The sequence below is a fragment of the Patiria miniata genome, unplaced genomic scaffold, assembly GCF_015706575.1.
Source record: "Patiria miniata isolate m_02_andy unplaced genomic scaffold, ASM1570657v1 HiC_scaffold_10, whole genome shotgun sequence".
Lineage (NCBI taxonomy): Eukaryota > Metazoa > Echinodermata > Asteroidea > Valvatida > Asterinidae > Patiria > Patiria miniata.
This window is the reverse complement of record NW_024037048.1, coordinates 12,570,124-12,689,830: the sequence shown is the minus strand read 5'-3', so window position 1 is coordinate 12,689,830 and position 119,707 is coordinate 12,570,124. Positions and strand designations below refer to the sequence as shown.

At 41.4% G+C, this 119,707-nt stretch overlaps 1 protein-coding gene and 1 long non-coding RNA gene across 2 annotated transcripts; one reads left to right on the top strand and one right to left on the bottom strand.

The window, feature by feature from the left end:
• Window positions 1-4,320: 4,320 nt before the first annotated feature.
• On the top strand, window positions 4,321-73,577 carry LOC119734257 (leucine-rich repeat-containing protein 49-like). Its single transcript, XM_038207638.1, has 8 exons — window positions 4,321-4,392; window positions 8,194-8,277; window positions 9,874-10,028; window positions 18,716-18,850; window positions 22,055-22,256; window positions 26,216-26,401; window positions 55,750-56,001; window positions 72,363-73,577. The coding sequence occupies exons 1-8, from the start codon at window positions 4,321-4,323 to the stop codon at window positions 72,564-72,566; spliced, it is 1,290 nt and encodes a 429-aa protein (XP_038063566.1). The 3' UTR covers window positions 72,567-73,577.
• Window positions 47,525-49,576, bottom strand: LOC119738437. The gene is made up of 3 exons (XR_005272454.1): window positions 49,009-49,576; window positions 48,017-48,112; window positions 47,525-47,636 (listed from the first exon to the last, which is right to left on the bottom strand). It is a non-coding gene; the product is annotated as an uncharacterized LOC119738437 (long non-coding RNA).
• Window positions 73,578-119,707: the final 46,130 nt, after the last annotated feature.

Genomic DNA, 119,707 nt, shown 5'->3' with positions numbered 1-119,707 from the left:
AAGAATCTGATGGTCGACCGTATCAAAGGCTTTGCGCTTAGGTCAAGCAGCAAGCCCAAGAACATGCCTATTTTCTCTCCGATTGACCTCATGAATGTCCATCCTTTACTTTAAGAAGGGCAGTCTCGATTCAATGACTTTGGAGAGAAATGCTAGGTTGGAGATGGGACGATAATTCTTCAATACATTGTTGTCTAATGAAGACTTCTTCAGAATCGGCGTGATGACTGCTTGTTTAAGCTGGTCAGGAAATTTACCAGCTGTTAGGGAAGAGTTGCAAACTGCATGATTTGGAAGGTGACAAACTTATTAATCTGCGGATCTCTGCCTCAGATGTCAAGTCAAACTCACACAGATGGTACGGTGTTGCACATCCTGCAATCTAAGGATTACCAACATCAGTAACCAACCTGCTCAGTCGTAGCTCGTCTTTCAGATTCGTGTGTATAGTGGATATCTTGGTCACAAAGAAATTGCAAAATCATCGCTGAGTGTTCGTGAAGAATCATGACTGGGATAAGATTTTGCATTCTTATTGTGTAGAGTTCCAACTGTACGAAAAATACTTTTGGTGTCTGCAGATTTGAGTTTATCAGCAAGTAGCTTCTCTTTGCCCTATCAATGAGTCCATTAACCTGTCTGCGTTGGTCGATAAAAAGCAGGCGATGTACTTCCAGACCGCTCTTGCGCCACCTCTTTTTGAAGCAGCGGCGAACTTTAAGTGCCATATGTATCTCATTGTTATACCATGGCTAATGAAGTCGAACTTTGCGAGAACATGTGCTTTCAGGTGCAAGACGATCAAGAGTTTTGAGGATGGCTGTTTTGTATTCACTGACAAGATTATTCACATCTGAATCAGTGAGGCAACTCATGAAAATTTGTGATAAATCTGTTCTGAATGCGAGGGGGTTCATTGAACGGAAGCTCCGTTGATTAGAAGTAACATGAGGATACATAGGTTTACGCATTAGCAGACTACAACCCACGATATGGTGGTCCAAAAGATGGTCATCATGAACCCAGCAAGAGTGACTAGGTCATCATCAGAACGACATAATATCAAGTCCAGTGTATGGCCAGACTTATGTGTTGGTTTTGTCACAATTTGAGTAAATCCAGTTGCAGTGATAGAAGTCATGAATTGGGAGACATCAGATCTAGATGGCTGGTCAATGTGCAAGTTAAAATCACCAAGGATGAGTAATCTTTGCGCCCTGAGATTCATGACACTCAGAAATGTATCGAATTCTGAGAGAAAATGTGCAGTTGTAAAACCATTCTTCGGTGATGGAGGCGGTCTATAAATAGCAACAAAAACCAAAATCTTTTTTGTTGTCACAGAACAATGCATGTTCAAAAGTAGTAGATGTGATATCTGTCAGTAATATGAACAGTTTGAGTGGATTTTTGTGGACAATTCCAACGCCGCCATGATTGAGTGTTTTTTGGTTACACTCATCACAAGGCCGAGGTACATTCAAAATGAGTAGCCAGGTGGGGTGAACTCACCAATTATTACATAGTCATCCTCATTTAGCCAAGTTTCTGTTAGTACAATGTACCATGATATCAACATCATATTTCATGACATAGTCTTGTTACGAACAGAGCGGGCGTTCCAAAGGCATATGTCAGGGCATTTCTCACTTTCATGGTTTGCATTCAAAGAACTTGAAGAACTAGCAGATGCTGTGGTTGAACCGGAAGGTGGAGAAACGATATTGACATTCGCTGTGGTAGGGTCAGTGGTTGTGGTGTGCTTAGATTTCCGAGATCCAGATCAAGTGCCTCTGTGTGTTTTGCGCTGGATACCTAGATTCTTTAGTATTCCCCAGGTATTAGGTTGGACAACCTGTCTAGAACAGTTGGTGTTAATAGTTAGCAACTGAGTCCTTATGTAGCAAATGTTAGTGGGGTTTTTCTGTGTTACAAGTTCATCATCAGCATGGTTGGGTCCAGGATTGGGATTGATGTCACCACAGCACAGTAAGAGTATGGTGAAGGTGGCAGATGAATTACTGTAATACGCAATGCGAGTCTTGAGAAAACCTTTGAGTTGAAACCTTCCATTTACTCTGCATCCATGGTCAAACTTCAGAGTAGATGTCTGTTCACTTATTTGACAAATATGGTGGCCCTGGAACGACATTTTAATATTGACCTTTTTAATGTGAACCTTGTAACCTCTTAATATTGACGTTGTACCTTCGCAATATGCACGTTGCACGTGGCTTAATATCGCATTTTGGAAGTTGTTCCTTCTTAATGTGAATGTTCCAACTTGTTAATATTCACGTTCGATCTTGTCAATGTACACCATTAATCATGCTTGATGTCAACGTTGCACCTTGCTTCTTCGCAATATGAACCATGTACCTTCGTATTGTGAACGTTTGACCTTGCATCTTGTTAATATCATTGTTGAACCGTACTCCTTCGCAATGTGAATCATGCATTCTAAAAAGTATGAAGTCCTTGCCAAGCTCTATAGTTAGACAACCAGTTATGATGGAGTTTCAATCTGACGGCTGTTTAATGTCACTTAACCTGGGCGTCTACCTTGTAGTGATTTTTATCATGACTCAAGGCTCTCTGTTTTATTTCACTCATCTTTTATAATACATGTTCAGGCTAACCATAACCCAAGGTTGGGCATACATGTAAAAACATGCATCCTGAAGCAAATTTGTCATTGTTTCAAATAACCCGATCTAATCATTTCAACCGTTTACTATACACAAATTTATACCGGCTGGTTTGCTTTCTGAATGTAATGATTTCTTTCTTCCTGTACTTTCATCTTTGCCATATCCCAATAATTTTTTACTCGCCAACAGGGCTCCTTACCAAATAGTATGAGGATCCCCGCTGTTTTGACGAGCATTTGGTTTTCGGGCTACTGCAAAGTCGAACCCTACATACCCCCCCCCCCCCCCCGAATATCCGCGCCTGACCGCAACGTGAAGAATATTCGCAATTGGCTGACGACCAGTCATGAACTCCAAGCAAACAACTTGGTATAGGGTGCCCCGACAACACGTGATTCGCGCTCAACGCAACGGTGCGGTCGTGATGCGGCGCTCTCTCTCGCGGTGGCGGGTTATCGCGCATTCAACCATAAAAACGTCTAGTCCCTAGACAAGCTCGAGTATGTTGCGGGTGTATCAGGTTTCAGGTTTATTTCCATACTATAAGGTAATTAAATTGAATAATATACATCAGGTAAACATTTTAACGGAACTTGAAATAATAGTATGGGGAGGCCAGACAAGAATTGACCGAAGCCACCTGTGCCCCGCGCTATCGCTTTTACAATGATTGACGGGAATGGGACCATTGGTGAAATACTCGATATTTCCCCGAAGTAATAAATATCAATGTATGCCCTTACTATTGTTGTCATGCTTTATAAGACGTGGATATTATTTCGTAACGGTACCACCGCATATAAATGATGTTCCTTTCAATTACATCCTTAGATCATACTCTTATACTAATTAAATACGCGGATCTCGACGGAAATCTCTCGTAACTATGATTAAAAACACAAAAAAATCTGAATGGGGCTTGAAGGATGTAAAGTATTATGATAAAAGCCTTCTTAGCGTGATCACAGAACACTGTTTTGAATTATTGTAATTGACGGAGAGTATACCGTCAAGAAATTAATTAGTCTCATGAATTGAACACATCTTTTCTAGTGAAACAGCACTCATTAGCCTGAACATGAATTATAAAAGATATGTGAAATAAATCAGAGAGCCTTGATTCATGATAAAAATCACTACACGGTAGACCCAGGTAAAGGGACATTAAACAGCTGTCAGATTGAAACTCCATCATAACTGGTTGTTTAACTAAAGGGCTTGACAAGGACTTCGTACTTTTTATAATGCATGATGCAAGGTCAAACGTTCACGATGCGAAGGTACATGGTTCATATTGCGAAGAAGCAAGGTGCAACGTTGACATCAAGCGTGATCAATGATGTACATTTACAAGATCGAACGTGAACATTAACAAGTTGGAACATTCACATTAAGAAGGAACAACTTCCACAATGCGATATTAAGCTACGTGCATATTGTGAAAGTACAACGTCAATATTAAGAAGTTACAAGGTTCATATTAAAAAGGTCAATATTAAAATGTCGTTCCAGGGCCACCGTAGACATATGCTGAATAGCACACACAGACCAAGCAGGAAATACGGCTTGCAGGGCTCCATTTGTTCAACTATTGTGAGCTGTGATCACTGTGCATTCAACCTATTGTTACAAGGTCAGGCTTGGATGAACATCAGATAACAATGAAGACATGGCTGATGGAAATATACAGGCCAAGAAACAGCAACAACCAAGCAAGAAGACAATCACAAAAATCTCCAAAGTAGGGCAATGTTGGATCATCCAAAGTAACTAGTGGATTCCATGATGCAAATTCGATCAGTGTTTAAAGGTGCAGAACACTTTGAAGTGAGGATCACAAAGAAATGTTGAAGAAAGCTGAGAGGATTGATGCATGTGTGGCAGCCTGTTAGGCGCACTTTGACTTGTCTATGACAGATGTTATGGCTCTTTATGAATATTTGTACCACATTTGATGTTACATTGAATCCCATTGCTGTGTTGACTGCCAGATACAAAAAAAAACACACAACCAAATTTGGAAAAGTGGAAATGTACACCTGATCTATGCAAGACAACTGCTTCAGGTTAGGGTAGCAATGTCCGTCTCTTAGAATGAACTGTTTAAGACGTTGAACAACTTTAACTATACAATAATAACTTGACAACTACTGGTGTTAAAAATTGTGTGTTGTCATTGCTGCTCGCAAGCGTGAAGTGATCTAGCTTCAATCCAAACACATACACATGCATGTGCCACTCCATATTCGAATTACCCGCCCTTAACCACTCTACCATATCTCATTTACATCAGTGCTAAAGTAGATTTATTCTAATTTGTCCCGGTACTCAACCAAATAAATCAACATTTATTCCAGTCTGCTGATTGAGCCTCGTTATGTCTCTGTGCCAAGTCTTTCTTGGATTTTGCTTTGCATGGTTGTACCTTGTTGTGGAGATATTTCAACAGCTGTGATTTTCATTCCACATGGAAAACATGTCTTTTTCAGAAATTCAGATTCAGAAATGTGATTTTTTCCAGTTTATACTGGAAGTCTTGGGGTTTTTTTGCCCCAAAAGTCAACCAACTAGATCATGTAAATCTGTTGAGAAAATGGGGGGGGGGGCCTGCCGTAGGCCTTCATCGCGCAGCACATACAGCATGTGTGACTGCACACAGTGTAGCAGGCACCAAATCACGTGTTGTGGTAGAAAATTCGCAAAAATAAGTACAAGCAGTACAACCTCAAAATAGTTCTGTGACTAAACTTATAGAATTTTTCTTTCTCCATCTATGTTTGTATGGCATTTTTACGATGTCAAATTCGACTTGTTTATCTCGCTATGTTGGCCATTGACTGGTTCTGGTCCTCAACTTTGGCCACTGTAAGGCATGGGCTTTTCACCACTGCGAAGTTTATATTTTTCCGATCACATTGGGGGAAATCTAAGAAGGTTTCCTTCCAAAAAGTAGCGATATGTCAGTAGGCAAACAAACAAAAACAGAAATATTACAAGCATTTTTTATATTAAAAAAAGTTGTTGAGAAGCCTTTTTGTGACTTTTTTTTTTCTCTGAGCCGATAAAAAATGTTAGGGTCTACACATTTATGACCTTCCATAAGACCCCTTAAATTGTTCCAAACAACCGGTAATTTTGAAAAAAAGAACAAAATATTCTGATAAAGTAATGTTAGGGACACGCAATAAAGTTGGGCATGGTTTGGGTAACCGGAAGCAGAACTATGATTTATTTTGTTTATTCTTGTTTAAAAAGCATTTTCCCGGAACAACATATGAGTAGAAATAGTTTTTTTAGGTGAAACATGATTAGAATCAGAACTAGGCGTAGTGATGTTTAATTTCTCAACAAGTCATTACATCCTATTCATGCATTGATGACAAAAATCTTCAGACAAAGTTAACCTTAAGTTAAAGGGACTGAAATTGAAAAAAAAATGTTCAAAAGCTGTTCCAGGAAGGCTTAGAATGTACTACAGTGCATCTGGACATTTTGGCTTCACTCTCTCAAGGCTAGGACTACCATTGTGAGATAGATTAGATTTTCAGGTTTTTCTTTTCCCCAATAATCAAATCCCTACAGATGAGACTCTTGATATCTTGTTGCACATGGCTTGTGCAAGGATGAAACATACTTGTAAGCATGACCCACCTAATATATTCAGGAAGTGTATAGTACATTATATCAAATGTTCATGAATAATTTATCATTCCAAAGTTTTTGTTTATCATCTCAAATTAGTTATTCTATGTCAAATGCTATAAAACATAGCCTGCAGTGGGCACAGCAAAAGCCTTACCAAAATGGACCGATGCCCAAGCTATGTTTAAAATTTTTGCAAGGGTTAATTATTACGCTATGTAACCCTGTGTGACCCTGTTATGTTCATGGTGTGGTGAATTCTCTATAAAGCAGCCCATTTTTAACCTTGAACTGGACTTCATGATCCTGACCAAATAGCCATCAAAACTTCTCTTAATACGTTTCTTTCTGAGCCTGGATAATTTTTTCATATCAAACTGGCTTGTTTCTGGTGTCTTCAATGCTCTCACCATCTTCTCACTCATTAGTTTCTGTCCGCTAGTCTCCACAGCTTGAGCCACATTCAAATTCACCTCAACAACTTATCCTCATCAGGTTGACCTTGGATGAACTTTCCTTGCTATATCAGCCTGAACCTCAGCTGGTTTGACTTCAGATTTGGCCATTATAATAATAATGATAATATTTTATTCGGCAGATGGACATATATACACACAATTACAATAAATACATAAAATTTGATATTAAAACAAAAGGATATACAAACAATAAGAAACCAAGTAAACACTACACACGAAAGACAGAACATGGACAGTGCAGGGCTGCCAAGGAGAAGAACAAAAGTGAAACAAAACACTGTCGCCAATGGGGCATGTCTCTCCAACCCTGCACAATGACAGACACATAACATAGACCAAGCACAAAACAATTAAAACTACCAAAATTGCACAAGGGAGGAAATGTCCAAGGGAGTATAATATGGGATTAAACAAATGGGCAGGGCAGATGAGGCTAAGTAAAGGAAGTGGATAGGAGAACGGGGCAGTACAACAGAGGGAGGGAGGGAGACAGGGAAGGAGAAGAGGGGGGGGGGGATAAACAAACAAACAAACACCCCGACACCCCAACAAACAAACAAACAAAGAAACAAAACCAGGAGAGGGAGGGTTAAACAGGGCCAATGGGAAGGGGAAGGGTAAGACAGGAAATGGGAAGAGAAGCAACAAAACCAAGTGTGGAGGAGAGGGCTGGGAAAGGAGTATGGTGGAGGAATTTATCCGGCAGAGCAAAACAAACTCGATTAACCAGGAATAGCAAAACAAATTTGCTAAAAAAACAACAGCAGAGTCTAAAATGGATATATCAAGTTAAGTCTAAGTAAAAAAAAATCAAGGAAGAGAATACAGATTACAGATCAAAATACTGTTTTAGTTCCCGCAAAAAAGCAGACAGGGGGGCACAGGCTAACATATCAACCAAGTTATCGGGATAAGTACTCCATTTCCTAACAAACTGACAGGGAATAGAATATTTAAATATGTCAGTATGAGCAAAACAGCTGGTGAAAGGTCAACCAGGAGTTCGCATGTCTACTATTCACATTGACATCGCTTAAAAAAGACGGTGAAAAATCACCCGAATTGCAAGAAGTCAATTGCTTACAAACAAATTTCAAAAATGAGAACTCTCTCAAGATTGAGTTTTCTTGATGCAGCCCTTTTGGAACCCATACATGATCGGGATCTTGTGCTGGCCTTGCTTTTGTGATATTTTTGATGGCGTCATAAAGTTGATTTTTTTCATAAACAGAGTTTGAACAATTAAGAGAAATATGGAGTTTTAAAAAAAATGGACTACGGAAAACTTCATACTGTTTTTCCTCCATCAGTACACAGCCTTGTGTACACTTAACAACTTTGAATCATCTACGTTGTTCCCCTGGGTGTATAATGTTATTTTTAATTTAATTAAGCCAGTGTTGGCTTTTTGTATTCCTCAGGAGGAAGAGCGGCGGCTTTCAAGTACAGTAGCCAAACGGGAGGAAGAGAAGAAGAGAGAGACAAACAAGCTGGTGGTCCTCAAGGTACAAAGTAGGCTTGTTTGAATCTGCACCAGGATGACGTCCTGCTTTGTTTACATGTCCACATTCTTAGGAGAGCCCAGTTGGGATGAGAGCCACCATGCCCGCATAAAAAAAATGCACATGTAAACAAAGACTAACATCATTATCCCTTTGGTCTGTTGAATAAAACATTATTCCACACTCAGAAGTGGAATCATGACTGTGTTTTTTTTTTATGAAAAGGCCTTCAGTAGTAGCAATGCTAGATCCTTAAAAGTCTATTCCTGGCAGATCCTCAAAAGTTACAAACTATTCTTCGTCTTCATGTAATGTCACATTAAAGGGGTATTTTTCTAAGGCCTATATCTAGAGAACTTTAGGTCTGGTTTGGTTGTAGCTTGGTACATGTATGAACCTAAACTGCGACCCTGTGTTATAGATGAAATTCAAAGTGACGTCATGATGACTTCATCACATGTCACAGAGTCATCTCAAACAGCCGACACAGCTGTGTTTGTCCACGTGACAAACACATTTCTAGGTTTATTTTATTTTGTTTGAAATGAAATAGAAGGGGGAAGAATTATGTTTACAATTAAGAGTGCAAAACTCCTAGTTGCAATACACACATAAGTAATTAATTGAGAAGCACTTTGCAATCCATGCTAGGTATAGAGCCTGAAAGTAAAAGGTCATGCGGCTCAGCTTCGGGAACCCTCGTGTGGTCCGCCTATGGGTATCTTTTATTGGGTTGCCCTTTCACCTGTTGTAATTTTTGGCAGAATGATTTCTTACCGTTACCACCCCAATAAGGAATTTTATCTAGGTATAGTTCAAGTAAAATTGAGGAAAAATTACTCGGAGATGGGTAAAAATGCATTTCATTTATAACCTTTCACATCAGGCATTGTTGTTCCTTGGTCTCCTAGTGTGTGCATGTTTGTTTTCATATCATGTAGGACCTACTTAGTTGCATGAGAACGAGAATGTATAACATTGAAAAGAGCTACCTACCTATAGCTGATGGATTCTAGATCTAATGGGGCTGGCTTGAGGAGATCGTGGGTGCAGTCCTATCACTGGTCAATTCTACCATTGTTTTCGTAAATTATGTGATTGAGTCCTGTAAATCTTTTCATATACAACTTGAAAACCCTAAAACTATTTCGGTCTTTTATTTCACTTTAGCTTTCCCTGTTCACCTAATGACCACCACAAATTCAGAGATTCTCATCTACGTACACCAATTTAGGCACGATCTTTTGCATCATGTTAGGCAATTTATCAGTTTGTATAAGTGATATACTAGTAGCAATTTTACAGAGGCCTTTGTCGGGGGTGGTTTTCTTAAAAAAATTAATGATCCCAAAATAATTTCATATTTTGAAAATTGTGCATGTTCATTTTCCTATTCAACTGTTCCGGAAGCGCGCCTCCAGGGGTGAATTTTCAGGCTCTAGGTTGAAGATTTTGGTTTTTTTGGTTTGTAATAGAAAGTGAACTGCATGCAATTGACTTACTACTGGACCTAATCTACGAACTGCTTATTACTAGACCTGGTTATGAGGGGCTGATTGTGTTTGTACAGGCATAATCCGATTGTCATTATGTGCACAGGAGAAGCGTAGGATTGCAATCAACAATGCAGCCCGGCAATGGGAAGCATCGAAAAGTACTGCCATGGCTAAAACGATTCACCTCCAGCCAGGCTTCCATTCCATGGCCAGGGAGGAGAGGTTATCATCACCAGATAACATGTACAGCAGGCCTTGGTAGGTTTCTAACAAAACTAACCATGAACATATTTTTAAAGTGTTTATTTTTACCCAAAGTCTGCAGGTCAAAGTCAGTGACTGTCACTGACTTTGACCTGCAGACTTTGGGTAAAAATAAACAATGGGTAATTTGAGCAGATTGTCACTCAGTGGGGTCGTTCAGATATCGTTTTAAATTCACTCAAAACACTGGTTTAAACTCGATTCGGTGTAACTTTCTTGCTAAAACGATGTCTGAATGCTTTTATATTTTGACCGAATTGAGTTCAACTCGTCGCTAAAACGGCAACTTAAACCCTATAAGAGGGTGGGTTTATCTCTTAACCAGAAAAAAATTCATTTCCTAAAATGATGTATGAACGGTTTTAGCTAAAACTCTTCCCGTTTTAGCCAAATATCTGTTTGTGTAATTTTTTTTAAACGATGTAAAATACAGCAACACGTCACGACGGTGAGAGGCTCAGACCATGTGTAGCGAACTGGTAGAAGTGGAAGAAGTGAAGGCTCTTTTAAGTGCGCGGTTTTTGGCGAGGCGGATGTTCTAAGTTACCTTAGAAACTGAGATAAACCACCTTGAGTTGAACTTGCTGTACTTAAAACGATGTCTGGATGCTCAGTAATTTTATTTTTGCAATCAGCCTCCTGCGGTAGTCTACCATTTTAACTTTTACTGTTTTAGCTAAAACACTGTCTGAACATGGCCACTGAATGTTAAAGTTACTATGACCATGTTGCGTGCTGCTTTGCTTTTAAGGACAAGAAGATTTGAATTTGAATAGTGAAAGAGCATAATTTACTTTCCGAAGTTTGTAATTTGGAAGTTCAGGGAAATTTGGTACTATATGTCATAAATATAGGATGTGCATAACAACTAACGTGTAGGTTTAGCTTAGCTGCTACTATACATTTTGTGAAACAGAGAAAACATAAATGCACACGTTTTTGTGTGGTACTAACGCACATAAACAAATGCACCCGCAGGTGCACATTTTAAATAACTTTCAATGATTGTTTCCTTCCGAATTATGTCACTTTAGGCTAAATAATTTCAACAGGTATTTGGTAACAACCTTCCATCTGTTTGAGCAAGGTTTTTCTCATTAAAGTTGTAGGTTCGTTTCATCTACAATGTATTAAGGCTCTTACGTGCCCTTAATGGAGAAACAACATATGTTTTTGAGAGTCCTGTACTTTGTGTAAGTGTCCATGGTACAAAAATACTTTGTTGGATGAAAGGACTTGGAGAGTAAGTAACCAAAACAGACTTCTCAATTCATATTAGGTACAGTGCCATTAGCCTATTTGAGATATGGCCGGTACAATAGGAGGGCGCCATTTGGTTTGGGTAAATACAAAAGACTTCACCCAAATCAAACAGCACCCTCCTATTGTGTCTGCCATACCTCAAAATGGCTTATTGGTAACAGGCCATTATGTGTTTTGGCAATTTGGGGTCAATTTTGGGATTGTAAAACTGAATTTTTTGTGTTATTTTCAAAGGCCATCCAGCCAAAATGTAAGCACTTGTAATCTTTATATTATTTTAGGCCCTGCAATAAAGCATGTTTTACAACTTGCAAAAATATATTTTTATCTCATATTTACCCCTCCAAAAAGCCACTTGCTTGGGGCACTCAGAATTATTTCCTTTTTGCTATAATTAGGTCCAATATTGATATTTTAATACCTGGTGAAAAAACCTTGGGCAATTGTATACTCTTTGTGCAGTAGCACTCAAAACATTTTTGCCACCCTGTTGCCCACAGGCGGGCTCAAGTATGGCTTTTCCAAATAATTTGGTCCCGCATGAGGGTGGCCAGTTCGTCTGTCGATTTCACACCGGTGTCCTTTTGCAGCACCCCAGTGTAAGACATTTTGAATCTTCCTCGTCTCCTGTGTCCGCGGGTTGGTTTCCAGAGAATGACTTTGTGTGCCTCCAGCTCCGGGTGCCGGTATTTGTTCAAGGACACCTTAAAAAGTTTGTTGTGATTTGTATTTCTTTTGTTTTGAATTTGTTATTCATAAAAAGAACATCTTCTTGATTATGGGTCATTTTACAAACAAAAAACACACTGTGTATCCCTAGAGCTGTGGATGATTAGCAGATAGTCTGCTAGGCCCGATCCACACCGTCCCTCATGTCAACAAATTCAGATCTGCTATTTGCATAATATCGTCATAATATCGTAAAAAGAAGTGTAAACTGTAGACCAATTTGCAAGGGAACATTTTATAAATTACACAAAGTGCAATTTCACAACCTCCCCTGCCTCATGTGGCATTGCTAGGGGGTGGGGATGGGGTGTGGCCACCCACAAATAACTTTTCTGTATAAGCGCGCGTGCACTCCCATTGTCAATGGTCCACACAAGAAGTGTAGTCGTTTTATGAATGAGAAAGTATCAAACTGCAGAATTGTGTATAACAAACTGTACAACAAATGTACAATAGCGTTGGCTGCACACTATCTATGACTGTGTAAAATGCATGTATGGCGTGTTTTGTCTACCAAAGTACCAACATTTATAATGCTTTCATTGGCCCAAAATGTGTCCATAGAACTGATTATTCCGTTTCTATCTTCAACTTGTTATGAAGAAAATAAACTTAATTAATCTATTTGTAGATAAAGTGTCGAGGGAAAACTGAGGGTGGGGGGCCAAGGAAACAACTTGGGGGGAAATGTCCCCAATGCCCCCCCCCCCCCCCCCCCCCATTGCCGATGCCCTGTCATGAGGGCAAATATTGTCCAGACTGGACACTCCACCGCCCAACAGTGCAGCCGGTGTTCAACAATCTAGCTTCCTCCCTCTCCACATAGATCTGTTTGCATCCCACCTTAACAATCCACTTGCAACATTCTGCTCTTGCAATTGTCTCTGAGATCGCAAAATAAATAAAGACTGACAGATGTTTCACAGGAGTATTATGCTTTCTTTGTTATTCTCATTAGCTCTATGCGTGTACTTCTCCAAGTTCTTTAAGTACTCTACAAAATCTACATGAAACAAAAGAGCACAAGAAAATCCTGAGTACATTCTGCACATTTCACCTTGGATACGAACTTTCCTGAGAGATAGAGATGCCCATCTCTCTCTCAGTACACCTACGTGCATGAAGTCTACTGTGGCAGACAAGGCGGACCCAGCAGATATGCTACATCATCCGGCTTGGATGGCATGGCAGCAAAGTTATGTGGAGAGCTCAGGTCATCGGTACAGGCGCACAGGGCAAGGTACTGCAGGCCATCCACTACAGCTTAACCCATCTCCAGATGTCTTGACTCTGTCTTGCCTCTGGCCCCAGATGGGCAAAGCGGATAAGTGAGGTTGACTCAGCGCAAATCTTCTTCACTCAAATCAAAGTCACGCGTAGGTGCCATAACATCTCCACCGTCCCCCCCCCCCCCCTACACAGACACATCCTCCAGGACGATCTTTCTACCATGAATGATCATCAAAACGAAATGTCATCGACAACTTACTCACACAGCAAGCATACCAACTGCAGGAATGCAAAACAACGTCTGCTTAACTTTGCGGCATGAAATGTGCGAACACTCCGTGATGCCCCTATAGACCTATATGAAGAACTGCACTCGTTGGCAGAGAGCTGGCGAACTTGGCGCTGGTTACATCTTTTTCTGGAGTGGTCGTCCCAGCGATGAGCATCATGAAGCTGGTGTTGGTTTTGCCGTGAAAAATCACATCGTAGGTAATCTTGAACATCTTGGGTATCAACGACCGCTTAATGACTTTGCGTCAGTCACTCACAGCGAAACAACATGCCACCATAGTCAGTGTGTATGCACCTACCATGACAAACCTGGATGATGTCAAAGACAAGTTTTATGATGATCTGGAACAAGTAATCTCCCTGGTAACTTCAGTGCTCGTGTTGGCTCTGACCATCATACATGGCAGGGCATAATAGGGAACCATGGTATTGGAGCATGCAATTCAAATGGTCTCCTTCTTCTCACAAAATGTGCAGAACACAACCTCACCATTAGCAACACTTTGTTTCTACTTCCAAATAAAAACAAAACGTCATGGATGCATCCCCGTTCAAAACTTTGGCACCTGATTGAGGGACATCGCTGTGAAAATCACCAAGGCTATGAGAGGAGCTGACTGCTCAACTGACCATCGATTCATCCGTGCGAAGTTCAACTTCAACATCAAACCACTCAGGAGACCTCAAGGCACGAAACCACCAAAGAAGCTCAATGTAACCAAATTAAAGACCGCTGCTGTAAAATGTGAACTGTGCAGTACAACGTACCAGCAGTTCAACTCTGCTGACTTGGTCTCAGGTGACATTGAAAATGCACCATGCGCAAGTTCGTCTGGATCCAAATGATTTGCATGAAATAGTGGCTGCATGAGGTCGCTGTTGGCGCTGTATTTTTAATGCACTGCATAGCGAGGATATGCTGCCGTTCGTTTACCACGTACGGACGAATAATGACGAACGCCTTGACCAAGGCTATGCTGGATGGTGCTATAACAGCACACCACAACTGATGAACAGCGGTTACATCTCTCTTCATGCCAACCTACTATAGGCTGAGAGACAGATATGCCTTGAGCTCCAATAGGCTGGGAATCATGGGATATGCTTTCCCTCCAATATCGCTACTGCCTCGAGTTCTGACAAAAATCCAACATAAGTGCAAGGTCATCCTCATAGCCCCTTTTGGCAAAGACAGGCTTCATTTCCATAACTTATGGATCTACTCATTCACTACCCAGGGGCGGATCCAGGAATTAATGCGGAATTAATGCGGGGGGGGGGGGGGGGGGGTGTCACATCAGCAAATCAATGCTGACACGTAGACAGGTTGTTTTTTTTCTGGACACTTTGTCTCCGTGAAATCAATAGGGGGGGGGGGGGGGCTCATCCCATACTTTTAATGGAGGCGCTGTTCAAATCTGATGATCATTCACACTGTAGTACAGAATAGTGTAATACATCCAGCTGGCTCTGTCCGAATTTTGTGCACAGCTAGGTGAACATTATTACCAGTACAATATTTTGGTGGGTGTCAGAGCAGGGGAAGGGGGTGTCAAATTATTTGTTATGTATTTCTATGGGAAACCCCCCCCCCCCCCCCCCCCCGAGTCAGAGCTCGATGGGGGGGGGGGGGTGTCACAACTGCCCCCAGAAATTAGTGCAGTGGAATTTTCGGGACTGGTTTTCCCACCCACAACTTCGTGCAAACACCAATAATAATCCTCTGACACGTTCTGTATATTTACAAATTATTTAATATGCACAAACTGTATATTTATAGGCTACGAATAATATTTACAAATATTATGTATACAAATCCTTACGAAAATTATTTATAGAATGAGGCGATGGTAACCCAATAAATAGTGTAAATCAATACCAGAGATGAGTATAAAACTAACCTTAGGTAATGCAAATGGATCAATGAATTAAATGCAGAAAAGTCAAAGCTTGAAGTATAGAACTTATAATCAACCAAATCTATTTAAATTAACCAAGTTAACTCAACAGAAGTTTAACCTACGCTAAGAAGAATCTAATGAAGCAAACACGAACAAATAGTTAAATCACCTAACTAAATGAACTTTAATACTATTATATTAAACCTACTCTAAGCCGGCAATAATTATTCAATATTTAGGGCCCACCGTATAGTTTACGGCTCAAGTTGCGTTGGCATGTGCATGGGTGGAGTACTCTCTCGCACTTGGACCACTGGCTTGACGGTGCGCAGCCACCTCGACGGAGCCTCTGTTGTAGGCAGCCGGGTGATGTAGAAACCAGGCGTCACGGTCGACCAGCTTGACGGCGGTGACGCTGGGTAGCTGCTGTCAGCCTGTCGCAGGGCCTGTCTGCCTCAAGCGACGGTCTTTGGGGATAACGGCTTCTAGCTAAGCCAGTTTGCCATGGTCTGATGGCAGATCAAAGTCCAGTATGACTCTTGGAGTTCATCGCCGGTTTCAAGACCTGGTCTAGGCGATATTGCAAGTTTGCAGTCAGCAAAATGCTATTTTTCTACAGATTGATCGTGATCGGCGTCTTTCTGTTTTTGGCGTATCTCTATCTTTTTATAAAACGCGCGGGCTGCGGGTCACATGACAGGCAGGGTTTATTTTAAAGAAACGCCAACAAGACACAAAGGATAGGACCATGGCAACATGAATATTTATAAGACACATGCATTATTTATTAGTTATATACTTACAGTCTACTTATGGTACAACGATTACGAACAATACACACGGACTACTGACACAAACACACATATACAGATGTATACTTAATCTAAGTGTTCGTGTTGCTGGGACAACGCTGACAGGGGGGGGGGGGGTCCCCAAAATACCCCTCCCCCTCTGGATCCGCACCTGCTACCCCATCACCTTACTGGAACAACCAGACTTAATCTCCAAACCCAGGTCTCAGTTACCTCACCCGGATCCAATCAGCCTTCATCTCTCCGATTGGATACTGTCAAATTGTCATTTCAAACACCAGACATTTCAGAGGAGCTTTAACCCTGGCAGCCAAAAAGCGGACAGGCATCATCTAGATGAACTTATATTAGCCAACTACAGCACTACATCAAATGGTGCTCTGAGAAGGCTGTTAATCCCAATTCTACATTTCTTTGTACAGTGGAACGCCGTTTTAATGAACATCACGGGATTCGCAGAAATTGTTCGTAATAGTGATCGTTCGATATAGCGATTTTAAGCTGCCGATGCTCCGGTACTCACTTTTCAATAAAGAGCGCCCTTCAGAACTTCACCCTGCACGCCCTGGTAGTTTCTGAAAGATGACTTTGAATGCGTGCCAACTATTGAATTACCTAATCAGGCAGGTTTTTTTTAGCTTACTACCTACAGCAATGGGTGGCTTTTCCCTTCTTCTTTTCCTTGGAAAAATAATAGCCACTTGTCACTCTTCTGTTGACACATTTCAACAACAATGATTGGTTCATTTTGTACTAAAATATCAGGAGCCAAGGACGATGAGTGGTATAGCCGAATGTTCTGTATAGCGGTGTTCGGTATAGCGATGTTCTGGAAAAGGGATTATTATTAACACTTTTATTATTACCAGAAATTAATCCATTTTTAATAACAAAGTTACAAAATTTTGACCCCCGAAATTCGTTCTTGCATGGTTCTTGCAAGAATAACACAAAAAAAGCCAAGTTTTAAAAGGATGGTTGTGTCAACGTTTATATCCTACTTTTAAATGTTCTTTCTTATTAATGTTATTTCGTTTAAAACATGTTTTGTAGCCCAATTGGGCGCATTCCAGGCTGTATAACGCCTTTTAAGATGTTCAGATGTCACACTTCATAGTTTCACTTATAAGTGACAATTTAGATGATATATGGACTGCAGCTATGAGTTAGATTGATTCAAGCAAAAGCCTGGTGTGTCATTTTTGTACTATGCTTGAACCATACATTTTGTGGATTTAGTTTGTCATTTCTTTTCTGTTGGAATGTTACATTTACCTATTTAGAATAATCAAAATCTAATGGTGGCATTCATTTGGGCTTGTATTTAAAGTGAACTTTCTTGTTTTGCATAAATTGCCATTTTTGTGTCGATGTTTATATCCATCAACTTCTGAAATTACAACTTGTAGGCCAATGGCTTGGTCTCATTCATAAAATTTACATTTTCAGTCAGTTTTAAATTTCAGAGTTCAAGTAAAAGCCACTTCGGAAAAACAGTGTTTAATTTTATGAAAATTAGATGTTCGCAATGATTCTTGTTTTTCTATTCATTGCGGTTCATTTATTTTACATGCAAGTTCAGAGAAGTGAAACTAGTTGTGCATGTAATTACTTCCTGTGCATGTGCATGAGCACGTTTAAACTGAAAACAAACCCTTTTTTGTAAAATGCAGGAAGATAAGAGATTGTGAACAGTAAATGTTTATGGTGTTATAATTTATTTTGAATAAATAAAACATTTTGGTCTGCTCTTGTTCATGGGGCGCTAGTCAGACATTCACAATATTGGGAACCTTCAACATAGAACTTGATAGCTCAGTTGGTAGAGCATCAGAATGGCGGTCCAGAGGTCGCAGGTTCAAAACCTGCACAATTCAATTTCTTTGTTCAATTTAAAAATAATAAATTAGTCACAGGCCTCAAAGCGAAACCTTTAAAACATACAAAAACCGTAAAAAAAAAACATTAAAAAAAAAATTTGACACTGTTACAGTAATCATAATATCAAAATAACTACATTGTCCAAACAACCTGTCGGAAGATATGTAATTCGGTTGAAACTTAGTATTGTATAGTAAGGGAAGTGTTATATGTGAAAATTGAAGAGACGTCATAATGACATCATCATAAGATTTTTAATGGCTTTTATATATGAGAACAAACAACAACATTCTTTTAGTACTCCTTTGCTTTTTTTTTCATATACATGCGTGTGTTACTTTGTTTTCAGAGTGTAACCATAAGTTCATTAAAAATCAGCGGTAAAGCCCTGTGATCTGTCTTCAGACAGAAACACATACTTCTTTTCTTTTGTGATGTAATTTAACATCTCTAACAATCAGCGTTAACACATGTAATACACATTGAAAATTATAATCACCAAGTGCAAGAGGCAGTTCCAACTGTCCTTGAATCTACCATGTAGTACATATATTCCTGCATATATTTTTAATAGGTCTGGAGATATGGAAACGTACCAGAGCCAATCCATGGATCTGCCTGATGATAAGAGTGGGGAGTTATCCCGTGCCTCTATGCATTCAGAGACAAGGACATGCAGCAAGGCACCCACGCCTGACCTACTGGCAAAGTGAGTTATAGGTTGGGGATGAAAAATAATAATCTTGGGAGAGAGAAATGGAAAGAAATCTCATTTGGCTTTGGGCTCTGTGCATAAACCAGAGAGATTTTATTTATTTATTTTTTCAATTTCAAGAGCCACAGACTTCATATTATTATTACTTATTAATAATTGTTAGTGGGTGGCCCCATTCAGTAGGATCCACGGGTCCCTTTATACATACAATTATACCACTGTAATAGATTGTGAATTTGTATTGGTCGATGGTGGATCATGTGACATGCCCAGAAACACCAGCGATGTATGCCGTGGTACATGAGTGATGTACCCCACAGGATACATTATCTTGATCTTTCTCACTGTTGAAAGTGTCGTTTCCACTGCGTTGTATTATATTCTAGTCCTGGGTTTGACTTTAAACTGCATTCGGCGACAACGCTGGTACCTTGTAGAAAGCTTGGGGTCAGATGAGGCTACCCCTTACCGTCGCTGCCTCCGGGTAGTGTTCAATGGTGTTCAGCCACGGCCTCCTGCCGTCTCTGGACTGTTCCTGCTCGAAGCATACGAGCGGATGAACTGCGGCATCTCTTGGGTCAACGTCCAGGCTGGAGACACACTGGTTCCGTGCTTCCAGTCGGCAGCCCTGCCTGCCTGCCTGCCTGCCTGCCTGCCTCCCCCTTGAACCCCCACTGCCTTGTGGGAGGACATTCTGTCAAAGGTTAGGAGAATGACACTCCAAACTCAAACCCAGCTATCCCTTCCACCAGCCGTCGCGTCATCGACGTTCCACTGGAGCCCGGAGGAGATATCTCAGGGTGCCTCTGTGTGTCGCGAGCGCTCTGGCACCTTTAAACCATAGCGAAGGCTGGAAAAGTATTATATTAGTATGACCTCAGGAACGAGGTTGTAGCTATACTGGCACAACGTAAATTGATGTATGTTCCTGTGAGATGTGCCGTGGGGGACAGTGAAGGACTATTTCTGTTGTTTAACATAGTTTGTCACTGTTTGTCTGCTCAATGTCGGCAGATCACAACAGGTCGCCTCCAAAGAAGAGGTTTCTTTCTCGTTCCAAAGACGAGATCAGAAATTTTGACAAGTTGGAACAGGACAGCATCTGCACCGTAACAGGAAGAGATCCACAGTTTTAGACATTACCAGTTACAAAATTGGACAGCTGTAAACTATTACTGTGGTATAACAAAACAATTGTTGCCTGCTGTGACAGGGTCCATGGGTTTTCTACATCCTCGGGGTGGGGTGGGGTTGGATAGGGGGATGGGAGAAGGGTGGGGGAAGGGTGGGGTGGGGAGTGTGGTAATGGTGATTGGGCATGAGATTTTTTTAGTTCGATCTATTAGTTAGTGGGGTGAAATTGGGGATGTGGAAAGAGGTGGGATGGGGAAAGGGGTAGGATGGGTGGGGGTGGGATGGATAGGAGAGGGTGGGGTGGGTGGGAGAGGGTTGGGGTGGGGGAGGGTGAGTGTGGGTGGCGAAGTGGATGGGAGAAGGATGGGAGAGTGTGGTGACGGAAGTGATGTGGTACAAGTACATTCATGTAAATGGGCATTTGTTGACTTTTATGTTGGCATTTAAAAAAAAAAATCCCTACATCTTGGCTCACCATCCTGAATCCTGATCCCCTTCCATCATGGCCATCCCCTACCTTCAGCCTCCCTTCTCGGTAGCGAGCCATGGCGGCTTCGTGGTTTTAGTTCAGGGTCGAGTATATCATTTGTCATGCATGCAATTTTCGTTTGAAGCAACATAATTGCTCAAAATCTAAAGAAGGGTGCTTAACACCTAACCTGATGAAGTTTCAGCTCAACGAATGCTGTATATTCTGAGAAAACAATGTTTTAGGATCTCGATTTTAATTCAAAAGTTGCTGAGTTCTATTTTGAATTGCGCCAGAAATCAGCATCCAGGACATGTTCTCATTCAGCTGATTGCAGCTACACGATGTCATGCACTGAACCGACGAATTATAGTGGTCAAATTATAGTGGTCGAATTATGTTTGCCAAATTAAAGGCAAACTAAAATGATATACTCTACCTTTAACTTAAAAAAGGAACACAAATTTGAACATTGTTTTGTAATCATTTTTAATAAGAAATATGCCATGAAAAAGTTTAAAAAGCAGAACATGTGGAATTCCAAATTTTCCGAGGCCCTTAGATGACCCTTTCCATGCTGCATTGGCTTTGTGCTATGCTCTCGCAATTTGGTACAAACCTTTCCTCCTTTGGGGGGGGGGGGGGAAATAGAAGAGTTGCATGCCTGTTTAATGCTTTGCCAACACCTCAAACCATGTTTCCCTTGACATTCACTTAACCCTGTCAGGACTGTGGTGGGGGTGGGGAGTGCAACCAAATGATGACAACATTAATGGGAAATTAATCAAGGATCTAAGGACATTACAATAGGGTTAATAGGGTTAACAGCACTTGTTTGTATGATAGATTCTTTCAACTTTTTAACAGTGTTTTTTAATGTACTAAAAGAGGTCATGCAGATATCTTTATTGCCAAAATTAACTAATTTTGGCCCAGTAAAGTCGAGGGCTATATGGAAAAATAGATGTGGCTGGTAGCCAACCCAAGGCACACTGTTCATCATTGTAGACAGCAGAGATATTCAAGGGCCCAAATGAGGCTGTTTTCGCTACATAAAAGTAATTTTTACAAGTCGTGTCCCACCATGCCCCTAGAATCAGTACCAGTCCTCGGTCCTAAAAGGTATGAGGAAACAGGTACAACATGCATTGATTGATTTTCTATTTGTCAAAGTTATGTAAGATTGTGCTTAGCAACAATATTTGAAAAGAAGAACAGAGGTTCCTTCACAACAACCCATATGTGATGCAATCAAGCTAAATGAGTTGTTTGTCGACCCTTGGCCCAATTTTGTTTACAGATTTGAAAAGAGCACAATCTCAGCATTACTGCTGTGAAAACCGCATGCTGGTACCATCTTTAGTTCCAAAATTATGGAAGTCTAAACACCAAGAAATGTGATGAAGTGATGTGATGAAGTGGTTCTATTTTGGTCTGAATCTCCAAATGAAAATTCCCGACAAACGACTCATTTAGCCTGAACGCATCACATATAGGTTACAAAAGAAGGACATTTTGTAACAACAATTATATATATACCTGAAAAATAAACATTGGATTGAAAATATATTCTACTAAATTTCTTGTATCATTAGCATATCTTCTGAGGCCTGTCATCTTGCAGAACTAGACGGAGATACTCTATACCTTTATGGTCCTGGCTCCATGGAAGCTCTGGACAAGAGCTGGGGGATACAGGCTGCAGGATCTATCACAACCATCTCCTTCAAATTTATTGACTTTGACGAGATAACCAAGCATCTACACAAGATTAGGATCAGATTCCCAAATGTGTCCGTGAGTAGCATTGTTTTTTAACATTTCTTAGAATTTAATTTTTCATATCACCATTTTTTTTTGGTGGGAATTTTTTTGTCTGAAGTGACATCATGATGACCCTCTAGCGTGTTCAACGACTGCCTAACGACCAATTAACGCGTTCAGCGTATGCTAGCGTATTGATAGCGTATTATCCAGTGTATTGGGGTACCTGTATATACATAGGGTGCTGCTGGTACCTCTTCATCACTTCTCCTAGAGACAGCATTGAAGATGGAGCTGGAACTGCTGCGCCAAGAAGATCTTGCTGTTCTCCAACATTACCATAACTTGCTTGAATTGGCACTTCACCAGGTCCAAGCCAATAGGAGAAGGAGGAGAAGACGTGAGAGGAGAAGGTTTTGGGTAAGGCTATGGATTGGGAGGCGACTGCAGTTCGGCCAGTATGACCATCTTCTGGTGGAACTCCGGAACGAGGACCAGGCCTCCTTCAAGAACTTCATGCGGATGCCCCCCTGAGATGTTCGACGAGGTGCTAGCCAGAGTGGGTCCAAGGATCACCAAGGAACATACTGCCTACAGGGAGCCGCTGGAGCCTGTCCTGAAGCTTGCCTTGACTTTGCGTCACCTTGCCTCTGAAACCAAGTATATGCCTCGATTAAGTTCAGCTGGAGGGTTCCCCACAACACCATTTCAATCGTCGTCAGAGAAGTTTGCCAGGCCATCATCGACAAATGCCTTCCAGAGGTGATGATCTGTCCAACCACTCCTGAGGGATGGCGTGCCATTGCTGACAAGTTCTAGGAAAAGTGTAACCTACCCCATACAGGGCTCGAAATATCCACTGGACCGTGGACCGTGTCTAGTGATTTTAGCGTCGGTCTAGTGCTGTGTGTGACTGCACTAGTCCGGCTGTATAGTGTTTTTTTCTTGCACTATACAAACAAAATGACCCCCAAATATACTAGCAGTTGAGGTCTGATTAATAGAGTGCTTTGAGTTCATATTATTACCTGATTGATTAAAATTACCGGCCAAAAAACTGTCTGTGCCGTGCCGAAACGCAACAAAGCTGCCTCGGCCAACGCGCCAGTCATGCCAGTTGCACGTATACGTATACAGTACGTACATGTACATGTACATACAGAGCTGCTTGATGTATGAAAACACGTGGGCCTGAACGTGCTATTGCAGCAGTGACTGGTTCCCGCTGCGCCGCGCACTGGCAAGATGGAAATGCGGTAATTAGTCAATGCAATAGTCGTGTGCGCGCGGTGCATGCACACTGCAGTACAGTTGCATGCAGGCCGGACGTCGACGGCACGGAATAGACATCGTAAAATGCCAAGAAAACATCGAAGGAGAAAGACGATCTTTGCAAGCTTATACTCACAGAACTTGATCTCTCTTGTCTGTGTATGTATTTCCCGTGTTCATGAATTTATTTCGAGGAAATACTACTGGTATATGAAGTGAAATGATGCAGCGAGTTTCACCGAAATCACATACCGTTACACGAAGCTCAATGCCGGCCCACTGTCGGTCCACAACACACAGTGCATCATTGCACATTCGTACCAAGCGAAGTTCAGACATTGTTAGCCAGTTTCTCGTCGTAATTAGCATTGTGCATATGGTATAAATGACCTGCATTTTCCATTATTTTTAAGATTATCAACGGCATTATTTTCGTTAACGCTTAAGGCAAGTTTTCGTCATTTTTGAGGCCCTTTTTGTATAGCTTTCGTAGTGCAAAGATTTGAGGAGAGCATTTATAGCTCTCCTGGATTTTCTTTACATGAAGGACTGCTGTGCCCCTGCAAGAGAATTAGACTAATTTTCCAAGGAACTAGCCAAGTGCACACACGAAACGCGCAACTCGTAAATACATGTAGCATTTTGTTGTCTTCCTGTCACATACATGTAGTGCAAAATGTTTTTTTTCTTATTTATGACACAGGTCTTGTAAAAATAGTTCAGGTCCAGTAAAGCCCCTGTCACACTTTTGCGTATCCTAATTCCCTATGAGTTCCTTAGCAAAATTTTTCAATACGCAGCCGTACGCTCAAAACGTCAAAATTTTTTGATTACTTTGACTTATGAGCGACGCAAATATAGCGTACAAGTAACGAATTCAGCGCATCCATTGCGTATGAGATGCGTATGAGTTCCGTATGCAGTGCAAAGCATTATTTTTCGGGCTGCGAATAGGTCAGTATGCAGTGCGCATGACGAGCGTATTCCGGACGCACCCGACTTATGCCGACCGCATGCTTGACGCACTTCTGAGCGTATTCCCGCCGCATTTCTGCCGCTCGCCGTCCAGCGTGCGTTGCATCTACGCTGCAAGTATGCTATGTATACGTCCAATACAGGCGGCTCATATGCTGACGGGGTGCGTCACGAACACATAGCATACTCGTAACGCACTCGACCGATGCGGGACCGATGCGCTGCGTATTTATAACTTATGACCTGCGTGACAGCATACGCAGCGTAGTTTTGTGCATGCCCAAAACTATCCTGCGTACTGGGCCGTACCATGCGTATATCTGCGTACACAAAACCTACACAAAACGATAGAGATGCATATGAGGTGCGTATTGTGCGTACGACTGCGTATGAAAAAAATGTCAATGCGCAACTCTTAAGGAATTAAGATACACAGAAGTGTGACAGGGCCCTAAGATTCTTCGGTTACTAGACCTGCTGTCTAGTGCTTTTTTTTCATGAAATTCGAGCCCTGCCATACACTTGGAGCCCTGGATGGAAAGCACGTTACATGCCGGTGTCCTCGAAATAGTGGGTCCATGTACTACAACTACAAAGGATTCTACTCCATTGTTCTGATTGCGCTTGTAGATGCGGACTACAAATTAATCTGGGCAGATATTGGTGGCGCTGGAACAGCATCATATGCTCAGATCTACAATGAGTCTGAGTTGAAAGAATTGGCTGAAGATGGTAGGCTAGGTTTTCCTGCACCAGATCCTCTTGCCAACTACAACCAGGATGTGCTTTACTTCTTCATTGGCGACGATGCCTTCGCTCTGCAACCCACCATGATGAAGCCCTACAGCCAGTGAGGTCTCACCAATGAAGAGCGCAAGTACTGTAGTAGCACGTCGGCTACTTTTACAAAAAATCACGTGGTCGTTGCAGTACGCTGGTGCGCATTGGAACGTGCTACTCAAGCGCTGGGCAGTCATTCATCAGTCGTTGAGCGTGTTACTAATGCGTTACTCATGCACTGGCAAACGCTGGTGATACGCTGTCATATTTCATCTATAAATCAGTGATGCATTCCTCACACGCTTAGAGCGTTCCTCACATGCTTCTCACATGCTTGCATACGCTATGAACCTGTTATCCACGCATTATGGACACACTGAAATCATGGTTCCACTTGACTTTTTCTGTAAAAGTTCAGCGTTTGCCAGCGTATCAACTGTTTTTAACGCACTACTCACGCATTGGCCTGAAACGTTCTGGTGTGACAGGCCCCTTACAAAGATGTGTGCAGGTGGGGGTAGGTCTGTTTTGGGGTTGGTTGGGTTGGTTTGTTTGGTTTGGTTTGTTTCGTTTGTTTGTTCTTCTTCATTCTTCTTAAGGGAAAAGATAATTCCAACACAATGAACGTTACATCAACAAAATCTAGAATGGATGGACATTTAGTGTATTTGCACATGCAGTTTGGTGTCCATAAACATGGTTCACTACCGTAAATACTCTCTGCTTAGTTATAGGGAAGACTTAAAAATGTCTTTCTGTCTGCAGTCTCTTTGTTTCAGATTGAAAGAAGTGATTGTCATCATCTATAATGACGTATGTGCTCTCTTGTATTTTGTGATCTTTATACTCAAGGTTCTTTATGAAGAAGGAAAGGTGATAGCAGTCAGTGATGAGTTTTAAAACCTGTACCATAAGAACCAATTGAGTCCCCATGTAATGTATTCTTCCATTTTTCTACCTACCAGACTGTCCTATTTGGTGAATGCAACCTAAGCAGCCTTCAACAACTGAATGCACTGACTTCAGTTCGCCATCTAGACAGCATCAACATTGCTACTGAGGGCAATCCAATCACTGCTTTCTCCCTATGGAAGCCCTACCTTCTCTTCAGACTGTCTCATCTTGATATTAAGAAGATTAACAACGAGGAGGTATGATTAATAGAATTAACATTATTAATTAAAATCTTTTCACACTGGATCCAACTGAGAAAAATCGGGTTCTGCAAGCCTGTGAGGGGGTGGGGATCTGATCCAGAGATAGCATTAACACTTTATGCTTGCTGTTTCAACCCTAGATCTGCACCCAATTTCATTGAACTCTTTGTTACTTACAATGCATCGCAGCGATGCGACGTGTCGTATCCCTACGATGCGTCGCAGCTTCGACGCGTCCTGTGATCCATTTCTCAAAACACGTCATAAGTGCGACGCGTCGTAGGTGTATTTATAGCACAACTCGGTGACTGTTTTATGTATTTAGTCAGCGTACAGTAAATAGTCATCTGATATTCACAAAGAGTCATCGGATCTCAGCTCGAAATTTGTTAAAACATAAACAAAATGGCGGTCGTGCGATGCAATTTTAAAGGAAAACAAGCTCTCTGTGGACTGTATAGCTACATTGAAATTTCAGCTGCAATATTCCAGTCTAATTCATAATTATTCAATGAATTTTCTATTTACAACTTTACACACATTGCCTCTGTATTATAATCTTATATGTGTATGTAATGTTAATGGCCGGCATTAAACTGGCTAAGAAAGGGACTCTTCTTATTTTGCGATGACCACTTGACACGTCGTAACTTGCGACGTGTTTTAAGCCATTGTCAAGGAACTTACTACGCGTTCAACACATCACAACTTTCGTGAAATGGATGATACGACTTGTCGCGAGTTGCGACGTGTTACACATCGTAACTCAAGTAGCGACACGTCGCAGCTCTTCGTGAAATCGGGTGCTGATCCTTCTCTTTCCTGGTTGACATCCTGATCTACACAACTTTGATCTGGTCCTCTTGCAAGATTCATTGTAAATACAGTTCAGGTCAAGGACATTAACTGTATATGTCATATCATGGAGATTATCTGAATAGCAGATATTAAATATTGAGACCGGTATGAGATTTTACAGTACACATGTGCTCATCAGGGTTCGCGCAGTCTTGAAAAAAATCCTAAAAATCCTGGAATTTGTAGCTATTATGTAAAGTTATTGAAAGTCATGGAATTTAGCTATTTTACACAAGAAGTCGTAGAAATTTGATATTCCAACCAAAAAGTCATGGAATCCTGCACAACCCTTTATGTGTTATATGTGATGCATAAATATCGTCACCGTTTTCACGAAGAGACACATTTCAAAATGACCGTTTTCAATTTCGATTTTTTGTTTTTCACTATTTCGCTTTAAAACATCCTACTTAACCATTTTGACATGCTTCTGTGAGCAAAACATCATTAATTTCTAAATTACATTAATGAGGCAATGGACCGGCATCTCCATTAGTGCATTTTGCATTTTCACGAAGAAACACGAACATAGCTGTCCCTTAAACGCGTACAAAACGTATTGGACGAAAAGGCATAAAAGTAGGTCAAGAGAGATTTTCGTTTTCATGAAGAGCCACACATCTTTATTACATTCTCAGCTGCGCATGTGCTCCTTCTGTATGGAAAAAAAAATGTCTTAATATGGGAAACATGGATTTTCGTTTTCATGAAGGGACATACATCTTTACTAATTAATCTTGGCTAATTAACCATTGTGCTGATTCTAATTTCTGGGTTTACATATAAGTTTACCTTTCAAAGAATCATGTGAATGTTTTCTTACTGCATAAAGGTGTTGCAAAGTAGTGGTTTGTGCAGTTTTAAAAAAGGAGGAACTTCTCTTTGCGATTTTCTCAAACATTTTTTCTTGTGTGGCTCTTCATGACAATAGTGAAGTTATGTGCTATGGCAGTTTTCCAGTTCGCAATCTGGTTTACTATACTTCCTTTTCGCATGCATGCTCTATACGTGTTGCGTGTTCAGTGCACCATTGTGATGCCTTTTGTTGTGCCCATTATTCTTGTGTCAAATTGGAAGACTGAAGGAATTACCATCCCTGAGCAGTGGCGATTCTATGGGGGGGGGGGCTTTAGCCCCCCAACATTTTGTCTAGCCCTCCCCCCCCAAAAAAAAAAACAAAATTTCATTAAAAAAAAATGCACTAGCAAAATGTAAGAATTTGACGTACATGGGAACGTTCTCCCCCTAAATGAGAAGGGTGCATTTGTACATATTTAGTTAATATAGTGTGCCTGATTGTAAGATTTTATCAAATATGGCACCCCCACCACGTATTGATTTTCAGAGGTCTAAGTGTCCGGAGAAAATAACCTGTCTACATTTCAGCACGCCTCCCTGAAAAAAATCTGGATCCACCTTGCTAGCCCCCAAAATATTGGCTCTAGAACTGCGCCTGTCCCTGAGAAACTTCATAGAATTTCATTTAAAGGTATAGTCCATCATTTGTAATTCGTGCATTTTGTTTGTTTGAAGCAACAAAAGTGTTAAACATCTAAAGAAGGGTGTTGAACAACTAACCTGATGAAGTTTCAGCTCAGCTTCAGATGTATATTTTGGAAAGCGCGATTTCAGAATTTGTTTTTCCATCCAAATGAATGCAAAGTTCTGAATGAATGTTTTAATAATAGGAGTCAGTATTCCTCGTGGTACCAGGATACTTTTTTGTATTTTTAGAGCCATGTTGATACTTATTACATGTATAAGCACGGTTTGAATTTGACTAATTTTGCGTGGTTACGGATATACGGCCAAAACCTCTGGACTCCCTACCTCTTGCCATGATCTTAAAATTCTTCGAAGCCATTGGATTCAAATCGGATGATCCGAGAATTCATGGTCATTTTGATGAACTGAGTGATATCATGCACGCATGTTCCGTGTTGCCGTGTTGTTTGGAGCGGGATTGGCCATTGCCAGACTTTGTCTGGTACCGCGGTATTAACAGTGATAATGCGTGGACACTTATCCCGTTGTGTGGAGCGGGATTGGAACTATGCTTTGCCCGTGCGTAACGGCGGGCCGTCTGGCATTGTCTGGTCGCATCGCGGTGTTTGCTCGGCGCGCGCCTGGACAGTGCAGAGGTCGGGGGGGGGGGGGTCGTAACTTTTTGGTTATGAGTGGTAAAAACCTGATTCAAAAATCAAGTTGTTGTTCATTTAATGGGGATTCCTATGATATTAAGCATTTTGATAGGTTTTGAAAATAAGATTTATAAAACATGCTAAAAGTAAATGATGTAAATCTTACAGAATAGAAACTCAAAATTTGGCCATTTAAATTGTTGTATCTCCAAAGGGCAAACATCTATGAACCTGATTCAAACGCCATTGATTTTGTTGTGTAATTTGCTTTCAGTGATACAAAACTTGAGATTTTTTTCTTTAAAAAATAAAATTCGCCGGACTCCCTCGGAGGCCTCGGAGGTTGTGGCCTCGACTACAACACTGGACATCACGATGATGTCATCATATGATTTTATGTACAGTGTTGAGGTAAAGCATATCTCACAAAATTCTAACTTCTAAACTATTTTTGTAATAGGTTTAGTTGGTCATGAATACATGTTTGTGCACACAATTTGGAAAAATGTGTGACATCATCTTGGCATCATCGAAAATGCAGTTTTATTAAAAACAAAAACAAAAACATGTAAAGGGAAGGTCCGATCGTCATGAAATTTGTTGTGTATTTTACATTATATTATTTAACAATAAAAACAGTTATACGTGTTAAGGTACCATTAAGGAGACACGTTATCGTAATTTCTTTGCACGATGGGAGACATTGGTCATTAGGGAGACATTTTCATGTCTCCCTAATGTCACAGCCCCCCTTCAGAGGCAAACTTTTGCTGTCGCAATTAGATTTTATTTGTTGTTCGTGGTCTAATTAGTAAACGTACAGAAATTCGTGGAAAAAGGACAAGGGAATATTGGGTTAGGGCGCATTGAAGTTAGAAGTGCACAAGTCTATGGGAATGTCTCCCAAATTACCCATTTCCCGTAATTGTTACAATAATAACAATAATAACAATAAGAGCAGCTGTTGATTGATAGAATGTTTATGCAGGATGCCAATCTCTCAGTAGCATGGATCAACAATCAGAGGGCATATGACTGTGTTCCTCGCAGCTGGAAAGCCAGTTCCCTGAGGCTCTATAAAATCAACAACCAGGTTGTGACCATTCTCACCACTGCTCTGTCAAAATGCCATACCCAGATGTACATCAAAGGGAAAGATGCAGAGGTCTACACAAGAGAAATTCAGATCAGATGAGGGATCCTCCAAGGGGACTCATTGTCTTCCCCTCTGTTTTGCATTGCCCCCAACCCACTCAGCAAAGACCTACAATGGTTGCAGGCTGGGTACAGTGTTGGCCCAGGAACAGATATGCCACAGTGTACTGTCAGTCATGTACTACACATGGATGACCTAAAGATCTACTCAAAGAATGCCAGAAAGTTATCCGATTTGCTTGATTTTGTGTCAAACTTTTCTACCGACATTGAAATGAAATTTGGAATAGAGAAGTGTGCTAAACTAATCATCAAGCATGGCAAGCAAAGTACTTCCCAAAATCCTAGTAACAGAGAAGTCATCAGGAGTTTCGATTTAGATGCGACCTACCGCTATCTGGGCCTGGAGGGAAATGCAAGACAGGAGGATGACATCCAGAAAGAGCTGCTAAAGAAGGAGTACATCCGGTGGATCCACCTGATTTGGGCATCAGAATTGAGCCGTGGCAACAAAACAAAACTTCTCCGCGACTTTTCTCCTAGACGGGTCATGATATGAACTTGTAACTTTCAATATATATCGACCCTCATCCCTAGTGGTGCATGTCTACTTCACTCTACTTACCTGTAGAGCAATACTACTTATGCATATTCCCCCTACCGGCAGGTATTTTCCGCTAAGAGTTATATACAATAGCGCCCTCTGGCGCCCTACCCATAATACCCCGCAGCATGCGTGCCTCGTGAGCGTCCTCTTTTCTCTTAGCGGCAGGTCGGGTAGGACGTGCGTGAAATAGCTCGCTGTTTGCCTCGTCATTTACTACCCTTTTTTGCGTTTAAGAGAAGTATTTAATAAAAGAGTTAGTAATCATTAGTTTGTAGAGTTTCATCATCTTCTTGGTTTCATTTATTTCATAAATATAAAGCGTTTGGGGAGGGCCGATCTGTCACTAACCGGAGGGAATAATTCTCCCACGGGACAGACCGAGTTCTCGGGGGACTCTGCCGTTAACGCTCCGACGTTACCGCGGCAGCAGTCTCTCGTCTGGCACCCTCAGCCACAGTCGGCTGGGGGAGTTGGCAGTTCCGCCGGTCAGTTAAGGGGACCTCGGTCACCTTCTCCGGTCAACTCGGGCGGAACACCCAAACTAAAGGCACACTCCGGCAAGGTTCCCCTAAAACATATCTCCTGTGCCGGAGCAAAGCCTAAGAAGGGCTGTCAGGGTCTGAGGCGCTGTCGGCCGGGTGCATTATGAGCGATACAGAGCCGGTCGCCCCGGGGGATCCCGGGCCGACGGCCCCCGTGCTAGCTCGCTCAGAGGGACTACTCTCGTCATCGGATTTTTTCCGTTGTTCGGGGGTCCCGGTGCCCCAGGTGTCTTCCGATTTTTCCTCGGACACACCTCGGGGCCGTTCTTCTAAAAAGAAGAATAAGAAGAAGAAGGCTGCACGTCGATCGCACCGTTCTTCTTTGGGTTCTGACGACTCCTCTGACCGGTCCCGCTGGGGCAAACGCTCCCGGGGGGAGGACGCGGTTTCTAGAGCAGATTTCCTGCTGGCTTTTCAGTCAATTTCCGATACGCTATCGGCTATGTCGGCAGGCCGCCGGGCGGGCCCTATTGGGGGCCCCCCTGCAGCGGTGGACTACGGCCCACAGCCATCGGTCGTTGGGCCTGCATCACAGTCTTCAGTCACCGGTCACGCTTGGGTGGCCCGGGAACAGAGGGACATACCGCACACAATTAGTCGTGCTCCGGCGTCCCCGCCTGCGGTGAGGGCTTCACTGTCGTCGTGCGTTGGTCACAGTTGGGTGGCCCAAGCACAGCGGGACATACCGCACGTGGTTGACCGTACACCGGAGGCCCGGCCTGCAGCGAGCGTCTCGCGTGCATCGGCCGTGGGCCACGGTTGGGTGGATCAGAGGCCGCGGGACCTACCGCGTACGCTGGGATCCCCGCCTGTATTGAGCATTCATCCATCTATGCAGTTTGACTCGGAGGAAGTTGTCCAGCCACTACCGCGTGGTTTGGTACAACTCGCCCCTCCAGACGGCGTTCGTTCACCGGAGTCAACTCGGCCCTCACAATCGGCTGAGTCATCCGATGACGACGAGGAACCAGACCGTTTACAGCGGCTGTCTATCTCTGAAACGGAGCTCCGTTTAGTACAGAGGGATATGATAAAAGTACTTCATTTACCCTCCGCTGATGAGCCCCCTCCGCCTGATCATAAATCTTTCAAGCGAAGGACGGGCTCCACATCTAGCAGCGATAAGATATTCCCCGTACTTCCTTTAGATCAAGTATGCGTGGAACGTATCGACAGCATCATGTCAACTGATAAATGGCGGCCGTTTCTCAGTCGGGAACGGGATTATTTTCGTTTCCCGGCTGAAGATCATGTGAAGTTCTTCACTCCGCCTACCATCCCCGACGCCGCAAAAGATAGACTTGCGGCCGATGAGAGTGGTTCGTCTTCCAAGCGGCCCTTTGTGGACAAAACACGGGGTAAACTTGAAGATGTTTTGAAGAAGATGGACGCAGCTTCACGCTTCGGTTTGAAATCAGCGTCTTTCTTACTTCTTCTCACGGAATATTTGGCCGTGGGCTATGAAGAGGATTCGCCGATTCCAGCAGATATGCTGACTGCGGCCCTTCATTGCCTCGACCATGGTCTACGCTCAGTGCTTGATCAATTCGCACGTGTGTCGACCCTATCAACGTCCACCCGCCGGGGTAACGTGCTCGATGCACTTTTCCTCCCGTCGCAGGGTGCTCGCAAAAGACTTGAAGATCTCCCCTTGACGGGCCCGGATCTATTTGCCAGTAAATTCGAAGATCAGATGCGAGATGAGGCCAAACGTCTGAAGGCTACGGAGAAAATCAACTTCAAGAAGCCTCCAGCACCGGCGCCCAAACAACAGCGGGGTAAGGGCAAAACATTTGTCATTCCCCGCTGCAAACCTCTGAAATCTGGTCGCGGTGGTTTTCGTGGCCGCACAGACAATACTAACGGTGCGCGCGCCACGCAGGCCCGCACATTCTCTGGACAACAACGGCCCCAATCCGGTCGTGGTTTCCGGGCACCGGCCCCCCGCTATCCCGGGGGCTGGCGCAAGTGACTTAGTAGACTCGTGGCGGCCTCCCGCCGTCGGACCCGTGGGAGGCCGTCTCCGAGACTTTGCGGGGTCCTGGGGTTTAATTACGTCCGACCGGTGGGTGCTCGACACGATCGGGTGCGGCTACGCAATCGAGTTCTCGAGCACCCCCCCCCCCCCCCCCCCCCCGTCAGACATGATCGTTCGACCGACGGAAGTTCCGTCCGATCCTACCAAACGTCTCTCCCTCGAAGGGGAGATCAGTTACCTCCTCGGGAAACGGGCAATTTGCCCGCTCCCTCTGGGGGAGACACGGTCGGGCTTCATGTCGACCTTCTTCCTGGTACCCAAGAAGGAGGCCGGCATGTGGCGCCCAATTTTAAATCTAAAACCCCTCAACAAATTTATTCGGCCAAGACGTTTTCGCATGGATACGCTCAACATCATACTCCAATCGATTCGTACTCCTGCGTGGGGAGCCAGTCTAGATCTGAAAGATGCGTATCTACACATTCCTGTCAGACCAGACCACTGGAAGTTTCTTCGTTTTCAGTACGAGAATGTCCAGTACGAGTTCATGCTTCTTCCGTTTGGTCTAGCCACCTCACCCCGGGTCTTCACGCGTGTGGTGAAGACAATCGGGGCCGCATTAAGAAAACAAGGTGTGATGATCTTCATGTATCTGGACGATTGGATCATTATTGCTCAATCTCAGACGGCCGCATCGGCGGCACTCAATCTGACTTGGCGTCTAGCGGCGGATCTCGGGTTTATTATCAACGCCGAGAAATCCCATCCACATCCATCCCAATTCCCAATCTTTCTGGGAGCGTCGCTCGATCTCCAGAAGGGATTGGTTCGGCCTACGAAGGAATGAATTTTAAATCTCCAACAGTGTGTGTCTCTGTTTCTCCCGACGACCATGGCCCCAGCGCAAGCCTGGCTAAGGTTGCTCGGTCTTATGGCCAGTATGGTAGATGTGGTGAACTTTTGCAGACTAAGGATGCGTCCCATCCAATTACATCTGCTGTCCTTCTATCGGCCCAGTCATCACCACATACGTCATCTGGTGCCGACCACACCTTGGCTGATACCGCACCTCCGTTGGTGGCTCGACAGTGCCAATCTCACGGAGGGGGCGCGTTTCACAATCCCAAGCCGTCAGTGACCATCACGACAGACGCGTCACTTTTTGGCTGGGGGGGCCACCCTCCACCTGCGCCAAGTAGCGGGTCGGTGGGGGCCCGAAGAATGCTCGAAGCACATAAATGTGCTGGAGATGTTGGCAGTCATCAATGCTCTCCAACGTTTTCAAGCATCAGTGACAAACCAGGTAGTCAACATTCGATGCGACAATGCCACAGTAGTGGCCTACATCAATCGACAAGGAGGCACGCGATCCGCCCAACTATGCGCGCTCACGTGGAATCTCTTCCATTGGTGTATGAGCCACAGAGTATCACTCGTGGCAACTCATCTCCCAGGCGAGGAGAACGTCACAGCCGACGCTCTCTCCAGGGGGTGGGTCGTTTCGACGGAATGGACACTGCGTCTGCAGGTTGTCCAGTCACTCTTCCTACTGATCGATCGACCTCATGTCGACCTGTTTGCCTCTCGGAACAACCACCAGTTACCGGTATACTGCGCAAGACACAATGACCCTTGCGCTTGGCAGACAGATGCGCTGGCGATACGGTGGGACAGGCTTCTGGCATATGCTTTTCCCCCATTCTCCCTCATACCTCGAGTACTGGCCAAAGTGGAACAGGAGGACTGCAAGATCCTCCTCATAGCTCCTTTTTGGCCACGCCAACCGTGGTTCCCGAGACTCACCAAGCTTTTGGTTCACCGCCCGGTGATTCTTCCGCAGAGGGCGGACATACTGTTCCAGCCCAGCTCGGGTTTTCTTCACCCGGCCCCGGAGGATCTCCACCTGACGTGCTGGGTATTATCACGCAATCCCTCCGCACGGCGGGCCTTTCTGAACGAGCTGCGGCCATTGCAGCCTGCAGCCGACGGGAATCTACCAGGAAAGTTTACAACAGTAGATTACACCATTTTTACAAATGGTGTAGAGCCAGGTCTCTGCGTACCTCCGATACTTCTATAGGAGAGGTTGCAGACTTCCTGGTAGACCTCTTTGAAAGTGATCTTGCTACAGCCACAGTTAAAAATTATCGGTCGGCTATAGCAGCTATTCATGGAGGATTCTCTGACGGTTCCTCGGTGTCAGATAATCAGAGTCTTAGCCAACTTGTCAAGGGGATGTTTGTGTCACGCCCCCCGACACGTAGGCTATTACCATCATGGGATCTCTTTGCCGTTTTATCAACCTTATCGAGACCCCCATTTGAACCAATGGGCAGCTCAACCTTGTTGCAGCTGTCGGTTAAAGTGTCATTTCTGTTAGCAGTGGCTACGTCTAGACGACGTAGCGAACTGCATTCGCTTACGGTGGAGACAGGTCATATCCGGTGGGAACCAGGGGGTGTACGCCTGGTTCCTAAAACAGGTTTTCTGACTAAAAATCAGTCGGAATCATTTTCACCTCCTGACATTTTTGTGCCGAACATAAAATCTTTTTCGTCTGTCTCTCGTGACAAGCTTTGGTGTCCGGTCAGGGCCCTGAAATGGTGCGTTGATAGAACTAAAACGCTCCGAAGCGGCCATTCACAGCTGTTTATTACAACGACTCCACCATACCGACCGGCCTCGCGTGATACGATTTCTCGCTGGTTGGTTACGGCCATCAAATCAGCAATAGACTCTCCAACGACAGATTTCGTTGGGTCAGTCCATGCACATGAGGTCAGGGCGACTTTCACTTCCTGGGCCTTTTTTAAGGGTGTTTCTATTAAAGATATCACACAGGCAGCGTGTTGGAAAACCCCCAACACCTTCACAGAGTGCTATTTGAAGGATGTCCTCCAGACGGAAGGCAGAGCCGGGAGAGTGGTGCTGAAGGCGGCGAGCCGAGCATCATCGTGTCCACAGGATCCTCTCCTACCCGGGACTTCCCTAGAAAAGGTGAGTATTCACATCCTGACTATTTGCATTCATACATCTCATTGTGTTGAATATAAATGTATAGCTAAACATTCTTGTAACAAGGTCATTGATCTTTGAAAAATTACCTTTTTGTATCAGTTTCCTTGTGCATGGGATTGGTTTGAAGTGCTTTAGAACTTGCTTTAAGAAGTGTCATGTACTAACGGTACTCTTCTTTGCAGGGTTCAACTGTATTATATCATAATACTTTACATTATGAGGCGTCCCCCCTTACAAGGGCTGACGTCCCGGTTAACATGTGAGGGTAATTAATTTCCTTTACATGTAGATTTATTGGTTCTTTCCCCTGTCCGCCTTTGGACGGAACAGTGGGAGCCATCTGGGGTTACATTTCCATGTTTCGTGCCCCTGTGAGTAAGCAATAGCATCTCGCATGACCCACCTCCTTGACGGTGCTAGTCTATGCATAAGTAGTATTGCTCTACAGGTAAGTAGAGTGAAGTAGACTCCCCCCCCCCCCCCCACAGAAGTGTGGTTGGGGTCTACGAACGAATACTTACCTGTAGAGCATCCCTCCCCCCTACCCCACTCTTCTCTATGCCTTGGGTACTTTGTTGTATTCCGACTTAGCGCTCGAGAAAAGAGGACGCTCACGAGGCACGCATGCCGCGGGGTATTATGGGTAGGGCGCCAGAGGGCGCTATTGTATATAACTCTTAGCGGAAAATACCTGCCGGTAGGGGGGATATGCATAAGTAGTATTGCTCTACAGGTAAGTATTCGTTCGTAGACCCCAACCACACTTCTGTGGGGGGGGGGGGGAATTACTCTGACGTCATGATGACTTCATTGGGTGTCAAATTACAAGCGATTTCAGCTGAAAAAGTAATCAATTACTTTCACCTATAACTCTTGAACAAAATAATCAATGATGTTTGTATTCCGTAATCGGATAGACCATGAATTGATAAACATTTTTTGTCGTGTACGTGAACTCGCTTGACCTTTACTTCCGGGTCTACCGGAAGGTCAAAGTTAGGTGAATTTAGATTGAAGACTTTAGCCTGAAATCAAAACAAAGCAGAATTTCTTCCGAACGGTTTACGGTATAACCCAGAAATCTAATGTGAACTTGTACCATGCTATGAAGATGTTATAAATTTTGTTACGTCATCATGACGTCACCAGGGATCCAATTACAAGCGATTTCAGGGCAAATTTTGACAAAATAGTTTGCGCTATATCTTTTGAACTAAATAGAGTATCGTGTGTGTTTTTTTTGGTGAGGTTGTAGACTATGCCGTGAGAAACATCTCGTGTTCCCGAACACAAAACCGCTTGACCTTAACTTCCTGTGTTACGGGAAGTGCAATAAAAACTTAATATAACTCAAAAGCGGAAGCATTTTACTACAGACATATATAATATGAAAGTGTTAAGTGAGGAATGCTAGACACAAAAAAAACACCAGTGTGATGACGTAATCATCTGAAAGGGCGCCCCTTAGAGGCACATAAAATGTTTTTTCTTCTCTTTACTTTTAAAACCATAGGTTAAAAGTTTACCAAATCGACCCTTGATATTCTTTGATTAACCACAGATAACTTGGCAAGGTTTCAAATTCATGACGTTATCAGACCGGAAGTTACTTCTATGAAAATTTGCCAACGATCATATCTTAACTTTAATTCTATCATATGATCTATGTCGTATATCTTAGCCCAAATAACGATACCATTATTTGTGGGTAGCATGGGTGGCTTGTGCATAAAGCGCTCGCCTCTCACCAAGGTGACCATGGTTCAAATCCTGGCCGCGGATCACATGTGAGTAGAGTTGTGCGTTGGTTCTCTCCTGTGCCACAAGGGTTTTTCTCCGGGGCCTCCGGTTTTCCTCCCTCGGGAAAAATCAAACACTTTCGAACTCAGGCTGTGCTCCATGGTCATAATGGGTCGATGTGGCCGGCAGCCATAGGCGCCTTTACATGCCAGCGGCCCGACCACGTTGTAGCCGCGTCCTTCGCAATTCAGCATACCAGCTGCGAGTAAGGATGATTAGCCTCCCAAATTATTATTTTAAATTAGTATATTGCAATGTTCACCTTTTGCTTCCAAATACTGTGACGTCATCAAACCGGAAGTTCGGTGTAAGGAATATACATGTATATACGGTACACTTAAATTTTCCAAATTTCATACGCTATTAAACTTCACAATGAACATCCACTCCAAATTTAATCAGTAATCACTTCCCGTTTTTGACTTATGACATTATCAAGCCAGAAATAACTTGTATGTGTACATAGAATGTTTACTGAAATTTATCACACAGTTAAAGATGCATTTTTTTGAACAAAATAATTGATTGTCCTTGAAGGATTTAATTTCGTGATCTTTTGTTCTTATATCAAAATATTCATAACTTAACTGGACAGTGTTTCATAAAATAGTTGTCTACCCGACCACTCTGTGTTTGTAACAACAAACGCGAATCTCTAGTTTTCTTTGAAATTGAAAAAATAGGCTTGGGTACGTTCATTTTTCAAGGTTGTAACACTGGTGTTTGCAGTATCTGTCAATCTTTTCAAGCCTCGCGAATATTTATAAAGTTCCTAATCATTATGGTGTGCAGTAAGAATTTGCACTATCGCCTCCTTCACAAGTTGTTCATTAATAAATATCACCCTTCTTCCTTAGCTTCCATTGGTCGATACCGAGACCCACGCGAACTCACTCTATTGAATATGCTAATAATGCGCCTTGTCATTGTTGCAGCAAAATCGGCCAACCTTAAAACCATGTGTTGTTTTGGTAGGCAGAAAATCCTAGTCCAGCAAAATTTGCCTTGGAGAAGGTTTAACACTAGCGTTTGCAAAAACAGCTTAAGCTGAAATTTGGAATATAATAAAATGATAGTAGTGTTCCACTTCTCGTGAAATAACAACTTGTGGGGATTCCTACAAACTGAGATAAGTGAAAAGATTTAGGGGCCTTTTCGAACAAATTTTCCGTGATATTTAGGTCAGCTTTACCAGTGACCAGTAATGACGTTTATAATTACGCCAGTTACATCAAATAACGGCGATTTGTTCACTGACATTGAAGTCTAGAATTTCTTCTTCTGTTATGATTGAACATTTCATACTGAGCCTATTTTCTGAAAAACAGAAAAAAAAACACGTTTTTGGGGTGCATTGATTTCACGACTTTGTTTTAAGCGTCACTGTACATAATCGGGTTAAATTTGCTTAAAAATGCTATAGACGCGAAGTCCTCGTAACCATAAGGCTGTTTAAACGACAAATATAAATGACAGTCAATTGTGGCAAAGAGACCAACATTATGTGATGTCAAGAAACTAGTTCCACATTTTCCAGGTCAAGATGGTGGATTGTATATGTATGCAAGACAGACTATGGTTCAACACGCAGCCTTCCATGATCTGTGCCGCCACGATTCCAAACACTCAGCCCCGGGTGTGAGCAAATGCATATATGAGAGTGTTGCTGAATTTGATGTGCTCTGGATAACGTATAGAGCCGTTCTGCCCCATAAACTATTTAGCATGGCCCACAGCCGATGTTAGATTTTGAACGTCTTCAAAATGTTTGGCCACAAATTATTTAAAATTTGTAAATAATTTTTTTTTTTTTAAGTGTCTTATTCAAAAGTTAGGAATCTTATTCAAAAGTTAGGAAGTGTCTTATTCAAAAGTTAGGAAGTGAATGAAGTGAACCAGTTGAAATTGACTTCTGGAACAACTTTTGTAGAATTGGAGCTATGCTGTGGGAGCATTTCTTGAGAACTCTTGCGGTTACACCATCTGGACCAGGAGCTTTGTGAATTTGAAGATAACTAAGCAACTTTAAAATACCTTCTGTTGTGATGTTCATGTCGGTAATGTCTGGCACATTACTTGGTCCAAGGTCTGTATCTTCTCTTGTAAATACCTAACAAAACTGACGGTTTAGTGCCTCATCCTTATCCTTTGCGCTAGAGAGAATTTTACCTGCAACATTAAGTGGTGAAACTCCCAAAACTTCTCTTCGAATGAAGTTCCAGAAAGGTTTGGTGTTATCTGATCTCAGGTTTTCTGATTTTCCTGTCAATACTTTCAAAACTCAGACATATGGGCTTGCTTTACCCTTTCTGGGATTTGTTGTAAAGCCTCTGTTTTCTCCTAATGTCTCTTTTAATAGAGCTGTTCACTCAAGGAAAGGAGAAGCGGCTGGGACTAAGCTTCGATGATATATTTCTGTCCCTAGAGCTTGAAAAGAGCTTCCTTAGAATTATCATACAAGCTGTCAATGGTACTTGTGTCCAGTCAAAGCGCTGTTAAAGTGCATCATATCTGAGTTGATATTCTCAAATTATTGTATAAAAATAACTTCTTCGTAGGTGGTCTAGTCACTTTAGGTCTGAGTAATGCACTAAAGATAACCATGTCATGATCACCAATGCCACTCTCTGATCATGAGTCACAAACTCTAACCACTAGTCCACACTCCCCCTAACATATCCAAGATGGCGATCACAAACACATACACGACTGCTACACATTAGGGCTACAGTTCAAAATCAAACCGATAAATTGGCTCTTCATACACACAAAGATGGGAAATATAGGACATTCCGCAAAAATGAAGTGAAACAGCAAGTAGCTGCTCTAGGGAATGGTGCCACCATGTTCCTTGTTGGTAAAAAGCAGATTTTCTCCAGTGACTCAATGTGATAACTTAGTTGTGCAAAGCCCCTACACATATTTCTTTGGTAAATCATGCAGATATGTAACATTTTAAAGCAGTTTGTGCCTCATTTGAAATTTACAGTGACAGTGCATTAGGTGAATGAGCTGACTGTATTGTAAACAGGATTCAGTAATGGGGTGGGGTGATAATATGAACTATTTCCCCCCAAATTTTTCAATTTTTCATCATGTAGACATTGTTTGTGGCTTTATAATTCGCCACCGGACTTTTTCAAAGTAAACAATACAACATTATTTTCATTACGTAATTTTTAATAATTAAACAAAATGATTATGAAAATGTGCGTTACAACTGATAATGTAACCAATGGATAATGTATCACCAACCCATAATGTATCACAAATTGACTGATATTGTATCACTAACCAATAATGTAGCAAACATTGACTGATAGTGTAGTAAAAGTTGTATCCGATAATGTATCAAGTGTTGACGGATAATGTAGTTACCAAAGAAAAGGAATCCGATAATGTATAACCACAAATCAGATATTGTATCAACCGATTACGTATCAAAATCAACCGATAATGTATCAGTATGGGAAAAGGTATATAAAAATGTTTCTTTGTGTCTTATTGTTTGCACGGGCTAATCATCGTTGCGCTCACAAAATTCAAACAAATCTCAAATGAAAACAACAATATGTTGTTTACTGTCTTTCTTATCAGGGGTGGATCCAGGAAGATTTGTAAGGGGGGGGGGTTCAGGCCAGCCAGCCATTTTTTTTTTATCAGCAAATCAGTGCTGAAATGAAGACTTTCGTCGTTGTTCAAATCCGACGATTATGAACACTATATAGCATAATAGTGTACAAATACCCCCTTACTCCGGCTGGCTACACCTCTGTGTCAGATTGTTGGGGACAGGCGGGTATAGAGGTAATTATTATTAGTACCATCAGACGCGGATCCAGAAGTGGGGGGGGGTCCAAAATCCCCCCCCCCCCTGCTCAGACTCAATTTTTTCCCATAGAAATACATAAAACTAGACTTATGTTTGTGGAAAAACACAGGGCTGTTTCGGCGACTTTTTTGTGACATGTAAAGTTTCAAGTATAACTTCCATCCAGGAAGGATGTGTAATTCTGTTTAAAATAAATGTTGGCGTGTAATATGTGATTACATTCTCATAGGGCTTTGAATTATGACGTCACATGTCAGGTGATGACATCATCATGACGTCACATCAATTTCATCTATAACACATCCCGGTCTAGGTACACACCAAGTTTAAACCCAATCAGACCTGTAGTTCTGTAGATATTGGCCTTCAAAAATATGTTTATTTTGTATGACGTCATATGTCACGTGATGACATCATCATGACGTCAAGTTAATTTTTATCTATAAGACATCCCGGTCTAGGTACATACCAACTTTTAACCCAATCGGACCTGTAGCTCTGGAGATATAGCCCAATCTGTCAGATCTAGCCGGTCAAAACAGCAAAATCGCATTTACGTGACTTCACGTGACTCTGATGACGTCACGATGATGTCAATGTTTGGCACACATCTTCAGATGCTGGTCTAAGTGTGTGCCAAGTATAAAGGCAATCGGATTGATTTTAGTGCCCAAAGTGCCTTGGACAAAAAAACGTGTACAAATGCTATTGGCAAAATGACTGAAAAAGAAAAAACAACTAGAGATCTATGTCTGTTTGCAACAGAACACAAGGCTTTTCTGCATTATGCTTTTTTTTTCAATAACACTTCCCAGACTTAACATGTAAAACGTTTCAAAGTACATTGTATACGGTACAATAGTTTTTTAATTTAGCATGTGAGATATATTATCGATCAAAAGAAATAAATCCATATTAAATCAGACGTGTCGGACTACTTTTTGACAATTTTGACGCATTTGGACTGTAGTTTTCTCAATATGAGACTATAAAAAAATGCATCTTTATGATAGCGCCACATGCCCTGCGATGACGTCATCTTGATAACACTTGTCAATGCACATTTTTGCATTTTGGTCTTGGTTTGTACCAAGCTTAAAGTCAATCCAATGAAAGGAAGTGTTACAATTTTGGAAACGGAATGAAATTGTAAATATTAAACAAATATTAAAAACCATGCGATGACGTCATGGTGACATCATTTCGGATTTTGCATACCAGTACCATTATCTAGCTATCCACCAAGTTTCATGACAATCAAACCTTCCCTTATATGTGTTTGAAAAAACGCATTTTTGATGACGTCATGATAACGTCACACATTTTAAAAAAATTTGTACATATACCTATTACCTAACAAACATAATACAAATAAAATTTCAAATTTTGAATGTTGCGTTCAAGAGATATGACTTAAAGGTCCAAAAATTCAAAAAATCATATAAAATCGCACGATGACATCATCATGACGTCACCTCAATTTTTACCTATAACACATCCCGGTCTACCTACATACCAAGTTTCAACCCAATCGGACTTACAGTTCTCTAGATATTGGGTCTTAAAGTTTGCACATTTGTGATGACGTCACGTGACCAACGGTGACGTCACGATGACGTCACTCTTCGGGACACAACTATGCTATAAAGACTATGCCTATGCTGACTTTGAATGATGTACGACAAAGATTAATGCCAAAAGTGGCATTGAGAAAAAACGTGTACAAAGTCTATGGGGTTTAGGTGACAAAAAGAAGAAGAAAGAAAAATCTTAACAAAAAGAAAGGCTTTTCCGCTACTATGCGGAAAAGCCAAAAAGAAAAAAAAAATCTTAACAAAAACAAAGGCTGTTTTGGCCGGTTGCCGAAACAGCCAAAAATAATGTGAAACTCCCCCCTGCTGTCACACCCCAAAATAATTATACTGGTAATAATGTCCTGTGCCAAATTCGGACAGAGCCAGCAGTATTTGTACTGTATTATGTATTATAGCGTTAATGATGGTCGGATTTGAGCAGCGCCCCCGCTGAAACTATGGTCCGAGCCCAGCCCCCTCCACCTATTGATTTTGCGGAGGCCAAGTGTCTGGAGGAAAAAAACAAACCTGTCTACATTTCAGAATTGATTTACTAATCCAACCCCCCCCCCCAAACATTCCTGGATCCGCTCCTAAATCGATTCATTGTTATATATTGTTTGATGTCAGATGGGGGGGGGGGGGGGGTGACCCCCAAAACCACCCCTCTGTATCCACACAAGTTTATCGAAAATAAATATTTGGGAAAATGCCTGAGCTCAAAGTTGTTTTTTTGTTTTCACTGTGGCAAAAGTTACCTTGTTAGGCAAGAAGAATCATACCCTGAATCATACATTCATTGGTCTACACGAATCAGCCTGTATTAATTTCCCACAGTGTTGGAAAACGTGCGAACATATATACATTTATGTTCTCATGAAGTGTCAAAATTTTGTTAATGATTGATTAAGAACAAAATGTAAACACAACTGTAAAATACCAAAGAGTAAAGCATGAGCTGTTAGAAAGTGCAAAAGGTTTATGAACTTTGTTACAGCAAAGTGGTCCAACAGTTTGTAAAAAAGGATAAAGTTCAACAGCGATTTTTTTTTCTTCTTCAAAATATTAATTTTCTAGATGAGGAAGTTATTGCCACTTCATGATCAGTGATGAAATGGGGCTGCTGCATTTGCAAACTGTGGAATCACATTTTAAATGCTTACAAATCATATTTCCCAAAATTAATATTCAATGTGATCAGTTGTTTTGCTCATTACTGAAAACCAAAACACACGTACAGGTCCCGCTCAACTTGGGTTTTGGTGAAACAATGAAATATGGTATTTGATGGTGGGTATATTATTTGCAAATAACCATACGTGCACGGTTGTCGCGGGAGTGTGAGGGGGGCATTGCAAAGAAGAGGTATTTCTCTGAAAGTGTAGCCTTGGTCAATGCTCTCGTCGTTATTTGTCCCGTACGCGGTCAATCGTCGGCATAATCCTCACGCGCTATCCACATGCATGTAAAAATACAGCGCGAACAGCGACCTCACGCGGCCACTATTTTTATGCAAATCAGTTGGAGACGATGTCGAGCCTTGGTTCAATCGTCGGCCAAAGCTTATGTTTTTCTTTACTTTGCGCTAGATTTCCAGCGCACGACCTCGTATGCGAATACAGATAATGTAGGCGGGGCTAATATGTGGAGTGTCCAATCACACCTTGGTAAATCCGGACGTCATCAAATTATTTGCAGCTATTCCGCCTTTTGCGGACGTGACAGGAACCACAGTTTTTGTGCATGGGTGCCGTGTGCAGAGACACACAATGTGTTCGTGTATGGATTATGTACGGTGCCACGTTTCACTATGCAAGTTCCCACGCAACGATCGACCAATAAGAAAACGACATTTAAGGTCAGCTAAGGCTATTTACATAATGAGCACCACCCCCAAAACCTCACATGGACGATTGAACCAAGGCTCGACATCGTCTCCAACTGATTTGCATAAAAATAGTGGCCGCATGAGGTCGCTGTTTGCGCTGTATTTTTACATGCATAATTATGTGCATAGCGCGTGAGGATATATGCCGACGATTGACCGCGTACGGGACGAATAACGACGAGAGCATTGACCAAGGCTACTGAAAGTGGGAAAATCAATAATGCGAAAAAGCACCCCCCCCAAAAAAAAAAAATAATCAAAAGTTATGCGTCAATCTTACTTAAGTCAGTGAATGGACAAATAAGAAAACAATGAATGAACCTGTTTTGCACAACCAGACGTTTTCTTGTGGTTGATATAGACTTAAAGCTATAGTCCATCATTTGTTGCTATCCGAAAGTAGCTGGCGTAATTATTGTTGAAAAACATACTTGGTTAAAAGATAGTAAGGGGACTAAACTCCCTGTGAAATTATTCTTTCTGGCAAGCTGTCATTTTGAAGTAATCAACAAAAGAAGGCCTTTCCAACGGTTCCTCCTTAAGATGTACCGTAGGAAAATTTAAATTAGTAGTTCGTTTTGTTATTCGGCAAAGCGCACGCAAGCATTGGCACGATGCACACGCACCCCCGGTTGCTATAATTCGTCGGATCATTGCGCAACATCGCGTAGCTGCAATCGACTCAGCGAGAACGTGTCTCGGACGCTGAATTCAGGCGCAATTCAAAACATGATTCAGCAACTTTTGATTTGAAATTGAGATCCTAGAATGCTGGTTTTCTCGGAATATACAGCTGAAGCTGAGCTGAAACTTCATCAGGTTAGTTGTTCAGTACCCTTCTTTAGATTTTGAGCACTTTTGTTGCTTCAAACGAACAAAATGCACAAATTACAAATGATGGACTATATCTTTAATGCAACAAAATATTGGAAATATGGATTTTCATTACTCTGAAACAGTCATATCCTCCGAATGCGAATACAGTCTCTGAAACTTTTCAGTAGTTCATTTAAGGATGATTGCCGCTTGTTACCTTGTATCTTTTGTGGCAGCTCTGGTTACATGATCATTTCCTGTGGTAGATTGGCTATACAAATGCCAGTCATATGTGTGTGTTAGACATGAACGAATCAAAATGGCAGCATCAAGCATCTGTTTTCAAGGTGTCTTGTTCGTAATATTTTTTTGCACTGAGCTGGATGGATACGGAGATTGACACCTCTCCGATGTACAACACACAACCGTCACTGATTATTTTGTTGAAGAGTAATATATAAAATAAATCAATTGGTCATTCTTCAGCTAAAATCGCTTGTACTTTGACACCTGATGACGGCATCATGTTGTCAGAGTAATATACACCACTCAGGATGACGGTTGAAAGGTGTTGAAGTTACAAAAAGTATTGTTAAAAAAAGAAAGAAAGAAAAATTTATCAGAACAATTCTAAACAGTTGTCGGGTAATTGTGCCCGACAGTGCACTCAATTAATCTGTAACATGTCCACCTTTTCCCGTACTGATACATTATCAGTTGATTTTGGATACGTTATCGGTTGATACATTATCAGATACATTTTTTTGGTTATTACATTATCCGTCGACACGTGATATATCTGCATCTGTTAGCTTTTGTACAAACGCCTGGTGTGGCTATTCCCTACAGTTAGCGCAATGCAAGGAGTCGGTGCAAACTAGTTTTTAGTACCCTTATGTAGATGTAACCGAGCTGGAAAGGTTACGCAGAAAAATTTAAAAGTGACACTGGGTATATATTCCACTATAAATTGATCAAAATTTTATTATTACAAAAAAACGACAGTCATTCTTCAGCAGTCTGTAATAACAGAAAACAGAAGAATAGAAATTAATTTAATTACAAATATACAATGACTATGAATCCAATATTCAATTATTTAATTATTTAATTATTTGAAATAACCATCTCTCCTTATCCTTGGTTATCTCCTATCTTGAGAAATTGCCTTACTGGTTCTATAAACCTCAATTTCCATTGATTTGTTCCATAGAAATGTTTTTGCTGCGAATTTACAAGTACATTTCTTACGAGAGGCATAAAATATTAAAGGCATAAAAATTTAATCAAGGAGAAATAATCTCCATAAGCACTTGCTATGCAATAATTTTACAACACATTAATCTCCAAATCTCCAATTTCTTAGGCACATTTCAAGCAATAATGTTTAATACACGTACCCAAATATTATGGATGCTGGATAAGGGATACACTGGTCTACTCAAGAAGGCCTCTCTATTTGTGACCATCAGGAACCACAGAACCACAAGCAGTAGCTGTAATAAAATTACTGTACTAATTAAGTACTCTCATAAATAATAACCCTTACCCTACTTGACCCTCCAATGCATGCCAATTGTGCCTCAAGAAAATCTCCTATGTTTTTTGCATGGCCCTCCAATATCTGCCATGTCATTTCAAGGGTAACTGGACAGGCACTCCAATACATGCCACAGAGAACAATGAGAGTCCTCTGATAACAAAGTGAGTGCCCCCAGCTGGTCAGTATCAGGCACCCTCCAGGGCCTCCAACTCCTGCCAATTGGAGCCTTCACTGTTAAGACTTGTTATCTGCCAAATAACTGCAGCTGGAGGGCATTGGCATAACCAACTGACATGCAGTAAACTACCCTCAGAGAGTAAGGGTTAATAAATGTTTCGATGAAGGAATATTAAATAATCATCAGTGCCATCAAAAAGTTTCATCTCCACAGTACATGTGTACACATCCGTAGTTCTTCTATATTGATGAATTTACAATGCATTTTATACCGTACATCTATTTCTTAACATTTGTTTGTTTAAACAGTAATGCTCATAAAAAGAGTATTCAATATTCTGTATTCGTACATCCATCTATATGTCTCATGTGTTTCATTTCAGGCTAGAACATTCTCTTATTTCTCTTTCCATCCACGCTATCCAAATTTGAGTTCAAATAAAGTGCATTGACCCTATAATTCAACATACAAGAAACATGTATTTAGGATCGAAGTATGTGCAAGTATACAGTCAATATTACCAGGAGGTTCGGTATCAAAAATTCAAGTCATCTTATGCACAACAATCTTCATACAGACTTGGCTTCCAACCTTGAGTATTCATGGCATAAAAATGTGTCGTAAAGTGCTATTTAAGATAACATCAAAATTTACGAAGTTGAAACACTTACCGGAGCAGTTGCGGCCTGTGTACCTATGCCTCGGGATGTTTGGGCAAACTACACGATATGCATGTACACGATATGTGTATGCACATGCGGCGTGCTAACCATGGCAAAACCACGTGAGAAACACAGCAAAATATAGACAAGCTGGCTCGCAATAAGGTGTGGCTGGCAGCAGCAATGACAAGCAGTCAAGTGACCTACCCATGCTTGCTTACTCTCCAAGAAAACTAGCGAAAAAATTCACGGAATGTGCGTCCGAAGCCCTATGCTTTTGAGACACTGCACGGAATAAAAGGCTTTTTCGCACTGCGTGTCATATGCAAATTGTTACGCAACTCGGTATGCTCTATTCAACGGAAAACACAAGAGGGCGCTCGCAATGCTTCGACAACTTTCGCATCGCTGTTTATGCTAAAAATATAAGACATCGACAAAGAAATATCTTACAGACGGGACCTGGCAGCATGATTACAGGAATTTAAGTCTGGCCAGTCACAGAGATCAGCAAGTTCAATATTTAATAGGTGGTTCTTAAAGTTTTCTAAAGTTGGGGCACAACGGGCTACCTTGGGTAGCAAATTCCAAGCAGGAAGTGTTTTGGGGTACAAAGACTTCTGATAACAGTTCTTATTTCCTGAGATGTGCTTGTAGATGAATTTCCCAGTACTCTGACGTGTTTTTGGCCTTAGTTGGTTGTGGTCAATGAGATGATGAGTGATGTTGCTGGGGATGAGGCTGTGGGTTTCTTTGTGAGGTGTAAGCGAGCTCTTGTACGTCTGTTTTCAAAAGTGTCCCACTTTTCAGAGTAAGCTTTTTGGTAACACTGAATTGGCGGCTGTAGTCATTGGAAACAAATCTTGCAGCACGTCTCTGGACTTTTTCAATGGTGTCTTTGTTGGACTGCTAGGATCCCAGATTGTGTAGCAGTATTCCAAGAGTGGACGGACCAAGGCAGAATAGGCCGTATTTTTAGTTGACCTATCGCAGCAGGACAGGTTCCTCCTAAGTAGACTCAGGGTCCTGTTGGCTTTGTTGAAATCTGATTAATGTGTTTTTTCCACGACATGTCAGATGAGAGCTCCACACCAAAGTAGGGGTGGCTTTTCACTTCTTCAAGGATGTGATCGCCCATTGTGTACTGGTTGAGGACTGGTTTCTTTTTGTGTGTGTATTCTTGTACATTATCGGATACAAATTTTACTACACTATCAGTCAATTGTTGCTACATTATCGGTTAGTGATACAATATCAGTCAATTTATGATACATTATCAGTAGGTGATACGTTATCCCTTGGTTACTACATTATCAGTTGTAACAAATGTGTGTATTTTTATTGTAGAAATATGATAACATTGCAAAACGATAACAAATCAAGTATAAATAAACAGTGCCCTCTGGCAAGAACAAAAAATAAACTAACGCATGAGAGACACTGCCCTGGCAAGGTACACTGATTGTTACATCTTGGCCCCAATGCCTATTTACAGGAGGTGGCATTATGTACAGGCAATAGAAGACAGAATATCAAACTAACTTAAATTGTTTAGAATGTTTGTTTTCCAGGAAGACTTGATCAAAACGTCTGTCTACTGGGGTTCATTGCATCTCTTCACCTGCCCAGAGGCACAGTTTATCTACTTGGTCAGTTGTACACACTTCTTACTGTGTCTCCATGTGTACAGATCTGACTTTCCTATCCATTACCATTCCAAGAGGCCTCTGGCATCGAGGTGCGTTCTCGTACTTAACGAGTACAACTCTCAATTGTGCACTTTTTTTGCGAGTGAAGACACTTATTTCTGTCATTGCTCCAGGGATCGACAGCAGATACTTAAGTTTTAGCCAACGCTGTCACATATTGCTCCTGACACCATCGCCCCTTATAGATTACCTGGTTTACAAAGTTCTCAGAACTCAAATTAAGAAGCAGCAGGTGATTTGATGTGCATGGCATCAGCTCACGCAGATCTACGCTGCATCGGGAGTCCTGTTTATTACGTCACGATTTACTATGTTTTGTTTGCTGCAGTGTTGTAGGTCTCGAGACCGGTCTCGGTCTCGAGACCACTTTTTGCCGGTCTCGGTCTCGGTCTCAGTCTCGGGAGCTGTGGTCTCGGTCTTGGTCTCGGTCTCGGTCCCCTTTGGTCTCGATATTTTGGCTGGTTTCGAGTCGAGACCAGCCAAAAAGTGAGGGGGGCGGATTCCGCCCCCGGCCCTTTTAGGGTTAAGTAAAGAATCAGTTTAGGGCAATTGTGACTGCAGTGTGATGCTAATGGACATGTCTCTCTTCACTTTCTAGTGAATGAGGCATAGTCCAATAACCATTGCTCCTCTTCTTATTTCTCGTTTTTATTGTGGGATGATCTGTTGAAACAAGCACTTTATAGCCATCCTCATGGATTCCAAATAAAACTGAGATTTAAATCTTATGAATCAAGACTGAAACATTATTTTTACCGTCAGATTTTGTATTTTGAATATGAGGAACAATTCAACTCTTTTTCCCTAGAAATATTAGTGATTTTTTTTCTATTTTCCTTTTCAATTTTTCCTTTATTCGTGGAGGCGGGAAAACGTGGTTTTTTTTCATTATAGGCCTATTTATTAATGGATATTCATCAATTCGTAGACCGTTAAATTGGTATTATTGGTGGACAGCTGAATTTTGTTATCTCTTTATTAAAATAGACACGACTTGGGAATAGAGTATGCAAATTACGTGAAATGTTCACAGTTACTACTCAATAACATGTTCTTTATCCCAATTATATTTTTTTACAAAATGGAGCGTGCCATTTTTTTATCATATGGTCACTTTCTTTTTGACTCGCCATATGTATTCATCTTTTCATCTGTGATAAACACAAATTGAGCTACTGCCATAGTCACACAAAAATAGAGTCTAATTGCCTGCCTCGCCTCCTTCCTAAACGTCAATTGCATTTGCATGAGTCGAGAAGAATTGTGTTCCATTAAAGCCAGAGTCCATCATTTGCAGCCATCCGAAAAGTAACTGGCGTAATTATTGTTGAAAAACAAACTTGGTTGAAAGATAGTAAGGGAACTAAACTCCCTGTGAAATTATTCTTTCTGGAAAGCTGTCATTTTGAAGTAATCAACGAAAGAAGGCATTTCCAACGGTGATTCTTAAGAAGCACCGTAGGAAAATTTAAATTAGTAGTTAGTTTTGTTATTTAGCGCAGCGCGCACAAGTATTGGAACGACCACAGGCGCGCGCGGTTGCTATAATTCGTCGGATCAGTGCGCGACGTCGCGTATAGCTGCAATTCAAAACAATTCAAAACATGATTCGGTAACTTTTGATTTGAAATTGAGATCTTAGAATGCTGTTTTTCTCGGAATGTACAGCTGAAGCTTAGCTGAAACTTCATCAGGTTAGTTGCTCAGTATTCTTCATTAGATTTTGAACTCTTTTGTTGCTTCAAACGAACAAAATGCACAAATTACAAATGATGGACTGTAGCTTTATTGGCTATATGCTGTTTACGGCCATCATAATAAACTATTAATATATTGGCAATATGTCGTACTTGTTAATCACTAAAATATTCAAGTAAATTGCCCAGCAAAGTAGCTGATGCGGGCTATACGATGGCACGGTACAAAACACAGAGAGGTGTGCGCACTGAGCCATGAATCCTAAAAGTGCATCTCGCCCACCACATTCAGTTTGTGACAGCGCCCTTCTATTGTGTCGGCCATATTTCTCAAATAGGCTAATGGCGATGATGACGGCGGGCAGATTAACAGAAGATATATCAGGCAAATATGGTTCATCAATCTTCTATAGTATATGTAACGTTATTGACATTAAACAAAAATAAAGTGGCATTACATTTCAGCCTTAGCCAGGCCTTCTTCAGAGGTAAATGACAGAGGAACAAGAAACAAACATGTAGGGGACACACAAACATGCAGGTTTGGAAGGAGAATCACAAAGAGGGATGGGGGGGGGGCAGACCAATCCATATCTGGCCACCATCTCTCAATGTTTTGGTCTACATGTACAAATCTATATTCCATGACTGAAATTTTAAAAAATAAATCAATATTTTCTTGCTCCAAATTTTTTTTCGAATCAGGTTTACAAAGAAGGTCCAATGTAAAATTAAAGTTGCATTTAAATATCCGTTAGTGGTCATTGCTGAAACCAAGGGGTGGCTGTGGAAGTTTAGGGTCCAAGTTCCTATAGTTTACTTTTGTCAAGTTTCAACATGTTCAAGGTTTGCAATAACTAGTACAAATTGTCATACTCGTAAGTTAGAGTTTCTTCATCAGATTTACACTTTATAGTAGTTGAACAATATTTTAAAAATATATATATTTTTTTAAAAGTGGCAAAAATATATGGAGTTCATCCAATAAGGTTTTCGCCTTCTTTAAATTAGGTTGTTTCCAATTTTTTTTAATTGATTGTGACAATAACAAATTCTGTTGCCATGTTGTAATTTATGGCATGAAGCAAACACGAAGAGCACTCGCATGACACAATTAAGCAGGTACAAGTGATTCCTAACTTTCAATCACTTCCTTCACATCCCCATGAACATCAACATCTTAATGACATACTGTTCAGCTGTAATTAGTGTCTTGTTGTTTATTTAGATTATTTTTATTTATTATCCGTGGTCTCGGTCTCGGTCTCGGACCATTTCGGTCTCGGTCTCGGTCTGCCTTGAAGGGGCTGGTCTCGGTCTCGGTCTCGCAACTTCAGGTCTCGGTCTCGGTCTTGGTCTCGGTCTCGGACTATCCGGTCTCGACTACAACACTGGTTTGCTGCCACCAACGACCACCACTCAAAAGTACCTTTTGTGCTCATTTCATGACAGACACAATCATCGTTTTTATTTCATCACACCTTAGGCTACATATACCCGAAAAATGACGGAAATGTCTTCGAGCATACCACAACCTCTTTAACGTAATATAACTGTGTATTATATGTAGTAGTTTGTTTTTTACTTGTAATTACCTGAATACCGGATTTATAAGTTTGTGTTAACTATAGGCCTATTGTATTTTTACATCTTTTTAATTAATTGCTTTTCCGCTTAAAATGACGTCACGATGATGTCATCGGTAGATTTTTTTTATGATTTTTTTTTAATATTTACAGTTTTATTCTGCTTACAAAATTATATCAGCCGTGCGAAGCACGCTGATATACTGTGATCGTCCGATTTCTTTCTTCAGGCAAACGGTCATGTGATCAATGAAAAAATGGCCATAACTCCTCAACTATTCAGCCGATTTCAAACAAACTTGGTCAAATTAAACCTTGACCCATGCCCTACCTAGCCATGTTCGTAAAATCTGGCCAATGGTAATCCAATGGTCAGTAGTGGTCATTTAATGAATATTTACAAAATGCTTCTCCCACAGTCTTGACCCAATTAATTTAAAACTTGGTCAGTTATATCTTTGGACCAAGCCTCACAAAAGCTGTTCACAGAATTTCGCCAGTGGTCACCTAATGGTCAGGAGGGGTCATTTCTTCAGCTGATTGTCTAACACTATGTGCAATGAAGAAACATAGATATGGCAGGTTTTTTTAATCGGCTGGTAGGAGGCCAGTTCCCATACATTACGTGTATTCGAGGAACCGGAGTTATGGCAAGTTTTGTATTAACTTGCTTAGCATACACTACGTGAATTGCTGGAAACACAGATATGGCAAGTTTTGTTATCAGCTTGGTACCAGGCCAGTTCCCATGCACAAACGTGTATTCGAGGAAACGGAGGTATGGCATGGTTAGCATACATTTTGTGCAATGTGTGAAACACAGATATGACAGTTTTTGTTATCGGCATGACTACGTTGCGTATTCAAAAATACAAAGGCCAATAAACAACACTATCGCTGTGATTAATTTTTGATGTTGAAGGCGGATTTATCTACAGAGATTACCAATGTTTCATTATTTTCTCGGGGGCGTAATGTCAAATGTTGTCAGTTAATGGTTTAGACCAAGCGTTTTTGACAGTTCCGACCATATAGAGTAAGGAACAGATGTGCAGACGAATTGTTAAAGCGGCTATTTAGGCTGATATCTGTCCTTCGGGAAGCACATTAGCTCTAGTTTAACACTTTAATTCATCCGATTGGCTTCAAACATGCTAAATTCAAAATTCTTTTTGTATTAGGTTTGTTATGTAAGAGGTATCTGCACATTTTTTTTGAAAAATGTGTGACGTCACGATGATGTCATCAAAAATGCGATTTTTATTTTAAAACACTTATAAGGGTAAGTCTGTTTGTCTTGAAACTTGGTGGGTAGGTAGATAGTGTTAATAGTATGAAAATCTGAAGTGACGTCATGATGTTGTCATCACCTATTGTTTTATTAATTTATCAACTTTTTTTTTCATTTTGTTCTAATACAAAATTTGACAAAGTATTTTTTTCTAAAGTATTTCTTTACACATATTATTTTAAAAATGCGGAAAAGCCTGTGTCCTGTTCATTGAGCAGGCATAGCTCTAGTGATTGTATGCTTTTATAACCCGTTCTTTGTCAAGGCCATTTTCATTTCCCTCGTGAGGGATAATAAAGTTCAATCTAATCTAATCTAATCTAATCTAAACAGTTCTGGAGAAGAATGTGTCTTGGAGAATAATAAAAATAGTAAACTCATAGAATAACAGTAGGTGTTATTCACCCAACACCTAATTACAATAACACCTAATTACAATAACTAGTATTATTACCTCTTTCCCGTAGGTGTTTTTATCGGATCACAAGCATGCTGAGGACCTTTTTACCCCCATCGCCCACATCACTACGTCTCAGTTGCCCTCCTCTCGCCTTCTTGAATTGCTAGGCGACCATTGCAGGAGCAACACTCAAGCCCTCTCTGAACTTGAGCTAAAGGGGAAGAAACAACTTATGGCTGACCAGAAAACCACTGCAGAAAATGTAGGCAAGGCAGGCTTGCAGTTTTTCTGTGAAGAAGCATGGCATGATTTATTGCAGGTAAGTTTCTAGTTTCCATTATTCGAAGATGATGAAATCATGCTTACCAAAACAAAAGCAATGACAAGTGGTGAATGTAAAGGGCCATATTTGTTTAATTACTTGGATTACGGAATCGAAACCAAAAAAAAAAATCAGAAATCCAAACAAAAAAATTACAAATGCCGCCAAACAAATTCGAAGTAGTAATCACAAGCTTTTGATTCACTTTAACACCGGTGTTGTTGTTGTTTTTTTTTAAATTTTTTTATTTCCTGCTCACCGCCCATCGCGGGGACCTAGAAAATTCGTAATCCAAGTATATATAAAAAAAATGGTCTAAACACAATCAGAAACCAGTTAACTGAAATGCGGAGTTTAGTTGGCCCCATTTATGCTAGATTCACACATTTCTGCATTACTGCCATGAATACCCCGATCTAGATAATATTTGTAATTTCTTGATACATTCATAATGATTCAGCATGATTCTGTACCTGTGTATCACGTCGCAACTCGCAACGCATCGTATAATCCATTTCACAAAACTTGCGATGTGTTGAAGGGCATCGTAAGTTCCTTGATAAGGGCTTAAAAAACGTCGCAAGTTACGACGTGTCTATTGGTCATCGCAAAATAAGAAGAGTAATTTTCTTAGCCATTTTTATGCCATAACAATACATAAAGGAGACTTAATTATATAAAAATTAATACCGAGACAATGTGTGTAAAGTTGTAAATAGAAAATGCATTGAATTAGCCTGGAATATTGCAGTTGAAATTTCAAGGTAGCCATACAAGTCAACTCGGAGCTTGATTTCCTTTAAAATTGAATCACATGGCCACCATTTTGTTTTATGTTTGGAAAACCATCTCGTGGAAAATGCTGTTTTTCTTTACATGTATCTATTGATTTGGTAAAGAAATGATTATGCATAATGCATTACATGTTGTGAATGCGTGCGCGTCTTGTTTTTAAAAAAGCGCACATCACCTCAAAAATGGCTTGTTTGTGGTGATTGGTTCATATATATCCGCATACATGCATGATTCATATTACTTTAAAAAATTAATAATGATTAGCTCCACGAGATGGTAAAGGCACTCGTGGCTTCGCCACTCGCACTGGTCTATTTTTCGTGCCAGAATCTGGGGCGCCACGCATCCGGGTAGACACGCGCACCTTGACTAAAGGCTAGAGTGTTGACTATTTCCCGGTACCATTCATGGCACCAGTACACGAAAACAAATTCCCAGGATGGTAAAGGCCATCATTAACATTTCCGCTTCCTATTGGTCGACCCGAACCATGCCTTGCACGTAGTAAATTATTCATGACATAGAAGCATTTGTATGTTTCTGATCGTCACACACGTGTGTGCAGACACAATATTATAGAGTGATAGTGATTAATAACACAACTTTTTCACTCCACGGTCGTTGAAAATGTAAGAAGAATGTGCTCTAAAGCAATATCACCATGTTTTGTGACTATTTATTTATTTATTTAATTCTTATTTACCCTGGGGAAACCTCTCAGTGGTACACTGTTTTCCAGGGTGCCCAGCAATTATACAGAACAATTCATTGAAAATTACAATTACAGAAAACACTAAGAATAGTAAACAGTTAAATGCGGGGTACATAAAAACATTTAAAATATATAAAAATTTAAAAAAAAAAAAAAAAAAAAACCCACAAAAAACAGGCATATTCTAAATATGCACGTCTTACCCTAGACATGAATTACTCCATGCTGTAGATGACTGTTCTTTGAAAAGGTTTGACATTTAGAATATACCTGTTTGTCAGTACAATACAAAATCGGTAGCAAGTAACAAGAACAGAATCGCTTTGAACTTCGTATGCGCAACAGAGAAAATTCAATGCTGTAATCAACGTACCATTTCTCTTATGCAGATTATGTCTGTGTTGTTACGTAACAGGCAATAAATCAATCCGAAACAGTTTTAATATGATACAAGAAATATAAGTCCCATTTTGGCTTTTCATAAATGACAGAAAAAGAGTGACACTGACTCTCACCAGTGTATTATACGAATATCATTTGTCTTATTGGCTATCGTATAAACCTAGTCAAATAGACGTAAATGTCTCAATGACTTGATTTGTCTCTGTTGGAGTGGTCTTTTTTGTTATCAAACATTCTGGAAAAGAGTATAAAACATTCTGGACAAGTTTCTATAATAATAAAACTAATATGATCAACCTTATTAAAAAGGTGGTGTTCTTTAACAGAACTACATGTACTATTCATTATCACGTGACAAAGATGAAGTCTTTAATTTGATAATGATTAGGATCGTTTAACGACAGTCGATTTCCAGATGATATAAGTAAACAAAAGAATTATACTTCTGTAAAAGATACAAAATGAACATAATTGGCCCCATTTGATGTTAGAGCTAGTTTTATGCTTTGAAATCGAGTGAATATTTGGCAGAAGTCATTTGTTTTATAACCTATTGTCTATTTTATTACTATTGTAATAATAGCATTTATTGTCACTCATTTTTCAAGAACAGTTGTATCATATAGTGTGTCAGTTGAAAGGAATTATGTAGGCTAGGCTATAACTTAATTTTACATGTTAAGATTTTCTCAACGGTGATTGATAGCTTTTCAAGACAGATTCCCAGGATGTTTGTACTTTAAAAAGGTATCAAATGACAATCAGGGTTGCTCCGCTGTTGTTTTTATGCCCCGCGGCGAAGCCGAAGGGGCATACTGTTTCCGCCTTGTCCTTCCGTGGGTGGTGGGGGGGGGGGTGTGTGGGGGTGAGTTTGTGTTACATACCCTATGTGGACTTGTGAACAAAAGAGGTCCACATAATGCAGGTTGTGTTAACTTTATGCGGACTAAACCGTGAACACATTTTCTGGAAAACAGGTTTAGAGGCATTTTTGGGTTAGGTTTATCGGTAGCAGAATGAAGAGAAACACTATAGGGAATCATAGAAAAAAAAATGGGTTAAAAGAGTTTTCACAGTTTAAGTAAAGTTATTTTTTGTACCGAGTTTTCTTAACTACACGAAAACAAAGCAATGTCCACACAAGGTATGTAACGTAAGTCTGGGCGTTCCTGCATGGCATTACGCCTGAGGACAGACAACAAAAGGAACACCAAGGGGCCATTGATCCTCGAAGGAAGGTGCCTATTGTCCTCGAACGCAGGTTTGTGTGCTTAGTCTATGGGAGAGTGTTATATTACAGGGACAAAGGAAAACACAAAGCCAATCCTCGGAAGCATAGCAAAAAAAGACGGTGTGTCCGGACAAACTTGCAAAACAGTTGTCTATTGTAAAGTTGCTAGTGGCATTACCATGAACAAGTTATGATTGATATGCTTATTATAGTTCTCTGGATGATGGTATTTTTCCAATTGATAGTATATAGACTCCTTCTAAAATGAAACACCGTGCCCCCACCAAAGACTGATAGCCAAAATAAAGTTCCATGGCATTGAAGGCAGCGTACTACATTGGATTGAGGATTGGCATACAAATCGAAAGCAGAAGGTCATCAAACAAGGGGCAGAATCATATTGGAAAAACGTCACAAGCTCAGTGGTACAAGGATCTGTACTAGGACCTTTCTGCTTCCTGATGTACATGAATGACATGGAATGTAGTGTTAATTCCAACCACCACAGTCGGCAAGTTAGCCCACCCAGTAGCAACGGAAAAGGACAATTAAGGACATGTAAAATGACATTGACCACTTCCAGTGCTGGGCGGAGAAATGGAAAATGAACTACAATGCTGACAAATGCATATTGGTCATGCATATTGGTCACCACAACCCACACCACACATACACAATGGGGAATACGAAGCTTAAAGAAACAACCGACGAGAAGGATCTGGGAGTTCTTAAAGTCTCATCACAATGTGCGACGGCAGCCAAGAAAAATAACCGAGCTCTGGGAATGATCAAAAGAAATTTCAGCTACAGAAGTAAGGATGTAATCTTGAAGTTGTACAAATCCCTAGTCAGACCCCACCTGGATTACGCCATGCAAGCATGGAGTCCACATATGACAAAAACATCCTTGAAAGAGTGCAGGCGAGGGCAACGAAGCTCATCCCAAGCCTAAAGTCCCTGTCTTATGATGAGATATTAAACAATCTGCACCTGACCACACTAGAAACAAGAAAGAAAAGGGGGATCTCATCCAAACCTACAAAATCATGACTCAAATCTAAAGGATCAATCCAGACTCAATGTTTCAGAAAGCAGACTACCAGAGTACCAGAGGACATTCAACAGAAACTAGCCAAATCCAGACCAAGACTTGATGTCAGAAAACACTTCTACAGCCAGAGGGTTGTGAATAGTTGAAACAAATTGCCTGAGAGTGCCATCAAAGCGCCCACACTTCTCTGCTTCAAGCAGAATTTAAGTAACTTGGGTTTTTAATGTGCAAATGAAGCCCCCTTAACCCTGCCACACTTCTCTTCTACATGACATGAAGGTAGAGGTGTGGCCTTCAAGGTATTGTTCAGGGATGAAAATAGGGCACTCCTTGGATTTTTCAATTTATTTAAAAATGATCTTCTTTCATGTTGTTTTAGAAAACATTAAGATTGGAATAATAAACTTGTGACAAATGGCCTGTATCTTTTCTGTAAATTTAAATGAAGTGAGAATTGTTGTTATAACATGACTAATGTGCACAGGAGAATGCATGAAAGTGGATAAACATTAAGTTTCTTTCAGCTTCAGCATCGTCCGTCACGAAAATGATGGGCCTTGCTTTCCTCTGCCATAGAATGCATCATCTGGGAAAAGAGATTTCAACAGTTGATGGTACGTTCGGACGGGGGCCGCCCGATAGTCCGAAGGTCCAATAGTCCGAAGGTTCGATAGTCCGAATGCACAAACTTTCCATAAGAGGGGGTTCGTTAGTCCGAAGGTTCATTTGTCTCTATATCTATCATCATTTTTACTCCACTGGGCTCACCATACTCCTGTTGAAAAGATGGAGAAGTACAGCCTGAAATTTAAAAAAAAAAAAAAAAAAAAACAGTAATTATCTTTTTGGGAATTGTGGTTTTCGAAAGGTGCAATTCAATAGTTTAAAGAACCCAGGCAGCGGAAACTTTATTATCATGATTTATACCATATATATGCAGTAAATGCTACTAAATATGTTATAAAACACACACACACAAGTTTTACATGTAGCAGTACTGTACATCTGGACAAACTGATCTGTCTGCTGAAAAGTTGGAATGTGCACCCTCATTTTCTTCCTGTAAGTCATGCTTCAGTGTGTCGAGTGCTGTTGCTGGGGAATGACCAGATTTGAAAAGGCCGATCAGTTTTCCTTTTGTTGCTTTCAGAAACATCACGCCTTCTAAGAGCCGCAGCACTTTTGGTCTCAATGGCTGTGGTAGTTGTTGATAGTGACATATCTAACCTTGATATGACTATCCGATGACCTAAGGTGAAATTACAATGTACAGAAATGTTAAGACAAGAACATGCTTGCAGAACTGCTCGAAAATTTCACAAATAACAAGATACGGATGTGTTAAAGGTACAGTCCATCATTTGTAATTTGTGCATTTTGTTCGTTTGAAGAAACAAAAGTGTTCACAATCTTATGAAGGATACTGAACAACTAACCTGATAAAGATTAAACTCGGCTTCAGCTGTATATTCCGAGAAAAACAGCATTCTATGATCTCAATTTTAAATCAAAAGTTGCTGAATCATGTTTTGAATTGCGCCTGAATTGCAGCTATACGCAATGTCGCTCACTGATCCGACGAATTATAGCAACCGCGCGTTCCTGTGCGTCGTGCCAATGCTTGCGGGCGCTGCGCCGAATTACAAAACGAACTACTAATTTAGATTTTCCTACGGTGCGTCTTAAGACGCACCGTTGGAAAGGTTTTTTACGTTGATTACTTCAAAATGATAGCTTGCCAGAAAGATTAATTTCACAGAGAGTTTAGTCCCCTATCTTTCAACCAAGTATGTTTTTCAACAATAATGCGCCAGTTACTTTTTCGGATGGCTACAAATGATGGACTATATTAATAATAATAAAAACGTCACAAGGTGGCGATATTTCTTCCCTGGATTCATTAATTTTAACCTACTTTACTTACACTATTTTAGAAAAACGCAACTGGAGACCCCAACACTGTCATGTTGGCTAGACAGACATTTTACACTAGAGACTATAATGTTGTAGCATAATTCATTCTTACACCCATTTTAATAATGACATTGTAGTTACTTGATTCTTCCCTTCTTATCTCAACACCTTTTCGTCACCAAATAAACACTTCCAGGGAATGAAGTATTTTTGGAGCCAGCCCTTTTTGTCTGCAATGTTAAAGATCTTTGCCGTGTGTTGTGTTGACATCGATAGTCAACCTGGAATTAATTATAAAATAATGATAGAAAGCTCAAATTTGGAGAAATTGCACCTAAAAGATTGTGGCATTTAAGACGCGAGGTATGATAATACCTCGCGATTTTTATTATTTTGTATTTTATGTTAAGATGTTCATATTTATACATATAGACGATGCAGATTTTTAATTCGATATAGCATTTTTTTTTTACTGTAACACCTTTTTTTTCTGAGGCTTTTTCAGCCCATGTCTACATTTATAAGAAGGAAGGCAACCGTTTCATGTGTGACAACCACAGAGGAATCTCCCTACTGGTTGGTCATTGCTGGTAAGATCCTTGCCAGAATCGTGCTTAATCGCTTCACAACTCACATTGCCAAGACATTTCTACCCGACAGCCAGTATGGTTTCAGCAAAGGAAGAGGTACAGGCGACATGATCTTTGCAGCCCAGCAGCTACAAGAGAAATGCAGAGAGCAGAATACCTACCTCTACTGTGTCTTCGTCGACTTGACAAAGGCTTACGACACCGTCTGTAGAAAAGGGCTCTGGAAACTCCTGTCCAAACTTGGCTGCCCTGAAAAGTATATCGAGATGGTGAAGCAGTTTCATGATGGTATGATCCGCGAGTTAAGGACGATGGGGAGTCTTCATAAGCGTTCCCAGTATCAAATGGAGTTAAATAACGCTGTGTCCTTGCACCAACGCTCTTCAGTGTCGTTTTTGCTAGCATGCTTCTTGATGCTTTCCGTGACATCAACATCGGCGTGAAGATGAGATTCAGGACTGATGGAAAACTCTTCAATCTGTGAAGACTTCAATGCAAAAACCAAAGTATTCGATTAAATAGTTCGTGAACTCCTATATGCCGATGACTGTGCTCTTTGTCCCCCTCCCACACCCAGGAAGATTTACTACTCAGCATGGGCTGCTTCGCAAGAGCTTGCTCACGCTTTGGACTTTTAATCAGTCTGAAAAAGACAAAGTGATGTTTCAGCCTGCTCCAAGTAAGCTATATGTTCCACCAGTTATCACCATTGGAGATCACATCCTTCATTCTGCTGACACGTTTACATACTTGGGCAGCACCCTGTCAAGAGAGGTCCACATCTCAGCTTTCAGAAGATTTCGTGATTGTCTGTGGAATAGAAGAGGCATAAGCTTGAAAAGAAAGCTGCGTGTGTATCAAGCTGCAGTCCTGACTTCCCTGCTGTATGCTGTATGCCTGTGAAACTTCCTACAGCCGCTGTAGCCTGAATTCATGTTTTATGAAATACGGACTCATTGGTGGTATTGGCGCATGCACGTGCATAGATAATTATGAGAGGGGTCGGTCACGTGAGAGGGTTTAACCAATAAAAGGGAAAAAGAGTCCGATTTTCATACGAGTCCGGTTTTCATATGACACCGCCACAATTAGAAAGCTGAACCACTTCCGCCTTTCCTGCATGCGCAAGATCTTGCGCATCAGATGGCAAAGACAAGGTCCCTGACACTGAAGTCCTCAAGAGGCGGAATTGCCAAGTGTAGGTGCTTTGATCATGAGAGCTCAGCTTCGCTGGTCAGGTCATGTAGTACGGATGCCTGATGATCGACTCCCCAAAAATATCTTCTACGGTTGAACTAACAACAGGCAAAAGATCGGCTGGTGGTCAATTCAAGAGATACAAGGATTGCCTTAAAGCAAACGATGAAGCAGTGCAACATCAATGTGGGTAGCTGGGAAGAACATGCCCATGATCGAATGGCATGGAAGAAGATTATCACACGAAGGTGCATCAAGCTTCGAAGCCCGTCGCATCAGGGAGGCTGAGCTGAAACGACAGCAACGAAAATCTCGTCAGCTAGATTGCTTCCCGACGTGTCCCCCCCCCCCCCAACCTTATGTGTCCAGTGTAGGACCGTAGCTTCCTGGCTAGAATTAGACTTATCTACGAACACACACCACCTACTAGTATGGAGATGTTGGCTGTCATCTTCGAATTTCGAAGGACGAACTACATATACACTTTCGGCAATACCAGTACCAGTCATTTCAGAAGATGAATCAATATAGCCATTAATTGATAAACCACTTCAGTCCCAAGACCCACTGATCTGATTTTCATACTACATGTCTTCACCACACTAAAAGTTCCAGTCTCAGAAGGTTTGCTGTCTCTATAGGTTTTCCTACTCAGCAATATTTTTACCATGTCTTTTACTCACTTTGGTTTCAAAGAACACAAAGAACAACCATTCTCTATGGGACCCAATAAACGCAACAGTCTCCCAATTCATTTTTTTATATTTAGTAAATGCGATGGCACTTTTTTGCTCAGTCAAAAAAGTTATTTCATTCTTTAGTGTAAATCACTGCCTTGAACTGATTGCTCTGCTTCTCGTAATAGTCACATATTTTGTAGTCTGGTAGAAAGTCCTGATAACTGATGCAACATTGTAGACGAGGAAACATTTAAGTTTAAAGCCAACCATAAATTCTGCTGAAAAGTTATTGATAATCAATTATTGATAACTGCGTGTTAATATATGCCTACACTGCAAATAATTGTACAAACTTCGTTAAGTACTGACTTATAAAACGTGCGTTTTGTGCAAGCTTTGAAGCAATCCGAAAAATAATTCATTATGAATGTCGGTACTTGGTGGAAAGTTTTCAATATATGTAGGCTACCACATGCTATGGCCTACATCCGTTCCATGCGCCAACACTTTAAAAAGTTCCAAAGTTACATCTTTACATTAATTCAAGGAATCTCTGTCTGTCTGTCTGTGAAAATCAGCGGGTGTATTGCTCGGGGCCACAGAATGTGCAGTGCCAAGTTTGAAGTGGTTTGGATGAGCAGTTCTCGAAAAAAGTTGTAAAAACGCAGTATTTTTGGAGGCAAACGTGGCAGCTTAGAACATAACACCACTAACTGCCGTTCTTTTCAATTGTTTACGTCATGTTTAAGCTAAAGCGCGCGTGCTCAATATGACGCAAACCAGTCCATCCAGTACTATCCATCCAGTACTGTCCATCCAGTATGGGTGAATAGCACTGCATACCATGTTTTCGTATGTACACGGGCACATTATTTTTGCAGTCGACTGAGCGACCATTGTAGGTGGTCAAACTTCAAACCGTTGGCACGAACTTTGACTTAAGTGTGCCTTCAACCTGTGAAAACAACACCATTGAATCGCGTGCGTTGTTTGCATGAGCAGGTCTCAAAACTCTGCAAGTAGGCCTATGTAACCAATACCAACGGCAAAGCAATTTGCGTTTCCTGAACATGCAAATTTTTGACGGGCACTGCACTAGTTAGAATAACTTTCTTCAATTTTTATCACAAACCTTAGCAATTCATTAGCTTTTTAAGAAGAACAGTCGTCTAGAGTGATACGCGAACAGTCACAGACCATGGTGAAAGTTTTGTCTACTAAGTACAGATATTCTGCATACATGTTCAACGACCATGGAGTGAAAAGGTTGTATTATTAGGCCAAAAAAAAAAAGTCGGTCTCTGGTCAGCGCGCGCGTCGATTTTAATCATGCGCGTCGATCTTTTTTTTCCAAATTGTTCCGCGGTTGCTCCAACAGCGCCCTCTATTCCGCACCTCCTCAATTTTTCATTACCAAAGAGCACCAAGGAATGGGAAATTGCACCTAGGTAAATGATCGAAAGCACCAAGGCAAATTATGGAGGACACAAATGCAAGGTGGGTACTATTTTGCTTTTTTGTGTGTCCTCGTGTACATGAGGACACAAGAAAAGCAAAATAGTACCCACCTTGTCTGTACAATCCAAGCTTGAAGAAAAAAAAACAAACCCGCGTCAATTCCGGAACTTTGGTCTGATCAGAGACCAAATATTTTTTGGGGGGGCCTTATCACTTTATATCATTCTATATCATGAATAATTATATATCATGAATAATTCAATACGTGCAAGGCTTAGTTTTGCTTAGCCTTTAGTTAAGTCCCACGCGCTTACCCGGACACGTGACGCACCCCGGATGCTGACACGTAAAAAGACTAGGACGAGCGGCGTACCCATCTCGTGGAGAACGCTTATGTTTTTCTTTACATTTGTCTACCGATTTGGTAGACATGCATAATGCATTACCCGTTGTGAATTGACCAATGAAAATGCAAAATTACTAACGTAAATTTGCAGCCGTCGTCTGACGCCAGACAGCCAGGGCGCGCGTGCTGTTGCTGGTAACCGCAAACCACCGTTAGATGATTTATTAATTCATGTCTTTTATTCATTAATCATAAATCAACAACGACCAAAAGACATGGAAGGAACCTAGAACATCATTAACATGAAAGACGAATCGAAAGAAACAGTCTAAATGTCAATGAAGCAAGGAACTAGAAATAAATGTAGAAGTATCAGACATATTGACAAATTAAATAATTAACAATTTAGCATAACAAGAAAAGCATAACAAGAAAAGCATAACAAGAAAAGCATTAACCAGGGAATAACGATTGCTTGGCTAGGTCAAGGGAATATTGATGAGTGGGATGGGCGATGTGAAAGAATACCTTAATCTTGAGAATCAATCCAAACGGGGCTGTATTTTGAGTAGAAGATTACGAAAGATGAGACCAGTGCTGTTTTTGACAGGTACTCACCTGTGAGTTGCCGTATTTCGGTTTTTGTCATCAGATGAATAGGGAGCGGATTGTGTTTTATTGTTTTCGTCTATGAAGCCTCTACTTCTTATTTCCAAGGCGATGAGTTTGGAGTTGAAACCTATCTTACGCAAATCTCGTCTTAGGTTTTTGCATTTTGTAGTCATGGCTCTTAGTTATGTTTGTTTCGAATGGTACCGTTAATTCAACTATGGTGATGTCTTTGTTATGTTCGTCTGTTATGACAATGTCTGGCTTAAGTGTGGTTGGTAGTATGGATGGCGGGATGGTATTGCCGCCAGGAGCTGCGAGAGCGGCAAAGAGTTTGCGGTAAGAGCAGCTGTTGTACATTTTGTCTAGGGATTTACAGATTTCCAGTAAAACATTGTTGTGGCGATAGGTGTAGCGGCCTTGATTGACCATTACTGGGAAGTAATTGAGGACGTGTATAACAATGTACAAAGTGTGCACTTGGTATTGCCTGGTAGAGATTGGCATTGCCTGGTAGAGTATCTATGATTGCATTGAGTCCAAAGCGAAGGATTTTCCGAGGTAAATTATACATTATTGATTTCAAAGTGATGTTGGATTTTTCCGTTTCCATAAGTTCTAGGAGACGGCCTTGTTTAGCAAGGGATTTGATTTTTTGATCCCATGTTTGCTACGGATGACTTGATGACTGTTTTGAGTTTGTGCAAATGTTTTCCCGGGCTATTGTCCTTGGCCGGTATTTCCTTCAGAGCTTTTTGGTGAACGTTTTCTGAATAGACAGTAATGGAACATTTTCTAGACCAGGATGATTCGCGGTGTAGTTTGGAGTCTAGACATTTGTTAACCATATTGTCTCCTTTGATTCTTGTGGAGGCATGAGCTAGGGAGCTAAAGAATGTCATGACATTCTCTGTACAAGAACGTGTGTGATTTTATCCCTAATCCAGAGTTGGAATGGAGGAGGGAATTGGTAGCATTTTTGGGCAGTCCTCCCCATTTTTTCAGGTACATATCGATGTTTTGATCGAGTGTGTTTAGATCAGTTTGAGTTATGTCGTGAACAGTCAGGCAGAATCGTAGTGAAAAGAGTAGGTAGTTACAATACACCTTTAGTTTGTGAAAGTTAGTCTTTAATTTAACCCACGCCTGTCGTGGGAGATCAGATCCTGGGCAACTTCTGGATGGTTAGGGGATGACTGCCACTTCTTGTGTCCACATCCTAGCCATCCAGCGGGTCTTTGACTCAGCAGGTTGGATAGTTGACAGTATATCCTTTCACTTGAGGCAAAGGGGTGCCGGGATTTGAGTCTGGGTTGTGTCTGTTCCCTGTTGATAGCTTGGTGGAGGAGGTGATCTGGATCCATGGCGCGTCGGGCCAGCGCCATGCTTGTTGCCTGCCTACGGAGTTCAGCTGGTGGGATGCCTGCAAGCACAGGAAGCTGCTCAACTTGTGTAGGTTGTAAGCATCCAGTGATTGTGCGCAGGGTGCAGTTCAGGCACATATCTACAAGGCTGGTGCGTCTGCTCCTACTCAATACTGGTGCTCAATACATCAGCCGGCGCGTACACAGGTGCCAGGGCAGAGGTGCGGAGTGTTTGATGGACTTGCTCCCCATCCTGTGCCCACGAGTTTACGGGTGAGAGCACTGCGTGCCATGACCTTGTCTTGGAGTTAAGTAAGATGTTGGCGGTAGGAGAATGTCCTTTCCAGCTTGACACCAAGATATGTGGTGGTCGTCTGGAAGTCCAAGCGCCCTCTTGTTGATGTACACATCCAGCTCACGTTTTGCTTTCTTGTTGTTCAGATGGACGGCTGTAGAGACTGTCTTACCCTCACTCAGCTTCAGTCGCCACTGTTTCAAGTGTAGGAGCGAGGTGCTCATGTCTTTGCTCAAGGTGCTTTCAATCATCTTCCGCCCAATGTGTGTTGTCAAGATGGCCAGGGTCGGCGGAATATCCATAATTCTTGGAGATTGCATCAGGGTCATGGATGTAAACGTTGAACAGCATTGGAGCCAGGACAGATCCCTGTATAACACCATTTTTGAACCGGCGTGGTCTGCTTTGTTGCCCGTCGCTGGTCTTTGTACTGTCTTTGTACTGTCTTTGTACTGTTCTGTCTGGCAGCATCAGTAGAAGTTTAAAGTCAACACACGGTGCTGTACAGTGTCATAGGCGGCGGTCAGGTTGATGAGTACAGCACCAGCTGTCTCCTTGGCCTCGAAGCAGTCCTCAATGTCCTGAGTGAGCAGAATTACCTGATCACGGTTGATCGTCCTTTGCGGAAGCCAGACTGTTATCGGGGTAGCTGGAGATCAGTGATTGGAACTCTGGTTGGATATCGTCTGGTCCTGGGGCCTTACCCGCCTTCTTTGACTTCAGTGCTTCGGCGAGTTCTTCTGTAGTGAAGGGGTTGGTAATGTTCACGTCCCCACCATCAACCTTCCATAGCTCAGCAACTTCCTTTCCGACCTGTCTTGAGAAGTTTCGGTATGCGTTGGTAAAACGACAATTCTGAAATTAGTTGCGATGCAATTGCATTAGCACTCACGGGACACTTGTCAGGTTTAGACGTGTTCCTTCCTATGAGGCGGTTGATGGTGTGCCAGGCTTTTCGGCTTGAGTGTGTGAAGTCAATGGATTCGACTGTCTCTATCCAACGTTTTTGGCGTTTCTCATCCAGGCGCTTCGTCAGGATGTTGGCTGTGGCTCTAGATCCCTCTTTGGGTGTAGCTGCTTGTGTGATCTTCATACAACTTTTGGCATTCTTCGTCCCAACATGGGATGTAGTTCCTCTGGTATCCAAGGGGGAACTGGCTACTTTGGCTGCGTTGGTGAGCATGTTACAGTATGCCTTGTATGAGGTGTCTGGGTTTGTGCTGCCGGTGGTGGGAGGTTCTGGGTGGCTTGGTTGGTGAGCAATTTGAACCTGTCCAAGTCAGCTCTTCGCAAGTTCCATCGTCTCACTGGCTTGCTTGAGGTAAGAGCCACAAGTGGTCCCGGGTGTGATGAGTGATGGTCGGTGTTGGGACCTTGGGAATTTCTCCAACACTCAGCGAACCGAAGGTGGTTGGTCCTTTGTGCTGCTAGCAAAAGCTAGGTCTGGGTTCGAACCTGAATTTCACCGGGCAGAATGGAAGCTAGCGGGCTCCTTTGGGTTGTATAAGAGAATCAAGTTGTTGACAGATGCCCATTCTCTGAAATATTTTGTACAAAATTGAGAAGGCATTCGCAAAGTCGGTAATTTAATCAGAATTAGCGTGCGTGGAGCCAGTAGTAAACAGTGTTGTAGGTCTCGAGACCGGTCTCGAGACCACTTTTTGCTGGTCTCGGTCTCGGTCTCGGAAGCTGTGGTCTCGGTCGTGGTCTCGGTCTCGGTCCCCTTTGGTCTCGATATTTTGGCTGGTCTCGGGTCGAGACCGGCAATATGTAGCTTTTACAGCTCGATCGATTACTTTGTGTTCACTTCGTTCAGTACCGTTGTTAGTTAAAACATTTGCTAGCCCGTAGATCAAGCTTGTTATATATCGTGGTCGGTTTGGACTCGACTGCAAGTTGGAGGTCCCCAAAGTACATGTACATGTAAAGCTGCAGCACTACCAGTCACTGAACGATTTGGAACAAGTTCGGCATTTATCTGTTGAGTCGGGCACATAAAGCAAAGTATAAACTTGTAACAATTTATGCAATAAGGGTCAACCATTTTCGGGGATTGTGTAGTTTACCTCACCCCTGTGGGCGTAATCACTTGCATTTTGTATTCTGATAATAAAATGAGGTGCTTCAAATTAGTTATATTTTCGACCCCACACAATGTTCTCTTTAATTTGGGACAGTATTTTGAAGAAAAAGTAATTTTTTCTACCTGATTTTCCAGCATTGAACTCACACACTCTTACAAGTTACCACTCACTGTTGCCATGAGAGTGTATGATGAGACCCCATTTTCTGGCTGCTCATTTTGAAGTACCCCATTATTCCTCAAAAATTAAAATCCCGTTCAGAAAAAAAATTTAAAATCCATATCTGGCACATTCTGGCTACCACCTCGCAACTTGTGGGTCTACATTGTACAAGTCCACATTCTATGACAGAAATTTAAAAATTAATTCAAATCAAGTACACAAGTCTTGTTAGAAGTTAAGTCCTATATTTATTTTAGGAAAAATATCCGTTAGAAGTCATAGCTGAAACCAAGGGGTGACTGTGGAGTTTAGGATCCGAGTTCCTATAACAGATGAAACGTTAAAGGTAGATACCTTTAACTTTTTACTTTTGTCACGATTGGGTGCAGGCAACATTTCAAAGCCCATATTTCTTAAGTGTAACTATTTTTTGCTCAAGTAAGGTGTCATGTATCAATTTGTCAACACTGCCACTGGTCAAAATTTTGGTCTGTATTCTTTGTGAATAGAAAGGTTACATTTTTCAACTATAATAACGTGTCTTGTTTTTTTTATTTCGACTATTGTTATTTATTATCAGCGGTCTCGGTCTCGGTCTCGGACCATATTGGTCTCGGTCTCGGTCCGCCTTGAAGGGGCTGGTCTCGGTCTCGGTCTCGAATCTTCAGGTCTCGGTCTTGGTCTCGGTCTCGGTCTCGGACTATCCGGTCTCGACTACAACACTGGAAGTAACCGGTTACCGTACCACTATCACGTCGTCATAACGTCACTATCACGTTATCAAACAAAGTACAACGTATTTGTAATTGTTTGCATTCATGTGTCATTAGGGCAAAACTTTTTACTTTATAATTGATTAATTTTAACCTTTGAGGGACCCAGGTAGGATGGGTCAAATAAAAAAAAAATGAATGTTACTAAAAAATGTCTTGTAAGGAGTTCCAGAGACGTGGGGTAAGGCTGGAAACTGCACGGTTCCAAACGAGTCTTCGGGGGGAAAACCCAGTAATATTTCAATTGTTGTAACAATTCTTGAAAATGAAGAGGTGCTAAGCCAGAAAGAGCTTTTAATGTAGGTAGGAGAACTTTGTAGTGTAATGTGGTAGGTGGCAAGAAGAGTGTACGAGCGGCAGCGTTCCTGACAAAGAGGAGTGTATTTTCTGTATATTGTGGTAAGCCGGTTCATACTTCACGCGAAAGCGACAGCGAAGCGAAATTCTTCGCGTGAAGTATGAACCGGGCTGTAGACCTACTTTTTTTATTACCAATTGCCCATTGGTGGGTAACCTTGGCAAGTTTTTATAGACAAAATGTCCATATTCTGAGGCATAGTTTGTCGCGGTGAATCGACCAATCAATCGAGTTTACTTGAAGATAATATGCAACACACTGGTTATAAGCTTGCATATTAAGTTTGAAAAACTGTTTTGTATTTGAATCTTGCCTTTGTTTTGTTAAAATTTCCCAGGCGCGGTGTTGTCACTCGACCTTTACTTGTAACTATGTGAAGGAGCTAGTCTCGGAGGCTATCCTCATAAACAAGAAGCAGAGTGTACTGGAGAAGACATGGCCCCAAGTTTTTGTGCAGATAATACACTGTGCTGTTGAGAAGATGTTTGATATAGACAAATACAGACTGACAGAACTGAAGACTTTCCAGAAAAGAAAATGATTCCAGGCGGTCTACTTTTGTTGTGATTTATTCTTCAAAAACTTTATGGGAAGTGGCAAACACCCTGACATTTAGAAAAAAAGATAATACAGTAATTTGCCAGTAAAAATGGAAAGCATGACAACAAAAGTAGACCACACTGGATTAGTTTTGGAGAACACATTTTAGGACAAACGGTGTCTGATTCTCTTTCACTCAATACATTCATTAATTAATGGCGAAAAGGAAAAGACGAGAGGCCAAAAAAAGTTTGAGATTACATTGCCTCTGATTTTTCAACAGTCCGTCCAGTAGGCTTCTTTGTCGTTTGAAAATCGAGATTTGTTTAAATATATTCTTCAGGAATTGTTTTTGGGGTCAATATTTATAGCATTAAACTATGTGAAAAGACTTGTCTTCCTGATAAATAAGTGAAATTAGTACTTCATGGGCAACAATTCTCTATAAACATTTTTTTTTCATCACATCAAATGCTATCAATTGTTACCTGACATTTCAATGTAAAAATTGTTATTATTGTTTTTAAAAAAAGTTTCTATTTTAAATTTTCATAAAGTTGCATTTTTCCCCCTTTTGTTTTCATTGTAAATAATTTTTTTCAATTCCCTACACTTTCTTGGATATTTCAATACGTTGCCGTTACAAAAACCTTAACATTTGTGCAAGTTTCCCCAAAGTATGGCTGTTGCTATTGAAATGGTTACTATTTTAATTAATCAAATTCCCATGAATTGATAAGATTAAAGCCTGTAGGAGAGGGTAGATAATTACTGCTACAATTGGTAATAAAGAAAAATTACTATTGTATTTATTATTAAAAGGTGGTATATTTAAATGGATCTGATATACGAAAATTGTCCTTAAGATAAAAAAAATAAATATTCAATATCTAGTTTACACATTGTTTATTCTCGACAATTGGCTCTGAAATACCGGTAGCCTTAAATTGTTGCACATTAACAGTGAAGTAATTTCTTAGTGGAAAATAGTAAATAAATAGTCGTAAAAAAACATGGTTTCGGCGTTTTGTTATTGCGTGATGATTTGCATGTTATACAGGGTGGTAAAAAAACACCTGTACTAATTGCTGGAGAATCCTTTTAGAGGAATTATGTTACCAAAATCTCCCGATTGAGTCCAGTAGTTCAGAGTTCACGGTTCAAAAGTTTCAGAGTTCAAAGTTCAGAGTTCATAGTTCAAAGTTCACGGTTCGAGAGTTCAAAGTTCAGGGTTCATAGTTCAGAGTTCAAAGTTCACGGTTTCAAAGTTCAAGGTTCATAGTTCAAACTTCAGGGTTCATAGTTCAAAGTTCACGGTTAACGGTTCAAATTTTAAAGTTCAAACTTCAGGGTTCATAGTTCAAAGTTCACAGTTCAAATTTCAGGTTACATCGTTCAAACTTCAGGGTTCAAAGTTCACGGTTCAAAGTTCAAAGTTCAGGGTTCATAGTTCAAAGTTCACGGTTCAAATTTCAGGTTTCATAGTTAAAACTTCAGGGTTCGTAGTTCAAAGTTCACGGTTCAAATTTCAAAGTTCAAAGTTCAGGGTTCATAGTTCAAAGTTCACGGTTCAAATTTCAGGTTTCATAGTTAAAACTTCAGGGTTCGTAGTTCAAAGTTCACGGTTCAAATTTCAAAGTTCAAAGTTCAGGGTTCATAGTTCAAAGTTCACGGTTCAAATTTCAGGTTTCAGAGTTCAGGGTTCATAGTTCAGAGTTCAAAGTTCACGGTTCAAATTTCAGGTTTCATAGTTCAAACTTCAGGTTTCATAGTTCAAAGTTTACGGTTCAAATTTCAGGTTTCAGAGTTCAAAGTTCAGGGTTCATAGTTCAAAGTTCACGGTTCAAATTTCAAAGTTCAGGTTTCAGAGTTCAAAGTTCAAAGTTCAATGTTCAAATTTCAGGTTTCATAGTTCAAAGTTCAGGGTTCAGAGTTCAAAGTTCACGGTTCAAATTTCAGGTTTCATAGTTCAAAGTTCGGGTTCATAGTTTACAGTTCAAATTTCAGGTTTCAAATTTCAAAGTCCAGGGTTCATAGTTCAAAGTTTATGGTTCAAATTTCAGGTTTCAGAGTTCAAAGTTCAGGGTTCATAGTTCAAAGTTCACGGTTCAAATTTCAGGTTTCAGAGTTCAAAGTTCTGGTTTCAGAGTTTAAAGTTCAGGGTTCCGAGTTGAGAGTTGTGGACTCAGGGTTCAAAGTTTACATTTTAGGGATTCACAGTTCAAAGTTTAGGGTTCAGAGTTCAAGGTTCACATTTCAAGTTTCACAGTTCAGGTTTCAGAATTCACGGTTCAGAGTTCAAAGTTCAAGGTTCACATTACAAAGTTCAGGGTTAAGAGTTGAGAGTTCAGGGTTCACTGTGGAGAGTTCAGAGTTCTTTTGTCGAAAAGCGGTCGTGGAAGTTTGGCCTTCCTGCATTTTTTATTAACGTCATCTTTAGTGAGGGTAGCTCTGATCAGTGCAGGGCACTGCTTTCCATGGAGGCCCTCAATATGAGAAACATGAGATCTATTATGAATCTTTAAGGGTTACAAGGCGCAAATTGCAGCCACTACCAGAAACACCGGGGCAAACCCCTTCTCTTAGCGATAAGTGTTACTGGGGTCTTTAACGTGCATTACACAACACACGGGACCTACGGCTTTACGTCCCATCCGAAGGACGAAGCAATAATGGTTAAGTGCCTTGCTCAAGGGCACACGTGTCCGGGCCCGGGCTCGAACCACGCCACTGTTGCTTCTGAAACACCAGAGCATGAGTCCGGTGTTCTTAACCGCTAGGCAATGACACTCCACTGCATTGCATATCTTTCCTGCGGCATATCTGTGGAATTGAATGAGCTACAGAAATAAATTTGGTATTATGACCAAGCTAAAGAGTTGTTCTTTTATATGGTATATAAAACTCAAAAAGTCAGGAATGGGGTTATTCTTCATAAATGTCATAGCAGGTTACTACCGAGCAGTGAAATGAGGAGTGTAGACCACCGCTTGAGGAAGGATTGATGACGAGCAACAAAGCACTGTGCTCTGCACTCCTCGCCCTGTGCTCTCTTACTCCTCACCTCTGCTCTGTATTCCTCTCTCTGATGAGTAGTACACACTTACCGTGTACTCATCACCCTGTGCTCTGTATCCTTTTTCGCTTCACCCTGTGTTCTGCACTCCTCACCTTCTGCTCTGTATATATGGATAGAATGAAGAGTACATAATACAGAGCACAGGATAGGAATCTTGTGCTCTGTATTATGTACTCTTCATTCTATCCATTGTGCTTGTCCTCTTTACTCATCACTTCTGTATTCTGTAATTCTGCTCCTCATTCCGTTCTCTGCTCTCCTCTACTCTGGTCTGTGTGGTCTGAACAGAGCTCACTCTGAGTGAGTTGTACGGAATTAGGGAGTCGGAGTGAAGAGTACAGATTACAGGCTGAGGAGTACAGGACACTGGGTACCGAAGTGAGGAGCACCGATAACAGGTTGACGACCCCAGAATACAAGGTGGAAGTACAGAGTACAGGATGAAGACAGAGTGCACTTTTTCCTGTGCTCTGAACTTCTAATTCTGATCAGGACATCCTGTGCTGTGAAGACCCTGTGCTTACGGACAGTTAGGAGCACAGAGTATAGGGTGCAGACGTGGTAGTTCAGGATTACAGGGAGTAGTCGCAGAGCACAGTGAGAGGAAAACAGAGCACTTGGTGCTCAATATTCCTCATTCCGAGGAATTCAGAGAACGGAGTGAGGAGCACAGAGTACAGGGTACAGAAGTGAGGAGTACCGAGAACATAGTGAGTGGAGGAGGCAAAGGGGAGAGAACAGAGCACTTGGTGATAAGGAGTTCAGGGCACTATGCTCTGCACTCCTCCTTACGGTGTGCTCTGCACTCCTCACCCTGTGCCCTTCTGTGCACTTCTCTCTGTTCTTCTGCACTCGTCACTTCTGTATTTAGGGGTTTAGGGGTACTTCGAACTCTAAGCCTGCAGTCCTCACTTGTTTGATCTCAATTTGAGCTATGACACCTGAAACTCTGCTCTAAACTCGCAACTCTTCAGTCCTGAACCGTGAACTCTCAATCCTGTAAACTTCACTCTGAGCTCTGACTTGTGAACCCTCATTCCTCAACCCCTGAACTATCAACCCTGAAACTCTGCACCCTCAAATCTAAACTCTCAACTCACTCAGCACCCCTCACTCTGTTCAGACCATAGGTTTGAGGAGTGCAGAACACAGGGTTAGGAGAAGATAAAACGGAGTGTGGAGCAGAATACAGAATACAGAAGTGATGAGTAAAGAGGACAAGCACAATGGATAGAATGAAGAGTACATAATACAGATCACAGGATAGGAGTACAGAGCAGAAGGTGAGGAGTGCAGAGCACAGGGTGAAGCGAAAAAGGATACAGAGCACAGGGTGATGAGTACACGGTAAGGAGGAGTACAGGGCACCAGTGGTCTGTACTCCTTATCACAAAGCATACTCCTCTCCCTGTGCCTGCACTACTATGATGTTGATAATGATGTTCCCTCTGTACTCCACAACTGTACGATTCACCGTGTACACACTCTTCACTGTGTACCTCTCAAGCTGTAATTCTGAATGAGGAGTACAGACCACAGGGTGAAAAGTATGGATGAGGAGTAAATAGAACCGAGTAGGAAGTAAAGAGCAGAGGAAAAGGACAGAACACAGTGCTCTGATCTCTTTCCTCACTCTATACTCTGGACTCCTCACCCTGTTCTCGGTTCTCCCCTGTGCTTCTTCACGTACGTGTGTACTACTCATTAGAGAGAGGAATACAGAGCAGAGGGTGAGGAGTAAGAGAGCACAGGGCGAGGAGTGCAGAGCACAGTGCTTTGTTGCTCGTCATCAATCCTTCCTCAAGCGGTGGTCTACACTCCTCAATTCACTGCTCGGTAGTAACCTGCTATGACATTTATGAAGAATAACCCCATTCTTGACTTTTTGAGTTTTATATACCATATAAAAGAACAACTCTTTAGCTTGGTCATAATACCAAATTTATTTCTGTAGCTCATTCAATTCCACAGATATGCCGCAGGAAAGATATGCAATGCAGTGGAGTGTCATTGCCTAGCGGTTAAAAACGCCGGACTCATGCTCTGGTGTTTCAGAAGCAACAGTGGCGTGGGTTCGATCCCGGGCCCGGACAATTGTGCCCTTGGGCACGTTAAAGACCCCAGTAACACTTATCGCTAAGAGAAGGGGTTTGCCCCGGTGTTTCTGGTAGTGGCTGCAATATGCGCCTTGTAACCCTTAAAGATCCATAATAGATCTCATGTTTCTCATATTGAGGGCCTCCATGGAAGGCAGTGCCCTGCACTGATCAGAGCTGCCCTCATAAAGATGACGTTAATAAAAAAAAAAGCAGGAAGGCCAAACTTCCATGACCTCTTTTCGACAAAAGAACTCTGAACTCTCCACAGTAAACCCTGAACTCTCAACTCTTAACCCTGAACTTTGAAATGTGAACCTTGAACTTTGAACTCTGAACCGTGAATTCTGAAACCTGAACTGTGAAACTTGAAATGTGAATCTTGAACTCTGAACCCTAAACTTTGAACTGTGAATCCCTGAAATGTAAACTTTGAACCCTGAGTCCACAACTCTCAACTCGGAACCCTGAACTTTAAACTCTGAAACCTGAACTTTGAACTCTGAAACCTGAAATTTGAACCGTGAACTTTGAACTATGAACCGTGAACTTTGAACTATGAACCGTGAACTTTGAACTATGAAACCTGAAATTTGAACCGTGAACTTTGAACTTTGAACTCAGAAACCTGAACTTTGAACTCTGAAACCTGAAGTTTGAACCATGAAACCTGAAATTTGAACCGTGAACTTTGAACTATGAACCCTGAACTTTGAACTATGAAACCTGAAATTTGAACTATGAAACCTGAAATTTGAACCGTGAACTTTGAACTTTGAACTCAGAAACCTGAACTTTGAACTCTGAAACCTGAAGTTTGAACTATGAAACCTGAAATTTGAACCGTGAACTTTGAACTATGAACCCTGAAGTTTGAACCGTGAACTTTGAACTATGAACCCTGAACTTTGAACTATGAAACCTGAAATTTGAACCGTGAACATTGAACTATGAACCCTGAACTTTGAACTATGAATCCCTGAAATTTGAACCGTGAACTTTGAACTATGAAACCTGAAATTTGAACCGTGAACTTTGAACTATGAACCCTGAACTTTGAACTATGAATCCCTGAAATTTGAACCGTGAACTTTGAACTATGAAACCTGAAATTTGAACCGTGAACTTTGAACTATGAACCCTGAAATTTGAACTATGAATCCCTGAAATTTGAACCGTGAACTTTGAACTATGAAACCTGAAATTTGAACCGTGAACTTTGAACTATGAACCCTGAACTTTGAACCGTGAACTTTGAACTATGAACCCTGAACTTTGAACTATGAAACCTGAAATTTGAACCGTGAACTTTGAACTATGAACCCTGAACTTTGAACTATGAAACCTGAAATTTGAACCGTGAACTTTAAACTATGAACCCTGAAGTTTGAATTATGAAACCTGAAATTTGAACCGTGAACTTTGAACTATGAACCCTGAACTTTGAACTATGAAACCTGAAATTTGAACCGTGAGCTTTGAACCTTGAACTCTGAATCCTGAACTTTGAACTCTGAAACCTGAAATTTGAACCGTGAACTTTGAACTATGAACCCTGAACTTTGAAATCTGAAACTTTGAACCGTGAACTCTGAACTCTGAACTACTGGACCCAATCGGGAGATTTTGGTAGCATAATTCCTCTAAAAGGATTCTCCAGCAATTAGTACAGGTGTTTTTTTACCACCCTGTATAACATGCAAATCATCACGCAATCTCAACTCTGAACCCTGTACTCTGAACCCTGACCCCTGAACTTTGAACCCTTTAATTCTGAACCTAAACTATGAACATGAACTCTCTGAACGTTGAACACCAAACCATAACATCTGTAAACCCTGATCTCTGAACTCTGAAATATCAACCCTAAACTCTGAACCCTAAACCCTGAACCTTGAACTCTTACCCTGAACTCTAAAACCCTAAACTCTGAACCCCTTAACTCTAAACCCGAAACTCTAACCCCTGAACTCTAAACCTTGAACCCTAAACCCTAAACTCTAAACCCTGAGCTCTGAACCTTGAACTCTAAACTCTAAACCTTGAACTCTAAACCCTGAACTCTGAACCATTAACTCTGAACTCTGAACCCTGTACTCTGAACCCTGACCCCCGAACTGTGAACCCTAAATTCTGAACCTGAACTCTGAACCCTAAACTCTGAACCCTTAACTCTGAACCCTAAACCCTGAACCTTGAACTGAACTCTAAAACCCTAAACTCTGAACCCCTTAACTCCTTAAACCTTGAACTCTATACCCGAAACTCTAAACCTTGAACCCTAAACCCTAAACTCTAAACCCTGAGCTCTGAACCTTGAACTCTAAACTTTGAACTCTAAGCCCTGAACTCTGAACCCTGAACTCTAAGCCCTGAACTCTGAACCATGAACTCTGAACCATGAACTCTGAACCATGAACTTTAAACTCTGAACCCTCAACTCTCAACTCAGAACTCCGAACCTTGAACTCTGTACTCTCAACCCTGAACTTAGAAATCAGAACTCGGAACCCTGAACTCTTCAACCCTGAAGTCTGAACTTCGATCAATGAACACTACATCCTGAACTCTGAACTTTGTACTCCTCAATCTGTACTCTATACGCCTTAAGCCCGGTTCATACTCGGCGCGAAAGCGAAAGCGAACGCGAATTTGTGACGTCGTGGCTTTATTTGATCTACAGTAGTATGCCAATGACGCTTGATTACCTCCTCATTGTGCTGTTATGATGTACTGCAGACTTCCAAACACATCATAGCTGTCACGGTCGAGTTATCAATTACCGTTCTAGTCAAGATGATGACGGGGCGCGGTAATTCCAATTCAGATGAGACGTTCGGTGTCGGTAATGAAGACCAGCGACAGATCAATTAGTTTAGCTATCAAACAACGGGGGACTGAAACAAGAAACGACACATTTTGTCCACACAAGAAAAACAACCAAAAATATCTCGGACGGAAATGACTACACTTTTTTTTACTAAGTTCCACCAGAATTACAACCAAAAGTTTTGTAGAATTAAATTAACTACAAAATTACGAGTAAAACTTGCAAGTAACCAACAAAAATTATGATTAACCTTGAATTGATAAATGTATACATAATGTATGGGGATTAATATCCACGTTTCACGATGCTTAGGAAACTTAGCATCCCAGTACAAAAAAATACACACTAAGTCCCTAATTCTTGTTAAACATTTGAAACATTACAATGTTCTTTGTTGGTATCCCCACCAATTCATAAAAATTTCTGCCCACACGATCATTTTGTTCAAATTTGACATTAAGCCCCTTCAAAGAACACGTAATCAGCCGTTTCACAAGTTCCACTTAGGCACTGGTCATATTTTTGTGAAAGTGAAAACGGCATCTTTACATTGAACATTGACAACTTGTTTACACATGGACCAACACATCATTTAAGACCGATGGCCTGCAATATTTATGAAAGGAGAAGTACAAATCTGCCTCATTGTTTCTATATGTGGAGATTTGCTGCTGATACACACAAGCGCAAAAAATGCCACCATAACATTATTTATTCATAACCCATTTTGTGATATAGCTAAGCTGCGTAATACATTGTGTAACATTACAATAGAAAGACTAAAAAAAAAAAAATCTAAACTGGTCCTTTCAACCAGTGGGGTCACTCTTAATAAATTAATTTGAAAAAAAAATTCACCAATTAGTTGACAATATCATTACACACTGTACCGACCGATTACTTATGTCTGTCATAAACATTTTTGAGCACTAAATCCAGACTACCAGTGATGGACTTTGAAAAGGAACCATCGTTTTTACACAAGTGCACCTGATGACAGGTAGCAAAATTAGCTAGTCAGCAATGACAAGAGTTCCAATCTGAGATAACAAATGAAGATGTCTCAAAGGAAAGTGCATACAACTTCGAACAAATGTATGCAATTTGGAATATTTCATATTAATATTGGCAACGCCCAAACAAGATCCAAATACCATCACCACAAAATCAAAATCGATAACGGTCAATAAACGTACATTTCAATTCAAATTATATCTGCTTTTTTTGTTACAGAAAGCAGTACGAAACTTGTTATTCAAAGGGCAAACAACATTTATCTGAAAAAAAGACACGTTTACCAAGTCTACTACTAATTGTTGCTCTTAATTCAATAATAATAGGTAAAACTATAGATGTACCTAATTTTAAATACCTTAATGACAAAGCGCATTCCCCTTTCCAAAATTATTGGCTCAAAAGTTGGAAGGCCTATACTTGCCAACCCTTCCTCATACCTATACATTATGACTGCTGGCAGGAACACAAACTCTCATTTTCTGAAGCTCATGCAGTGATGACAGTTTTAGTCCATCTTTGCACTATCAGCACTCATGGACTTCTTCACTTGTTCAGCGGCTGCTTCAGCTGCCTTGTCCTGGGCCATTTTTTGGGCTGTAAAACAACACCAATAAAAGGAACAAATCAATCCCTAGTTCAGCTGTTTGTTCCCTTTCAAATCAATCTTATGCACACTGATCGCTAATAAACATAGAATGTGTATATCAAATACTCATATCCCATGTGAGTACCGTTTTTAAAAACTTTCGGTTTATTTTGTACATACGCGTACCTGTTTACATGCATATAAGTTGGCTATCGTACGAGTTGGCCCCCATACGAGTTGACCTGTTTCAGTTTAGAGGGTGTGTTCTTTACATTAATTGCAGAATTGACGAATGCAGATAAGATTGAGCATGCGACATTTGTGAACTCTTAATGAATGGATTATGATTCTAACTTCCATTGCACAATTCACTGCTCAACAAAACTCACAAAAGTACCCTAGCTGTGTACTTTGTGTAGGTGTATAGGTAAAATGCGACTAGCGGGAAATCATTTTTGTCTTGTTTTGGCATTACGTTTTCATTTAATGCGTACATTTGAGTTGTAAGCAAGTAGTGATTATTACTCACACGTAATGTTGAGTAAAGTCAGAAGTACATACAGTACAAGTTAAGTACATGTGATTTAAACAAAGAAATGCCTTTGTCGCAACCATTTGAATACATTGAGTTTGTCACTACACTTGAGACTGGAACTTGCGATATGACAAATGTGAATGACATTTGATAACTGGTTACTGGTCCATTGCATTGCACTGCATTAAGGTTCACCGGTACACCGGTACACATGCATGTAGGGATGCTGCGTAGAGCATTTTTTAAATGTGCATTTAAATATATTAAAGATGGACCAAATTCTACACATTTTCTTGTGTTAAGATTGTTAAATGACCCTTATTTCAAAGGTCTAAGTCATAAGAAAATCCACATAATGTCTTACATCTACAGAGAAAATGTTGGGGAAATTTTTTTTTTACATCTCACACGGCAGCGGTTTTCGACCCCGAAATTCTTTTGCATAGAAATTATAGGAAAACAGCTCATTTTATGGCATAGTTGCATGAATGTTTGTGTTCTATTTTCCCAACAATTACAGCAAAACAATTCTTGGTAAAACGCAATTTCAACCCATTCTCTTTTAGCATTTCTGTTGCCGGTCTTCTGGATACAATACCTTAAACACAGAGACTCCGACATTTGAATGGTAATTATTAGAAAACAAGAATACTTATGTTTGTGGACAATCACAGGGCTTGTTTCAGCGACTTTTTTGTGACGTGACATGTAAAGTTCCATCCAGGAAGGATGTGTAGTTCTGTTTTTAAACAGAACTACACATCCTTCCTGGATGGTGGCATAAAATATGTGATAAACTTCTCATAGGGCTTTGAATTATGACATCACATGTCACGTTTAGACATCTCGGTTTTTGTACACAACAAGTTACAACCAAATTGGACCTGTAGTTCTGCAGATATAGGCCTTAGAAAAATGCATTTTTAATGTGACGTAACATGACATATAATGACGTCATTCACGTCACGTCCATTTTCATTTTAAGCAAATATGTGGATTTAATCTCTCCCAGTTGATATTTCAGCAATTTTTTTAAGGTCTTTATTAAAGGTATTTTCATTTAACTTCCGGTCTGTTGACGTCATCAATCTTCCCTCCTTCAACTTGTTGTAAGCATGAAGCTGGTTGTATACTATTATTATTGTAGAGTGCGTTCGATTACTTCCCCCAGCTTACTCGCGCCTCAACTCCTCGCGTAATGACAGACATGCGCAGTGGAGCTAAATAAACGAACGGTTTCGGGTAAAGTTTTGTGCAAGAGCTGGATACATGGGCATTGCCAGGTTTTTTTTTTCAATAGGGGTGCAAAACATATTTTCCAAAAAAATCCTGTTTTTCTCAACATATTCTCGATTTATCAGTTTGAGAGGGGGGTAGGGACATTTTTTCCCCCACCCATTAAATTAACACCAATATGACTTCTCGCCTCCTTTGTCTAATTAATTTTTTTTCTCTTATTTTTCTTGCTTTTCCAGGAAGGGTTGAATGTTGCAACCTTTTTTCTTCATATAGCATCTCAATGAAGGTCATTCATTGCAAAAATGATGATAAAACATGAATCTTGGACTGAGAAATATTTCCATTTTTGTTATAAAAAAAATGGCTTGACTCTCAAAAGACTTTGTACACAATCATGGAGTGGCGTCAGGTTGCAACATTTTTCAGAATTCCCAGGCTGCATCCGAAATCAATTATGTCTAGAGCACGTCCACGCCCAGTGAAAATACGCGGGGACGCGCTGACAATAATTCGTAGCCGTAGCTCCATGCATAGGGTTTGTAGCGCTATGCTCCATGGAAGCCCGTTTCGGACACGGTCTGAGGCGCCCGCCGGACGTTGTGTGGCCTTAAGGGATACTTACCCAAGTAACCGGCTCAGGGAGTCGGTCACTTGGGCCAGGCTCGAGTAGGCGCGAGAAGTCACCTGAGAGGTAAAGCGAACGCTGTCGCGCTTGCACAAGTAAGCGTGGGGGAAAGTACTAGTGTTCATTCGTTTTGAACGTACGCAGGACGGGCATTTACGTCTCAGCCAATGAAAAGCTTTGCTTGCCACGCTCCACCCACAGTTACCGCCCACCGTGACCGTCCACTGCCTTACTTTTATTATTCAAATTGTTCGCTGCTTCTATTAATCACGATAACAATGCAAGAGGATTCCAAGTCGTTGAGCGGTACAAATTTCAACATAACAAAAGAACATTCTAAGTGGCAGGATCGGGAACCATAAAGTGGAGATGTATAGTGCTGTACCTATAGGCGACATATGACGTGATGAAGAAAAGCACTGGAAATGTTGTACATGTACGCGTATATGTGTATAGGATACTATAGTGCACGTTCAACTCAAACTCATGTTGAAATCTTTCGACAAAGTTTGTCAACCCTTTTTCCTGTCAATAAAAGTAAACACAAACAAATCTCTGTTTCTTTGAAGCTCTATCGTATAATCTCCGATAAATAAAAACTGAAATTAACAAAATAAAAGACTTGTTATCGATTATATCACATGTATTATAAATAAATAATTATAAATAAAAATTTGAAGGACTTGCCGAAACATGGGTCAGCTTAGTTTGTTGATTGTAGTTTCAGGTCAATGTACTCTTTAAACAGTTTGAAGCAGTTTTATTCGTTTTTAGTCATGAAAAGAATATGATAGAAATACGGTACATACAAACATTTCTTTTTATTGGAGATTCAGTTAAGGTTAATTTTAAACGTAATGAGCCAAACTTTTTTTTCAGCGTCGTTAAACATTTGTGACTCTATAAACTAATGATTTACTCCATAAACCTCTTCTTTGTTTATAAACTTATGGCGATATGCATTTAAAACAGGTGCCCTCTCCTCATCATTGTTATTCACACGGGCACATTTGTCGAACGTCCCCCATTTCGTGCTTCACTTTCGTCTTGCTTTCAGAGTGACAGTACCCGAAGGTACGTGGCCTTTAGCTTTAACAGGCATACAAATGTATATGTCTTGTTAATCTGAATACTGACTGTACCCTGCGTAACATTTATAATCCTATGTACCGTTTTTATTGTTTTTCTAAGTAGCGCTCGTACCCTGCCTTAGCCTTATTATTTCCTTGCGTTCCGAGTGTATTGTTAATCTGAATACTGACTGTTCCCTACGTAAGCCTTTTTAATCCTACATAGTTTCTATTATAGCGCTCGTACCCTGCCTTAGCCTTATTATTTCCTTACGTTTCAAGTGTATTGTTAATCTGAATACTGACTGTACCCTACGTAAGCCCTTATAATAGTGTCTATTGTAGCGCCCGTACCCTGCCTTAGCCTTATTCTTTCCTTGCGTTTCAAGTGTATTGTTAATCTGAATACTGACTGTACCCTACGTAAGCCTTTATAATGGTGTCTATAGCACTCGTACTCTGCCTTAGCCCTTTTCTTTCCTTACATTCCAAGTGTATTGTTAATCTGAATACTGACTGTATGCTGTACCCTACGTAAGCCTTCAGAATAGTTTCTATTGTAGCGCAATCTTGGTAAAGGTGCAGGCAAACAAAATATGCCCGTGCAGAGAAAACCCATAAACAGAGTGTTGAAATAATTCCAAAGAAAAGCCAGCTCTTCGTCGAGAAAAAAATCAACAGGGGGTACACTTATCAATAACAGAAAGTAATAACATAGAAAGGAACATGATTGTGGCCACGGGATCCATGACTAAAGGCAGTATGTACAGTAGGCTTAAATGCTGAGAGGACTCCCTGCAGTTTGAATTCATATACCTGCACTAAACTAATTACGTGCGTAATTCTGTTTGCTTTACCGACTAGATTTTGTTCAAAACACATCATGTACAATGTACATGTACTTGCAAAATTGCTTCGATAGAGAGATTCAGCAGGTATTGTGTCAGACAGCTTTCTTTGTAAGAGATCCTCGTTTGTTATTTAGATTTTTGTACCGCTCAACGAGTTGGAATCCTCTTGCATGCAGCAAACAATTTGAATAAAAGTAATAAAAGTAAGGCTGTGGACGGTCACGGTGGACGGTAATTGTGGGTGGAGCGTGGCAAGCAAAGCTCTCCATTGGCTGAAACGTAAATGCCCGTCTTGCGTACGTTCAAAACGAATGAACACTACTCGAACGTACTGCTAATTATTATTATTTATTTGACCTAAACAAAGAATTACAAACAGTGATACAAAACCAAACCAAAATTACACAAAAAGTGGTTGAAAAAGCACAACAAAATGAATTATACATAAATTAAAAAAATGATTTCAGCAAACCTCGCCACACTCATCAACTAATTATTCATTTTAAACATTTTTCATCCTGCCGCTAGAGAGCACTCTAACACTTTATGTATGATGTCACCATTAATGTTTATGTGAAAAACAACAGAGCAAGAGCATACATCGTTCAAAGCCAGTTTAGATAGATCTTTTATAAATTTTAAATGACAAGGCACTTCCGGTTTCAACTGGAAGGAGGGGTAACGTGATTTTGCACGTAATTAAAAAAAAAAAAGAGCCTGGAGTATTCTATTAATTCCCACAGAAATCAAGTTCAGGTCTCTCCCAGTTGATTTTGTATTGATTTTTAAATATCAAATCTATAAATCTTTAACGTGACATCACGTGACCTATGATGACGTCATCGTGATGTCACTTAAATTTTCGTCTACAACACATCCCGGTCTAAGTACATACCAACTTTCAACCCAATCAGACTTGTAGTTTTTGTAGATACAGGCCTTCAAAATATGCACATTTAATATATTAATGACACTATAACACACACTAGTCGTGAAGATTTTGCACTATAATAATACACATGTATTTTGTTGTGATAACTGTGAAGTTGTTTTGCACGTGACAAAATTCATGAGTGGTTATTAAAAAAGTCATGTTGTAGCAAAAAAAGGTATAAGCTATGTAGCCTATAACGCACGCCCTCGTGCATCAAATGTAGACCAACATGTCAAAAATGTACATGTACGTGTTATTTTCATGTACTTTCAGATTTTCAAAATTGCATATATACATCATGCACTTATTCTTCACATGTACACTTGTACATGCATACATTGTACTACATGTACACACATACGCGTACAATTCACAGTGTGCGGCATTTGTATGCGTCACTGTGAAAAGCGTCTTTTAATTAAGTGTAATTGGTCGCGCTCCTTGTTAGATATAAAATAAGTGTTTTTCTTTAGGATTTCATTTTAAATGTATACCAACTAATAGTAAATCTGACTATTTGCACGCGACAAAATTTATGACTGTTTTTTTAAAAAGTCACGGTGTTGCAAGAAAGAATTACAGCCAGCTAGTAGTACTGTGAACTACTACTGCGTGGTCAAGATATGAGCTATGTAGCCTATAACACACACCCTCATGCGTCAAATGTAGACCAACATGTCCAATATGTACATGTTATTTTCATGTGATTTCAGATTTTTTAACCGTTCAAAATCGCAAGTAAGCTTGTTCTACACATGTACAAATGTACAACCACGTTTGTTTATGGTGTTAAATCAAGGAATTTGTTATGTTCCTCTTCCCTTTTCCTTTGTACTTTTTCGCAACAGCTCTCATTGGTTTTGTACACATTTTCCAATTGAGGAGTCCTCGATTTGGTTTCTGTCCTCGATTCATCGATGAGTTGCACGTGTGTGTCCTTGATTTACTCCATATACAATGCATTTGTACACACATTCGTGTGCTACATGTACATGTACATACATGTGTACTTTTCACAGCGCGCACGCATTTTCATGCGTCACTGTGAAACGTGTCTTTTAATAGGTGTTAATTTGTTGCGCTTCTTGAAAGATGTAAAATAAGTGGTGTTTTTTTTAGGATGCATACCGACTTACAGTAAATATGACTTGAGTCAGCAATGACTTTGAATTTTCCCAATGAAGACAGCAACAGATGCCAAACCAATCATGTAAATATTTATACCATACACTGTTTACAACATTCGCCAGTCACAACTCATGAAATATGCACTACATTTGGCCTGGCCATAAAAAAGTGACACAATACAATTACAATGGCCGAAAGTTAAATTACAGTGTGCTCGATAAATGTGCAGATATGAACACTCACTACGCATGTGCATAGTCCTTTTTTAAAGACCCCAGTTTCCGCAGTTATACGTAAGCTATGTACGTACGTACCTAGTTACAGCCAAGCATACTGTTATAATGTTGAGAACAGCGCGAGTAGTAATTTTGCAGAGCATAATTTAAAAGAGTCAGGTGAGGATCAGAAATAATCTTTCTTTTAATAAATATACCAATTTTACATAAATTTTGAAGATCATCAATTATCTTCCAAATTATCAAAATCCACAGATCTGCAGAAGATTTTCATGCCTTAAAAATCGTTAAAAATTTGAACTTGTTGTTCAAATTTATGATATAAAATTACATGATGGTGTTTTATCATGACTTCAGGTAAAATTACCTGTATAATACCGTACGTACATTTCGGACTACATTCACAAGCAATTTTGACCCATTCAGACTGATAGTTTTCTCAAAATGAGACTTTGAAAAATGCACCTTTATAATGACGTCACATGCCCTAAAATGACGTCATCTTGGTAACACTTGTCAATGCACATTTTTGCATACCTATAAACAAAAAGCATTTGTCATTTACGTCGACTTTGAATCTACATGTAACTAAACTAAAAAAAAGAGGCAAACATAATAAACAAGACCCACGTTCACATTATATGCTGGTCATCGTCCGATGTGAGGGTAAAGAAGCCGCAACTAAATTTGTAAAAACCTTGTTAGAATTACAGTTAGATATAAAGGCTAGATTTGATCCTATTCTCTGCCAACCCAATGAAAGTTTACTCCACAAGACAAAATCGGTTACAAAAACTCAAACATGTGTTGGATTAGCCGCACACGCCTACTGTAACCTCAAACTACGAATTAAACCTGGTTGTACTCTGATAATGTTCTTCTTTCACAATTTACAAAATTACGATACACATTTAATCATGCAGGGTATGTCAGAGTATGATAAGTGAAACAGAAATAAAAGTCATCGCTAAAAATTCGGAACAGTACATATAGTTTTCGATAGGAAATCTACGATTTATAGACTTATTTAATTTTATGGCATCGTCATTGGAAAAATTAGTGAAAGCTTGTCCAAAAGAGTAGTTTACTCTACTCAGAGAGCATTTTAAAAATCAAAACACCGACCTGTTGTTACAAAAAGGAGTTTATCCGTATGAATACATGGACTCGTTCGATAAATTCCAAGAGACCAACCTACCACCCATATCGCAACAGGACTATGACAGAGCTAAACTGACGTGGGACGAGTTTAATGTAAAAAATCTAGAAGAATATCACAATTTGTATGTCACTGTGGATACATTGTTACTCGCTTGCGTATTTGAAAACTTTAGATGAACGTGTATAGAAAACTACACATTAGATAAACTATTATACGGCACCTGGATTGTCGTGGGACTCTCTGTTAAAACGCTCGGAAGCTTAACTCAAGTAGTTGACCGACATCGACAAACACAAAGCCAACAATGAATATCTCGAAGAGTATGATCCAAAGAAACCGTTGAGCTACATCGCTTATCTAGACGCCAACAATCTATACACTTGGGATACGAGACAATATCTACCGTACAACAATTTTAAATGGACCACCACGAAACCGTTTACTGAAGAAAAAATACTAATGATCAGAAAAACGTCAAACACTGCTTAATTTTTCAAAGTAGACTTAGAAAACCCAAACGATCTGCACGCAGGGCACAACAATTATCCCCCAGCACCCGAAAATATCGTCATACCCCAAAATTGGATGTCTGATTATCAAAATAATTTATTGACTACCGAACCTACCGGTAGTAGCAACGTACAAGAATTAACGTGTATGCTCTAAAACAAAAATACATTTTGCACTTTGCAGTTGCACTTGAATCTCGGTTTGAAACTAAAAAGGTGCATCGAGTGTTAAAATTTAATCACTTTTAAACGAGCCAAGGAGTCACAAAATCGGTAACCCACACATGGGCCTGGGTAGGTAGTCGTGAGGTTGATACATTTGTCTGATTGCTTGTTTTCTAAGCAAATATCTGGCTACCTTTTAAATCAATTTTTGTTTTATCAGGTAAATGGTAGACGGCGCTTTCACCTTTCCAATAACCACTTGGACTATAATACATTTTCTGTAGTTGATCTATATTTAATACAAGCTGATTTACCTGATCATAGATTAGGTAGGGCGTATTTGTATTGGGGTTTGAAAATGTGGGGAATTAAATGTAAATGGGGGATTTAGTTGAGAAGACATGCAGTTATAGAAAAGCAATTTCTGAAGTGCGACCTGAGGCAGTTTCTGACCACTAAAAACAATTGTTTTCAGCAAAAAATCCTCTTTTAAACATCATTTGCGAGTTTGGAGTCATTGAATCAGCTATTCTGAGCAACAGAATCATCATAGTAGGCTACAATTTATATTCGGGGAAGAAAAATTGTGTGTGGGGGGGGGGGGGGGGCAAACGATATGATATCCCCGCTTCAAAATGTTTGGGGGGGGGGGGGGTCCCCTGTCCCCCAACGATTTACGCCCACGATATGTACCATGTACCATGGCATGTATAACTGTCTGTAAATTGGCATTTTGTGAGGCAGTTGTATTTGTGGGAAAACGTAGTTAAAATACTTATCGTAGTGCACAGGCGAAGGCTTATTGTACAGTTTTGACAATAAATCATAATGCAATAAAAAGTGAAGGTGTCATTTGCAATGAAAATGTTGAGTGTTTCCATAAAATTCAAAGTCTGAATCGGGGAGGAAGGTCATAAATAAGTTGCAGTATTGAACTCTTCAACAAACGTAAACTTGAACTTCTTACAATTTGCGAGACCTGCGAGGAAAAAGTTGAATCAACTTTTATTCAAGTTGGTTCAACCATAATAAATAAAGCAAGGCCAAACAGCCAACAACCACCAATGGATATTATTATTTATGCACTCATCGTTATTCCAACCCAACGTAGTTCAAAGATCGCGATATTTGAAGCAATGCATCGATCCTTTGTTGATCCAAAAACAGTCCCCCGAAATTATAACACGACACTGAATTATACGTGGCGGGCAGTGAACTTACAACACTCAGCCATGATGGAAGCAATAGCACTCTATCAGCACCGTAGACCCAACCTCGTTTCCAGGGTGTGGAGCAGGCTGCAGTACCGCATTGCCATCGACGGTTTTATGCATAGCCCGGAAGTATGCAGTGTAGGCTTTCGATTGGTCAGACTGCGCAAGGTATAAGGTATACTAATGTGTAGTCCTTCTAAGTATTCATTGCACTCGGCGCAGGGGCGGCAAGCAAAGCATTAGGAAACAATAGGGACACCTGGTGGCCACGCACCATGGAGAAAAAATATTTTGCCAAGGTCACCCCAGACTACTGTTTTGTGAAAATTGTTGCAGAACGGAAACGGAACCCCTACGTTGAAGCCGCTGACCACGCACAATCTTTACTCGCAGAAAAGCCAACACAGAGGGCGGCCAGGCAGTCAATGTGAAAGCGCACATGACAGCCATTCCTGTGCAAAAACGCAGTCACGAAAAAATCGATGAAACGGATCGCCGGTCCAAACAGGAAAATTAGGACGACCCGAAGTGTCTGACCCGGCGGAAGACACCCGTCGCGGGAGACTGTGGTCTCGGATCCTTTCAGGAGCAAACATTTCTCGGACGCCAAATAAAACTTGCTCTTATATATATAGATAAAAGACGTTTATATTTTAAATAACCAAAAAAATGGCTAGCGTTGCCGCGATGTTAGGAGGTGCTATCATCAATGCCTTAGCTTTTACGGGTTCAAACCTTTAATTTTCAAATTTGAAACAGCAACAAGTCGATGAGGAGCGTAAGAGACATGATTTAGCACTAGAACGACTTGCAGCCGCCAAAGACAGGTGGCAACGAGAATGAACAAAATATCTAGATTTCCTCAACGAACGTATCAGAAAACAAAACGCTTCTATTAAAAGAGACATTTTCCGACGTAGACCGAGCATTGCGTTATTACAACGAAGTGAGCAGGCAGCTCAACAAACTACCCATAGGACTGCAACACTGAACAGAAACTCAAAGTTTTTTACCACCTTGCGACCAACAAATAGAAAGAGAATACATGTTTATAGCAGGAGGAACGCTATTGGTGGGTTACTTAGAAGACAGATATCTTTAAAATTTGAAACGCTTTATCAATAAAATGAATGCATATTTTACGGGGAAAAAAACTCAATCCTAGTAGACAATTAAAAATACCCATATACCCAGAGTATATCCGCGAGACAAACGCTGAGAGTCAAGTTTCCTCAATTGTGTGTCGACGACGTCATTGAACCTGGCACTTGTAAACTAGCTTTTAATTCAGAACTTGGCGGCATAACCAATGACAACAGAAACATTTTTAGTAATTTAGCCAGAAATTTGATCAGCGAAATCAGCGTCAGACTTCAAGGTAACAAAATCTTGAGTTATCACCATGCTGACGTGTTCCACAAAATTAAAGACAATTGGCTCAACGGATCGTTGACTTGAAAAATGGCATACTCAGGAATAGAAAGAGAAAACATGTCTAAACTCACAAGGGGGGCTGCGGACACCAAGGTGAATGCCAACAGCGGTAAAGATAAAGCCATCGCCGATGCTTTCGGTAAAACAGATATTGTATTCCGCTGGACATCGATATACTGACCCCCCATCACCCTTTTCATCCCAATGGTTTAAAACAGCCTCTGACGTACGAGATAAAGTTTAAGGATTACGATAAAGTCGTCAACAGTTCAGATACTTCGGCGATATATTCCATCTGGTATTTGACTCTCGAATACGAAGTGGTGATTAACAGAAATATGGCTACCACCATCAAAAATAAACACAAGGCATTGATGCAATAACTGATAAAATCCACTCACGCGAAGTTAGATCTGTCAACAAATCGGACACCCTTTGGAACGTCTGCGTCAATCAACCCACCAGGATGGTTGGTTGCTGACTCAAAAATATATTTTAAAAGATTACAGAGAAATAGAATTTTAACCCTAACTCCTGGGGCTCTTTTACTAAAAAGTATCCTGAATCCGCCAAAATCCACCAATTTTGTCATGCAAAAAATGCTGGTATCCTGAATCCATCAGAATCCCCCAGTGTAGATTCTGGAGGTATCCTGAATCCGCCAGAATCCACCAGCGAAAGTCTTGATGGATTCTGGCGGATTCAGGATACCATGGTGGCATAAAAAAAAATACAGCATGTTTTTCCATAGAGTCTTCAAAATCCATCACCTAAATTTCTGGTGGATTTTGACGGATTCAGGATACCATGCTCGCATGAAAGTTGTGATGTGTGTTGTTGCATAGGATCCATCAAAATACACCAATGCATGGTGATCCCAGCATGGATCAGTACCGAAGTGAATTACGTCTCGCGCACAAAATTTGTGTGAAAGACATTAGCGCATGTTTCAGCCCGTAAACCATAGATATAGAATGAAAAGACTAGATCGGCAGCGCGTCCACACGCGCCCAGTCACTGTGCGATAAATCTCCGCCATTTTGGTTGTCTCTCATAGACGCGCAACAAATTAACGTAAAGTAATGGAGCTAAATGTATCTTTCCTCCAGCACGTGACCTAGCTCAACACGCGCGAAGCAAGAAATGCGCACCGAATATTTATGTGATGCGCACACATAATTATTAGCGATGCACATGGTGTTCTTTGAGCGTAAACGGCGTTGCGTTCGTCACGTTTTTGCGCATTATTTGTATCTTTCCTCCAGCACGTGACCCTCCATGCAAGTCCACCCAGTATGTGTGTACATGTTTGTACAGTATGTGACAGACTTGGCAAGGCTAGTGCCAGCAGTATTTACTTGACCACAAACATTGCAAAAGAGTTAAACTGTTGAGATCCTGAATCCATCAAAGTCCCCCAATAGCTCAAAATGGAGGTATCCTGAATCCATCAAAATCCGCCAGTTCTGCTAGGCTTCAAATCCTGAGTCCATCAAAATCCCCCAGTTTGTTCAATATGGAGGTATCCTGAATCCGCCGAAATCCCCCGAAACAGGGGGGTGGATTTTGATGGATTTAGGTACGTTAGGGTTAAAAGATTACAGAGAAAACACGGCTTAGTTGGCGTTATTTTATTGCAAGGATAAGACATCTTTTGATCAAGCATTAGACGAAAACGATGTCGTACCTGTCGAACTACGAGATTATATAAAACGATGTTTGAGAGATGTAAAATATAGTAAATTAGTCATCCAGACCGAGCCTCCAGTTAGTTACAAGCTAATTGAGTAGCTAAAAATAACTAGTTGATACAACAAATATCAACTAGCTGCGCAACAAAAGACAACTAGTTAAACAACAAAAAATAACTAGAAATGTGTTTGTGGACAAACACAAGCTGTTTCGGGTGTTTTTAATGACTCTGTGACTCGGTGGCAATGATGACGTGACAATGTCCGATTTCATTGATAACATATGTCACGTACATTACGTGTGAATATGTCAGCATTCATTCAAAAATGGAGGCAACATCGAACAACGCTACAAGTGAAACAGGCTACAGCTCTTGGATGATGTGGGAGGCTGTAGCATCGATAGCAGATTTGGGAATATTGATACTTAATAGTAATGCAGCTGCGCCTGCACCGCCAGCGCAATCACCTGCACGATGCACCGTATAACCAGCAGAGCTGCGGCTTTGCTGGATTTAAACGGTTTTGTAAAATAAATGGCAGAAGGAGGATTCGACATGGATCCAGACTACGAAAGAAATGAAGATAAAGACATAGAAGAAACAAATGTAGACGACACTTTGATAATACCCAACTTCCAACGCTAGACAGAGAAAGCGTGGTTGACACGGGCACGCTAGGCAGTCTCGAGATAGAAATACCGTAATAAGAGCAGAACCTACAGAATTTTACAACACCATATACAAACAAAATAAGATAAGACCCTCATATGTCAACCCATACGCACCCCCAAAACCAACTCTGACGCCACCAAATCCCCCCCCCCCCCCACAGAAGTGTGGTTGGGGTCTACGAACGAATACTTACCTGTAGAGCAACACTACTTATGCATATTCCCCCTACCGGCAGGTATTTTCGCTAAGAGTTATATACAATAGCGCCCTCCAGCGCCCTACCCATAACACCCCGCGGCATGCGTGCCTCGTGAGCGTCCTCTTTTCTCGGAATACAACAAAGTACCCAAGGCATCGAGAAGAGTGGGGTAGGAGGGAGGGATGCTCTACAGGTAAGTATTCGTTCGTAGACCCCAACCACACTTCTGTGGGGGGGGAGTCTACTTCACTCTACTTACCTGTAGAGCAACACTACTTATGCATAGACTAGCACCGTCAAGGAGGTGGGCCATGCGAGATGCTATTGCTTACTCACAGGGGTATGAAACATGGAATGTAACCCCAGATGGCTCCCACTGTTCCGTCCAAAGGCGGACAGGGGAAAAAACCAAGAACTGTACATGTAAAGGATATTAATTACCCTCACATGTTAATCGAGACGTCAGCCCTCGTTAGGGGGAACGTCTCATAATGTAAAGTATTATATAATAATAAATATAATATATAATACAGTTGAATCCTGCAAAGAAGAGTACTGTTAGTACAAGACACTTCTTAAAGCAAGTTCTAAAACACTTCAAACCAAGCCCATGCACAAGGTAAACTGTATACAAAGAAGGTAACTTGTCCAAGACCAATGACCTTATTACAAGAGTGTTTAGCTATACATTTATACTCAATACAATGTAATGTATAATGTAAATAGCCAGGATGAGGAGACTCACCTATTCTAGGGAAGTCCCGGGTAGGAGAGGATCCTGTGGACCTGATGATGCTCGGCTCGCCGCCTTCAGCACCACTCTCCCGGCTCTGCCTTCCGTCTGGAGGACATCCTTCAAATAACACTCTGTAAAGGTGTTGGGGGTTTTCCAACACGCTGCCTGTGTGATATCTTTAATAGAAACACCCTTAAAAAAGGCCCAGGAAGTAGAAGTTGCCCTGACCTCATGTGCATGGACTGACCCAACGGAATCTGTTGTTGGTGAGTCTATTGTTGATTTGATGGCCGTAACCAACCAGCGGGAAATTGTATCACGCGAGGCCGGCCGGTATGGTGGAGTCGTTGTTATAAACAGCTGTGAATGGCCGCTTCGGAGCGTTTTAGTTCTATCAACGTACCACTTCAGGGCCCTGACCGGACACCAAAGTCTGTCACCAGAGACAGACGAAAAGGATTTGATGTCCGGCACAAAAATGTCAGGAGGTGAAAATGATTCTGACTGATTTTTGGTCAGAAAACCTGTTTTAGGAACCAGGCGAACACCCCCTGGTTCCCACCGGATGTGACCTGTCTCCACTGTAAGCGAATGCAGCTCGCTACGTCGTCTAGACGTAGCCACTGCTAATAGAAATGACACTTTAACCGACAGCTGCAACAAGGTTGAGCTGCCCATTGGTTCAAACGGGGGTCTCGATAAGGTTGATAAGACAGCAAAGAGATCCCACGATGGTAATAGTCTACGTGTCGGGGGGCGTGACACAAACATCCCCTTGATAAGTTGGCTAAGATTCTGATTATCTGACACCGAGGAACCGTCAGAGAAACCTCCATGAATAGCCGCTATAGCCGAACGGTAATTCTTAACTGTGGCTGTAGCAAGATCACTGTCAAAGAGGCCTACTAGGAAGTCTGCAATCTCTCCTATAGAAGTATCGGGGGGGATGCAGAGACCTGGCTTTACACCATTTGTAAAAATGGTGTAATCTACTGTTATAAATTTTCCTGGTAGACTCCCGCCGGCTGCAGGCTGCAATGGCCGCAGCTCGTTCAGAAAGGCCCGCCGTGCGGAAGGATTGCTTGATAATACCCAGCACGTCAGGTGGAGATCCTCCGGGGCCGGGTGAAGAAAACCCGAGCTGGGCTGGAACAGTATGTCTGCCCTCTTCGGAAGAATCACCGGGCGGTGAACCAAGAGCTTGATGAGTCTCGGGAACCAAGGCTGGCGTGGCCAAAAGGGAGCTATGAGGAGGATCTTGCACTCCTCCTGTTCCACTTTGGTCAGTACTCGCGGTATGAGGGAGAACGGGGGAAAGGCGTACGCAAGTAGTCTGTCCCACCGTATTGCCAGCGCGTCTGTCTGCCATGCGCAAGGGTCGTTGTGTCTTGCGCAGTATACCGGTAACTGGTGGTTGTTTCGAGAGGCAAACAGGTCGACATGAGGCCGATGATCAACAGAAAAAGTGATTGGACAACCTGCGGACGCAGTGTCCATTCCGTCGGAACGACCCACCCCCTGGAGAGAGCGTCGGCTGTGACGTTCTCCTCGCCTGGGAGATGAGTTGCCACGAGTGTTACTCCGTGGTCCATACACCAGTGGAAGAGATTCCACGTGAGCGCGCATAGTTGGGCGGATCGCGTGCCTCCCTGTCGATTGATGTAGGCCACTACTGTGGCATTGTCGCAACGAATGTTGACTACTTGGTTTGTCACTGATGCTTGAAAACGTTGGAGAGCATTGATGACTGCCAACATCTCCAGCACATTTATGTGCTTCGAGCACTCTTCGGGCCCCCACCGACCCGCTACTTGGCGCGGGTGGAGGGTGGCCCCCCAGCCAAAAAGTGACGCGTCTGTCGTGATGGTCACTGACGGCCTCGGATTGTGAAAAGCGCGCCCCTCCGTGAGATTGGCATTGTCGAGCCACCAACGGAGGTGCGGTATTAGCCAAGGTGTGGTCGGCACCAGATGACGTATGTGATGACGACTGGGCCGATAGAAGGACAGCAGATGTAATTGGATGGGACGCATCCTTAGTCTGCAAAAGTTCACCACATCTACCATACTGGCCATAAGACCGAGCAACCTTAGCCAGGCTTGCGCTGGGGCCATGGTCGTCGGGAGAAACAGAGACACACACTGTTGGAGATTTACAATTCGTTCCTCCGTAGGCCGAACCAATCCCTTCTGGAGATCGAGTGACGCTCCCAGAAAGATTGGGAATTGGGATGGATGTGGATGGGATTTCTCGGCGTTGATAATAAACCTGAGATCCGCCGCTAGACGCCAAGTCAGATTGAGTGCCGCTGATGCGGCCGTCTGAGATTGAGCAATAATGATCCAATCGTCCAGATACATGAAGATCATCACACCTTGTTTTCTTAATGCGGCCCCGATTGTCTTCACCACACGCGTGAAGACCCGGGGTGAGGTGGCTAGACCAAACGGAAGAACCATGAACTCGTACTGGACGTTCTCGTACTGAAAACGAAGAAACTTCCAGTGGTCTGGTCTGACAGGAATGTGTAGATACGCATCTTTCAGATCTAGACTGGCTCCCCACGCAGGAGTACGAATCGATTGGAGTATGATGTTGAGCGTATCCATGCGAAAACGTCTTGGCCGAATAAATTTGTTGAGGGGTTTTAGATTTAAAATCGGGCGCCACATGCCGGCCTCCTTCTTGGGTACCAGGAAGAAGGTCGACATGAAACCCGACCGTGTCTCCCCCGGAGGGAGCGGGCGAATTGCCCGTTTCCCGAGGAGGGAACTGATCTCCCCTTCGAGGGAGAGACGTTTGGTAGGATCGGACGGAACTACCGTCGGTCGAACGATCATGTCTGACGGGGGGGTGCTCGAGAACTCGAGTGCGTAGCCGCATCGTGTCGAGTACCCACCGGTCGGACGTAATTAAACCCCAGGACCCCGCAAAGTCTCGGAGACGGCCTCCCACGGGTCCGACGGCGGGAGGCCGCCACGAGTCTACTAAGTCACTTGCGCCAGCCCCCGGGATAGCGGGGGGCCGGTGCCCGGAAACCATGACCGGATTGGGGCCGTTGTTGTCCAGAGAACGTGCGGGCCTGCGTGGCGCGCGCACCGGAAGTATTGTCCGTGCGGCCACGAAAACCACCGCGACCAGATTTCAGAGGCTTGCGGCGGGGAATGACAAATGTTTTGCCCTTACCCCGCTGCTGTTTGGGCGCCGGTGCTGGAGGCTTCTTGAAGTTGATTTTCTCTGTAGCCTTCAGACGTTTGGCCTCATCTCGCATCTGCTCTTCGAATTTATCAGCAAACAGATCCGGGCCCGTCAAGGGGAGATTTTCAAGTCTTTTGCGAGCACCCTGCGACGGGAGGAAAAAGTGCATCGAGCACGTTACCCCGGCGGGTGGACGTTGATAGGGTCGACACGCGTGCGAATTGATCAAGCACTGAGCGTAGACCATGGTCGAGACAATGAAGGGCCGCAGTCAGCATATCTGCTGGAATCGGCGAATCTTCTTCATAGCCCACGGCCAAATATTCCGTGAGAAGAAGCAGGAAAGACGCTGATTTCAAACCGAAGCGTGAAGCTGTATCCATCTTCTTCAAAACATCTTCAAGTTTACCCCGTGTTTTGTCCACAAAGGGCCGCTTGGAAGACGAACCACTCTCATCGGCCGCAAGTTTATCTTTTGCGGCGTCGGGGATGGTAGGCGGAGTGAAGAACTTCACCTGATCTTCAGCCGGGAAACGAAAATAATCCCGTTCTCGACTGAGAAACGGCCGCCATTTATCAGTTGACATGATGCTGTCGATACGTTCCACGCATACCTGATCTAAGGGAAGTACGGGGAATATCTTATCGCTGCTAGATGCGGAGCCCGTCCTTCGCTTGAAAGATTTATGATCAGGCGGAGGGGGCTCATCAGCGGAGGGTAAATGAAGTACTCTTATCATATCCCTCTGTACTAAACGGAGCTCCGTTTCAGAGATAGACAGCCGCTGTAAACGGTCTGGTTCGATTCCTCGTCGTCATCGGATGACTCAGCCGATTGTGAGGGCCGAGTTGACTCCGGTGAACGAGCGCCGTCAGGGGGGGCGAGTTGTACCGAGCCACGCGGTAGTGGCTGGACAACTTCCTCCGAGTCAAACTGCATAGATGGATGAATACTCAATACAGGTGGGGATCCCAGCGTACGCGGTAGGTCCCGCGGCCTCTGATCCACCCAACCGTGGCCCACGGCCGATGCATGCGAGACGCTCGCTGCAGGCCGGGCCTCCGGTGTACGGTCAACCACGGGCGGTATGTCCCGCTGTGCTTGGGCCACCCAACCGTGACCAACGCACGACGACTGTGAAGCCCTCACCGCAGGCGGGGACGCCGGAGCACGACTAATTGTGTGCGGTATGTCCCTCTGTTCCCGGGCCACCCAAGCGTGACCGGTGACTGAAGACTGTGATGCGGGCCCAACGACCGATGGCTGTGGGCCGTAATCCACCGCTGCAGGGGGGCCCCCAATAGGGCCCGCCCGGCGGCCTGCCGACATAGCCGATAGCGTATCGGAAATTGACTGGAAAGCCAGCAGGAAATCTGCCCTAGAAACCGCGTCCTCCCCCCGGGAGCGTTTGCCCCGGCGGGACCGGTCAGAGGAGTCGTCAGACCCCGAAGAAGAACGATGTAATCGGCGTGCAGCCTTCTTCTTCTTACTCTTCTTTTTAGAAGAACGGCCCCGAGGTGTGTCCGAGGAAAACTCGGAAGACACCTGGGGCACCGGGACCCCCGAACAATGGAAAAATTCCGATGACGAGAGTAGTCCCTCTGAGCAACTAGCACGGGGGCCGTCGGCCCGGGATCCCCCGGGGCGATCGGCTCCGTATCGCTCATAATGCACCCGGCCGACAGCGCCTCAGGCCCCGTGGGCTGAGCGAGCGCTGGACGGACCGGTAGCCCGTGCAATAGCCCATCCCGACAACCAGTGGTGTTCGGCACTGTGTCGGGAGGGCACGGGTGACTAGAGCCCACCGAAGTGTGACGGCTAGTCCCCTCGGGCTGCCCCGTGACCGGGGGAGGGCTAGGTGCCAAAGCGGCGCTCGTTGCCGAGCCACGCTTGCCCTGACGGCCCTTCTTAGGCTTTGCTCCGGCACAGGAGATATGTTTTAGGGGAACCTTGCCGGAGTGTGCCTTTAGTTTGGGTGTTCCGCCCGAGTCGATCGGAGAAGGTGACCGAGGTCCCCTTAACTGATCGGCGGAACTGCCAACTCCCCCAGCCGACTGTGGCTGAGGGTGCCGGACGAGAGACTGCTGCCGCGGTAACGTCGGAGCGTTAACGGCAGAGTCCCCCGAGAACTCGGTCCGTCCCGTGGGAGAGCTATCCCTAACGGTTAATGACAGATCGGCCCTCCCCAAACGCTTCATATTTATGAAATAAATGAAACCCAGAAGATGATGAAACTCTACAAACTAATGTTATTACTAAATCTTTTATTAAATACTTCTCTTCAACGCAAAAAAGGGTAGTAAATGACGAGGCAAACAGCGAGCTATTTCATGCACGTCCTACCCGACCTGCCGCTAAGAGAAAAGAGGACGCTCACGAGGCACGCATGCCGCGGGGTGTTATGGGTAGGGCGCTGGAGGGCGCTATTGTATATAACTCTTAGCGAAAATACCTGCCGGTAGGGGGAATATGCATAAGTAGTGTTGCTCTACAGGTAAGTAGAGTGAAGTAGACTGGTGGTTTTAAAGAGTGGATCCAAAAACAACTCGCTAATTTTGCAAATGTTCGGATGCTCTGCGGGGTATCATGGGCAGCGTTTTAAGTTGGATAATTAATGCGTTAAGTAAATCTATATCGTGGTTGGCTGAACACGTGTGGGCTTTGTTTTTGGGTTAGACTGAGAGCTGGATGGTGTTTTATTAAAATTTCGGGAACAAATCCCCTGATTGTCTTAAAGCATAGTATCACCAACCCTGATCACAGAATGGCCAGTCTTAAGTTTCACTAGATCAGACAAAGGCCCATTGGCGCCATGCCAAATGTGGCCAATTTTGCATTAAATCAAAATTTTGAGAACAAGAACGAAACCAGTATCATTTGATAGCTTGGAACTTGTAGATAATGGAAATATAACATAAGAATGATTTTAGATCAGACTAATTAACTTAAGAACGGCCCGGAGCACGGAGGGTGGGCGTGGCCGTCACCCCCTTCTTTTCCATTTCGCTGATACGGTTGCAACGCAACAGTAGAGCAGAAAATGAAACCAGTTTGTATTGATGCCTTAGCATTCATGGAATATGAAAATATAACTTAAGAGTGAATCAAATTAGGTTTTGCCTTCACCGACGTTTTTTAACACTGTATACTCAGTGTGTTACCTCCCGAGTGAAAGTTGGAAAAAAAATCACTCGGGTGGGACTCGAACCCACGACCTCCTGCTTTCTAGTGCAGATGTCTTACCACTCGACCACCGAGATAACGGGATCGGTTGGCCGGTTCGAATCTGATGTACATAGCAGCGGGTACCGCATAAACTATTATAAGATGGAATTTTGCGTCGGGGTGATATAAATCAAATTAGGTTTTGCCCTTCACCTACGTTTTTTTTTAAGAGTGGTTTTAGGTCAGACTAATTACCTTAAGAGCGGCGGGAAAAGCGCTGAGGGGGCGGGGCCTCAACCCCCCACCACGTACATTTTGGCTCCTATTGTCGCAAGGCATTTGTTAAATCCTGCAAAGTTTCTTTCACAGTTATTCTGATGTCATGCGGTTATTTTAACACCAAATTTATGAAAAAAGGGCATACCTTTGCCACAAATTTTCAAATACCAAAACGGGAATAGGCTTAAATGTTAATTTTTCCATTTTTTATGTATGACGTACATCTGAGGGTGCATGAGAGTGACGACTCTAAATAACTATGACAACAAAACATTTTAACAGGTGGAATTGAAACTTTGCAGATGTCGATAGATGTTCGGGAGTTTTTCATTAGAGATATCAACTTCTGCTTAAAATAATAGGTAATAACGCGAAAGCACAGGTAGCAGGAGCTGGCGAATGAAAGATAAATTATATAGTACATATCAGTTTTCCGGTTTGAAGCTAAAGCTTTAATTGAATCTTAAGGGGCAGTGAGTATAGGCTGACGGAGCTGTTAAGGTCAAATATCGTAAAAAGTTTTGCACTTTGAGACTAAAGCACAAAACTCCGTACGCTGGTTCTTCATGCTATGAATATAATGATCGGATGGGAGAAAATATTTCATATTTGCCTTCTGGTCACTTTCGAAAGGTCAATTAACTTTGTATACCCTGTTTATTGATACAGTCCCCCCCCCTTCAAAAATACCTGTACTCTTCCAGTGTATGGTGATTTTTCAAGGGTGGACAAGAACATTTGCCCCCCCCCTCAAAAAAACACACCCATTAAATGACCAGTAATGACTTCGTGCCTCTTTTCCTTTTTTTTCCTCTTTTGTTTCTTCTTTTTTTTGCTTTTCCAGTTAGGGGGAGCAAGCGCCCCCCCTTGCCCCCCCCCCACCTCCTCGCGATGCCCATGTGAGAGATCTTTGTACACCCATTTTTCACTATTACTTCAAAATGCCAACTTTTCATGTCCGAAGTCTAAATAATGAATCAGAAATGTATTGGCTGTTTCGGCATTTTGCCAAAAACAGCCTTTGTTTTCGTTAACATTTTTTTTCCCGTTAACATTTTTTTTTTTCTCTCTTTTTCTTTTTTTTCTTTTTCAGTCATTTTGCCCATAGCATTTGTACACGTTTTTTTCTTACCGGCACTTAGGGCACTAAAATTAATCCGATTGCCTTTATACTCGGCACACACTTAGAACAGCAGCTGAAGTTGTGTGCCGAACATTGACTTCATTGTGCCGCCATCATGAGTCACGTGACATCACATTATATGCGATTTTTCTGTTGTGACCATTTTCAAGCAGAATTCGGCTAGATCTGACAGATTGGGCTATATCTCCAGAACTACAGGTCCGATTGGGTTGACAGTTGGTATGTACCTAGACCGGGAAGTCTTATAGATGAAAATCAACTTGACGCCATGATGATGTCATCATGTGACATATGACGTCATATAAAATAAACATATTTTGAAGGCCAATATCTCCTGAACTACAGGTCCGATGGGGTTGAAAGTTGGTATGTACCTAGATTGGGATGTGTTATAGATGAAAATTAAAGTGACGTCATGATGACATCATCACATGACATATGACATCATCATAAAAATACATATTTTGATGGCCGGTATTACAAGAACTACAGGTCAGATTGGGTTCAAATTTGGACTTCAAATCTTATAAAAACAAAAACAAGTCAGGTGTGTTTACAAACACAAATGCCCCGCAACGGTGACAGTTCCCATGACATAACACCACTCTTTTAACATCACCTTACATGTACCTTGGTCACATGGAACATTCATTGACAGCGTTAGTGTCTTCTATAGGTTTTATATGAATTAATCCCTAATCCCTATAATCTCAGAATAAATACATGATTTCTATTGTTTTAGCCACTGTGAACTTGACCCTTGACCTTTTGGCCCCAAATTCAATAGCATAGCTGCCAACTTTTCAAAATCCCAATTAGTAATCAACCCGCGCGGTCATTTTCAACTGCTCGTTTTATCAAAAGCTTTACCAACATCGAGTACAGATACATGGTTTACATGTACACATACATGTGCATACCCTTCTTGTTGTGAATAATAATGTACTGTAGGCAAAAAGATAATTTAAAAAAATAATTAAAAAAAATTAAAAAAAAATTAATTTTGTTTCAATGTCTGTATTTGTTTGTTGAAGTCAAATAAATAATAACAATAATAACATGTGCGCATATTTTTTTTGAGATGCATGCTATCGATGTGGAGTTTCGAGTTCGTATCAATGTTTTTACACACGTTGATTTAGGGCCACCGTATGCAATAGAAATATCCCATCAACATACCTTGCAAACGCATGCTGATTTATCTTTTCTGGACGTTGTGACAAACTCAAACTTTATTACCAATTATTCCAACCATAATCTTATTAAATTCCATGATTAAAATCTCGCACTGATAGACTCATCCCAGCAAAAAGCGACCAAATGTGCTCACGATCGTCACTGAAAAGTACTCACAATTCACATACAGTACACACAACCACACATCCACGAGATGCAGCACACAAATGACACACCATTGAAAAATAGATTTAGTCTGGTCCTCAAGTACTTCACTGCGCACACTGCATTGATGTCTATCAGGTGCTTGACTGCATTCTTATTAGACTTGTCACCAGTCCATCCATTATCGCGACATTTCGCCAGAAGTTTTCGGTCAAAAACGATACTTAAAAATACAAGTATTTTTTTTCTTCGTTAGGTAGAAAATGGGAAATTCGTAATGTTTTAGTGGCATATCGTATTTTCGTAATTTAACAAACAATTCGTAATAATTACGAAAAATTCGTAACAGTTGGCAGCTATGCAATAGGCTTCTTAGGATTACCAAGAACAATCCACAAACCAAATTTGAAGTTCACATGTAAAGTATTTCTCAAGTTATCACGCTGACATGATTTCTATTGTTTTAGCCACTGTGAACTTGACCTTTGGCCTTTTGGCCCCAAATGCGAAAGGCTTCTTAGGATTACCAAGAACAATCCACAAACCAAATTTGAAGTTCATATGTTAATTATTTCTCAAGTTATCGCGCTGACAAGATTTCTATTGTTTTAGCCACTGTGAACTTGACCTTTGGCCTTTTGGCCCCAAATGCAAAAGGCTTCTTAGGATTACCAAGAACAATCCACAAACCAAATTTGAAGTTCATATGTTAATTATTTCTCAAGTTATCGCGCTGACAAGATTTCTATTGTTTTAGCCACTGTGAACTTGACCTTTGGCCTTTTGGCCCCAAATGCAAAAGGCTTCTTAGGATTACCAAGAACAATCCACAAACCAAATTTGAAGTTCATGTTAAGTATTTCTCAAGTTATCGCGCTGACAAGATTTCTATTGTTTTAGCCACTGTGAACTTGACCTTTGGCCTTTTGGCCCCAAATGCAAAAGGCTTCTTAGGATTACCAAGAACAATCCACAAACCAAATTTGAAGTTCATATGTTAAGTATTTCTCAAGTTATCGCGCTGACAAGATTTCTATTGTTTTAGCCACTGTGAACTTGACCTTTGGCCTTTTGGCCCCAAATGCAAAAGGCTTCTTAGGATTACCAAGAACAATCCACAAACCAAATTTGAAGTTCATATGTTAAGTATTTCTCAAGTTATCGCGCTGACAAGATTTGTCCGGACGGACACACACACACACACACACACACCCATACTTGTTTCACATGACTAGTGTGGACTTTCCATTGCTTTCGTGTAGTTAAGAAAAACCAGTGAAAAAACTCATTTTTCTCAAACTGTGAAAACTCTTTCAACCCAATTTTTTTTCTATGATTCCCTTTAGTGTTTCTCTTCATTCTGCTACAGATAAACCTAACCCAAAAATGCCTCTAAACCTGTTTTCCAGAAATGGGGAAACACTGTGTGGACGTGGGGTAAGTCCACACAACGTCGGTGCTACCTACATTATGTGGACGTCTTTTGTTCGGAAGTCCACACTGCGTATGTAAGACAAACTCACACCCACCCACCCACCCACCCACCCACCCACCCACACGCTGTCGTTTTTTGCTATGCTTTCGAGGATTGGCTTTGTGTTTTCCTTTGTCCCTGTAATATAACACTCTCCCATAGACTAAGCACACAAACCTGCGTTCGAGGACAATAGGCACCTTCCTTCTAGGATCAATGGCCCCTTTGTGCTCCTTTTGTTGTCTGTCCTCAGGCGTAATGCCATGCAGGAACACACCCACCCACCCACCCACCCACCCACCCACCCATGGAAGGACGAGGCGGAAACAGTATGCCCCTTCGGCTTCGCCGCGGGGCATAAAAAAATGATGTCATGATGACGTCATCACGTGACATATGATGTCATAGTCAATAAATATATTTTAAAGGCATATATCTCCTGAACTACATGATTGATTGGGTTAAAAGTTGGTTTGTACCTAGACCGGGATGCGTTATAGATAAACATTGTAGTGGCGTCATGATGACGTCATCACATGACATATGACGTCATAGTAAAGTTGCATATTTTGGAGGCTAAATATCAATGGAAAAATGGTTTCGCAAAATTGTGCACAATTTCTGTTGATATGACTACATGCGACAAGTTCCATTCAGTTGACAAATATAGATTCTACCTAAACCTCAATATGATATCGATCACAATATCAGCCGTGTCATGATGACGTCATCAGATAAGAATAGACATTCAATCCAATCTGCATTTTTAAGCATATGTTTTGTACCATTTGTCCTCATGATTTTGCAACTTTCGACTTCACATCTATTATCTCCCGTAGTCTATAACATGACATAACAAGTCAGGTGTGTTTACAAACACAAATGCCCCGCAAACGTGACTGTTTCCATGACATAACACCACTCTTTTAACATCAACTTACATGTACCTTGGTCACATGGAACATTCATTGACAGCATTAGTGTCTTCTGTAGGTTTTATATGAATTAATCCCTAATCCCTAAAATCTCAGAATAAATACAAGATTTCTATTGTTTTAGCCACTGTGAACTTGACCCTTGACCTTTTGGCCCCAAATGCAATAGGCTTCTTAGGATTACCAAGAACAATCCACAAACCAAATTTGAAGTTCATATGTTAAGTATTTCTCAAGTTATCGCGCTGACAAGATTTCTATTGTTTTAGCCACTGTGAACTTGACCCTTGACCTTTTGGCCCCAAATGCAATAGGCTTCTTAGGATTGCCAAGAACAATCCACAAACCAAATTTGAAGTTCTCATGTAAAGTATTTCTCAAGTTATCGCGCTGACAAGATTTCTATTGTTTTAGTCACTGTGAACTTGACCTTGACCTTTGGCCCAAAATGCAAAAGGCTTCTTAGGATTGCCAAAAACAATCCACAAACCAAATTGAAGTTCACATGTTAAGTATTTCTCAAGTTATCGCGCTGACAAGATTTCTATTGTTTTAGTCACTGTGAACTTGACCTTTGGCCTTTTGGCCCCAAATGCGAAAGGCTTCTTAGGATTACCAAGAACAATCCACAAACCAAATTTGAAGTTCATATGTTAAAGGGAATATACATCATTTGCTTTTGCTGTAATTTTCAGAAATGGATGGAATTGGGGGGTTGGAAATATATAGCAAATATAGTTACACTGACTTTTTTGAGGTTTTGGGTTCGAAAATTCTATAAAAACCAAGAAAAACAATCATTTTCCTGTAGTCTGGTTCCCTGACTCCATATAAGAAGAAACAGAGCAGTTTACATACATTGGGGAATTGTAAGGTCAGGGAACCAGTCTAGCTGGCTCGTACCCGTTCATAGGTTTGTAATCGATTGCAAACAAGTGCGATGGTCAATTTGGCCAGTATTTGAAAAAAGCCAGTTTTTTCCAACGCTGATCGGCCGATCAGCGTTGGAAATTGATACAAAAATACCACTTTTCTTGAAAATGACAGTATACCAGGTACCATGATTTTACAGGATGCTTTACACTGTCATTCACTAACAGTCCAGCAAGGTATTTCAAAATGATTTGGTAGTATTATTTTTTGATGTTTGCAAATGTTGTATTTTCCCTTTAAGTATTTCTCAAGTTATCGCGCTGACAAGATTTCTATTGTTTTAGCGACTGTGAACTTGACCTTTGGCCTTTTGGCCCCAAATGCAAAAGGCTTCTTAGGATTACCAAGAACAATCCACAAACCAAATTTGAAGTTCATATGTTAAGAATTTCTCAAGTTATCGTGCTGACAAGATTTGTCCGGACACACACACACACCCACCCACCCAGACTTGTTTCACATACCTAGTGTGGACTTTCCTTTCTTTTCGTGTAGTTAAGGAACACCAGTGGAAAAACTCATTTTTCTCAAACTGTGAAATCTCTTACAACCCAATTTTTTTTCAATGATTCCCTTTAGTGTTTCTCTTCATTCTGCTACACATAAACCTAACCCAAAAATGCCTCTAAACCTGTTTTCCAGAAATGGGGAAACACTGTGTGGACGTGGGGTAAGTCCACACTTCGTCGCTGCTACCTACATTATGTGGACGTCTTTTGTTCGGAAGTCCACACTGCGTATGTAAGACAAGCTCACACCCCCCCACGGAAGGACAAGGCGGAAACAGTATGCCCCTTCGGCTTCGCCGCGGGGCATAAAAAACACAATAGTGAAACAGCCATATGTTTGTCAACAAACATACATCTAGTTTTGACTATTGTTCTACAGGATCTCAAGAATTCAGACCCAAAGACGATTTTGTTATTTAGAGTATCTGATCCCCATGTCCCCTGTTTTCATGCACGGCGACGCAGGCGCAACAAAGCATACATATATATCAATTATTATAAAAAGCAAGCCAGACAAAGTTACAACAATGCACCAGTGAGTTTTGTAAAAGGGTTACAAAATGTGGCTGGTTAGGCCTAAAAAAAAAAGAAGTTATGTTGGCGTAACAGGCCAGAAAAAATAGGGTAGGTAGGTCATTTTGTTGTTGTTTTTTTTTTTTTTTTTTTTTAATCCCAGCAACGAGAATGACATTAAGCCGGTAGTAGTACACGATAACAAAAGAAAACAAGGCTACACACAATATTTATATACTTTTAAACTCATCATCAACCTTTCCAAAAGTACATATCAAAAAGCGGAATCCAAAATCAGACAAAATGTTAGCCGTTTCATCTGCATCGACATCTTTATATGGACCCGATTCTTCCTTTGAAGTTTGTATTTTTAGCACGGTGTAACCCGCTTTTACACCATCGGCACAGCTCTAGGCGATTACCCCAGCTCTAGACTCAAATTCATCTGCATTAAACGGTTGAAATTGACCGAAGATCCCCATTTGCCCTTGATGGAAACGCTGTCGTGACTGTACGCTTCGGTACCGGGCGCCATGATGCGACGGCGTACTTGCGTACGTACGTAACCGGACCACGGGCCGGGGGCCGGCCGGCGGGTCGCATCGGCCGCCGGGGTTACAAAATAGTTTACCATTTTTAGAATAAATATATATCAATTGTTATCGTGTAAAATAGTGGAATATTAATTAAATAATTTATATTATAATGAACTATTTTTTTTAACATGGAATAAATAGCGAAGTATTTTCAATAGTATATGTAGCAGTTCGCGCCGTGCAACAGTCTAGGACGAGGCTATACATGTACTGTACATTGTACATGTGCATCTATCATGCATGCATGGTGCATCGATCTCCGTACGTGCACTGCCTGTAGGCATGCGCGATCTTCTGCAAGTTCGTTGTGTCATGGAGAGGAAGGTGCAAAACATTGTGCACTCCAAAGTTCCACGCGCGCTATCGTCATACAATTGAGGAGAAACGGTCAGAAATGGTTTCAAAACGTATTTAAAATTCATTTTTATAGATTTTAATTATATTTCTTCCCTTCAAAAAAAAAAAAAATATCCAGGGTCGGCCGCATTTTTAGGGTCGGTCGGGTTACGCCAACATAACACTTTTTTTTTAAGGCCTTATCGTGAACTTGAAATAATGTTTCATGGTTGGGTAAAGCGCTTTGGCTACTTTGATTCCGTGAAAAGATCATCAATCAGAAGTTTTGAAGAATAAAAGTGCTAAGGTAAACAAAGTTAATTGAGATGTCCCAGGGCAACGGAAATCTGATATGCTCTCCCCACATCGGTAATTACTTTAATGGACAACGGAATATCAGTATAGTACATTTGTGAAGTTTCAATTCAACCTGTTGAAATGTTTTGTTGTCGTGGTCATTTAAAGTCAGTCGGCGCTCTCATGCGCCCTCCGATGTACGTTATGGAACATGTAATGGAAAAGTTAGCATTTAAACTTATACCTGTTTTGTATTTGAAAATTTTGTGGCGAAGGTATGCCCTATTTTCATAAACGTGGTGTCAAAAAAACTGCAACATATCAGAGAAGTTTGGCAGAATTTAATAAATGCATTGCAACGGTAGGAGCCAAAATGTACACGGAGGGGGGTTGCAGCCCTGCCCCCTCCGCACTGTTCGCGCCGCTCTTAAGTTAATTAGTCTGGCCAAAAGGAACTCTTAAGTTATATTTTTTTCATATTCCACAAGTGCCAAGGCATCAATAAAAATGGTTTCATTTTCCCAATTTTAAGTTTTTAGTACATTTGCACAGTTTCAATTCAATCTGTAAGTCGGCACTGTCATGCACGCTTTCATGTGCATGTACTTTCAATGGGAAAAGTTAACATTTAGGCCTACCGGTACCTGTGTTGGAAAATGGACATTTCGTGACAAAGTTATGCCCTATTTTCATAAACTTGATGTCAAGATAACGGCAAGACATCAGAACAACGGTGCAAGAAACTTGGCAGGCAACCTCGTACCCAGGGTGTCGAGCAGTACGCGCCCATCACTACCTGCTCTCTCACCCTGGTATTGGATCATTTGCATGTGCAAGATTTTTGAACACGTATGCAAATGAGGAATAGTCTGGTGCCTGCATGTGCGTTAAATTAGCGTTTGTTTTTGTATGCGGTGTCTGGGGTAAAAACAGAGTCAATTCGTAGCAGCGCGAGCATGGCGTGAGTTACGAAAACACGATTTTTATTCAATTAAACTGTTACGATCTTAACGAAACAATATGCAGTATCACATCAATTCACATTTCATATTTATATTAACAAATTGGAAAGAAAATTAATATTTTCGAGAAGGCGTGGACTAATGATCGCGAAAACACGTACTGCACGTTGAGAATAACAACACCAAGTACACGATAAAAATCCATTACTAGCCAATTGCGGTATCGAATCAGGATACAGGAAGAAAATTTCCTATCCAGGGTTTACTATTGGAAACCGTGTTGGAAATAAAGTAAGCACTGGGGACGAGGTTGCTTGGCAGGATTTAACAAATGCCTTGCGACGATATGAGCCAAAATGTACATGGTGGGGGGTTGGGCCCCGCCCCCTCCACGCATTTCCCGCCGCTCTTAAGGTAATTACCGTAGTCTGACCTAAAACCACTCTTAAGTTATATCTTTATATTCCATTCAGTGTTAAGGCATCAATACAAACTGGTTGCAACCCCCTACCTTCGATCGAACATTTACAGTCAACCATAGACCATCTCTCAACAAAACATCCCGATGCAGCCTTCATCCTTCTGGGTGATTTTAACCAACTTGACATCAACCCTCTCCTGAATAATCAGCAATACAAACAAATAGTGCAACAGCCAACGAGAGGTACCCAAACACTGGACAAAATTATTACAAACATTAGTCAATATTATGAAAGAGTTCGCATTATGTCACCTGTGGGTCGGTCTGATCATGCATCGTTATTATGGAGCCCAAAGTTCTATCACCCGTCACCTAATTGCACCAATATAAGGATAAATCGTCAAATGCCGGAGAGTGCGATAGCTCATATGACTGGTTGGAAGTTACAGAGCCAGATGACGTCAACGCACAGTGCTAGGCTTTCTACCACACACTGCACAAAGCTAGATCTTCACTTCCCGACTCGGCAAAGTAAGTAACACTCGAAGGACAAGCCGTGGATAAATGGTGAAATAAAATCTGTTATTCGAGAGAGACAGCGAGCGTACGACCCAACCCACAGTGACAATTGGAAGCGACTCCGTAATTAAGTAAAGCGTATAATATCCAAAACGATTCACAAGTATTACCCTACTCGCGTTCAATGCTTGAAGAAAAGCAACCCCTCGTCGTGGTATCGGGAAATTCGCGTGATGACCGGTGACAGACGGGAGCAAGAGCCGATCGCAGTACCGGGAATAGACCCGACCAATGACATAGACATTGCCAATGCAATAAACGACCATTTCATAGCGATATCACAGGATTTGAGCCCACTTAACGCTTCAGAACTACCTGCCTTTCTGCCAGCACCGAAGCCGACTCCAATGATTTACCCGTGGGAGGTTGAAAAAGCTTTATCGAAGATCAGGCGAACCACCGCTGGAGGTCCAGACGGTGTTCCAACGAGAGTGATTCGTCAGTTCTCTTATGAATTGGCAACACCCTTGCACACATCATTAACTCTTCGCTCCAACAAAATGTCGTACCGAATGAATGGAAACGTGCGATTGTAATACGTATTCCCAAAGCACACCCCCCCAACTATAGAAAAGTTGCGCCCGGTATCACTTACGGATCACTTCGCGAAAATAGCGAAGTGGGTGTTACGTGACATAGAACCTCGATTGGACCCCAACCAGTTTGGCAACCGGAAAACTTGTCGACTTCACACTGCATAATAAACATTCTAAACAATGTATTTCTGAATGCAGAGAAGTCTAAATCTACATCAACTCTGCTTGTCACCGATTTCTCGTAGGCATTCGACCGCATAGACCACTCCATTGCTGTTTCAAAGTTATTGAAATTAGGAGTGTGAGAAAGTCTGATCCCATGGATAACAAACTTCCTTGTATCGCGGCAACAACGTGTAACATGTGTAAGGTATAGATCGCATATGTCCAACTGGTCTGTGCTACATGCTGGAGTACCGCAGGGAACATGTTTGGGCCCTATTATTTTTCTCGCAATGATAAACGATGCATGTGCACTAGACGGTATAAATGCCTATAAATACGTTGATGACATGACGCTGATTGAAACCCGGAGCACAGACCAGCCCTCTGGAATGGAAGATGCGGTTACACATATTGTAAAGTGGTCGAGTGACAATAACATGAAAGTGAATCCTGCTAAATGTTGTGTAATGCAAATTAATTTCTTACGGAATCTTGCAGTAATGAATGAAATTAGCATTAATGGCCATGCGTTGCAGTGTGTTAATGTACTTAAATTACTCGGCATTCTAATTCAAAATGACCTGAAATGGGAATCACACGTAGTTGATCTTGTTAAGAGAGCAAATAGAAAATTACATATGCTACGTGTCCTCAAACGACATCGTCTGCCCGACAATGACTTGTTGACAGTGTACTGTTCTTATATTCGCCCCATCTTGGAATATGGGGCTCCAGTCTGGAGTAGTGGTCTCACCAACAAGCAGTGCTTAGCTCTTGAGTCAATCCAAAAACGAGCTTTTCGAATCATTCTTGGCAGACGTTTTATAAGTTATGAGAACTCAAAAAATGTGCTAGGTATGGAAAACTTAGAAGAAAGGCGAGTATCATTGTGTACTTCGTTCATGCAAAAGACAATAACCCATTCAAAACAGTTTCAGAATTTTCTTCCATCTGCGGAAAACGCAAGACAGTTAAGACATACTAAAAAAATTCCAGAGCCTCGCTGTAGAACAACAAGAATGAGAAACAGCCCAATACCATCTTTGATAAGACTTTATAATGCGAAGTAATATTTATCTCTATTGAGTAGCAACAGCTTATTAATTGACCAGTCTCAGTCTCTTGTATCTCACTGTATAACTCTTACATTTTTAATGCATATGTCATGTTCCAACACAACTCTTTTACTTTGTTCACTTTATATTTACGGGTTATTACAAAACTGACTCTTTAAATTGAATTTTATCAAAGAAGTTTATAATTTTAGCTCAAGGGCTGATTATGTATTTTTTTCCCCTTAAATGTAATATTTAATAAGTGTTTTTTACTGGTATGTGTCATAGTTTCGTGTTTCTTATTTGTATGTAAGCATTGTCTTTTAACAATATTTGTAAATCATGTAAAACATTGTGCAATTCGGCTGCGAGGCTGCGATATGATGTTTTTAAAATAAACCATTTAATAAATAAATAAATACCTAAGTTAGACACAAAAATCTCTTTTGAAACTCAATTTATCATCCGGAAACCATTTACCTTTAACTCACCACGGTGACCTTGACCTTTGACCTTTTTACCCAAAACCAAACCCAACTTGCCTATTCCCAAGGGCAACCCCCTACCAAAGCTAGACACCAAAATCTCATTTCTAACTGAAGTTATCATCCGGAAACCATTTACCTTTAACTCACCATGGTGACCTTGACCTTTGACCTTTTGACCTCAAAACTACTCCTAACTTACCTACTTCTAAGGGCAACCCCCTACTGAAGTTACAATCCCAAACAACATTTTTAACTCAAGTTATCATCCAGAAATTAAGCTGCCCGGACGGACATTCCAGCCAGACAGAATTGTGGGGTGATAGCATTGTGTTCCCATTATCCCTTTTCTAAAGATTCTCTTCTGGGGTGATGTTTTTCTATTGTGAAAATAGTGGGGTGATGTGTCCTGAAAGGAACATCACCCCACAAGGGTGGTATGGTCAGAACGCCCGGATGGACGGACGGACAGACGGATGGTCCAAGGACTAATGTGAGTGCGATTTTGGGTGGTGGTGGTTTTGTAGTCGGTATTTTAACTGGCAGTTTATCAAATACCTCGATGTATTCACTCTGGAAAGGATGCATTTATTTATTTAAACTAAAATGTCTTTTTCCAACTTTCACTCGGGAGGTAACACACTGAGAATACAGTGTTTATACGTCAGTAAAGGGCAAACCTAATTTGATTTACATCACCCCGACGCAAAATTCCATCTTATGAATAGTTAATGCGGTACCCGCTGCTATGTACATCTGATTCGAATTAGCCAACCGATCCCGTTAGCTCGGTGGTTGAGTGGTCAGACATCTACACTAGAAAACAGGAGGTCGTTGGTTCGAGTCCCACCCGAGCGATTTTTTTCAAACTTTCACTCTGGAGGTAACACAATGAGTATACAATGTTTATACGTCGGTGAAGGGCAAACCTAATTTGAATTAAAATGTCTTTAATAAAAAATGATATTTTTAATAAAACTTTTATATATATTTTTTTAAAGTAGCCATCTGTCTGATCATATTACCCTCCATTTATTATAAAAAATAGCTCCCTACCTTTTCAGAGGTAGGGAGCTTTTTTCCCCCCACATGTTTCAAGGTCGCATTGTTTATGCCAAATTCCATTGTGCTATAGAACTTGCAAGGTTGTGCGGTATTACCCCCCCCCCCCCCCTCGTGTTTCAAGGTCATGTTGTTTATGCTTAATTCCATTGTTCCTCAACATGTTCAAGATCACACATGGTCGGGTGAGTCTAGACGTGTCGTGCGGGGATTTCCCCTTTTTTTGGGCCGTATTTAGAAATGCTAGCTTTTTTAAATGTATTTATTTATTTAGTCTAGAACCCCCACATTCTATACATGTACCACTGTTTGGGATCGTTTCAAAACGTTTACATGACATAAATTTCAAGCTGTCGGGGTCATTGCCGAATACTAACTGGTTCCTGGTCCTTATATCTCCAATTATCATCTTCATTTCGCATTCTACACAATCTGTTTCTTATATGGTATACGTACACATACACAAGAACTTGAAGACCAAAAATTTGCAGATCGATGTCGTGAATGTTATTTTTAAAATTAGTTCAAGCAATGCTTCATGCACTATCGATCACCGTTGCTCCGGTCCATCGATGTGAAAGAAGAAATACAAATGGGGTAACTTTTGACCCCCAAGTTGAGATTGACGAACTTAAAAAAAAGAGTGAAGTGAAGCAGAAACAAAAGGGGAGTGGGAAAATTTTTAAAAGTGGATATCACACGCCTGGAGATGACAGATGGATTGGTTTCTATTCCACGAGGGAAGCCAAGTGGAATGGAACATTCCATATGTCACTGAGTAATATTACTGTTATTACTGTTTCCATTGCACAAATGTAAAACATTACAATGCTGTGCCACCAAGTGGAATTTCTTTATCAGTGAATTGAACTTCTATTGTTGTAATTCGGCCAGGCTGGTTTTCTTTAATGGGGGTCGAATAAATCATCCCAAATACCATGGTCCACATACTACCCCGAGTATTGCTCATTCTACTAAGATACCAACACTTTCCTGCTGCATGCATGTGCAATAAGGATAACGGCGGCTGAAAAGTTAGTGTACAGCATGTGGGTTCCATCTTTACTGTGCGTCAACTTTGCTATATAGTTCGTCGGTTGCACCACGAACCGACGTATTGCATTTTTTTTTGTGTTTCGAGAAAAACCGATTTAAAGTTGGTCATTATTTTGTAGGCTCATTCAATATACTCACTGTGTAAGAATTCAAACTGTTTCATTTTTGCTATTAAATTATAGATTGAACTTTATTGTATGCAATCCGTGTGCATCTGAGTTGCTTAGTTTTTGAGAAATTCAGTTCCAAAGTTTTTCGTCACTTTGTGAAAAAGATTTTTATCATGTTTATCGTATGTCATACTACGCGCGTAATAGTGGCCGTGTGCCAGATACAGAGATACGTCGGTTTGTGAAACGCTAAATTCCAATTTTTCATGTAGACACACACTTTGTGACGTCATAGCACTATGGGACTTAGCGTGTAAAGTGGCGTATCGGGATACGCCACTTCGTGTGCAGCATTTTTCATTTTTTAGAGATACGCCACACAGTCCAATTAGCGTTCTTAGTTAATTAGAACTCCGATTGGAATAAAAACTTTCTGAGAATGAGCACTTTGATAAATAATAACATTAATGACAAAAACTCAATTTGGCAAAAATCGAGATACACCGGTTCGTGGTGCGACAACGAGTTGTTCCACCCCCCCCCCCACCCCACCCCATGCTCGTGGAACACAGAAAAGGTAGTGCATCTGAGTTCCATATACCACCAGGCTAAAGATACAGATGTTCCAGTTGGGCTTTGTTGGATAACAAAGAATAACTAGAAATGTTTTTATGGACAAACACAAGCTGTTTCTGACTTGAAGAACAAGCAAAGTACTCCCTAACTAAAATGTGTGCTTACAGAAAAAGAAGGAAATTGGATTGTTTACCCATAAAACATATATACCGAATAAGGCTAAAGTCAAGAAAACCCAAGTGAAAGTAATATTGAACCAACCATGAATTGGTCAAAGTACGGCAGTTACAATGTGGGTGCCTCACTCTTTTGGGAATTAACTTTACGACCTTTCTACAGTCCAGACCAAGGCCTCCGAGAACCCTTGTAGTCAGATCTGTACTTTTTGCCCAAGGATAACGACTTTATCATGAGCTTCGGACATGTACAAAGTCAACCACAAAATCGGACTGCCGAAAGTGCCAAAGTGTATGGGTAGAACAAATACGTGTACAAAACCAATGGAGAGGAGTCTGAAAAAGGAGAACTTAAAACACAAAAACTGTAACGAAAACAAGAGCTGTATGTACTCCAAAACAGCTAAATACACAAATAATAACAACATCACAAAACTAGAGCTATGTCTGTTCAATGAACAGAACATAGGCTTTTCCGCATTTGTAAATAATAATATGTCAAAGTTTTGTATAAGAAGAAAATGTAAAAAGTGATAAATTATTAAAACAAATTAGGAGATGACGTCATCAGGAGTTCATTTCAGATTTAAATCTGCATACTACCGGTATTAACAGTATCTACCTACCCACCAAGTTTCAAAGTCAATCGGACTTATATGTGTTTTTGAAAAATCACATTTTTGATGACTCAACATGACGTCACACAATTTTCAAAATGTTCATTTCAAGAGATATGGTGATAATCTTCAAAACTTTAAAAATCGATATAAAATCACACGATGACGTCGCCTCAATTTTACCTAAACACACCCAGGTCTACTTACATACCGAGTGTGGAACCCAATCGGACTTAACTCTAGATATAGGGTCTTTAAGTTTGCACATTTAGATGACATCATGTGACCCATGATGACGTCATCATGACATCACTCTTCGGGACACAAGTTCACTGTGGGGTCTTGACATTGGTTCAGTTTCATTAGAATACTAGTTTGTTTTAGTAAAAATGCCGGGCTTAATAAATGTGTACAAAGTCTATGGGATTGGGGGTGAACAAAAGAAAAAAAAGAAGAAAAACTAGAAATGTGTTTGTGGACAAACACTGAGCTGTTTCGACTGGTTTAGCAATAACTGCCGTAAATGAGTTTCATCCAAGTTGAATGAACATGTACATGAGTATTTTAAACATGGTGGTCTAAGTGTCCATCTAAGTGTCCAGTGTAAAAAA

Excerpts from the sequence above, each read along its gene's own strand:
- LOC119734257 (XM_038207638.1), top strand. The coding sequence starts at position 4,321 with ATGGCTGATGGAAATATACAGGCCAAGAAACAGCAACAACCAAGCAAG. Across the intron at positions 18,851-22,054 it reads ACGCCTGACCTACTGGCAAA|CATATCTTCTGAGGCCTGTC; the intron begins GTGAGTTATAGG and ends TTGTATCATTAG. Across the intron at positions 56,002-72,362 it reads CATGGCATGATTTATTGCAG|GCGCGGTGTTGTCACTCGAC; the intron begins GTAAGTTTCTAG and ends AAAATTTCCCAG.